Source organism: Budorcas taxicolor, chromosome 10, assembly GCF_023091745.1.
Source record: "Budorcas taxicolor isolate Tak-1 chromosome 10, Takin1.1, whole genome shotgun sequence".
Taxonomy (NCBI): Eukaryota; Metazoa; Chordata; class Mammalia; order Artiodactyla; family Bovidae; genus Budorcas; species Budorcas taxicolor.
In genome coordinates, this window is record NC_068919.1 from 65,806,110 (window position 1) to 65,950,288 (window position 144,179).

Sequence of the window (144,179 nt, forward strand, 5' to 3'; positions counted from 1 at the left end):
TTGACATGACTTTCAATTAATTATTATTTTTTACAGCCCCTGAGTTACCATAGCACAACCTTGATAGAATAAATGCCTGTAAACTTTTAGTTTCACTGTGAGACCAAAGTACCTCCCTGTCATCACTGAAACTTGAGGTTTAATAATGCAAGAGGACGTAGAATGCACATGTCCTTTGGCTTCCCTGATGCAGTTAGGCAGAGCCACACTAAACGGTTTTTTCAGATCAAGAAAATCCAGGCTGATGCAGAGGAAAGGAGGAAGTTGAGGCATTTGGGGACTGACAGGAAGAACTGGGAAGACCCCATGACTTAGTTGGTAAAGAATCCACCTGCACTGCAGGAGACCCAGATTCGATTCGATTCGATCCCCTGGTGGGGAAGACCCCCTGGAGAAGGAACTGGGAACCCATCCAGTATTCTTGCCTGGAGAATTCACTGAACAGAGGAGCCTGGTGGGCTACAGTCCACTGCGTCGCAAAGAGTTGGACATGACTTAGCGACTAAATCACTGGGCCTCCAAGCAGGTAAGGAATCTTCTGGTAAGATACAGAGGAGGCAGGCTTGGGAGGTTACTCTCTGTGTTTGGGTTTGAGAGAATAATACTACAGGCCCCTCTGGCAAAACCACTTGGCCTAGCAGAGCAGCTAATCTAATCTCTGGATTTTTAATTGGAAATGGAAATTCACATAAGTATAGTTGTTCTTTAGTTCTCGTTAATAATTAAAAGCCTCCTTCCCCTGCTTCCATGTTAATGACAGCTTCCATTCATGCAACTTGAGATTTTGCAGAGACAGCTTTCCCACCCACAGCAAGGAACAGAGCAGATACTGATTATTTCCACTTTACAGCTGAGGAAACACAGAGGGTGAATGATTTGCTCAGGCTCCCTATAATTTAAGCCTGGGAGGGGACTAGATGCCTGGGGCCCGATAGCCTTGTGCTCTGTCCCCTATCAAAAACACATTCCTAACCCTCAGCACTGCTGTTTCCAAGGTCTATTAAAAGCTGAATGTATGCAAACCCCATGACCCAGCAATTCCACTTGGAGGAATGTATACAGCGGAAACGCATGCACACAGGCACCGAAAGTATATGCAATACTGTTCATAGCAGAATAACGTGAACTGGCCCCAAAGGGAAACCAACCGCAAGTCCAACTAACACAGAATGGATAAGTAGACTGTGGTATATTTCTATCATGAATTCCATGTGGTAATGAGAATAAATGAACAAGATTTATGCAAAATGTAAACAATTTCACAAATTATATAAAGTTCAAAACAGCAAAATTAACACAAAATATTGAAAGGTTGGGGCTTCCCTGTTAGCTCAGATGGTAAAGAATCTTCCTGTAATGCAGGAGACCTGGGTTTGATTCCATGAACAGAGGAGCCTAGCAGGCTACAGTCCATGGGACTGCAAAGAGTCGGACACGTTAGCGGTTATACCACTACTAGTAACTGGGACGGGGACACAGGGGTCTACTGGGGTGCCGGTAATGTTCTACTTCTGGGCCTAGGTAGCAGTCATCTGAGTGGGACAGGGGTGTCAATTTGCACAAATTCACCAAGCTGTATATAAAAAGTTAAATAACTTTTCCATGAGCAACTTTATTACTACTCAAATGTGGCTCATCCCTGATGAAAGCAGACTTGTTTGTTGCTCGACTCCAACAGTGACCACATCACCATTCCCCAGAGAGTTCTCGAAGGGTTGAGAGAGCAGGTCAACATCTGCCTTTGTGTTTGTGCGTGCAAAAATACATTTCAGGAGGGCTGCCACACAGGAAGTTCATCCCCAGCCTCCACTACTACAAACATATGTTCATTTGGGGTGTCCAGAAAGTAAAAAAGGAAACATGCAAGCAGGTAAGTCAAACCCAGCAAACATCTCCAAATGGCAAAGCTTCCCTGCCTGTCTCGCTTTTAACACTAGCACTACCTTGCAGGGAAAACAGAACAAGAAATCTAACCCCTGCACCCCAAAGATGCAGATGGCACCTCTAGACAAGAGAGTCTCAAAACACAAAACACAGGGCAGCAAACTGAAGCTGTTCAAAATTCCATGGCAGGGCCTGATGAACTCATAAATGGAACCAGATTTCCTGTTGCCCAGAGTACAGCCTGCTTCTCATCAGCCCTTATTGCTTCTAACAGGATGAGGGGGCTTGAAAATCTTAAAGGACAAAAGTACAACAACATGTTAGATCAAGGATTGGCTATCTTCATCCATGGGCCAAGGACATTTGGTCTAGGGCTACACACACCCACACAAACACACACACACCCTGGCTCCCCCTGCTGCTTTGGAGAGTTTCTCACACCGCTTCAGCTGCTTCTGTCTCCTACGTCAGTGATTACTGTTGTTTCGAACTCTCAATCCATCTCGGGATGTAAGAGTGGAAATCTTAAAAACCACTTTGACACCTCCTCCAGCTTGATTGCATTTGGAGTAGCTGGCCTTCTTTTTCCCTCCCAATAGTCAGAGGGACACTAGCTGTACTTTTTGCACCTTTCCATGATGTGGTGAGCTTCCCTGGTGGCTCAGATGGTAAAGAATCCACCTGCAATGCGGCAGACCCAGGTTCAATCCCCGGGTCGGGAATATCCGCTGGAGAAGGGAATGGCAACCCACTCCAGTATTCTTATCTGGCGACTTCCATGAACAGAGGAGCCTGGTGGGCTACAGTTCATGGGGTCGCAAAGAGCTGGACACAACTGAATGACCAACACTTTCACTTTGACGTGGTGGGGTTGTCAGGACTCTGGAAGTTGGGCCATAATGTGTACTGCGACTACAACAGCAAAACAATAGGGCGAGAGCAGAGGTCAGGACTGAGCCTGGTGGTGCTCCTCCAGGGTTGAAATGAGTCCCGGAGGAGCAGAGATACCCTGGGGGTATGAATAGTTGGAGCCAGGGGTTTTCTGGCAGTGGCAACACTCAAAGTCAGTAGATGGCACAACAACATGGACCCAAAGGAATTCACTGCAGCATTGTCGTCACAGAGAAATGGGAAGCAAGCAAAGCCTCCAACGGCACAATGTGTTAAATGATGCTGTCGTTACATGCAGTGGGTTACCATGCAGCCATGAAAACAACGAGGCAGCTCCATGTTAAATGACACAGAAAATGGTCTAACTTTCATGCTAAATGATAAAGGCAAGCCGGAGACAACTACATAAAGCATGATTCCATTTATGTATTTAAAAAGTCCTGTATGCTCACCCCCACAGCCTCCCACATGCCAGTATTGGTAAATGATCTAGAAGAATGCACATTCACCAGATTACATCTAGGAAAGGGAATTGAAGTAGGTGAGGGGGAACATTCCAAATTTGGCATTTCTGTTTTTATTATTTGTGCTGCACCAGTAGCTCTTTCAGAGAAGGTAACGGCACCCCACTCCAGTACTCTCACCTGGAAAATCCCATGGATGGAGGAGCCTGGTGGGCTGCAGTCCATGGGGTCGCTAAGAGTCAGATACGACTGAGCGACTTCACTTTCACTTTTCACTTTCATTCATTGGAGAAAGCAAGTGCAACCCACTCCAGTGTTCTTGCCTGCAGAATCCCAGGGATGGGGGAGCCTGGTGGGCTGCCGTCTATGGGGTCGCACAAGGTTGGACATGACTGAAGTGACTTAGCAGCAGCAGTAGCTCTTTAGTGATTAAAAAAAAAAACAAAACTCAAAAGCCAGGGCGGGGACTTCCTTGGTAGTCCAGTGGTGAAGAATCTGCCTTGTAATACAGGGCACATGGGTAGGATCCCTGGTCAGAAAACTATGATCCCACATGCCACAGAGCAATGACGCCTGTGTGCCACACCTAGAGGGTCTATGCCCCGAAGAGAAAGATCCTGCATGACAACGAAGATTCCGCATGTTGCAACTAAGATCCCATGCAGCCAAATAAAAAATACATAGCATCAATTTTAAAAAAATAATAAAAAAAGCCAAGGCTACAGGGGTGGGGTATGAAGGAGGCACATCTGCTGGGCGTGGTCAGCACAGCCAGAGGCGTCTGAGTCAGGATCAAGGACTGGGGAGTAGATTCGCCCAGAATTTTGGCAGAGACTCGCAGCCCCTGGATATGCATAACAGGTTTTTCTCCTGTTTTTTCTCTTTGGGGTCATGTGCTTTTGGTTCTTTGGGTCACTTCCAACCCAAGGCAGCCGGAGGAGAGGGCCCCTCCCTAGGAGGTGCCCATTTGGCCTGAAGCCTTAACAGAGAGGCCTCTTTTCTTTAGTGCATATTTCCTAGGGGTTCTTTTCCTGGGCCTTTGCCATCAGAGCACAAGCTCTCCAGGGGCCAAAGAAAAGGGACTCAGCGCTTGGCCAACTTTTAGTCAAGACTACTGCTCTTCTCTTGGGGAGGTTTTCTTAAAATATAAGCCTCAAATATATAGACACACACATTGAAATAAAGAAGAAAGGCTTTGTTACATTAGCAAGTGGCCCATGCTGGGTAAAATGGAAATTTTCATCCATTCTGGAATGAGTGCAAATTGGTTAAGAGCCTTTCAAAGAGCAATTGGGCAATATCAAGAGTCTAAAATATTTTCATACTATTTTATCCAGTAATAAAACTTCTGGGAATTTCTTCTAATGAAATACAAAATGCCTCAAATAGGAAAATGCATAGGAAGATTGTTTTCATTATGTTTCCTTTTTATAATAGTAAAAACTTGGAAACAAACTAAATGGTCAACAATGGCAGGTGATTGGTAAAACATGTGTGCTCCATGGAACACTGCACAACAATCAAAATTTATGACAAAAATTTGTAATAAGAAATTCAAATGTATTAGTGATGGCCTCGTAGCTTTCTTTGGTACAAAAGTACTTTAGCACTTATATAAAAGCTCATCATAAGAAAGTATAAACAAGTTCAGGCCTTTGAGTGTGTGAGTGAAAGTCACTCAGTCATGTCAGACTGTTTGTGATCCCATGGCCTATAATGTCCATGGAATTCCCTAGGCCAGAATACTGGAGTGAGTAGCCTTTCCCTTCTCCAGGGGATCTTCCCAACCCAGGGATCAAACCCAGGTCTCCCACATTGCAAGGATTCTTTACCAGCTGAGCCACAAGGGCAGCCCAAGAATATCGGGTAGCTAATAGTGGGTAGCCAATAATCCCTTCTCCAGAGGATCTTCCTGACCCAGGAATCAAACTAGGGTCTCCAGCATTACAGGGGGATTCTTTACCAACTGAGCTATATCCCAATCTAACTAAAACAGAATGGGAAAGACTAGAGATCTCTTCAAGAAAATTAGAGATACCAAGGGAACATTTCATGCAAAGATGGGCTCGATAAAGGACAGAAATGGTCTGGACCTAACAGAAGCAGAAGATATTAAGAAGAGGTGGCAAGAGTACACAGAAGAACTGTACAAAAAAGATCTTCACGACCCAGATAATCATGATGATGTGATCACTAATCTAGAGCCAGACATCTTGGAATGTGAAGTCAAGTGGGCCTTAGAAAGCATCACTACGAACAAAGCTAGTGGAGGTGATGGAATTCCAGTTGATCTGTTTCAAATCCTGAAAGATGATGCTGTGAAAGTGCTGCACTCAGTATGCCAGCAAATTTGGGAAACTCAGCAGTGGCCACAGGACTGGAAAAGGTCACTTTTCATTCCATTTCCAAAGAAAAGCAATGCCAAAGAATGCTCAAACTACTACACAATTGCACTCATCTCACATGCTAGTAAAGTAATACTCAAAATTCTCCAAGCCAGACTTCAGCAATACGTGAACTGTGAACTCCCTAATGTTCAAGCTGGTTTTAGAAAAGGCAGAGGAACCAGAGATCAAATTGCCAACATCCACTGGATCATGGAAAAAGCAAGAGAGTTCCAGAAAAACATCTATTTCTGCTTTATTGACTATGCCAAAGCCTTTGACTGTGTGGATCACAATAAACTGTGGAAAATTCTGAAAGAGATGGGCATACCAGACCACCTGACCTGCCTCTTGAGAAATTAGTATGCAGGTCAGGAAGCAACAGTTAGAACTGGACATGGAACAACAGACTGGTTCCAAATAGGAAAAGGAGTATGTCAAGGCTGTATATTGTCACCCTGCTTATTTAACTTCTATGCAGAGTACATCATGAGAAAGGCTGGACTGGAAGAAACAGAAGCTGGAATCCAGATTGCCGGGAGAAATATCAATCACCTCAGATATGCAGATGACACCACCCTTATGGCAGAAAGTGAAGAGGAACTCAAAAGCCTCTTGATGAAAGTGAAACAGGAGAGTGAAAAAGTTGGCTTAAAGCTCAACATTCAGAAAACGAAGATCATGGCATCTGGTCTCATCACTTCATGGCAAATAGATGGGGAAACGGTAGAAACAGTGTCAGACTTTATTTTTTTGGGCTCCAAAATCACTGCAGATGGTGACTGCACCCATGAAATTAAAAGACACTTACTCCTTGGAAGAAAAGTTATGACCAACCTAGATAGCATATTCAAAAGCAGAGACATTACTTTGCTGACTAAGGTCCGTCTAGTCAAGGCTATGGTTTTTCCTGTGATCATGTATGGATGTGAGAGTTGGACTGTGAAGAAGGCTGAGCGCCGAAGAATTGATGTTTTGAACTGTGGTGTTGGAGAAGACTCGTGAGGGTCCCTTGGACTGCAAGGAGATCCAACCAGTCCATTCTGAAGGAGATCAGCCCTGGGATTTCTTTGGAAGGAATGATGCTAAAGCTGAAGCTCCAGTACTTTGGACACCTCATGCAAAGAGTTGACTCATTGGAAAAGACTCTGATGCTGGGAGAAATTGGGGGCAGGAGAAGGGGACAACCGAGGATGAGATGGCTGGATGGCATCACAGACTCGATGGACGTGAGTCTGAGTGAACTCCGGGAGATGGTGATGGACAGGGAGGCCTGGCATGCTGCGATTCATGGGGTCGTGAAGAGTCGGACACGACTGAGCGACTGAACTGAACTAAATCAGAAGCTCAGGAGATGGGGTCTGGACATGAGAATTTTTTTAAGTTTTCCCAGATGAGTCTACTTGAAGCCAAGGCTGACAGAGAACCATTGACTTTGGATCAAAATGAAACTGCCCACTTCAGTTGTGGCCCAGTCCAGCTCATCTTGTTAGAGTTCTGCATGGGGTTCTGGATGGCCTATGTTTCCCTGGCCTTGTCCTGCATATAATGACTAGAGGGTTGTGTAGTGGCCCCAGGAGGAGGCTAACCATAAATTTGCGATGAGGGCCAAATCACTTTCCATCTTACCAGAACCCGCCACAGGTAGACTCATTAGGAAGCAGAGAATTAAGATCATCTCAGTAAGACACAGGAGCTTGCATGAGGTCAGGTCAGCACTGGTAGGCATAGCAGATGCAGGCCCTACAAAGCTGGGCACCTGAGCAAAAGAGTTGGAACCAAGTCCCAGAAGGTATGTCGCCTGACGAGAAGGGGACATAGCCCTACAGAGCCACTGGCTGCCTGCCTGTTGGTGTCAACCTCCCCATTATTGCTAGCACGGATCAAAGCAGAAAGTCTTAGAAGTTTTACCACTAGGAGATTCTGGTGTCTACAGGGCCCCTTAGAAGAAGCTGTGACAGCCAATTTGCTGCTGGGCCAAAAGAATCAAATAAAAATTGAACAGGAGAGAAAACTCAAGAAAAATAAGCAGCAAAAGGGGTCCATCAGCAGAATATAGTGACCCCTTTATGCTATCCAGACTCTTTGTTACCTGTAATTCCACTATGAGATTACTTCCACTTGAGTTATTAAGCATTTGCCCCTTCATTGTTGCCCTCTCCAAAAAATGCAGACTCCTAAAAGGAATGATACTTTGATTCAGTAACAACTTTAATGGAATTAGCTCATGATTTATTCAGCCAATCTGAATGCCTATTCTGTGCTTGGTACTACACTGGGAACTGGGATACACTGGAAAGAAGACCTCACTAAGGTGACTAAGTCGAGTTAGGGAAATTAAAATGGAGGTAGTCTTGTTCAGGTTTCTGAAGTAGAGGAGCAGGCCTCTGACAGACTTCTGACCTTGCCTGGACCTTGCCCGGACTACATGCCTGTCTGCAAGCACACCAATTGTTATCAACAAGTCAGGTGACACTTTAGATTAGAAAGAGAGTAGGTCTTGGAATCCTTAAGCCCCTGGAGGCCTGACCAGCCCCCTGGGGTCTAAGAAGTCTTATAACTCACCAGGTTAAATAAACAGCATTGTAACAGGTAAACCAGAGCTGCATTTTTGCATACAAACTGATGATGATATCAGTATGCAACCTGAGATTATAAGCAGCAGCCCCCAAAGCGGCAATCTGTAGTTTCACCCATGGAGTAGACACCATTGCCTGGGACCCACCCTTTCCCAACTGGGATTCCAGACTGCTGTTACTCAGTGCTACTAAAGTCTGAATGTATGTTTCAGCCCAATTTGGTGATGTACACACTATTACCTCTCTCTATTGTTTCTATTTATTTTAATGACTGTATATTGAAATTGAGTCAAATAAGCCCCTGTTAAACATTGAAATTGCTTATTGTGTGTGTAACAAGTGGTTTCTTTTGTTAACACATCCTTCAAACCTAAAATGATACTAAAACTTTCGACCAAACACTAAGAAGACTCAGTTCAATACAGAAGTATCTACTGAACACATCCTGTCACCTGACTAGGAGCTGGTGCTGAGGCAAGAGGAAAACAGAAAAATGCACAACACTGTCATCTCCCTCAAGAAGCTTCTAGCCCTGCTCGGGGCAATCCAAGCACCCAAAAATCCAAACAAGCAACTGCTTATTAAACTGCTAATATAATCAAGGGCCAACATGAAGGGTGGAGCTAAGTACCTTCATGTGAAGGAGCCTTTTCAGAAGCCCTTATGATTGTATCACACTAACTCTTTTCATTAGGGAGCCTGGAAAATGAGCTATTATAGCCTCACTGTTTCCTTAATATTAATACGAGTGTGCCTTTCTGGTTCTGGGGCCTCACCTTAGTTTCCACCCTACACACTATAGATCTGGCTAGGCTGAGTACTACTGAAAGGGAGTTATTCATTACGCATTTACAGGGCGCACAGGGTCTACCCACCTTCTCTGACTATGCCCCTGACTCTGGCCAGTTGCCATGTCTTAGTGGTGGGCTGAGTGGTTTCACATTTACTAAACACCCACAAGATACATGGTTTCTGTCTATGACAGTCATGCTCACAAGGTACCCTTGTGAGAAAAGCCTCACCAGCTGTTGGCTCTGGCTGTCACTGTGAAGGGAGAACTGTGACTGTTACCCAGCTGGAATAAGGAAGCAAGATTTAGGAACAGAGGAATAGGTATGCCTCAGAAGCCAGGCATCGAGCCGGATCAGACAGGGAGATATTGCCAAGTGTGGGGTGTGGAGCCTTTTACTGAAACTATCATTCATAAATTGTATTGTCCTGGAAATACATTCCAGGCCAGACATCCCTTGGAACAAGGTCAAAAATCCAGAAGGAATGAAAAATATAAATTAGTGCAGGAACCGAATCAGCATCTACTCCACAGAAGCAGCAGATTCATTGGCACCAAGAAATTGAAAAAGACTAGAGGAGGAATTGGAAATCAAATCTAGGATTGCTAAGGAAGAGCAGATATGAGAACCTCTCAGTCCAGGCACTGAGGTAGCATGAGAGTCAGGGGAAGAAGAGCACAGGATGAAGACAGGGGCTCAAAGCACAGGATGAAGACAGGGGCTCAAAACCAAGAAGCTAATGTCTTCAGACTAAGCAAAATACAGGAACACTGGTTGCCTCAGGTGGTGCGAGGACTAATTGAGAAGAAACTCGACGGAACTTTCTGAGAACATACAGAGATGAATGTACCATTATTGAAAGAAGTGTGGGTTCCATGGGCGCACCTATTTGTCAAAAGCTGTTGAACTGCATACTTAGGATTTGTTCATTTCAGTGTATGTAACTTTTACCTAAAAAATTGTAAACAAATCAAACCCTAATTAGGTTGACTTCTAGCAGTGCTAGGAATTAGCAATTCTAAAACCACAATCTGTATATTCTTGGGCATGAGGTAAATGGGAGACAGACTTCCAGCTGTTGGGGAAAGAAATTACAGATAAAGAAAAGGCGTTTTTTTGCATTGGAATTGGGGTTAACAGTATAACTATATATCTATGTCTAATATCTCTCTATATTTCTAATATATATCTATGCATCTATTTCTGTATTTATATATAGGTAATAAAATCTATTTCTGTCTGCTAAAAGGGACTAAAAGAAATGATACAGTAGGAACAAGTAATTTAACCCCCAGATCTTGGTTTCTAAATACCATTCCCCAATGAAGGAACCAGGAATCCTTGAGAAGTGACTTACTCCAGGGTTGAGGACAGGAAAAGTAAAGGATGAGCCTAGAACTGAGCCAAAAAGTAAAGAAATACTCAAACAATCATGTTGAAAGGACTCAGAAGGCAGCTGAATGGGGCTCCCATTGGCCCAATCTGCTATCATCTCACATTAGAATAAATAATATTAAGGGACTTCCCTGGTAGTCCAATGGTTAAGAACATGCCTTTCAGTGCAGGGGACACAGGTTTGATAAATAAATGGGGATTTCCCTGGTGGTCCAGTGGTTAAGAATCCACCCTGCAATGCAGGGACTGTGTGTCTGACCCCTGATCAGAGAACTAATCACACACGCCATGGAGCATGGAGCAAACAAGTCCAGGCGCCACAACTAGACAGTCCATTCCCTCAGTGAAAGAGCTCCAGTGACATGACAAAGATCCCACGTGCAGCAACTAAGACCAGCCAAACAAACAAATAAATAAAATAATAAGCAAATGAACAAATAAATAAATGGAGGAAAAGGGAAACTACTGCACTATAGCAGAACGCCAAAATGACAAAGGTAAGGTAGCCAACAAGCAGGATTGTTCAGTCGTGTCCAACTCTTTGTGACCCCATGGACTGCAGTGTGTCAGGCTCCTCTGTCCATGGAATTCTCCAGGCAAGAATACTGGAATGGATTGCCATTCCCTCCTCCAGGGGATCTTCCTGACCCAGGCGTCACACCTGCATCTCCTATGTTTCCTGTATTGGCAGACAGATTCTTTACCACTGAGCCACTGGGAAGCCCCAAAGAAATACTCAAAGAATCATGTTGAAAGGACTCAGAAGCCTGCTTAATGGAGCCCTCATTGAGGTAGAAAACTGATAGGTAAAAGTTTGACAAAAAGACAGAATAGTTTACAGAGTTGCAAAGTATGCTCCTCAATTACTTACTGATTACAAAGGAAAAAAAAAACTTCACGGTAGCAGAAACCACTTCAGGTCATTGAACCATAACATTGCTATATTGGTATAAACCAATATTTAATATCATGTATCTGCGATTGGAATACTGGGGGAAGGACATGCCACTAATTCTGTGATATTCCTGTCAAAAATGTATAACTTGAATCTAATCATGAGGAAATATGAAACAAACCCAGATTGAAAGATGTTCTACAAAATAACTGGCTCATAGTCTTTTAAAATGTTAAGGTCAAGACACAAAAAGAAAAGCTGAAGTAATGTTCCAGAATAAAGGAAAATAAATAGATTGACAACTAAATTTTGTACATTATCTTGGATGTAATCCTGGACTCAGGGGGAAAAAAAAGTAAGGAAATTTTGGGAACAATTGATGAAATAGTAGTACTGCTGCTGCTGCTAAGTTGCTTCAGTCATGTCCGACTCTGTGCAACCCCATGGACAGCAGCCCATCACGCTTCTCTGGCCACGGGATTCTCAAGGCAAGAATAGTGGAGTGGGTTGCCATTTCCTTCTCTGATAGTGGTACTGTTAGTGTTTACTGAACTGTGCTCAGTAGGAGAATGTCTTGCTGGAAAATGCACACTGCAGTATTTAGGAGTAAAGGGACACCACGTCTCCAACTTGCTATTTAAACGAGGGGAGAGAGAGCGAGAACATGAACCAGAATGTAACTAAGACAAAAATGCAAACAAATGGATCAAAGATTGTAGCTCCTTGTACTCTTCATGCAATTTTTCTGTAAAACTGAAGTTTTATCAAAAATATCTTCAGCAAGTGGTGCTGGGAAATTTGGACAGGTGCATGTGAGTCAATGAAGCTAGAACACAACCTCATGCCTTATACAAAAATAAACTCAAAACGGCTTGAAGACTTAAATACAAGACACCATAAAATGCCTAGAAGAGAACATAGGCAAAACATTCTCTGACATAAATCATACCAATGTTTTCTTAGGTCAGTCTCCTAAGGCAATAGAAATAAAAGCAAAAAATAAACAAATGGGATCTAAATAAGCTTATAAGTTTTTGCACATCAAAGGAAACCATAAACAAAATGGAATGACAACCTATGGAATGGGAGAAACTATTTGCAAATCATGTTACTGATAAGGGTCTAATTTCCAAAATATAAAAACAGCTCATACAATTCAATAACAACAACAAAAAACAACCCAATCAAAAAATGGGCAGAAGACCTAAATAGAAATTTCTCCAAAGAAGACATACAGATGGCCAACAGGCGCAGGAAAAGACGCTCATCATTGCTAATTATTAGAGAAATGAAAATCAAAACTATGATGAGGTACCACCTCACACTGGTCAGAATGGCCATCATTAAAAACTCTGCAAATAATCAGTGTTGAAGAGGATGTGGAGAAATGAGAACATTTTTACACCATTGGTGAGAATGAAAATTGGTACAGCCACTATGGAAAACACTATGGAGGTTCCTCAAAAAACTAAAAATAGACTTGCCATATGATTCAGCAGCTAATGGAGGTGATGGAATTCCAGCTGAGCTATTTCAAATCATAAAAACTGATGCTGTTAATGTGCTGTACTCAAGATGCCAACAAATTTGGAAAACTAAGCAGTGACCACAGGACTGGAAAATGTCAATTTTCATTCTAGTCCCAAAGAAGGACAATTGCTAAACAATGTTCAAACTACCACACAACTGCACTCATTTCACATGATAGCAAAGTAATGCTGAAAATTCTCCAAGCCAGGCTTCAGCAGTATGTGAACCGAGAACTTCCAGATGTTCAAGCTGGATTTAGAAAAAGGCAGAGGAACCAGAGATCAAATTGCCAACATCTGTTGGATCATAGAAAAAGCAGGAGAATTCCAGAAAAACATCTACTCTGCTTCATTGACTTTGCTAAAGCCTCTGACTCTGTAGATCACAACAAATTGTGAAAAATTCTTAAAGAGATGAGAATACCAGACCACTTTATCTGCCTCCTGAGAAATCTGTATGCAGTTCAAGAAGAAACAGTTAGAACCAGACATGGAACAACAGACTGGTTCCAAATGGCAAAAGGAGTATGTCAAGGCTATATATTGTCACCCTGCTTATTTAACTTATATGCAGAGTACATCATGTGAAATGCCAGGCTGGATGAAGCACAAGCTGGAATCAAGATTGCCATGAGAAATATCAATAACCTCAGATATGCAGATGACACACCTCTTATGGCATAAAGTGAAGAGGAACTAAAGAGCTTTTTGATGAAAGAGAAAGAAGAGAGTGAAAAAGCTGGCTTAAAATGCAACATTCAGAAAACTAAGATCATGGCATCCGACCCCATCACTTATGACAAATAGATGGGGAAACAATGGAAAGAGTGGAATGCTTTATTTTCTTGGGCTCCAAAATCACTGCAGATAGTGACTGCAGCCATGAAATTAAAAGACGCTTGCTCCTTGGAAAAAAGCTATGACCAACCTAGATAGCAGGGAGGGAGGTGGGAGGGGGTTCAGGATGGGGGACGCATGTACACCCATGGGGTGATTCATGTCAATGTATGGCAAAAACCACTACAATATTGTAAAGTAATTAGCCTTCAATTAAAACAAATAATTAAAAAATTTTTTTAATTAAAAAAATAGCAGAGACATTATTTTGCTGAGAAAGGTCTGTATATTTTTTTTTCAGTAGTCATGTATGGATGTGAGAGTTGGACCATAAAGAAGGCTGAATGCTGAAGAATTGATGCTTTTGAACTGTGGTATTGGAGAAGACTCCTAGAGTCCCTTAGACTGCAAGGAGATCAAACCAGTCAATCCTAAAGGAAATTAATCCTGAATATTCAATGGGAGGACTAATGCTGAAGCTGAAGTTCCAATACTTTGGCCACCTGGTGTGAAGAGCTGACTCACGGCAACCCATTCCAGGATTGTTGCCACGAGAACCCCATGAATAGTATAAAAAGGCAAAAAGATATGACACCAGAAGATAAGCCTCTCAGGTTGGAAGGTGTCCAATATGCTACTGGGAAAGAGCAGAGGACAATTACTAATAGCTCCAGAATGAAGCAGCTGAGCCAAAGTGGCTAAGCGGAAATGACGCTCAGCAACGGATGTTTCTGGTGGTAAGTAAAATCCGAGGCTGTAAAGAACAATACTGCATAGGAACCTGGAATGTTAGGTCCATGAATCAAGGTAAATCGGATATGGTCAAGCAAGAAATGCCAAGAGTGAACATCAACATCTTCGGAATAAGTGAACTAAAATGGGCAGGAATGCGCAAATTTAATTCAGATGACCATTATATCTACTACTGTGGAAAAGAATCCCATAGAAGAAATGGAGTAGCCCTCATAATCAACAAAGGAGTAGAAATGCAGTAGTTGGGTGCACTCTCAAAAATGACAGAGTGATCTCAGTTCATTTCCAAGGCAAACCATTCAACATCACAGTAATCCAAGGCTATGCTCCACCATTGATACCAAAGAAGCTGAAGTTGACTGATTCTATGAAGATCTACCAAACCTTCTAGAACTAACACAAAAAAAGATGTCCTTTTCATCATAGTGGATTGGAAGGCAAAAGTAGAGTGTCTAGAGATACCCGGAGTAACAGGCAAGTTTGGCATTGTATTACAAAACAAAGAAGGCCAAAGGCTAACTGAGTTTTGCCAAGAGAAGGCACTGGTCATAGGGAACACCTTTTTCCAGCAACAGAAGATACGACTTACAAATAGGTATCACCAAATGGTCAATACTGAAATCAGATTGATTACATTATTTGCAGCCAAAGATGGAGAAGCTCTATGTAGTCAGCAAAAACAAGACCTGGAACTGACTGTGGCTCAGATCATCAGCTCCTTACAGCAAAATTCAGCCTTAAACTGAAGAAAGTGGGGCAAACCACTAGGCCATTCAAGTATGATCTACATCAAATCCTTTACAATTATATAGTGGAGGTGACGAACAGACTCAAAGGATGAGATCTGATAGACAGTACCTGAAGAACTATAGACAAATGTTTGCAACATTGTACAGGAGGCAGTGACCAAAATCATCTCAAAGAAAAAGAAATGCAAGAAGGCAAAGTGGTAGTCTGAGAAGGCTTTACAAATGGCTGAGGAAAGAAGAGAAGCAAAAAGCAAGGGAGAAAGGGAAAGATATACCTAACTGAATGAGTGTTCCAGAGAATAGCAAGGAGAGATAAGAAAGGCCTTCTTAAATGAGCAATGCAAAGAAATACAAGAAAACAATAGAATGGGAAGGATTCGTGATCTCTTCAAGAAAATTGGAGATATCAAAGGAACATTCCATGCAAGGATGGGCAGGAATATAGGCAGAAGAGATTAAGAAGTGGCAAGGATACACAGAAGAACTCCACAAAAAAGGTCTTGATGACTCAGATAACCATGATGGTGTTGTCACTCATCTAGAGCCAGGCATCCCAGAGTGTGAAGTCAAGTGGGCCTTAGGAAGCATTACTACCAACAAAGCTAGTAGAAGTGATGGAATTCCAATTGAGCTATTTAGAATACCATTTAAAACACCAAAATACCATTTAAAATAACACCATGCTGATGGTGTTAAAGTGCTGCACTCAATATGTCAGCAAATTTGCAAAACCTAGCAGTGGCCGCAGGACTGGAAAAGGTCAGTTTTCATTCCAATTCCAAGGAAGGGCGGCGCGAAAGAATATTCAAACTATTGGACAATTGTGCTCACTCCCCATGCTAGTAAGGTTATGCTCAAAATCCTTAAAGCTAGCCTTCAGCAGTACTCGAATTGAGAATTTCCAGATATACAAGCTGGGTTTAGAAAAGGCAGAGTAACCAGACATCAAATTGCCAACATTTGCTGGATCATAGAGAAAGCAAGGGAATTTCAGAAAAACAACTACTTCTGTTTCATTGACTAGGCAAAAGCCTTTGATTGTGTGAATCACAACAAACTGTGGAAAATTCTTAAAGAGATGGGAATACAAGACCAGCTTACCTGCCTCCACAGAAACCTGTAGGCAGGTCAAGAAGCAACAGTTAGAACCTTACATGGAACAACTGACTGGTTCAAATTGTGAAAGGAGTACAACAAGACTGTATATTGTCACCCTGTTAATTTAACTTATATGCAGAGTGGTTTTTGCTCAGTTGCCCAGTTTTTTTTGACTCTTTGTGACCCCATGGATGGTAGCACTCCAGTCCTCTCTGTTCCTCATCATCTCCCGAAGTATGCCCAAGTTGATGTCCATTGCATCAGTAATGGCATCCAGCCATCTCGTCCTCTGACACCCTCTTCTCCTTCTGCTCTCAAACTTTCCCAGCATCAGGAACTTTTCCAGTGAGTCAGCTGTTCTCATCAGATGACCAAAATACTGGAGATATACAGAGAACATCATGCGAAATGCCAGGCTGGATAAGTTACAAGCTGGAATCAAGACTGCCATGAGAAATATCAATAACCTCAGATATGCAGATGATACCATTCTAATGGCAGAAAGCAAAAAGGAGCTAAAAAGCTTCATGATGAGGGTGAAGGAGGAGAGTGAAAAGCTGGCTTAAAATTCAACATTCAAAAAACTAAGATTATGGCATCTGGTTTCATCATTTCATGGCAAATAGATGGAGAAACAATGGAAACACTGACAGACTATATTCTTAGGCTCCAAAATCATTGCAGATGGTGACTGCAGTCATGAAATTAAAAGATGCTTGCTCCTTGGAAGGAAGGCTATGACAAACCTAGACAGTGTATTAAAAAGCAGACACCACTTTGCTGACAAAGGTCCACAGAGTCAAAACTATGATTTTTCCAGTAGTCATGTACAGATGTGAGAGCAGAACCATAAATAAGGCTGAGAGCCAAAGAATTGGTGCTTTTGAATTGTGATGCTGGAGAAGACTCTTGAGAGTCCCTTGGACAGCAAGGAGATCAACCAGTCAACCTTAAAGGAAATCAACCCTGAATATTCATTGGAAGGACTGATGCTGAAGCTGACATTCCTATACTTTGGCCACCTGATGTGAAGAGCCGGCTCACTAGAAAAGACCCTGATGCTGGCAAAGATTGAAGGCAAAAGGAGAAGAGGGCAGCAGAGGATGAGATGGTTGAATGGCATCACTGGTTCAATGGTCATGAACTTGAGCAAACTCCCGGAGATGGTGAAGGACAGGGAGACCTGGCGTGCTGTAGTCCATGGGGTCGCAATGAATTGGACACAACTGGGCGAATGAACAACAATAACAGACTCGCTTTGCTGTACAGCAGAAATTAACACAGCAGAGCTTCTCTAGTGGCTCAGTGGTAAAGAATCCACCCATCAATGCAGTAGACACAGGTTCAGTCCCTGATCCGGGAAGATCCCATATGCCACAGAGCAACTAACCCGTACACCACAACTACTGAGCCCGTGCCCTAGAGCCCGTGCTCTGTAAAGAGAAGCCTGCACACGGCAGCTAGAGAGTAGCTCTCACGCCCCACAACTAGAGGAAAGCCCACGCAGCAACGAAGGCCCAGCACAGCCAAAAATAAATAAATCATTTTTAAAGATTTTTTTAAAAGAAATTAACTCAACATTGTAAATCAACACTATACTTCAATGAAAAATTTTAAATAAATAAATTTAAAAGTCTTCCCCAAAATAAATGAAAACAAACAAATCTATGGGTGTGATCAGGAACCAGGCAACACTCTGGCACTAGGGGCCAGGAGCTCTGTGTTTCCTGCTGGGCCGGGAGCCAGCCCAAGGTATGGCCATTCCAGGGCCTTCAGGAGGGGAAGGGTAGCCACCCTATGGGGTAGGATTAGTTGGCTGAAACTCGTATTATGTAAATTCTGTCTCCAACTTGACCACAAACTAGGGTGCAGTTCCTGACAGAGCCCATCACGTCCTTCCAGCAGCCTACCAACTGTTTTGTGTCAGATGATTCATAGATAACATGCAGCAAACAGAAAAATCATTGGTAAATGTATGAACTGTGCTCAGATTTCATCTCTTTTCATAAAACTATTTTTTAAGCCTTACCGTGAACTCCCTGACGTTCAAGCTGGTTTTAGAAAAGGCAGAGGAACCAGAGATCAAATTGCCAACATCCGCTGGATCATGGAAAAAGCAAGAGAGTTCCAGAAAAACATCTATTTCTGCTTTATTGACTATGCCAAAGCCTTCGACTGTGTGGATCACAATAAACTGTGGAAAATTCTGAAAGAGATGGGCATACCAGACCACCTGACCTGCCTCTTGAGAAATTAGTATGCAGGTCAGGAAGCAACAGTAAGAACTGGACTTGGAACAACAGACTGGTTCCAAATAGGAAAAGGAGTACATCAAGGCTGTATATTGTCACCCTGCTTATTTAACTTCTATGCAGAGTACATCATGAGAAAGGCTGGACTGGAAGAAACACAAGCTGGAATCCAGATTGCCGGGAGAAATATCAATCACCTCAGATATGCAGATGACACCACCCTTATGGCAGAAAGTGAAGAGGAACTCAAAAGCCTCTTGATGAAAGTGAAAGAGGAGAGTGAAAAAGTTGGCCTAAAGCTCAACATTCAGAAAACGAAGATCATGGCATCCGGTCCCATCACTTTATGGGAAATAGATGAGGAAATAGTGGAAACGGTGTCAGACTTTATTTTTTTGGGCTCCAAAATCACTGCAGATGGTGACTGCACCCATGAAATTAAAAGACGCTTACTCCTTGGAAGAAAAGTTATGACCAACCTAGATAGCATATTCAAAAGCAGAGACATTACTTTGCTGACTAAGGTCCGTCTAGTCAAGGCTATGGTTTTGCCTGTGGTCATGTATGGATGTGAGAGCTGGACTGTGAAGAAGGCTGAGTGCCGAAGAATTGATGCTTTTGAACTGTGGTGTTGGAGAAGACTCTTGAGAGTCCCTTGGACTGCAAGGAGATCCAACCAGTCCATTCTGAAGGAGATCAGCCCTGGGATTTCTTTGGAAGGAATGATGCTAAAGCTGAAACTCCAGTACTTTGGCCACCTCATGAGAAGAGTTGACTCATTGGAAAAGACTCTGATGCTGGGAGGGATTGGGGGCAGGAGGAGAAGGGGACAACCGAGGATGAGATGGCTGGATGGCATCACGGACTCGATGGACACGAGTCTGAGTGAACTCCGGAAGATGGTGATGGACAGGGAGGCGTGGCGTGCTGTGATTCATGGGGTCGCAAAGAGTCGGACACGACTGAGCGACTGAACTGAACTGAACTGAACTGAACTGAAGCCTTCTGTTTTTGTTACAGTCCATCCAGAGGCAGAAATGTGTTTCCATTTTTGCAAGGAGGCCTGAATTTTTAAAAATCTGATGAAAAGAGTTTACAATTAAAAGAATTTAAGGTAAAATCAGTAAAAGTTTTCCCATTTAGTAGGAGTAGTAATTAATGAATAAGCTTTCCCTAAGTGATTCCTTTCCAAAGAGAGGCATATGTTTAAACTGAATTCATTCATCTCTTTTCTGTGGCCATTATCCTGTCTGGCCTTCTGCCACAGCTCTAGAGCACAGTGATTTCTTTTTCTCTGTCATCTCTTTCTTTTTCTGGACAGAGATTCTGAGAATTGTTGAGCTGCTAATTATATGATTTTCTCTGGTTTGCCCCCAAAAGCTTAACAGTCATATGTTGGTTTTTTTTTTTCCCTCCAGCAAATTTAATGCCCCACAAATCAAAGACAAATTAGCTGAAGATAAGATAGACTTCTTCACACAAATCCTAGGTGGATATCAACTGCCTGTCCCATAGTAAGAGGTGGCCACTATGCAGTTAGCCACAAGTTCATTTCATTTTATGGCTGAGTAATGCAGATGACACCACACTTATGGCAGAAAGCGAAGAAGAACTAAAGAAACTCTTAATGAAAGTGAAAGAGGAAAGCGAAAAATTTGGCTTAAAGCTCAACATTCAGAAAATTAAGATCATGGCATCTGGTCTCATCACTTCATGGCAAATAGATGGGGAAACTGTGGGAACAGTGGCAGGCTTTATTTTTTTGGGCTCCAAAATCACTGTAGATGGTGACTGCAGCCATGAAATTAAAAGACACTTACTCCTTGGAAGAAAAGTTATGACTAACCTAGACAGCATATGAAAAAGCAGAGACATTACTTTGCCAACAAAGGTGCACCTAGTCAAGGCTATAGTTCTTCCAGTAGTCATGTATGGATGTGAGAGTTGGACTATAAAGAAAGCTGAGAGCCAAAAAATTGATGCTTTTGAACTGTGGTGTTGGAGAAGACTCTTGAGAGTCCCTTGGACTGCAAGGAGACCCAACCAGTCCATCCTAAAGGAGATCAGTTGTGGGTGTTCATTGGAAGGACTGATGTTGAAGCCGAAACTCTAATACTTTGGCCACCTGATGTGAAGAGCTGACTCATTTGAAAAGACTCTGATTCTGGGCAAGACTGAAGGCAGGAGGAGAGGGGGATGACAAAGGATGAGATGGCTGGATGGCATCACCGACTCAATGGACATGAGTTTGAGTAAGCTCCAGGAGCTGGTGATGGACAGGGAGGCCTGGCCTGCTGCAGTCCATGGGGTCGCAAAGAGTTGGACACGGCTGAGCGACTGAACTGAATATTCCATCATGTATACGTGCTCTGTCTTCTCTATCCATCCTCTGCCAATGGACATTTAGGTTGCTTTCACGTTCTGGCTATTGTAAATAGTGCTGCAAAGAACACTGGGGTACATGTATCTTTTTGAATTATCATTTTCTCTGGGTATATGCCCAGGTGTGAGATTTCTGGGTCATATGGTGGGTCTATTTTTAGTTTTTTGAGGAGTTTCCATAGACATACAGACGTTCCAGAGAGTGAAGTAAGCCAGAAAGAGAAAAACAAATATCATACAATATCACTTATATGTGGAATTCAGAAAAATGATACAGATGAACTTAACAGCAAAGCAGAAATAGAGACACAGATGTAGAGAACAAACATATGGGTACTAAGGGATAAGGGGGCTGTGATAAACTGGAAGATTGGGATTTACATACACACTACTATGTATTGGATAACTAATGACAACCTACTGTATAGCACAGGAAGATCTACTCAGTGCTCCGTAGTGACCTAAATGGGAAGGAAATCTAAAAAAGAGGAAATATATGTATACGTATAACTGATTCAATTTCCTGTACTGCAGAAACTAACATAACACTGCAAAGCAATAAGAATTGATTTAAAAGAAAAGAGAAAGAGAAACAGCCCTCTGCCAGCCCCCTTCAAAATGGATCTCACAACGAAAGTTCTTCCTAGCCCTTAACTTGCACCTCCCAGGCTGTGCTGGGGAAGGGCCAAGAGTGGCTTCAGTGACAGGGAGTGGAACAAACTGGAATTCACCATTCCTTTCCCTCTGCCCACCTGTGGGGAGTGTTTCTGACTCCCACCCCGGCTCAGGCAGGGCGCTGGCGGCCTGGGCAGCACCTGGCCTTCATTAGAGGAGATGCTGGCCCAGGAAGGCCTGGAACACACCGCTCATTAGACAGAGGCTGAGTCATGGGGTGTGGAGGCTGCTGGGTCACATTCTTGCAACATAACAAGCAGAGAATTGGCAGAGAAAATCTAGACTGTGGAGTCTGTAAAACTTTTCAAGGCCAGTTCACAAAGACACCCACAGGTCTGTGAGAGTGAAATAAAAGGTGAGCAGAGCCTGCCAAAACTGTACAAGATCAGATTAACCCATGGTTGATCTGAAAGAAGAGGCTTCTAGAAAGGCAAATACCTTTTGGGATATGAAGGCTCAGGCAGAGGGAGGGCCTGAAACCTTACTTATTTTTTTTTTTTATTTTACTTTACAATACTGTATTGGTTTTGCCATACATCAACATGAATCCGCCATGGGTGTACATGAGTTCCCAATCCTGAACCCCCTCCCACCTCCCTCCCCATACCATCTCTCTGGGTCATCCCAGTGCACCAGCCCCAAGCATCCTGTACCCTGCATCGAACCTAGACTGCCGATTCGTTTCTTACATGATATTATACATGTGAAACCTTACTTATAAAAAGGGCAAAAGGCTGAGAAGCAACCTCTCTTCGGTAAGACTTGGTAAATCTCTTACCAGCCTGTGGACTCCAGCTCTAACCACTCTTGGTCTTGAACTCCAGCCTGGACAGAGTTTTCCAAAGCAGAATGTAGCCGTTCACACCCTGAGTACCTGGCAGAGAGGAGTGCTTTGAAACCGAGATTTGCTTCCAAGGAATAATTAGTTCAGATTTCTGAAACTGGAAGATGAAAATCCAGTACATCTGAGAAGCAGGTCTGCTGGAACCTGAAGGTTCACACAGACAAAGTGAGGCAAGACCTAATTTGTTTTCTTCATAGCTTAAAACCACTTCTTTCGGGCAATGATCTGAAGGGGGGACACATGGCCCTAAGACCAGACTTGAGTGTTCATCCTTCCAAGGAGATATTTCTGACAGATGAAAGGGTAGGAGCCGACAGAAGCCTAGAATGCTGAGGCTAACACACTGATGTGATGGCCACACCCATCTCCCATGTGGACACTGCCTCCTCAACAGGACATTTTGAACCTGGCATTTAGTGAGCTATGGGAAACATGAAACACATTTTCACTCTCATGATCAAAGGATGAGAGATGCTTTCTGACTTCTTTTTTTTTTTTTTTGGTCACTCCATGAGACTCGTGGGGTCTTAGTTCTCAGACCAGGGACTGAACCCAGGCCCTTGGCTATGAAAAAGTGCTGAGTCCTAACCACTGGACCACCAGGAAATTCCTGCTTTCTGCCTCTTTGCCTTTGGCTAGTTTTCTCTCACTTCCCAAGCTGGGCTGAGGAAAAAGAAAGGTGAGGTCACTAGTTATTTGAATTTGATTTGAATTTCACTTTCTAGCTACATTTGATTTAAATTTTGTATTTAAATATACTTGGATTTCATTTTTAACATATATTTAAAACCATTTTTTAAACTATAATTAAAAATACAAACACTCAGCCATGTTAGCTACCAGATCCTAACCCAATGGAAAGCACTTTTGCTCACAGGTTTTTAAACAAATATTGGGACAGAGCTTCTTGGGCCCTCCCTGCTTCTCTCTCCCTTCTCCCTCTCTCTTTCAGCTAATAAGGCTTTGCAGTATAATTTACCTACAGTCAAATGCACAGTTCTTAAGTATTTAGCTCATACTCCATATAATCACCACCCATCTCAAGATATAGACAACGTCCAGCACTCTAGAATCCCTTTTTATCCTTTCTTTTGATTTTATTAATTATTTTTGTTGTTGTTGAGATGGGTCTTCATTGCTGCACGTGAGCTTTCTCTAGCTGCTGCAAGCGGGGGCTACTCTCCAGGTTCAGTGTGCGAGCTTCTCACTGCAGTGGCCTCTCTTGTTGCGGAGCATGGGTTCTAGTTGCACGGGCTTCAGTAGTTGCATCACGAGAGATCAATAGTTGTGGTGCACAGACTTAGTTGCTCTGCAGATGTGCAGTCTTCCTGGACCAGGGATTGAACCCATGTCCCCTGCATTGGCAGGTGGGTTCCTAGTCACTGCACCACCAGGGAAGGCCCCATGTATGCCCTTTCAGGTCACTGGCACCCTTCTCCCATCACTATCTGACTCTATCACCATGGATTAGTTAGTCGTGTGCCATCAGTTAGGAAAGTTATGTATCTGCACTGTCCTCTTACTGTTCCTGTGATGAAGTTCTCCGAAACACAGCATGCAGTCACACCAGGCTCTGAAGCATCTATTTATTTGGCCCATGTTCTTGTCAGGCCTCAGGAGGCTTTCACAAGTGAATGCACAACCTGCTATGTGGCTCTACTGCTTATAAAAGATGTTGGGTAGTTCATGTCTGACTTTTGCATCCAAAACAAGAAATTCAATAGTATTAATTAGGATTATTTGGAAAGTGTTCTGGTATTCCATTTTTCAAACTTCTGGATCAGTTTAAAGAACAGACAGGTGACTAGGCAAGCTGTTTTGTGTGTGTGTGTGTGTTTAGTATTTTATTTATTTGGTTGTGTTGGGTGTGAGTTTTGGCACACAGGCTGTCCTAAGCCATGTAGGATCTCAGATCCTTGACCAGGGATCGAACCCATGTCCCCTGGATTGCAAGGCAGATTTTAAACCACTGGACCACCAGGGAAGTCCCTTATTTTGTTTTTGTTTTTGTTTTTTTAATACTTGTTTACTCTTTGTGACTAAAATAATATAAAAGTAAATTAAATGCACAGAAGATTACAATGGTTTTACCTAAATTAATTGTTCCAAATTTGGAATTCATCAAGACAGTCATTTTTCCTCATAGATTAACTTATACAAAAATTATTTAAACATTTTTTAAAAATTAGAGTTTATATAAGATTTATCTGAAAAAGTTCTAATACTAAAAAGTTTGCAACCAGCATCCTAGGACATAATTTGTCTGGACATAGAGACTGAGCTGTTAGAGTAGCTGAATTTTCCTTCTCGACATGCAGTTTATCTCAGGCTTACCTTCTTCCGGACTGCCTTATTCTTTTACTCTCTAGTTTGAAGCAGTTTCTTTATCTGTGGTAGCAATGGAAACAATGTAATTAATGTTCTACTGCCTTCACCAGGACAGCCCACAGTCCCTTTCCCTATAAACCTGGTTTTTAAAAGTTTCTTTGGAGAGTGTGTATACGTGTGTGTGCACATGCATGCACTCATGTGTGTGCCTATGTGTCCATGTGTGTTACTAACAGCATTACAGATTGTTGTTCTTCTTCTCTGTACGTATTTTTCTATTGTTAAAAATATGAGGGGGACCTCCCTGATGGTGTAGTGGTTAAGACTCTACGCTGCCAATGCAGGGGACCTGGGTTCGATCCCTGGTCAGGGAACTAGATCCCACATGCTACCACTAAGACCCGGTGCAGCTAAACCAATTTACAAGGAGAGAAGGTGGAGAGATCATTTTCAAAAGTCACTTCCTGAAATAAAAGGGGGAGGGAAGGCACAAGTGTGAAGGCAGTGAGTCATCAGAAGGCAGCCTGGGAGAGCACGAGGCTACAGGCGTGAGCTGGGGGAGCCTTGCTCAATCTCCCACAGGCCTCTCACATTAGCGAGCTGAGCAGGGTATTGAGCCCTTCATATACGAGAAGAGAGCATTGTGAGAGGTCCAGAGTGTACTGATGTACAGGGTGGTGGACAGCTGGAGGTTCAAGGGGAAGGCAGACAGACTGGTCCTGGGATTTTGGCTGGGGCCTCTTCAGTTCAGTTCAGTTCAGTTGCTCAGTAGTGTCCAACTCTTTGCGACCCCATGGACTGCAGCATGCCAGGCCTCCCTGCTGCTGCTGCTGCTGCTGCTAAGTCGCTTCAGTCGTGTCCAACTCTGTGTGGCCCCATAGACTGCAGCCCACCAGGCTCCCCCGTCCCTGGGATTCTCCAGGCAAGAACACTGGAGTGGGTTGCCATTTCCTTCTCCAATGCATGAAAGTGAAAAGTGAAAGTGAAGTCGCTCAGTGGTGCCCAACTCTTAGCAACCCCATGGACTGCAGCCTACCAGGCTCCTCTGTCCATGGGCTTTTCCAGCAAGAGTACTGGAGTGGCCATTGCTTTCTCCTTGTCCATCACCAACTGCTGGAGTTTATTCAAACTCATGTCCATTTAGTCGGTGATGCCATCCAGCCATCTCATTCTCTGTCATCCCCTTCTCCTGCCTTTACTCTTTCCCAGCATCAGAGTCTTTGCTAATGAGTCAGTTCTTCGCATCAGACAGCGAAAGTAATGGAGTTTCAGTCTCAACATCAATCCTTTTAATGAATATTCAGGACTGATTTCCTTTAGGATGGACTGGTTGGATCCCCTTGCAGTCCATGGGACTCTCAAGAGTCTTCTCCAACACCACAGACCAAAAGCATCAATTCTTCGGCACTCAGCTTTCTTTATAGTCCAACTCTCATATCCATACATGACTACTGGAAAAACCATAGCCTTGACTATATGGACCTTTGTTGGTAAAGTAATGTCTCGGCTTTTTAATATGCTCTCTAGGTTGGTCATAGCGTTTCTTCCAAGGAGTAAAATGAGGCTCCCAGGGTTGCTTGGACTGTGTGAATGTGGACTCAGGATAGACAGGGCCTTACCACCCGGTCAGATAAAACACACCTCAGGCACCCTGCATAGGGATGTGAACTGGATCATTGGAAAAAGCCGCACTTCCAAGATGGGCGGTGGAAGAGGGCAGAAGGAGCTGAAGGGGGCAACTCTATAATCAGTGTAGCGGCCTCAGGCCCTGAGAAGAATCACGGGGCTCCCAACCTGGACCTGACCCAAGCAATTGCAGAGAAGGTGGTCAAGGGGCAACTAGGAGGCCCTATCCAGAAGGAAGACTGAGAAGGAGGTTTGGAAAGAGGTTGCAATGTCCATGGCCAGGCAACTAGGGCAAACCAGTTCCGCCCCCAGCTTAAACTGGAGATCACGACTCTAGCAGCTGACTCTGTGGGTAGTGGGTGAGTGGGAGGATGATATTCTAGATAAAGCCTAGACTGACAAGTCCCACTAGAGCTTTGAAGAAGAATGAGGAAAGCGGAACCACAGGATCCCTGGTTCCTCTTGTATAAAATTTAAAGTCTCACATCACTACTGACTTATTCTAAGTCTTGCTGTGGTTAACTGCCCCATCATTTGCTCCCTTTGTTGTCTTTTATTTTTCAAGAATTAGGAGTGCATTGCAGGGATGAAGACTGGTCAAGAAATCAGACTGCCTGCTTTCATTATTGTAGCTTCGTCACTTATTATCTGTGTGGTAAGGCAAGCTTTTTAAATGTCCCTTTTTAAACGTCCTTTATCTGTAAAGTTGAACTATTGTCAGAAAGAACACATAATATGATTAAATGAAATCATGCATTTAGGGACTTCCTTGGTGGTCCAAGGAAGGTAAAAGACTCCACTTTTCAAATGCAGGGGTGGTGGGTTTGATCCCTGGTCAGGGAATTAGGATCCCACATGCTGCATGGCAGGCCCCCCCAAAGTATCAAGCATGTAAAGATCCTGGCACAGCGTAAGGGTTCAATAAACATTTGTCAGTTGAGATGGTAAAGCCAGAAATAATAGTAGCGGTAGGAATGAGAGTGACAACCCAAGTGGCAGTCAGGTACATGTTTCAGGGATGGAAGAGTAAAGTTGAGAATGCTGCCCTATAGGATTGGTGTCCAGAGGAATCAGAGAGGCAGCGCTTCCTACCGTGGTTAATCTCTGGGCACCTCATCAACCCAGGTTGGTTCCGTTAAGCCTGCCCACAGCTCTGGAAATCCTCCCTTCCTTCAGTCTCTACTTTGAAACCGTGTTAGTGGATTCCTTCCCCTGCTGGGGCCCTGACTGATCCAGTACTGATGGTGGTTGTGTATCTTTCCATCAGTCTTTTGTGCTGGTCCTCAAACCAGCCCCTTCTTCCAACTTGCTCCCCATCCTTGGCTTTGGGCACCAGCATTTTTCTAAGCATTCAAGTGTGACTTTCAGTCATCTCTGACTGGTTCTTCCCTCTCCCTGAGCCCCCACAATTTAACGTCCTGAGACTCTACATTCCTACGCCACAGAATACCTCATGTCCTCCCCCTCATCTCCTTTCCCATGGCTTCTCCTTTCCATTCAGATTCTTCTTACTGCCCACTTGGGCTAGGGAGAGAGCATCCTAACTAGACTCCTAGGCTTCAGGTTCCTCCTCTGCACCCTTCATTCAGCCTATGATTTGCTGTCAGATTAATCTTCTTAACTCTGGGGCTTTCAAAATTTTTTGGCTGTGACTCACAGTAGGAAACATATTTTACTTTACTACCCAGTACACACATACAAAACACAAAAAGCACCATTGCACTCTGCTTTTTTTTTTTTATCATGAGACTCCTGAAATTGACTTTGTGACCCACTAATGGATCATATCCCACAGTTTGAAAGTAGTGCCCCCACAACAGATTTAATCGTGTCCCTACCCCAGTGAAAGCTGTCAATAGTCCCCATCATTGACTGAAGTCAGTACAAATTGTTTAACCTGGCATTTAAAGGCTTCGATAGGATGACCTTGATTTGTTGGCCTAAGCATCTATGTCATTTTTACCTCTCTGACCTTTAGTGACCTAATATAGAGAAGAGGAACAACAATATTTCCCCAGCATGAAGGCCAGGGGTAGACCAGATGATACATTTAGCTTCCTCTTTAAGGGCTATGATTCTGGGAGTGTATGTGCCCACTATGCAGTCACCAAACATATCTCCTCTCTGGTCTTTGGACACTTCCTATACCTGTGTCATCGTTTCCCGTTGCTCCATTTAGCCATCTTCCTCCATCTCTCTCTATCCTCCTATGTTGAAATCCCATCAAAGTTCAGCAAAGGCAAAGGACACAGGAATAAAAGGTTAGAAAATACTTAAGCAATTCAATTAGTGTACTGAGGGTGAAGCCACTCAGGCTGGTATGTTACACACAGATGGGAAGATGAAACTAAAGAAGTAGGGTAGGTGAGATCATGCCAAACAGACCCTCATGCTGAGATTTCATCTTAATTTAGAGGTCACGGGGAGTCACTGAGAGTTTCTGAACAGGTGGGATATAGCTAAAGGTGAGGTGTAAGACAACTTATCTACCTCTATCTTATGAGAGGCCAGGTCATGGATGGATCCTATAAATTCAGGCAGGCAGCACCGTGGAGGTTCAGCTATGGCCACAGATAAGCATTCTGGAGAGCAGATGGAATATGGTGACAAGTTATAAGAAGCAGACTCGAGCAGAGGGACAAGAAGGTACCTGGCTTCTGCCAACTCTGGCAACACAGTGCAGGGGCCCAGCCAGGAATGAGGACTCAGGGCTAGGGGGCTGGTCCTTGACAGGGCTGCTGAGAGCAGAGCTTAGAAACCATACATTTTACTCAGACCCTGGATAAGACAGTTTCTCTGCCAAGTAGTGTTGCATATTGATCTATCTGACTCCCCAGCCTGAAGTCTGAATGATACCGAACTGGTCTCTGAGGACAAGAAGCAGATTCTCTCTCCTCCTGAGACCTGGCATAGTGCTTGTCCAGAGTAAGCCTAGATAAATATTTGTTGAATCGAATTGAAAAGAGATTATCATTCCTATCACCCCACAGATAATCGCTGCCTGTTTGTCTGCACTGGTGATTCTTGGTGTCCTGGGCCTTATACTGTTTAACTGAAAGAGCTCAAATACTAAAGCTCTGTGACTGATTATACTGATACTCTGAGTTCATTAATCTGGGCTTCCCTGGTGGCTCAGATGGTAAAGAATCTGCCTGCAATGAGGGAGACCAGGTTCAATCCCTGGGTCAAAAAGATTCCCTGGAAAAGGGAATGGCAACCCACTCTACTATTACTGCCTGGGGAACTCCATGGACAGAGGGTACAGTCCATGAGGCTGCAGTTTCTAAATGAGTTTCCCAGGTGGCTCAGTGGCAAAGAGTCCACCTGCCAATGCAGGAGATGCAGGAGACACAGGTTCAATCCCTGAGTCGGGAAGATCCCCTAGAAGAGGAAATGACAACCCACCCCAGTATTCTTGCCTGGGAAATCCCATGGACAGAGGAACCCCAACAGTCCATGGGGTTGCAAAAGAGGCAGGCATGACTTGGCGATTAAACAACAACACATTTCTAGATGAAAGGCTTCAGGTGTGGCTTCCACGACTGATGATGTGTGTGAACAGCCAATGGAGAAATGAGCGTTAGTGTTGTCTTTCATCCCATGGCCTTGGGGTAGGGGTGGGGTGGGCAGAGAGAGCTCGGCTCTGCAGCAAACCTGAACTGGACATCATCGTGAGATTTGTTTCCCCTCAGGCAGGGAAAGAAACCTGTCTTTTTTCATGTGTCCTTTTCCAGATGCATCTTGCTCGATCCACCCCCTGAGGTGTTCAGGAGATGAGAGGAGCCACTCATGGAGCAGCCAGGATTAGAGGAAGCTGAGAATGTGTGGGCGCTACGGGCTCTGCGTGGGGCCCCCAGCAGTTCTAGCAACCCCGGCGCAGGTGGGAGCTAGCCACCCTGAGGGAGCACACTCCTGGGGGTGAGCAGGGAACGCTGACGGCCAGGAAAAGGGTGTAGAATTGTTTTTCTTGGTAAACTCTCCATAAGCATGTATTATTCATACTCCCTGGCTCCGAGTTATTCAGTCAATACTTATTATGGGATTTCCCTGGTGGTCCAGTGGCTAAGACTCTGACCCGGGTTGGGGAACTAGATCCCCCACACTGCAACTAAGACCCTGCACAGCCAAATAAATTTACTCACTAAAAAACACTTACTTACTAAATGTCCCTCTGCTAACAGGAAAGCAGAGGGAAGACAGGTTTATTCCACTTTTGAGGCTCCGGTGCTGTGCTGTGCTTAGTCGCTCAGTTGTGTCCAACTCTGTGACCCCTTGGTCTGTAGCCCACCAGGCTCCTTTGTCCATGGGCATACTCCAGGCAAGAATACTGGAGTGAGTTGCCATGCCCTCCTCCAGGGGATCTTCCCGAACTTAGGGATCAAACCTAGGTCTCCCACATGGCAGGTGGATTCTTTACCAGCTGAGCTACCAGGGAAGCCCTTTTGAGGCTCCTATTTAAAAAATAAAAGGCTAAGCAAAATTTCAAAACCATACTATATTTTAATGTGTTTTTGAAATTAAAATTATATGATGAATACTATCTCTTTTGTCCCTCTTGTAACTACAATTTTGTGTCTGAATTCATAACCTCATTTGTAGGTAGGGCAGAAGTCCAAATTTGAGGCTCTTTATGAATATGAGGACTGGATCTTTTGCCCCTACCTCCCCAGGCCTCCCCCTTTGCTCCCTACCAGGTCCTGAAGCATAGAGGACTGAACCACAGAACATTATTGCTTTGACTAACATCAGACTCTCTACTGCTTCCATTCGATGCAGAGGCTTCCTTTGATTTAAGTCCAGCCTGCTGCTTTAAACTGTCCTGAGTGGCTCCACCCAGATGTAAGGCTCTGTCTGTCCTTGTCTGAAGCCGGTCTCCTGAATCGTGAGAACCTTTACTGCCAACTCACCCAATAAACCATGCTACTTGGCTTGAGTTCTATCTATGATTTCCTCACAAGCACTTAAACTGTGAGGACGCCCTATTTCTAAATGCTTGGACACAATCATCTGCAGCAACAGGAAAAGCAGGGACTCCTCAGAGACTCTTTTGCTTGGGTACATGACACATGCCTCTAAACCCACTTAGCCAGGAATAGGAGGTACCCTGATGTCCAAACACAGAAGCATATGACTTGATGCCATTGTGATCAAATAAGGAAACACCAGCAACCTCTTTTAAAAACCAAAGGAACCTAACACAAAACATTAATCCGTCTACTCTGTAAGATTTTGGCTTTAGAGAACGATGGTCAGAAGGACACATTTCTTCGGGATGGCTGAGTCTGCCCATTCTCCAGCTCTGCAAAACCCACCCTGGGGGCTCCTACAAGGCCACCTGACCTCTGGGTCAAAACCTTGTTGGATTTTCCTTGCTCAGATCTAAGAATCTCACATCTGTTTGGAGAGAATTAAGGAGTTGGCAATCCACCGGTAGAGTCCCCATATAAACAGGTTCTGTCTTTTCAAGAAGTGGAACATGGGGTGACATGGTTAGAGAGACCTGTCTAAAGTTCTTAGTAACCCGGAAATCACTGATATGTAAAAGTGCCTACCCTTCAGAAAAATCAGATAAGCAGATGAGAAAGAGCAGAAGGAATAACCTAGACTCTATAGTATCATTAAAGGAATAAAAGTATTTTTTCAAGCCTCATCTTAATTATAAAGAGGTACAAATATGATCATATAGCTGCCAGAACTGTATTTTTTGGCAAACAGCTATGTAATTTTTGTTTTCTCACAGGCTATGGCAAAGGGAAAACATTTTTTAAAAACTTTTTTGTTTTTTAGTTCCCAAGGGGAAAAAAAAGACAAGTGGAAGAAATACTTTTCCCCATACTCGATCACACTTACATTTGTAAAACTAGTGTACTTCTATTTATTTTAAAAAGCTTCTGCTCATCAGCAAAAGGCTAGAAGACAGAGCTGGTTACTCTGTGTTTGTCTTGGGTGTTATCTCTTGAAAGAAAAGTATAAAGGAAGTACCATATCCATCATTAATCACTGAGCTCTAGAAACCCTTAGTCACATGACTTTTAGCGTGTGTTTCGAAAGGAAATATTGACTGTTGCCTTCCTTTCTTTGACTTTAAGGGTGAAAATTCTGTATAGTTTTTACACAAATTCTGGTGGATTTGACTGTAACTAGCCCATCACTTTCTCTGCTCACACCTTCACTCTTCACCACCTTCTTTTTATTTATTTGGCTGTGTCAGGTCTTACTTGCCACAAAGGAGCTTTGATCTTCATTGTGACACGCAGGATCTTTTGGTAGTGGCATGCAAACTCTTAGTTGCTGTGTGTGGGATCTAGCTCCCTGATCCAGGTCCCCTGCATTGGGAGCGCGGAGTCTTAGTCACTGGACCACCAGGGAAGTCCCTTCACCACCTTTATCATCAGTTAAAAATTATTTTCTCCACCCACTGCTATCAAGAACATTAGTCCTAATTACTCCTTCCTTCATGCCATTCAACCATTTAGTCACTTTATTCAATATATGTACATTCAGTGCCTGGTGTTTTCCTGGTGACCTCATGAGTTGTAGCCTGCCAGGCTCCTCTGTTCGTGGAATTTTCCAGGTAAGAATACTGGAGTGGGTTGCCGTTTCCTCTTCCAGGGGATCTTACTGACCTAGGGATCAAACCTGTATCTCTTGCGTCTCCTGCATTGACAAGCAGATTCTTTACCACTGCACCACCTGGAAAGCCGACAGAGGTAAATTACACTCTGTGATAAGTGTTTATCTTTCCAAGAAGACATCCTCCTTGTTCTTATTTTGTCCAACATCAGTCTCATCCTGTTCACCTCCTTTCCTGTCAGCAACATGCTGTGGTTCTTCCCTTTAACCTTGCCTCTAAGGGTCTTGACAGAATAGTTCTATATTCTTCATCTTCTTTTCAGCCACCAAACCATGTAAGTTGGTTCCTGCTCACCCCACACTACTGAACTATCCTCTCAAGATTGGCAGTGAGGGTTCCCCCCATTATGAATCTTTATGGCAGCTTCACTGTGGCCCTCAGCCTCTCCCAGTACTAACACACCTGGCTGTCTCCACCTGGCAGCGTTCTTCTCTACCGGACAGTGCTCTCCTTACACAGCCGAGTGACTGGTATTCCCAGGGTTCCATCCTCAGCGTTCTCTGTCTTCTGTCCAAGCTGGGAGATGCCATTCACTTTCCAGGCCTCTGTCTTCCATTGAATTCCACACCTAGAATATCTATACCAACAGGGATGGCGAACAGGTTTCATCTAAGGTACCGACTCTAACCAATTAGCAGTCGGTGCCTGGAGCACCGCTGTGTTGAGAAGGATACTGAGGCCGCATGTGACCTCACCAAGAAAAAGTACAGTGATCAGTCATCAGCTCTGCTTCAAGTGGTGGCACGTGTGCCAGGTATTTGACATCAAGCTCCAAGCCTATCGGTGAGATAATGAGATAACCTGCTCCTGTTCCCATTATCCCTGCTCTGGATATTCTCTTTAAAGTATTACAATAGTCTCTGTGCGTTGCCTCCTTTCAGTCTTTCTCTTCTTCATCAGTCATCCAGCCCTTGTTTTATCCTCCCAAAGCAAACATCTATGTCTGTTGATTTATTATTTATTCATGCCTGTTTAGAAAGGCTCCCTCACCCTAGGATAAAGCATATGGCATTAAAGGAGATTTAGAATCTGACTGCAGCACACCTATCACCATGTGCCCAGTGCCTCCCAGATCAGATGGTATAGCATTGGTTCACTGCAGAGACTTGAGACCAACCTGCCCTGGTTTCAGACTTCAATTCTGCCATGGTTCTGTGACCCTGAACTACTTGACTCTGTGTTATCTGACTCTGTGTTTCAGTGTCCTCATCAGCAAGATGAGGAGAACAATCCTACCTAGCTCTTGGCACGTAATAAACCCAATTAAACCTTGACTCCTATCATTGCTACCATGCCTGGCACACCTACCCTCAGTGACTTTGGTCGAACTGTCTCCATTGGCCCTGCTCCACCTTTTCCCACTCCCAGGAAGAATACATTGCTCCTTGCTCTTTCCTCCCCTAGAATGTGTCATACGCCTCTACTCCAGCGGTTATCACAGTGTGTAGTACCGACTTGGGGTTTTTTGTTTGGCTGAGCACAGAGTGTAAGATCTTAGTTCCCCAGCCAGGGATGGAAGTCACGCCCTGTGCAGTGGACATGCAGAGTCTTAACCACTGGATCACCAAGGAAGTCCCTGTACTTAGTTTATTATGTGTGTGCCTGACCCAGTAGCTGGGGGCTCCTGACCCAGTTGGGGGCTTCCCTTGAACAGGAAAGGTTCATGCGAGAAACTTTAGAACTGGATGGGAGGCTGTCTTATTTACTTTTATGTCTTCTTCTACCATGATGTCTGGAGAACAGTAAACATAATTACGTCTGAGTGACAACATGATGACTGAAGGAAGAAATGAATTGGCAGAGGCCAAATGAGCACCAGGTGGGCTTCCCTGGTGGCTCATATGGTGAAGCATCTGCCTACAATGTGGGAGAGCTGCGTTCGATCCCTGGGTCAGAAAGATCCCCTGGAGAAGGAAATGGCAACCCACTTCAGTACCGTTGCCTGGAAAACCCCATGGATGGAGGAGCCTGGTGAGCTACAGTTCATGGGGTCGCAATAAGTTGGACATGACTGAGTGATTTCACTTTCTTTCTTTTCTAGTGATAATGATTATAGTGGAATCTGTGGTTTATCTACAGGGAGATAATAAATAAGTTAATCTATTGGAGTCTTATACTAGTAGCAGGTACATTTGTTCTTTCTTTTTTTATGCTAGTATATCACCAGGAATCAATTACCATGCTCTGACTTTTCCTTTGCCGCCAGAAAGAGCTTTTATTAACATAAATGTTATAGTACTCATTCTCAACTCTATAAACATGAACTTTACTTTCCATGGTCCAATTCCACCCCAGCCTCCAATTCTATGCTAGATTTAGCCCAAACAGAAGTTGGGCTGTAAGACCAATTCCTATTGGACTGTAAGGCCATTGACTTTTACTCTTGCTGGGATCATGGGCAAGTAGTTCTCAGGTCCCATGATCATATCAGGAGCTTGTCAATCTAGCTCTAATCTGACAGCTAATGATAACCTCAGATATGCAGATGACACCACCCTTATGGCAGAAAGTGAAGAGATGCTAAAAAGCCTCTTGATGAAAGTGAAAGAGGAGAGCGAAAAAGTTGGCTTAAAGCTCAACATTCAGAAAACGAAGATCATGGCATCTGGTCCCATCACTTCATGGGAAATAGATGGGGAAACAGTAGAAACAGTGTCAGACTTTATTTTCTTGGGCTCCAAAATCACTGCAGATGGTGACTGCAGCCTGTTAGGCAGGGTGGTCGGCTCAATGAGGTGCATAACAGCGCTGGGGACCCGAGCCATGTTCCCTGTTTTCTTGAAGAACATTCTTTAACCAAATAAGGAAAGATTTCTATATGCGATAGCATAAGGAAGGCGTTGCATGAGCTCATTCTGCCTGTCCAATCAGGTATCGCCAAGTACCCTGTAACTGAGACAAAGAGCTGACTGTATATAAACCGCCATACTGCTTTGTTCGGGGCTCTCGTCTGATTCCGCTGCGTCGGATGAGGCTTGAGCCCTAGCACGCTAGAAATAAAAATTCCCTTCTTGCCTTTGCATTACCACGGTGGACTTGTTCACTCTCTCGGTTGGTTTGGAGATACGGGCTCGGTGCATAACACAGCCATGAAATTAAAAGACGCTTACTCCTTGGAAGGAAAGTTATGACCAACCTAGATAGTATATTCAAAAGCAGAGACTACTTTGCCGACTAAGGTCAGTCTAGTCAAGGCTATGGTTTTTCCTGTGGTCATGTATGGATGTGAGAGTTGGACTGTGAAGAAGGCTGAGCGCCGAAGAATTGATGCGTTTGAACTATGGTGTTGGAGAAGACTCTTGAGGGTCCCTTCGACTGCAAGGAGATCCAACCAGTCCATTCTGAAGGAGATCAACCCTGGGATTTCTTTGGAAGGAATGATGCTAAAGCTGAAGCTCCAGTACTTTGGCCACCTCATGCAAAGAGTTGACTCATTGGAAAAGAGTCTGATGCTGGGAGGGATTGGGGGCAGGAGGAGAAGGGGACGACAGAGGATGAGGCTGGATGGCATCACGGACTTGATGGATGTGAGTCTGAGTGAACTCCAGGAGATGGTGATGGACAGGGAGGCCTGGCGTGCTGCTATTCATGGGGTCGCAAAGAGTCGGACACGACTGAGCAACTGAACCAAACTGAACTGAATGATAACAAGAGGTTTGGAGAGCTCTGACTTACAACCTGGATTAGAAAGAAAAAGGCCTCCTCTGAAAAGTACTTACCACTTATCCCTGCCTCACGCTCTGGGTATGATTCAGAGTATACTTTTCTAGGCAATAGATTTCCACAGTTTATAGTAAACAGCCTCTCAGCTTACCTGTGTGCCTCTCAGCTTCTCTTTGAGATTTATGACCTTGGTTCTGCCCTTGTGGATTCAGAGCACATAGCATGCCCTTCAGATGTGCAGAAGGGGGAATCTTCCTCCATATTCTCCTATTTTCTACACAAAACAGATCTCCCAGTTCATTCCATGGAGATATTCACACTTGCTGACATGGTGCCTGTATGCAGATTGGACTGATCTCCCAATGGGAGTCTGTCAATCCTATTCCACCCCACCCTGCCTCGGGGTTGGCAGTGTCCAGAGTTCTGTTTGCACTGAGAGCCAGTAGCTCTGTGCAGGCTTATCTATAAGCTTATCTATATGCTTATCTATAGTGGCTGGTTTCCAGCTGGTTTCCTCCTCTCCATTTCTCCTAACCTAACAGACCAGCAGGTTGGAGGAGACACACCCAGGGAGTGTTTCAGCTGCTCCAGTGTTAGCAACAGGCTGAAGGAAATCCATGTTAAGCAAGCCTATGTGATTCTGCAGTGTGGGGAGAGGGGTTTGCATGATTTGGGGGTGTGTGTGTATGATTTGGGGAGGAAGAAGAGGATAGAATCCACCAAGGAGCACGTGAGGAGTAGAATGACAGTCCTGGAGAATGCAGCAACGTGGAGGCCAGCACTCATGAGGGACTGTTGGGGACAAAGATCAGAAAATTGTGGATCTAAGCAAGGCTGGGCTGACAGTGGACAGGCCACCTAGTAGAGAAGGTATTGCCCAATGCCGAGTTCCCAGAAAAGACTTCCCAAGAGCGGGGTGTCTCCCAGGCCCCTGAGTTGTGGATGGGCAGTGTTAAGATTCAGTGTAGAAATCCTAGAACATGAGTAGCAGTAGCTATGGCAACAACACTGAAAGCCAGTTCTCTCTGATTCAAGTCTTTCTTTATTTCTTTTTTTTTGGCTGTGCTAAGTGGCTTGCAAGATCTCAGTTCCCCAAGCAGGGACTGAACCCAGGCCATGGTGGTGAAAGCCCAGAATCCTAACCACTCCCTCAATTTTTTTTTTCTCTCTTTTCTTTTCTTTTTTGGTTCAGATCTTAAGTAGCATGCGCTCACACACAGATGACCCAGCCATTCACAAGTCACATGGACTTCAGTGAAGTCCTATGAGGGCCTGGGTTCTATATTAGGGCTCCTTGATGGCAAATGACAGAAATCAGCTTTAGCAAACCTAAGCAGAAAAAGGATTTTTTTTAAAGGTAGGGTGTTAGGGGTGGTGGGCAAGAGTGACCCATAAAATCCAAATGCAGAAATGAAGCTTGGGCTCTGAAAAGGCCTGGAACCAGACATTTAAATATGTCAGAATGCTCTGTGTGTCTTGTCTCTTCTCCCCTTGAGGCTTCTTGATTCATCTCTTCAGCTTTCTCTGCTCTTCACTTCACGTAGCTCCCAAGTCACACGGTACAAATGCAGCCACATGTACCGACTGACTGACAGTCTCTCAGAGGCCCACATGCAAGCTCCCAGGTGAGAGAATCCAAACGCTCAGCCTGTTTCAAGAGTTTGCTCCTGATTCCATCGACTCCTGTGGGGGCAAGAGGTGGTGCCAACATGGCTGCTGGGAGCCTCTCCTGCTCAGATGCTGGGAAGGGGCTTCTGAGAGAAATGGGCCAGAGAAGATGCCAAGTAGGTGTCTGCCCTGTCACCTGTCCCTGCCGCTGCTCTCAGTGCTGTTCCTGCTGGTCCCTCCTCATTGTTTACATCTCAGCTATCACCTCCCTGGAGACAGGATCCCTGATCACACCAGCTGAAATATGGTCACCCCCTCCCCACTCCTTCCCATTCTCTCTCTGTGTGAACTGAACTGTGTCCTCCGAATCCATGTGTTGAAGTTCTAACACCCTGTAGCTTAGAATGTGACTGTATTTGGAAACAAAGTCTTTAAAGAGGTTAAGTTAAAATTAAGTCATTCAGGTGGGCCCTAATTCAATATACTGATGTCCTTATAAAAGTGAAGTCGCTCAGTCATGTCCGACTCTTTGTGACCCCATGGGCTGTAGCCTACCATGTTCCTCCATCCGTGGGATTTTCCAGGCAAGAGTACTGGAGTGGGTTGCCATTTCCTTCTCCAGAGGATTTTCCCAACCCAGGGACTGAACCCAGGTCTCCCACGTTGTAGGCAGATGCTTTACCATCTGAGCCACCAGGAAAGTCTAATGTCCTTATAAGAAGAGGAAATTTGGACAAAAATATGTACAGAGGAAAGACCATGTGAGGCCACAGGGAGAAAGTGGCCATTTGCAGGCCATGGACAGAGGCTGAGAAGAAACCAACTCTGCTGACACCTTGATCTCAGACTTCGAGCCTCCTGAACTATGAGAAAATACATCTGTGTGGTTGAAGCCACCAAGCCTGTAGAACTTTGTCTCAGTAGCCCTAGCAAGTGAATATATTCTCTATCCTTTTCCTAGTTTGATGGTCCCTCAAAGAGGCAGCTGAGAGGGACTTCCTTGGTAGTCCACTGGTTAAGAATTTAGCTTCCAGTGCAAGGGATGAGGGTTTGATCCCTGGTGGGAGAACTAAGATCCCACATGTCATGGAGCAAATAAGCCTGCGCACTGCAACGAAAAGCTTGTACAGCCAAAAAGAAAAAAAAAATCACTAAAGAGGCAGTTCAGATAGTGGTTGATGCACAGATCCTCGCTCTGGCTTTCTCAATAATGGCAGCAGCTGTGACAGGGTCTGCTGGATGTTCCAGAAGCCCAGTTATCTAGAAAAGTGGCTGTGGCAGGCATGGGGGTTTAGGTGGTAGCTGGGAAGAAGCCAGGCCTAGTGTCAGGCTCCAGGGCAGGCATCACTGAGATGGCCAGGCTGATACAAGGCTGGAGAAGGCCCTTTCTACCTATTGTGGTGCCAGGAGACCTTTTTTCTGGTGATACTGTCTTTCCCATCCAAGAAGGGGTGGGGTCTCCCTTCAAAACAGGCTTCGGCTTCCATTGTACTCCCAAGGGGTTCTAGTTAGAGTGTAACAGGGGACCTTGCAAACCAGCACTGAGCTTGTCACTGCCACTGATCCCATCTCACTTGTTGACCAGGCTTTGAAGAACTCCTTCAAGACTTGGATTTTGCAAAATGGTTGAGGCATATATTAGACCCCCATTAAATACCTCTAAAATGAAGGGAGTATGTGCAAACAACCAGGAATTGAAATAGCACACAGACACAATCCCTTTGTCCTAGATCTGGAAATTTCTCTGCTTCACAAGATGTATTTTGTTCCCCATAACACTAGTATCCCCTTCAGTCCTTCCATCTGGCAGCCACATGTTCCACATAATTCCAAATTCAGAATCCAGTTGTTGGCATGAGACAGACCAAATGCCCCAGTGCCCGACTGCACTTCTCACTTGTATGTTAATATCCCTTGGACACAGATTTGCCAAACTTGCCATGGATTCCCCAGGGTCCAAATATAAAAACTGGAAAGATTTGTTTGTTTTCCCTTTTCTGGCTTTCCGTATTCTGTTGCCTTTACTTACTATCCACATCTTTTTGTTTGTATCTTATAAGAGCTTCATCTTTCGTCAGACATTCTCTCCTTATTTGGCCCCAGTGTCATGCTGGTTTCTGGGTAGTTTTTCATCATCTCTTTTCTGCCTTGTTTCAGCTCACTCACACTTTTTATTTGTCCATACTTTTCCTACTGTCCTCTCTATAATCCTCTCCAATTCTACTTTTTTTTTTTGGCTGGGCCACATGTCAGGTTGACCAGGGATCAAACTCTCACCCCATGCATTGCAAGCACAGAATCTTAACTACTGGACTGCCAGAGAAGTCCTCAATTCTATCTCCCTATTAAAAATTGGTTCTGCTTTCTCCTCCACTTATTTTATTCTCTCTTCTCTACTCACCCTCGGAAATTCACTCTTTTCTCTCCTCTCCATTTGCTACTCTCTCCTGGCATTTCCTAACAAAAGTTCCCCTCATCCAGATGCCCTCTGGATCTTCTGGCATGCCACCAGCTTCCTCAAAGCTCCTCCTCTGCATCATGGTGAGATGCCTTTCCCAGGGTCCCTGCTTTCATATCAAGGGCCTAAAAATCTGTTATTAGTAGAAATCAGCAAAACTTCATTGCCTGAGGGCTAATGCTGGGCTTGCTCCTTATTTCAAATAGCATAGTGATTTGTATATAGAAGTTACTCAATAGTGTTTTTATCAGTGTTATGAGATTGCTGTCTACGCTTATCTTGGAAGAGTTTTATAGGCTTTGGGTGGGGTACTACTAAGCCATTTACTGCATGTGTACAAATTATAAATTCCTAGACACACCTGGATCATCGCAAAACCCTTCTGTTAGCTTAAGGGGCACGGATCTGACACCAAAGATTGTTGCATGGGGATGTGCAATTAAGGAAGTGAAGCCAAAAAGATTTCTGAGCACATGATTATTAGCATAAGCAAGCCCACTAAGTAGCAAGGGCATGAGCTTTATCTATCCCGGAAGATCACTGGAAAGAAAGACAAGAGGGTGACTCATCCCTTGTCTCCATAACAACCAGTTGGCCATCCCTTTTTCTTATTACCAGAGGTTAGCCCTTTACGCAATGCCACTCCTGGCCCTGTGGCCTCATGACTCAAAGTCTTAAGATTTACAGCATTTTCTGAAGAGGCGAAGGTCATTCCCTTGGGTAACTCCTTTTGAATACTCCTAGATGAGTCATTTACCATGAATGATTCTGTTGAGTAAATTGGTTGCCAGGTACCCTCTTCAGAGAAGGGCTCTATTTTCATAACCAATCCCCAGCATACAGTGACTTCTATGTGTAAACTTAGAGGGGCCAGCAATGCAAGAACAGTACCAACCACTAAGGCACTTTCAAATGTACCTTAAGTGATACATTTGAAACTTAAGTGATACCCGTTTCCAGCTCCATCAAGTGAACCCTTCACATGTACATTTCCCTCCTACAGTGAAAAACTTACCTGCATGAAAGTATTTATCTTTACACAATTAATTATATGGTTATTTTAGAGAAGACAGGAATTATTTATGAACCAGATTATACCTTATTTCTGAGTCCCTGCAAGGATTCTCCAATCAGTGTTTGTCTAGATGAGTTGTAAAAGTCAGGATTTCTGGATTCTGTTCCTAAACATGGATGATCTTGGGTAACTATCACTTTCCCTGATAGTAAAATGGAGACAATAATACTTATCTACATCTTCCAACAAAAAGATAAGGCAAAGTTAAAAGACAGTATACATAATTTAACTTTCCTGTAAAAATGTACTAAAGAGTTGGCTGATAACTGCTTCATCACGGAGTTGTGGAGATGTTTTGAGAATAGGTTTATTTAAATGAAATAAGTGGTCAGCTTTTAGTTCCCTGGAGAAAAGACATTTTAACATTTTTTTGTTTTTTATTTTTTGTATTTTACAAACATAGCAAACCTATTAGGAAGCACATACAACCTATTGAGTGCTTCATTCTTAAATTTTTAATCATTTTAATAGGCATTAAATAGTTAACTACAAGTGAAAAGCACTGAAAGTAATCAAATCAGACAGCCTCAGGAATTTTCTCCAGGGCCCACACTATGAATTTGTTTACTTAGCAAATATGGAGTGCCTATTATATCCCTCTTGGATTCATCATTCATACAGCAAAGAACTGTGCAGTCAGGGAAGGAAGTAAAGGAAAGTCAGAGGAACCAACAATAAACAGAAATAAACAGGGACTTGTCACGTGGTCCAGTGGCGAAGACTCCATGCTGCCAATTCAGGGGGCCCAGGTTTGATCCCTGGTCAGGGAACTAGATCCCACATGCCACAGCTAAGAGTTCTCATGCCTCAACTAAAGACACAATGCAGCCAAATAAATAAATATAAAAAACAAAAAGTACAAAAGCACATAATAAGTGCTTGATGAATAGTAGCTGTTAATATTGGGCTGGCCAAAAAGTCCATTTGAATGATTTTGGCCAATTCAACATTATCTGAAACTTTAGTTATACATACATATAAAATGAGATGTATCTGTATATAATAAATATATATACATATATATGAAACAATTACCACAATAGCTTCCATATCCATCACTTCACAGTTACTTTTGTGTGTATGTGATAAGAATACTTAAGATCTACTGTCTTAGCAACTTCCAAGTATTGTTAACTTTTTTTTTTAAGTCGCTCAGTCACGTTCAACTCTTTGGAACTCCATGGACTATACAGCTTGGAATTCTCCAGGCCAGAATACTGGAGTGGGTAGCTTTTCCTTTCTCCAGGGGATCTTCCCAACCCAGGGATCGAACCCAGGTCTCCCACATTGCAGGCAGATTCTTTACCAGCTGAACCACAAGGGAAGCCCTTGTTAACTATAATCACCATGCTATACATCAGATCCCAGAATTTATTCATCTTGTAACTAACTGGAAGTTTATGCTCTTTGAACAACATCTCCCCACGTCTCTCATCTCCTAACCTCTGGCAACGAAATTATGTTTCTACCTTTCTGTTTCTATGAGCTTGACTTTTTAGACTCCATATATTCATGAGATTATTTCGGTATTTGTTTTTCTCTGATTTACTTCACTGAGCATAACGCCCTTAGGTTTCATCCATGCTGTCACAAATGGCAGGATTTCCTTCCTGCCGTTTTAATGACTGAATAATATTTCACTGTGTGTGTTAACCACAAATTGGCACTTGCCATGGGCACTTGCCATCTACTGCTACAAGAATTAAATCATGTGCTGCTGTTAGCTGCTGACCTCCAACACCCCGCTGAAGGAGTTCAGGGTGGAGAGCTGGAGTGAGGCACTTTGTGCTCCTGGAAACTGGCAGGACAGGTCTTCAGATAGTTATTCTCAGGAGCTGATTTTATGAGTCCAATTCGTGTATCGTCTCATATTTAGAAAAGCACTAAAATCCTTCATGGCGATGACTATTTCTCATGACTAGAAGAAGCTTTATGAGACCAACAGAAACTTTCTAAAAAAATAAATGTGCTTGATTGCATGTACTCCCCCTTTTACCACAATCATATATACTGTCCTTCCACCCATCTCTTTGGAACAGTTTCTCAGAGCTATCCGAGGTGCTGTCTCCTGGGCTGCAGCCCCCACACTGCCCCAAATAAGACTTAACTTGCAACACCCATGTTGTGCATTTTTTTTAAGTCGACATGTGTATGTGTGTGTGTATATGAATGTGTATAGATAGAGACATAGTATATAGCTATAGATGGGCTTCCTGAGCGGCACTAGTGGTAAAGAACCTGCCCACCAATGCAGGAGATGTAAGACACTTGGGTTCGAGACCTGGGTCAGGAAGATCCCCTGGAGGAGGACATGGTAATCCACTCCAGAATTCTTGCCTGGAGAATCCCATGGATAGAGGATCCTAGCAGGCTACGCTCCATAGGGTCGCAGAGAGTCAGGCATGACTGAAGCGACTAAGCAGAGAACAGCACATGGCCATAGATATAAAGCTCTCATTTTCTTTATCCCGTTCATCTATCGATGGACATTTAGGTTTTTTCCAGGTCTTGGCTATTATATATAGTTCTGCAATGAGCATGGCAGAGCAGGTATCTCTTCAAGATAGTGATCTCATCTCCTTTGTACCCAGAAGTACATACCATATGGGTCATATGGTAATTCTGTTTTTAAGTTTTTGAGGAACTTCAAACCATTCCCACAATGGATGCACCAATTTACATTCCTACCAATGGTACACAAAGGTTCTCTTTTCTCTACATTCTCTCCAACACATATCTCTTGTCTTTGGACAGTAGCCATTCTAACAAGCATAAGGTGATATTTCATTGTGCTTTTGATTTGCATTTCCCTGACAGTTAGTGACACTGAGCACCTTTTCATGTACCTGTTGGCCATTTGTATATCTTCTTTGGAAACATTTGGTTCCTCTGCCCATTTTTTTTTTTTTTGCAACTGAGTTGTACGAATGAGTTCCTTATATATTTTGGATATTAGACTCTTATTTGCATATATGATTTGCAAATATTTTTTCCAATTCTGTAGGCTGCCTTTTCATTTTGTTGATGGTTTCCTTTGCTGTATAGAAGCTGTTTAGTCTGATGTAGGTCCCACTTGTTTACTTTAAGCTTTTAATGCTTGTGCTTTTGGTGTCATATCCAAATAATTATTGCTAAAATCAATGTCAAGGAGCTCTTTCTCTATTTTCTTCTAGGAGCTTTATAGTTTCAGGTCATACATTTAGGTCTTTAATCCATTTTGAGTTCATTTTTAAAATTGAAGTATTGTTGATTTACAATGTTTCAGGTATACAGCAAAGTGATTCAGTCACACATTATTTTTCAGATTCTTTTCAATTATAGGTATTACAAGATACTGAATATAGTTCCCTGTGCTACACAGTAGGTCCTTGTTATTTGTCTATTATTCATATCTTATTTGTCTAGGAGTATGTATCTGTTAATCCCAAATTACTAATTTGTTCCTTCCCCTCACTATCACACTGATAACCATAAATTTGTTTTCTATGTCCGTGTGTTAACTTTTGTGAGTGGCAATTTGAATTAAAAAACATATGTATCTAAGACATCCTTAGTCATTTTACTCAGCTATTACGCAGTGAAATGCTACTGACAAATACCACTTCCCTTGGAAACATCACTACTTGTTGTAACAGTCTTTATTAGAGACATGTTGTACTGTGCTTAGTTGCTGAGTCAGGTCAGACTCTTCGTGATCACATGGACTGCAGCCCAGTCTCCTATGTCCATGGGGATTCTCCAGGCAAGAATACTGGAGTGGGTTGCCATGCCCTCCTTCAGAGGATCTTCCCAACCCAGGGATCAAACCTAGGTCTCCCGCATTGCAGGCAGATTCTTTATTTTGCTTTATTTTATTTTTACTTTATTCTGAGCAACCAGGGAAGCCCAAGAATACTGGAGTGGGTAACCTATCCCTTCTTCACGAGTCTTCCCCAGCCAGGAATCAAACCGGGGCCTCCTGCATTGCAGGTGGATTCTTTCCCAGCTGAGCTACCAGCGAAGCCCTTCTGAGAGCCATAGCTTTATTTTTTTCCTACTTTTCTCAAAGGTACATTTGTATTTAACCCTCCCCTCCATCAGGACTCTTTCCAATCTTTGAGAAAACAGACTTCCTAGAAAGTGATTCACTATTTTAATCATTCATTTACTAAACAAATTTAACCAGTTTACTGAGGACCTACCAAACACAAGGCAGATGTTGAGGAGGCAGTGGGAAGCAAACAGCAAAACAGTCTAGGGCTCCTGGTCTGAGAGGATGTACCCACATCACAGTTCAGAAGGGGAATAAAAACAAGACTTGGAGCTTCTCACCCAGCATCTCAAAAAACGTGACAGGACCCTCCCTGTCACTAAAAGCTTCGCAGACTCTCCCTATCTCGGCCTGAGGACTTGGCAGGCGAATCTATTGAGAGGGCGGTGAACCCAACCTCTGGCGGCTGCGGAGGGGACCGATTGGACGTTGAGGGGATGGAGGCCGCGGGTCCCACCCCGCTGTCCTGAGTCGGGCGTCTCCTCTGCGTCCTGGATCCGCGGCGCCTGGGCGCCCGGGTATCCAGCGGGGCCAGGACTCGCCCAGCCTAGTTCGCACAGAGAGGCCGGGGGCGGCCGGGCGGGCGGCCCCGCCCCGGGAGAGGCGTGCCGGGCCGGGCGTATTTGAGGCGCAGAGCCGGCCACCGCCCCGGCAGGACCACACCACCCCTGCCCGAGCCTCCCCCGCGGCGCGCGAGCCAGTGCAGAGGCGTCGGGTAAGTGGCGGGGGCGCCGGGACGGGGGTGCAGACGCGCCTGCTGCAAGGCCAGGGCGCCCGGGCGCAGCTCGGTGCGCGGCCCCCTTTGCCGGGCTGGGCGGGAGCCGGAGACCAGGGCTTGGCTTCCCCGGGGAACCGCGCGTTCTGGGCCCAGGTTCCTTGGCTTCGAGCCCTCAAGAGAGGAGTCTGAGACTCGAGGAAAGTTAGCAACGACTTACAAAGACTCACCTGCATTTCCTCGCGGCGGACGGGAGGGTCACCTTGTGCGGCGACTGGGAGGCTCAGCCCCGGCTTCGCGCCCCGCGCCCCGGCTGGCCCGTGGTGTGTGGTGGGCGCGCGCGCATCCTCCCAGCTGCCTGCTCCAGCTGGGCGGGAGGAACCAGGTGCCCCTGCCTCCGTCGGCGGTGGAGACTGCCCCGGCACTCTGTGGGCGGTTCCTCGACTCAGCTTGGCTGTGGGATGGGGATGTGTTCTGCTACAGGCCAACAGAGTCCGAGGCTGCAGCCGCTCTCTGGATGCTGATCCCGCAGAAAATGGTGCTGCCCCAAGGCTGAGTGGGCATGTGCCCGGCTTGGCAAAGACCGCACACCCTCAGTTTTTGCATATCCCAGTCCAGTTTTGAGCATTAACGATCTCAGACCTGTGCTGCGGACGTGTGGGGTGTGGCAGAATTGAATGTTCGTCCGAGGGTGCAGAGCCCTAGTTGAGGTGGGGAGGGGTTGCTTTTAAAACATGTTTGAGGACATATTCTAAATAGTGAGTTGCTCAAATCAAAGCACTAATGTGCCTGCGCTTCTACGAGTAGGAGCTCCGGGACACTGGGGTTGAGGTTGTGTCTTAGGCTTCATGCCCTGCCCTTAGCGATTCTGATTTCAGATACCTGGAATATTTGTAAAATGACTCCTGGGAATTGGGTTGCTGCACAATGAGGACGGTTTGACTTCAGTGACCCAGTCTGTTTCTAGGATTCTGGAAAAGGAATGGAAGAGAGGCTCATTTTGTTCTGCAGAAAATGGTGGCAGTAAGAATTGACCACTTGGCACAGAGCATGAGAAAAAATTTTCACCAACTTCCAAAATTCTGACTCACTTGCCCCAAGTTAACACAGTTGATCTTTCATGCTAGGAAACTGTGTTTCCATAAAAGTTCAATAATAAAATTCATTGTCCCACAAGAATGTCCTTTTCAGACATTGTCTTTGAATCCCTAGAGTCATGTCATCCATCCCTTTGATGACTGTGCCTCACTCTTAATCTATGGGAAATTGGAGCTGCCTAAATTAATCATGTGGGGGGCTTTTGCTTAAAATCAGCATTCTCTCCATATTCCGGGGAGAAGTTTGATGATGGGTCTTGAATGTTTTGAGCTTAGAAATATTAGGCGGATGCCTCACCAAGTTACATAAGAAGCAGAAGAGGAGGAGCACTGTTTGATAGATTGACCCCGAAAGCTCATTTTTTTAAATAAACTGTGGTGTTGGAGAAGACTCTTGAGAGTCCCTTGGACTGCAAGGAGATCCAACCAGTCCATTCTAAAGGAGACCAGTCCTGGGTGTTCTTTGGAAGGACTGATGCTAAAGCTGAAACTCCAATACTTTGGCCATCTCATGCGAAGAGTTGACTCATTGGAAAAGACTCTGATGCTGGGAGGGATTGGGGGCAGGAGAAGGGGACGACAGAAGATGAGATGGCTGGATGGCATCACCGACTCGATGGACATGAGTTTGGGTGAACTCTGGGAGTTGGTGATGGACAGGGAGGCCTGGCATGCTGTGATTCATGGGGTCGCAAAGAGTTGGACACGACTGAGCAACTGAACTGAGGCTAGTCTCGCTCTGTTGAAAGGTCTTTCAGCTCATTTCAGTTCAGTCAATGATATTTTGTTATGCTACAAATACGCAGCGGAGCTTTATAAAAAGACTTTATGTATTGCTGCTGCTGCTAAGTCGCTTCAGTCATGTCTGACTCTGTGCGACCCCATAAACGAGAGCCCACCAGGCTCCCCCGTCCCTGGGATTCTGCAGGCAAGAACACTGGAGTGGGTTGCCATTTCCTTCTCCAATGCATGAAATTGAAAAGTGAAAGTGAAGTCGCTCAGTCATGTCAGACTCTTCTTGACCCTATGGACTGCAGCCTACCGGACTCCTCCACCCATGGGATTTTCTAGGCAAGAGTACTGGAGTGGGTTGCCATTGCCTTCTCCGTTACTTATTGCTGCTGTTGCTGCTAAGTCTCTTCAGTCGTGTCCGACTCTTAGCGATCCCGTGGACTGCAGCCTATCAGGCTCCTCCACCCATGGGATTTTCCAGGCAAGAGTACTGGAGTGGGTTGCCATTGCCTTCTAGTGAGGTCAAAAGGCTGTTATTGGTCTCAGCTATGATTTAGATACTGTTTACCTAGAACTCTCTTCAGTCAGTCGCTACATCTTATCCCTAATAGAGATCTATATTCATATAGTAAAATTTGAGGTGCTTATATTACCTAAAATACCAGTTGGCTTGTAAATTTCTTGTACCTGAGACTCATGGTAACTGATAAAAACTTAGCCTCTGTTTCCTTTTAGTTTGGGACAGAGGCTTCTGCTGAGGACAGCTCGTTAACATTTTGTATCTGGTGCCTGAATGAATTCTTCTCATTAAATTCTGAGTGGTAAACCTGCCAGGGCAGTAATTCTAGTTTGCTGCTGACTAAGTATCATGTGTTCTCTCTTAACTGATGCTCAGCTTTTCCATATGGGGGAAAAAAAATCAGTAACTGAGAGGTACAAAGTAACTTTAACTTCCTTATGGCTGAGGAACTGTGATGAAAAAGAAATCCTGGGAAAGGACCAGTTTCCTTTATCCTAACTAGCATCTCTGAATTTGGCTTTGCAAATAAGCATTTCTCAAGCCTTGTTCCATGTTTCAGTAAGACCAGGAAGTAGCCCGCCTCTTCTGTGTTCTTTGGAGAGAAGTGTGGGCCGTGCTTGGGGTTCTGAGGAAATAGTTTATGATCGACTTCCCTTACAGCTTTTATAAAAGTTGGGGCCCTTTGTGGGCAGAAATTTCATAAGTCCTCCTGGGAATCCAGGCAACTGAATTAATTGCTACATGGGTCTAGAATAACACAGTACTGTGGATAGCAACTCTTTATTAAAGGGCAAAAGCTGCAATTAACAGCAGATTAAAAGTGGTCTGCATTCTGACTCATGTTTAAATTCCTTGTTCCAAAGTGACACTGAACTAATTCTTGTAGGTTTTTCCAAATGTGAGGATTCAGATCGTATTTTTTAAATGTTTTTGCCTTTGATGTAGTGTTTCTTATCTGACTTCAAAATTCTCTGATTCTGGGAATGCCAGAGTTCACATACCTATAGTATTTGTACAGTGGGAAGTTTTTTTTTTCACATTTGATTGTCTCTTTATATAAGCTACTCATCTAAAGAAATTTTCCAGGCAAGTAGGAAGATGTTTATCCAAACAGATTTTTAAAAATTGTTTCTTGGTTCTCCTTTTAAGTTCTAAGGTTGCTGACCTTGATTTAAAAAGAACATTGGTTAGAAACCTTTCCATCAGAGAGCTGATGGTTGGGAGCTGATATAATCAAAACAATGAATACCCAACTTTTAGGAAAGTAAGCTTTATCAGTTTAAATGTGGTTATAATTAGCAAAGTGACTGTGCAAAATGGCATCCTTGTATTCAGTATCACTGCACACTGCATGAGTCACCCAGCTAGTTTCTGACAAAAGCATGATCACTTTTTTGTTTGCAATTTCAGCATGTTTATGCAGTTCCAAATGAGTAAGCCAGAGAATTAATTTCTAAATGAAGTAACTAATACTTTCGAAGGACTATACTTTAAAATGTCAGTGTGAGGTTTGCTACTAGTATAAAATCAGTCAGAATTAGGAGTCAGGATGTTTGGACTCAGGTCCCTGCCTGCCAATGACAGAATGGGCCACCATGTTAACTCTCTGAGACTCAGTTTCCTCACCTTTGAAGTAAGGATATTAACTTTTCCCTGTCAATCTCATAAGATTATTATCAGAATCAAAATAAGAAAGGTATGTGAAAGTGCTTTATAAACTGAAAACATCACACAAATACAGGGTGTCATTATTCTAATGGGCTTCTAATGTGTCAGAGCACAATCCAAACTGTCATCCTTGCTGTTACATGAAACACAGCAGAAACAGTGGAATCTGCGTTGTTTCTCCAGTTGTTTTGGTCTAGTTGGCAAAGGGGGCTTCCCAGGTGGCTCAGATGGTAAAGGATCTGCCTGCAATACAGGAGACCCACGTTTGATCCCTGGGTCAAAAGACCCACTGGAGAGGGAGAATGCAACCCACTCCACTCCAATCCAAAATAAACTGAGTATGTTTGAACAGAGACTTGGAAAAGAATAAATGTTACATTTGGGGCTAGCTGTCTTGGCCTGAGTTTCTGGTTGTGATCAGCCTTTAAACATATCTAAGTTTAATTGGGTTTATATTCATAGATGGGCTTCCCTGGTGGCTCAGCCTGTAACGTGGGAGACCTGGGTTTGATCCCTGGGTTGGGAAGGTCCCCTGGAGGAGCGCGAGTGGCAGCCCACTCCAGTATTCTTGCCTGGAGAATCCCCATGGACAGAAGAGCCTGGTGGGCTACAGTCCATGGGGTCACAAAGAGTTGGACATGACTGAGGGACTAAGCACACATATTCATGACCCTTCATGAGGCCAGTGGTACAGCTTTAGCTAGTTGTAACAACTGAAACTACCTTTCTGTTTTTTATTGACCTGAATGGGTACTTTTATGTGAGGATACATATCCTCATTACCTCAGGCCAGTGGTTCTCAAACCAGGCACAGTTTTGCCCTCCTCTTGCTTCCCCAGGGTTATTTTGAAACATCTTAAGACATTCTAGGTTATCACAGTGCAGGGGCCGGGGGGCGGGGGGGCTGCTGTCAGCTTGTGTGTTGAAGCCAGGGACAGGGACGCACAGAAGGGCCCCTCCCTACGAAGAATCCCACCTGAAATGTCAGTGGTGCTGAGGTCAGCAATAAGCCCCAGCACAATGGGGATAAAAGAAGTCAAAACACTTGCAAAGTTATTGCTAAGTCATTGCTATGTTGCTCAGGAATGGAAGAATTTGTGTAATCAAAGGAACTAAACTTTCTGCCTACTGTGAAGTCCAAAATTGTTTGTTTCTGGCATCCAAAGTGAGAAGCTTTATTTCTTGACTTAAGAAATATCCTTTCAAAGGACTTCACGGGCAGTCCAGTGGTTAAGACTCCATGCTTCCACTGCAGGGGGTACGAGTTCCATCCCTGGTCGGGGAACTAAGATCCCACATGCCTCATGGTATAGCCAAAAAAAAAAAGAAAGAAATGTCCTTTCTTTCCCTTTTCTGTAAGAACTCTTTAAGCTGTTTTTAAAATCTTTATTGAATTTGTTACAATATTATTTTATGTTTTGGTTTTTTGGCCACCAGGCATGTGGGATCTTAGTTCCCCAACCAGGGATCGGACCTGCTCCCCCTGCATTGGAAGGGGAAGTCTTACCACTGGATGGCCAGGGAAGTCCCTGTAACAACTCTTTAAGTTCCTCCTGTGGTAGCAGCACACTTCTCTAGGCAGTGGCAGTCTTTTGGGGAAGGAAGTACAGAGGAGCACCGACTTTTGTGTTAAAGAATCAAATATTATATACTAAAAGCAGTGAAACAAGCCCTGGGAGAGTCACTGTGACTTCCCAATTAGATCACCTGCAGTTTCCAAATTGGAAGATGGGCACAGTGATAACCTGAGTGTATCCAAATATGTTTGAGAATGTCCAGATTTGAAAAGAGGTGTGCAAAAATAAAAAATTAACAGAAGGTCATATTGAACTGTATTATAAGTAACAGCAGAGTAAGATAAAATATCTGGTATATAAATGAAGCATACAGTAAGTTCTAGGAGGACGTTTTGTCTGCTTTTGTCTTACCAAAAAGTCTAGTATTTTGTATTTTTAGGACCTATCAAGTAGCCACCACTTAATGGATCATTTCTTAGAATAACTGAATAACTTTAACAAGTAGGCAACTTACGGCTTCCCAGGTGGTGCTGGTGGTAAAGAACACACCAGCCAGTGCAGGAGATGTAAGAGATGTGGGTTTGATCCCTGGCTCAGGAAGGTCCCCTGGAGGAGGGCTTGGCAACCCACTTGTTTTCTTGCCTAGAGAATCCTATGGACAGAGGAGCCTGGTGGGCTATGGGTCCATAGGGTAGCAAAGAGTCCGACACGACTGAAGTGACTCAGCACACACATGTAGACAGCTTAAGGAAAAAGATGCTGATGACTGAAGATTCAGGTAACTTTGACCATAGCACAGCTGATTCTGGGCGGAGAAAATAACCCAGGCCTGAGGAGTCCCAAGCTGCCCTCCTCTCCTTACCGCCAGAGCACCAGCTCCGGGAGCAAGTGTAGAACATCTTGTTTGTTGGGAACTGGCACTGAGGGAGGAGCCAGAGAAGCAGGAGTGATGGTCTCATGGCCACCCACTGAGGCAGCTTTGGGCAAGGCCAACCCTCTTTGGTAGCATCCTACCCCAAAATATTTTCCTCCAAATTGTCTTTTTTTTAAAAAACCTTGGTTTGTTATACTGCCAGATATTTTCATTTGGAATAACAAACACCTTTTTTTAAAAAAAGTACATCTTGTGCTCGCCTGTCTTTGCTACTGCTTCATATCCCGTCTCACCTTCCTTTCAAGGTTTGGCTCAACACTGTCCCTGTTGGAAGTCATCTTTCCAGTTGTGACTTCTCGTAGCACATAGTCTGGCTCACAGCACCCATTACTTGTGACCCTTTCTGGCCTCTGGACCCTTTGATGATGTGTCTTAGCCAATTCCGTCTGCAAACCCAGACCTGAGCCTGCCCAGTGCCTGGCACAGAACAGGCACACATTTGTGCAAATGAAGAAATAAGTCAGCAGCAGCAGCTATGGCTTGGGCAGTGGGGCGGGCAAGGCAGAGACTATCTTTCAAACACTAGCAGGAAGAACCAACGGCCTCCTAAAACCCAGAAGAGGGTGTGGGGCTATCACTGAGAACCGGAGGAGAGGTGGGCAAGATTCATCTGATGAACACTTTTTATGAGGTGGTGGGAAAAAAGAGCACAGGAAGGTGAAGGAGAACCAAAGACAAACCAGGACCGTTTACATTCGTTACCTAGGAAACGGCAGAGTATTGCACTTCCTGCTCTCCCACTTGTATTGTATAGCCTGTTACTTCCAGGATTCAGCCACAAGAGAGTGTGATTAGAGTTCAGCTATGAGTTAAATAGGGCCTGGCGATTCAGGTGGAGAGCATCCTCACCCTTTGAGACATTTTTTGTGGTTCCCCACCATTGATTTTGGCATATTTGGAGAACAGACTTGTTTGTGTTAAGAGAATGCCTCGTACATTGACTTGACCTGCACAGTGAGCTGTTTGTGATGTTCACACAGAAACCAGTGAAATCTTTTAGGATCAAATGATAACCCCTGTTTTTTTTCCTCCTTTCAGGAAAATGGCAGACGGTTTTTCGGTAAGTGTTTTATGTCTGTTTTCCTACCTTAATATATATACATTCATGCCTGATGAGGGTTTTTTGTTTGTTTTTTAACTGCTCAAATTTCCTGTTTAACTCTCCCACCACGTGGCTTCCTCTGGCCTCATCTGTCCAATGAGGGCTTGTTAGGTGGAGTCTTGTTTTTGCAGCAACAGGTTTGGGAAGAAAGCCAGGCAGAGAGAGGCCTCACTAACAGTAACCCCTTTACCAAAGGCCTAGGACAGAAGCTGGTGGATTCTGCTGGCAGGAGCTGAGAAGCCAACTGAGCAAAGGGCAGTGTGGTTCATTCTGAGCAACCTGATTTTTTTTAACCCTAAAGTGCCCTCAACTCCTTCTCCCTTCCCAAATGCTGGAGTAAGAAGCAGCCAAAACGAATTCCTATTAGTATGCTTATGTATTCCCCAATTCCCTAATGGAATGACACATCACCTAGAGCCACAAGCTCTGCTCAGGTTTGTTTTCTAAGTCCAGTTTGCTTTCCATCATCACGGAGCCCTCTGTTTCTCTCTCCCCCTCCCCCAGGCCACATGGGCTCCCTTCACAGCCTCACTGTGTTGCCCCAACACCAGGTCTAGGGTTGTGTTCCCGATGCATCAAAGACAATCCTGGCAGATCATATTCAGTCAATGGAGAAGCCTTTACTGGGCATCTTCCACGTACCACCTGGCAGCGTGCTAAACACTGTAGAAAACAGGCAGGGAGAAAGCAGTCTCGTCCTGGAGAGGAAGGACACAATGCAACACCGGCACAGAGTCTCGCAGTCTGTAGAGAGCCATCCCAAATGTGGCCTCACTTGCTTGTCACAACGATCATGTGAAATAGGTCATTATCCCCATTTTACAAGCAAAGACACTAAGTCCTATACAGGCGACACGATAGCTCTGAAACTCTGGAGCTTTTGATCGATAACACTGGATTTCTTGATGGATGGCACTGAATTTTAAACCAAGTCTTCTGACTCCACATCGCAGCCTTCTCCCTGTGTACAAGGCAGCCTCTCTGGTACTAGCCTGGATGCCACTAAGTGGTAACTTACCTGGCGTACCCAAAGTGCAGTAGACATCCCGCAAAGGGAAGGCCAACACAACCAGGGCCAGCTTGGTGGCAGGTTTTGCAGCCCAAGAGTATACTGAGTTTGGTGACTTTTTTTTTTCCATGTCAGTTAGAAAGTATGTGCTTTTACATAGAGAATGCAGATTACAAAAAGGCAACCCTCAGTGATCTGAGATGATGGGAGGCAAGAGTAAAGTGATAAAGCATGTATAATACCATAGTCAAATTTTAGTCTTAGGAACTCAAAACTAAAAGGTTGGAAAAACTTTATTGATGTGAATTTCGTATCTTCACCACATCCCTCTAATTCTTAGATCACATATTCCTGAAAATTCTGTTGTGATTGTTCTTCATCCTATAATTTTTTAAATGTCTTTTTTTCCAGCTTAATGATGCCTTAGCTGGGTCTGGAAAACCAAACCCCCAAGGTTGGCCTGGTTCATGGGGAAACCAGCCTGCTGGGGCAGGAGGCTACCCAGGAGCAGCCTATCCTGGGGCCTATCCTGGACAAGGACCTCCTGGCCCCTACCCTGGACAAGGACCTCCTGGGGCCTACCCTGGACAAGGACCTCCTGGCCCCTACCCTGGACAGGGACCTCCTGGGGCCTACCCTGGCCCAACAGCACCTGCTTATCCTGGACCAACTGCACCAAGTGCCTACCCCGGACCTGGGGCCTACCCACCTCCTGCCTACCCTGCTGCCAGCCCCTATGGCATCCCTTCTGGACCCCTGGTAAGATGGAGTGAATCATTTAGTAAACTTCAATGTGCTTGGGACCAAGTTAATAAAGAACACGGCTGGGACTTCCCTAGCAGTCCAGTGGCTAAGACTCCATGCTCCCAGTGCAGGGGGCCTGAGTTTGACCCCTGATCAGGGAACTAGATCCCACATGCCACAACTAAGACCCAGCACAACCAAATAAATACATATTTAAAAAAGAAAGAAAATGGTAATTTTCTGGAGCGGTAGTGTCATCACTTTGTAGTGCTCTGACTGGAAGCTGGCGCTGGGCACTGGTGACCTGCAGAGGGCTTCGGGAGACCTGAAGCTTGAAACTCACTGCTTGGAGCCATTTTGCAAGGACCAGGCACAGTGTATGTTGGTTCAATAGAAAAATTAGTTTCCGGTGTTTAGTATATGTACTGTTAGTTTAAAGAGAAGCCAATATATGTTTTGAAGGCATCTGTAAAGCAGCTTTAATATAAATCAAGATCATAGTAATGGTTGTTATTATTACTGATAAACACTGAATATATAACATGTACCAGCTGTGTGCTTATACATGGATGCTCTCATTCAACTCCATAAGCACCCTGTAAGATACTATTATTATCGCCACTTTACAAATAAGGAAATAGGGTAATAAAGGGTTATACAACCTTCCCATGGTCATAGAGGGGAAATTTGGGGCAACCACAGTAATCTGGTTTTTAAAAACCTTCTAAAGATAATTTTGTGATCTAAGGGGTGAATTTTCATTTATATTAAAACTCATTTTAATAAATGAATTCTAACCATAAAACCCAACTCTGGGGGCTCCAGACACATCTCCAAACAGTCTAGCTGTGAGAAAAGATACATATATGAGAAAAGAGTTCAATAGCAGTGTGAGATCAGCCCCTTTCAGGAGTGTGATGGCACAGGGAGTATTTGCTCTGCTTATTGGTCGGCTTAGAGGAGAGCAGAGAGACAGCATTAGGCGCATGAGAGGCGATGTGCAGGACCTGGACCACACACAGGTAGTCAGTTTAGACAGGAAAATGGGAATTCTGGAAGGAAGAGGCAGTGGGAAAGAGATTGAAGAGGAGGAACCCCAGAATCTAGTGGTTAAGTCTTGTTTTTGTTCAGTCACTAAGTCGAGTCTGACTCTTTGTGACCCCATGGACTGCACCACACCAGGCTTCCCTGTCCTTCCCTACCCCTTGGGGTTTTCTCAAACTCATGTTCATCGAGTTGTTGATGCCATCCAACCATCTCATCCCATCTCTCCGCCTGCCCTCAATCTTTCCCAGCATCGGGGTCTTTTCCAATGGGTAGGCTCTTCACATCAGGTGGCCAAAATATTGGAATGTCAGCTTCAGCATCAGTCCTTCCAATGAATATTCAGGGTTGATTTCCTTTAGGATTGACTGGTTTGGTCTCCTTGCTGTCCAAGAGACTCTCAAGAGTCTTCTCCAGCACCAAAAATTCAAAAGCAGCAATTCTTTGGTGCTCAGCTTTCTTTATGGTCCAACTCTCACATTCGTATATGACTGCTGCAAAAACCACAGCTTTGACTATACAGACCTTTGGAATCAAAGTGATGCCTCTACTCTTTAATAGCTTTTCTTCCAAAGAGCAAGAATCTTCTGATTTTGTGACTGCAGTCACTATCTGCAGTGATTTTGCAGTCCAAGATAATAAAATCTGCCAGTTTCCCACTTTTTCCTCATCTATTTGCCATAAAGTGATGGGACCAGATGCCATGATTTAGTTTTTTTGATTGTTGAGTTTTAGCCAGCTTTTTCACTCTCCTCTCTCATCCTTATCAAGAGGCTCTTTAGTTCCTCTTCACTCTCCGCCATTAGAGTGGTATCATCTGTGTATCTGAGTGAAGTGAAGTGAAAGTGAAGTTGCTCAGTCGTGTCCAACTCTTTGCGACCCATGGACTGTAGCCCACCAAGCTCCTCCGTCCATGGGATTCTCCAGGCAAGAATACTGGAGTGGGTTGCCATTTCCTTCTCCAGGGGATCTTCCCGACCCAGGGATCGAACCCAGTTCTCTCATATTGCAGGCATACGCTTTAACCTCTGCACCACCAGGTAAGCCCCTGAGGTTGTTGATATTTCTCCTAACAATCTTCATTCAGTCCAGCGTGTCACATGATGTGCTCTGCACAGAAGTTAAATAAGCAGGGTCACAATATGCAGCGTTGACATACTCCTCTTGCAATTTTGAACCAGTTCTTTTGCAATTTTGAACCAGTTCATTGTTCCATGTCCAGTTCTAACTGTTACTTCTTGACCTAAATGCAGATTGCTCAGAAGGCAGGTAAGGTGGCCTGGTATTCCCATCTCTTTAAGAATTTTCCACAGTTTGTTGTGATCTAGTCAAAAGCTTTCACGTAGTCAAATGAAGCAGAAGTGAACATTTTTCTGGAATTCTCTTGCATTTTCTGTGATTCACGGATGTTGGCAATTTGATTTCTTGTTCCTCTTTTCTAAATTCAGCTTATACATCTGGAAGTTCTTAGTTCACATACTGTTGAAGTCCAGCTTGAAGGATTTTGAGCATTTCCTTGCTAGCATTTGAAAAGAGTACAACTGTATGGTAGTTTGAACATTCTTTGACATTACCTTTCTTTGGAATTGGGATCAAAACTTTCCTTTTCCAGTCCTGTGGTCATTGCTTACTTTTCCAAATTTTCTGACATGTTGAGTATAGCACTTTAACAGTGGCAAAGAATCCGCCTGCCAATTCAGGAGACAGGTTTGATCCCTGGGTAGGGAAGGTCCCCTGGAGAAGGAAATGGTAATCTACTCCAGTATTCTTGCCTAGGAAATCCCATGGAGAGAGGAGCATGGCAGGTTAAAGTCCTTGGGGTCGTCAAAGAGTCAGACATGACTTCGTGACTAAACACCAACAATAAAGACTCAAGAAACGACTGGCTTTTCAAGGCTGGACAGGGAGAATGTCAGCCAAGGGTCAGCCCAAACCAGGAACTCAGGAAGGGGATCAGATCGGGGAGAGGCAGGGGAGACCGTTGCAGTTCACACTGGTTGGATTTGTGGCACCAGTAGCAAAGCCAGATGGGAAGAAGCACAGGACTAATACAGATCAGATCAGAGCTAGAGAGAAAAAGACTTAGGCAATGGTTGAACCCAGGGGGAAACAATCTTAAAGGAAAAAGAGAAGAAGCCAAGATAGAGCAGTGGAAATATTTATAACACCTTGAACACAGACGGTCAGTAAATATTTGTTGAATGAACTGGGGAAGGTATTAACTGGAAAGTTCCCATTCGACAAACATTGAGTACCTGCCACCTTTAAAGCACCACACAGGGCCTGTGTGAATTAAACAGAAGAACACCTCAGAGGCCTAGAAGGTGCCAGTGTTTGCCTGCAGGGAGCAGAACCACCAGGACGAACATGTCATATGACAAGGATCTTAAGAGTGGCACAGAAATGTTAATGTTGATTGCAAGGTCTAGCTTAAGCCTTTCCAAAAAACAGGCTCCATGGATGAATTATGGATTAGGATGGCCCTTATCATGAGAGATACAGTCTCCAGAAGGGAACATATTGTCTTTGGCACTAATTAACTGATGGCCTTTCTCTTGATTGTTGTAGTTGTGTAGGGAGCCATCTCTCTTCAGACCCTGGACAAGGTGGCCTGAGAGTCTGAAAAGATGGTTTAAAGTAGGGTTACATGTTATTCACATATATTAATAGTGGATGAACTCTAGCAATGTCTTTTTCTTTCTTCCCTCAAGAAAACATGACTCTTTTTTTTGGGGGGGGGGGGGTTGGGTAGCTGCATGGCATGTGGGATCTTAGTTCACCGACGGGTGAACTAGGGTGAACTCACACCCCCTGCAGCAAAAGCACAGCATCTTAACCACTGGGCTGCCAGGAAACTCCCCCAGAACATTACTCTTTCTTGATATATACGCATTTTTTTATTCCCAGAATGTGCCTTATGACCTGCCTTTTCCTGGAGGAATCATGCCTCGCATGCTGATAACAATCCTGGGTACAGTAAAGCCCAATGCGAACAGGTAAAGAGCAAAATTAGCAAGTCTAACATATTGATTGATTGATTTTGGAATAAAGGGTGATCTGTTTTAAATTTTAATGGAATTTTAAAAATTACATTTAGAATCTTGGCTATACCATAGTTTGTGATTTTCCCATAAATCAATACACAGTCTCAGCAAGAGGACAAATCCCTTGCTAAGTCTTGGGTCAAAAAGAAAAAGATGCCTAGTTGATCTGAGAGCTTAAATATTGTATCTCCTGTCCTCATATTGGTACAATCTCCCTGGAGCTGTGAAGGTCATGATACACTCTCAGATTTGTGAGCTTGGTTGCCTTTTCCATGTTCATACTGTTGGCCTGGTCTACAGATGACAAGTGACAAGACGGGGAACCCCAGTGATCTGAGTAGACACTATTTACTTAAAAGGTTTGAAAAAACTTTACAAGTTAAAGTTTTAACTTGACAAAGTAATTTGTCAAAATAAATCAGTCTTCACCATTGGTACTGCTTTGGTTGAGGTGAACTAGAAGGGGCTAAGATTTTGAGTTCACTTCGGAAAATCCGTGCTGATTTACAGCTACCTTGGAACACCAGACTCTGGTTATCACCACTGGTTATATTTACATATATCCTGAAACTGTTCAGTATGTCTGTCCTTGAGGTTGGTGGTACCATTAAAGCTCCTATAGCCATTAATTAATCTGTTTCTGGGTCTTGTCTATAGACAATACACAAAAGGTACAAATTCAAGCTGTGTACACAGGTTTATTTAATTCTGTAAACAGCCTCTGTGAGTACCTGTCACTTTGATCCTGGTGAATCAGCGGGAGCAACCTCCTGTTACCAGGAGGTGGACAGGTTCTGATCAGATCATTTTACATTCAGCCAACCAGTTCACTCCACCTTCAGCCAGCCTCCTCTGGTTCTACGTGGTAGTCACTATCTTAAGCTAGCTCTTCCTTCCACACAGCCTAGACAGCTTCTCTCAGCACAGTACTTCCCTACACAGTAAAAACTGGTCTCACAGCAAGTTATAAAACATATACTCAATATATCTTCTGCCTATATCCTCATCCACCTTGCCTCCCAAAATAACCCAGGACCCAGAGCCCTGATCCTGTGCAGGCAGCACTCATGATTAGGTAATATCTGCTCTCCTGAGGCAGCTGCTGTTAAGCAGAACCACAATGGCATCTTTGCTTTACTTAGGACCATCACACTAGAAAGGTTGGGCTTCCCAGGTGGCTCAGTGGTAAAGAATCTCCCTGCCAAGCAGGAGACACGGGTTCTAATCCTGAGTCAGGAAGATCCCCTGGAGGAGGAAATGGCTATCTACTTCAGTATTCTTGCCTGGGAAATCCCATGGACAGAGGAGCCTGGCAGGCTACAGTGCATGGGGTCACAAAGAGTCTAACACGACTTAGGAACTAAACCACCACCACCATCACCACTAGGAAGGTTAGAGACTGTGGCAGGTTACAACCAATTTTGGTTGAAATGATTAAAGTGGTAGTAAACTGAGAAATGTGTTGCTTTGAGCTGCAAAATCTATGTGAGGAATCACATGAAAGAAGAAAAATCCTTGAAGTGGTAGAGATGACAATTACCTTTTCACTGCTGAGAAAATACAAGCGTTGCCCATCAAATATAAGTTCTATTGCCATTTGACTATATTGGTTCTTTTCCTGTGAATTTAATCATTGATGGTTGTATGTATGTTACTGGGTGAATGAAAAAACCCAAAGGATCATTGTTAATAGGTCTAGAATGCAGACCTTGCTTTAAAACAAGAGCTGTTTTAACAGAACCAGCTGCTTCTGATATTAGTGCTCTGGGGAGCACACTTTTGAGAAACCGTGTGGAGAGGGTAATGCTTTAACAGCCAGAGAACTTGTGTTTGTATTAACATCCAAGGAGAGAGATCAGGGTAGAAAGTTTATCCAGCACTTCCATTAATTCCACTTCACATCACAGAATGTTTTAACACATTTATTATTATGACTTTACAACTCAGCAACAGGATATTGAACATTAACTATGTTATATCATTCTTGCTGTTTTAGGACTAGGTTTTCCAGTTAACTATGAGGAAGCTAGGGATTTGATAGCACTTTATGTGACTGGTTTACTTTTAATAGGGATTGAAACTAACCTGTCAGGGCAGGAAAGAGGTAGGCATATTCCCATAATGTCAGGTATAAAGTGCCCTCAAGGTGGCCCCAAACCTCTGCAAAGAAACCTTGACCATGTTTATATGCAGAGATAGTAAAAAGGGAAATACAGGTAAATAGGATATAACCAGACAACAAGGCTAAAAACTCAACACATATTGTCGTTTACTGTGGGACACTGTGGTAGTATGTCGGATATAGTAGTGCTCCTTATCGGAGGTTTTGCTTTCCACAGTTTCAGTTACCCAAGGTCAATCACAGTCTGAAAATATTAAGTGGAAAATTCCAGAAGTAAACAATTCATAAGTTTTAAGTTGCCAACACTGTACACAGCATGGTGAAATCTCATGCTGTCCAGCCCCATCCTGCCCAGGCTGTGAAACCACCCCTTTCTGCTGCATGTCTGGTCTATCAGGTATCAGATCCACTGCCATGGTACCCTGGTGCTTGTGTCCACAGAACCCTATTTTACCTAAGAATGGCCCAAAAGCAAGAGTAGTGATGCTGGCAATTCACATATGCCAAAGAGAAGCTGTAAAGGGGTCTCTCGAAGTGAAAAGGGGACAGTACTCAATTTAATAAGGAAAGAAAACAATTATACACTGAGGTTGCTAAGATCTACATTAAGTACAAATCTTTTGTCCATGAAATTGTGAGAAAGGAAAAAGAAACTCATTTTTTTTTTTTTTGGTCATACCTCAAACTGTAGAAGTTATGGCCCCAGTGCATAAATGTTTAGTTCAGATGGGAAAGGTATTAAATATATACAATATTTTGAGAGAGAGACCATGACTTTTACAATATATTGCTATAGTTTTTCTATTTTATTAGTTGTTAATCTTACTGTACCTAATTTATAAATTAAACTTTATTATATGTACGTATAGGAAAAAGTTTATGTGTATAGTTGGACAGATAATTTGGTTCAATACTATTCATGGTTTCAGCTATCCACTGGGGGTCTTGGAACACACATCCCATGCACGAGGCAGAAATACTGTACTTGGCCCAGTATACTTTCCAGTTTGAACCCATTCTATGGTTTATTTGCTTTCTGTTTAGAAAATTGTCCTGTACTTTATAAATGATTTGCTCTTTAGAAAAGTGTATGTTCTTCACTTGATACAAATGTACAACTCGAATCATTTTACTAACTCTGACTTTTGACTTAAAACAGACTTGCTTTAGATTTCAAGAGAGGGAATGATGTCGCCTTCCACTTTAACCCACGCTTCAATGAGAACAACACGAGAGTCATTGTTTGTAATTCAAAGCTGAATAATAACTGGGGAAAGGAAGAAAGACAAATGTTTTTCCCATTTGAAAGTGGTAAACCTTTCAAAGTAAGTTACTGCTATTATCTATTGATAATGTATATTTCTCACGGGGAATCAACCTTAAACCACAACACACTGGAAATTAATTTTCATCAGTTGTCCTGGGACACCTAACCAGTACACCTGCTCCCCATCCCAGGGGAATGGTCTCAGACATAGTGGCACATTCCTCAACTGCATTTAGCTACCTCACCATTGTCCCTGTTACCAGCCCTCTGAGTTTAGTCAACCCTAAACTGATTTTCTGGAAATGAGAAACATAGCATCTTTAATTTAAAAGGCAGAAAATCTCTCTTTTTTTGGCTGTAATATGAGGCCTGTGGGGCAAATCTGCTTCCCCTGCAGTGGAAGCAAGGAGTCTTAACTACTTGCCAGGGAAGTCTCCTAGAAAGTCTTTATGATATGGTTGGGCTGAGATTTAATTCCTTAAAACAGCATGGTTAGCATGGCAATCAAAACTAAATTTTTTAAACTCTAAAATTAATTCATGCTTGTTTATGAAAAGAAAAATTTACAAATTTTTTTTTTTTACTAAAAAGTCCTCCATCCTTTACCCCTCCCCCATCCTCACAAAGGTTGCAACTTGAGTTCTCTTTCTAGTGTTTTCTTATGACAAGCAACACATTTTTTATTTTTAAGCATGGCTTCAACAAATATTAGGTCCACAATGTTGGGTTAGGGTTGACTATACAGTGGGCAATAAAACAGCTAGACCATCAGCTCCTCAGGGGCAGGGACTAACAGGGTCTATATTCTACATTTGGTGGACATCTTTCCTTCTCAGAACATTGTCACCTAATACTTCATTGTTTAGATATGCAGTAATTCAACCAGTACCCTACTGATGAAAAATTGGAGTATGGAAATATTACAAACCTGGATAAAACCTGGAAAGCTTTATTTATTTTACAAAAATATTGTGATAACTATCCTAATACATCTTTGCTTCCTAGAAGAGTAATTTTACTCAAAAAATATATATGTTTAAAATTTAGATGAAGATAATGCCAAAGTGCTGCTTCCAAAATGATGTTAGAATTAACACATCCTCTAACTACTGTGAGATTTGTTTCTCTTACTCTTGCCAAAACTGGTTATTATCCATCTTCATAACATTCACTTCTCTAAACAGAGAATTCCTACTTTAGCATTTATTTTTATTTTTACTTTCAGTGTTTGAGACCATACAAAAGCTTTAAGTTTTTATGTAGAGGAATGATTAATCTTTTCCTCTGTGGCTTCAATTATATATCCTTTTAACAATTTATCATTTTGTTCCATTTAAATCTTTGAATAATTTGGAATTTTTTTTTTTCTGGAAAGTTACCTTTTCTGACTTTAATTAGTTCTACAAGGGATCAGAAAAATGAAATTTTAGACACCCTGAGGTTAGGCCAGACTGGTTTTAAAAGGAATGGGCATTTCTAACAGTTTTGTGTATGTGCCATTTCAGATACAAGTGCTGGTTGAACCTGACCTTTTCAAGGTTGCAGTCAATGATGCTCACTTGTTGCAGTACAATCATCGGGTGAAAAATTTGGGGGAAATCAGCACGCTGGCAATTTCTGGTGACATAACTCTCACCAGTGCTTCACACACTATGCTGTAATCTTAAATGGGCAGATACATTTGTAAAGAAATGAATTTGAACGTAAACCTTACACATTTAAAGGTTTCATGTTGAGTGAAAAATTTTACCTTTATTCATCAATGTCCTTCTTGTAAATCACTGATTTAATAAATATTCTAAGAGTTACTTGTCTTTATATGTAATTTAATTGGGGCAACTTATTGTTGATAATACACAATGGACTTAAAGGAAAAAGAAATATGTGGCAATGTTAATACTGCATTAGAGTCTCCCAGTTTTCAATATTTGAAACTATATTTTTAAAAAGAAATCAGGAGTAAATACTACCACAAAATTAACCTCTCTCTTCTAGAGTTTGGTAAAAACCAATGGATACTACAAAAAAATCATTCTTCTGTTGTCTTACTTAAGGAAACATATTCAAGAAATAAAAGCTAAGTTTACATACATATAACCTTTTGGACTTCTTTTAACTATTTTATCTCTCTAAACTATACTTCACGGTTTCAAATCATTAATTTATACCAACATCAATCTTCCTCTGGGTTCTTTTGGTTTTATGAAATCTCCAGATTTGTAGAAGGAAAAAAGTAGGTTTTTATTTGAAAATCCCATTGTCAATACTCTATCAACCATGCCTTTCTTCATTACCAGGAAGGTCAAAGATTAATATAATTTCAAAACCAGGATATGCTCAGACCACTTCATTTTATAGAAAACCAAAATATTATTTGATCTGTTACTGTTTCTACAGTACCACTTCTCAACCATGATCTCCTGCGGAGGTCAGCATGCAGGAGGTTTATGAGGGAGTATATGCCCTTCCTCTCAGCAGCTGTGAAGGCAAGAAAGTACATGACTGGGCAGAGAGAGAAGGGGAGCATCCACGCCTCAGTCTACCCTACAGGGATTCTGAGCGGGGATGATCCTTTAGAGCTGTCAAGAGGGGGACAGGCCTTCATATTTTTACTTCATCTCATTTCTTTTTTCATTTTTGGAAAAGCTCTGGTTCTACCCAGTTTTCTTTCATTTTGTCTTTAAAGGTTTTCTTAATACCTCATAATTCTAGAATCCAGTAGCCCAAGGACACTCCATCTAGTTGTAGGGCATAATGACGGCTGCCTACCTGACTCATTCCCTGCTACCTAACAGTCCTGGTTTTACCCAGGTATAATCCCAGGTAAAACAGGGAATCCTGATTAAGTAAATCCCAAATGAGATGCAGATGGAGATGTGGCATTAATTGGCCTAACCAAACTAAAGGGAAGGACACAGCTCTGATTACCACTAGCAGCCATCTTATCACCCCCAAGCACCCAGCGTTAGAGATGCTGACACCAAGGATGCCAGAATGAACTGTGAACAGATATTGGACCTTGATGCATCATTGAGCTGTTGACTGTGAAGTGCCTGAAATCACCATGACAACATTATAATAATGAACTTCCTATTGTTAAGCCAGTTGGAGTTCACTGCATTGTTACTTGAACAGCCAAAAGTTTTCTAAGTGATTCAACAGTACATCTTATTAAACCTAAAAAAAATCATGTTTACTGACTGACATTGTTTTAGTCTCATCTACTTTATCAGTGGCAACCCACTCCAGTATTCTTGCCTGGAAAATCTCATGGACAGAGGAGCCTGGCAAGCTACAGTCCACGGGGTCGCAAAGAGTTAGACACAACCGAGCATGCACACACTGACTTCATCCTTGAGGGCAAATGTTATCTTATTGTTATATCACATATCGCTTTATGTATGTTCTAAGTCTTGGGTTGCTCTGTACTCATCTCTTTTACATGTTCATGGCCCTGGACCCTTAGAAAACTCCCAACTTTGATAATACTGTCTTTTCTACAAGCCCAACACAACTTCCTCTAACAAAAGTGGATGTGCTTTTCCTTTCTTGTTTGGAAGGCCCTCATCTTAAAGAATTATCCATAAAGGTGCTGCTTCTTCAGTGAATACCCCCAACACTCACCTCATTTGCAAACAGAAATAACTGGCCCCAGGTCTGATGGGAAGCTTCCGCTACTTATGAGTCAGCTTAGTGCTCTGTTGTACTGATGCCCCTGTCTTCTACAATCCTACAGTCAAGAGTTTTATAAAGGAGAAAGTATTCCAAATATACTGATTGATAGCTAAAGAAACTCCACATACCCTGAAAATGCAATATGTAAGCTATTCAATATCAACAAATTTAAGAGTTCAAACTAAGAATAAAGTATAAAAGAATGCAAATATTTGTCAAAGTTTAACATTATATTTCAATTAAACTGAAGAATGTTAGTAAGCTCTGAGCAGGTATACTTAAGCTTATACATTTTAAACAAGAGAGGCAAGGCACAGTACATTTTTATTCTGCATTGGTTAATATACAACATATCCCCACTTCCCTTGAGAAATAGTATCATAGCTAAAATACACTTTGATGAACACTGAATATTAAAATATTACACAATCATTCCTCAGAATCCTGAGGGGGGTGGTTGGGTTGGTCCCATGATCACCCCCGTCCCCTCACACACACACAGATACCAAAATTCAAGGATGCTTAAATCTCTTAACAGCAGGCTCTCAGTATCCACAGGTTCTGCATCCACCTAAGGAGGGTCAACAGTCTACAAGTGGCTTGAACAGCAGTGAACACAAACACTCTTCAACTTTTCAATATTCTAAGAACACAGCACTGATGACATGAAGAAAGATGTCTGGATTTATTTTTAAATTTAAAATTTTTCTGGTTGTTCTCCACTGAGAGGCCTCAGAGGTGAAAAGGAAATCAGGTTACCACCAAAGGAAATGTGTCTGGTCTGTTCTTGATGTCTTCTCTCCACCTGAATGAATGTATTACTGCAGTTCAGGCCTGGCTAGAGAAGAAATTTAAGAGAAGCCACTGAAGTAATTATCAAGAGTTTTACCAAGTGAGTGTTCAATCTTTCAAATTAGTAGTGGATTAATTAATAATATAAACAACATTTTTTGTACACAATGATAAAATTCTTAGTAACATAATGTTATGCTACCCTCCATGGATCTAATTTCAAAATAGAGATTTTTTAAAATTGAAAAGTATATTAGGAGTATATACCTTATATATGGAACCTAGAAAAATGGTACTGATGAACCTATTTGCAAGGCAGGAACAGAGATGCAGACATAGAGAACAAACTTCTGGATACAGTGGAGGAAGGAGAGGGTGGGACAAATTGAGAAGTACTGAAACATATAGATTATCATATATAAAACAGCTAGCTAGTGGGAAGTTGCTGCATAACACAGGAAGCTCCACCTAGAGGGGTGGGATGGGATGGGAGGTGAGGGGGAGATTCAAGAGGGAAAGGACATATGTATACTCATGGCTGATTCATGCTTTTGTGTGGCAGAAACCAACAGAACATTGGAAAGCAATTATCCTCCAGTTAAAAATAAATTTTTAAAAAGTAAATATTTCTAAAAAGGAATACATGCCTTAAAAGGTGACAGACTTCAGTAACATATGCAGGGTGACTAAAACTGAAGCCACTTAGGCAGATTCCACACACCCTAGTCCACATCACTGTAATTAGCAGAACTTTTACTGGTGTGATCCTGCCAGGATCCTTCTCTTTGTTCTCCCTCAAGCCCTACTTCAGGTTTAAATTATGCTGGTAATCGTGTGGGTCTAAAGGTATACCTATTAAAAAGATCCTAGAATATAAATCCTATTATTTATGGGAATGGAAAATAACTCACAGGGAGACTAAGTTATAAGATACTAAGATTTATCAACAAGAAAATGTATAACTGTGAAGCAATTTTAATTATATTACTAATAATATATCAAAAAACAGAATGTTATGATTAACTTCTAGACTTATTTATAATATCATATATTATCAGAACCAATCATGTAGAGTTGAGAACTGGGAATGAGATTAAATCAGGTTTCTATAAACTGGCCTCATGCTGAAATCCCTGTCCGTCTAGGTGTCAGCCTCTGAGTAAAGAAGACTGAAACCAAGAATGAACAGTGCACGTCACAGTAACCATTCTGCTCCTGAGATGCAGTGAGCCCTGAAGGCTGAATATGGAGAAGGCAGCTTTGAAAGATAATAAAAAGTCAACATAGTCAGAGGTCCTTAAGGAATTAGTGGTGTAAGAAAGCCAAGCATTCGTCAGGCTTCATGAGATTAACAAAAATTGTTGCTATTTTATCCTACATTTGCCTTAATGATTTTTTTATATTCTGAGATTGAAGATTAGCAAAAAAGCCCATTCCCTGACTCATTTTAACAATTGTCCCTGGAAAATTTCCAGGTAAGGCTGTAAACCAGAGTTGCTGACCCTGGCTACATAAATTGCCTGGTGAACGTCCAAAACCAGATCACTGAAATAAAAATATCTGGGAGTGGGGCTGAAAACCAATGCTGCAGACACTCAGTAGGCAAGAGAGCACGCTTCCATTTATGTCCTACTGTTAAGTGCCAGCATCCATGAATATGAATCAGACAGCTCTGCCCAAAGAGGAACTTACAGTTAATAAGGGAAATAGATTCCTGAAAGCATCGTATGTTTTACGAATGCAATAGTTTATTCATATTATACTCTCAAAAAGAGATTAAATGTGTGTACTGCATGTACTGTACGCCTTTGTCTACAGAGGAACAGGTGAGAGATGAGAGCTTTTACAAGAAGGCTTCACAGACAGGCAAATGTCTGGACTAGACTTAGAGGCAAGAGGTCACTAATGAGTAAAGGTCGGGGGGCTTCCAAATAAAATAACAGGACATAAAAACAGCAATCTAAAAGAATTACAATGAAAATAAGCATTGATGACTGAAGATAGGATAGACATTTTCTTCTCAACTGTTTACTTCAAAAGGGTATAAATCTTGTGTTATCCTTTTCTTGCATCACTGAGAAATACTAAGCATACTAAGTATTCAACCAATCTGTCACAACAAATTTGATACATAAACCATATAAAGAATTAAATCTTCAGTTTAATACTAAAGCATACTATAAAGTATATGAAAATTTTTTCCCCATTTTGAGAAAAAAAATGAACAAAAAAGGACTTCAGAGTAAACAGTGATAAGATGTACATTTTAAACTGTGCATATAAACTGAAAAATAACACTCATTTTATAAAACAAATCTAAAATACAAAGAACTTTTCAAATAAATTGAAAACTTACTGAATCAAGAAGATGGCATCCAGTACTGAGACTTTTATTATCACATAATACTGAAAAAAAAAAAGAATAATTTTTAACTTTTTAAAGAATATTCTCGCAGTTAAAGGTTGTTAGAAAAGGACAGACTTAAAAGATATGAAAACTTCCAAATTTCAAAGGCGAAGAAAAATGTGGGCCATCTTATGCTATATCTTTTTAAATGTAGTTAAATTTCTTCGTAAAATTCTCATCCTTAATTTCAGTATACCAAGTCTTCTCTAAATAAATCTCATGCTTGTAATTTAAAGGTACCCAAAAGAAGCTATAAGAACATAGCAGAAGTGCATTAAGTGTCTGCCCAATGTTATAATGTTTATTTTACCTTAGGCCCCAACCAGAACAGCACCATAGGGTAACAGGTAAAAACAGGAGGTGAAACCATCACACATTACATTATAACATAAACACAAGAGCCATTTCCTATTGAAGAACAATCACAACAAAACAGGTAAGAAAAGGTATTAGGGCAGAAAAAAAGGACATTTTTAAAGAAAGGATTGCGGTTCTTTGATGGAAAAGAAGAGAACTAAAAAAAGTTTAAGGGAATCTTTCTAATTCTGAGCCTTCACAAACAACAAAGGACCCCAGATAGTTAGGTCTAATCAAAAGTGCTCCTGTTATTCAACGTGGATTAGTATCTGCTGCTGATTTTTAACAAGTCTGTCTCAAAAGGTTTGGGGTAGAGAGTGGGGTACCACAACAAGAACTAATTCTCATTAGATATTTACAGCAAGTGTCCAGTTTCTCAACCTTTATTCTTGGAAACTATATCCAGAAGTGTCTACAATAATCTATACTTTAGGACAAGATCATTTTTTAATGAAACCTTATTTAAATACATTAAAAAGACCTTACCTGGCTGAGAAGTTTTTGTTTCTTCTTCCCATGAGATGTTATTTTGTGATTGTATATTTTTTTCAGGGCTAATCATCAAAACATCTTGTGTTGTAACTGAATTTAGTTCCATTCCTTCCACAACATCTGAAACTTCTTCCTTTTTGTTAGTATTAATATCATCTGCTACTTTGCCAGCATGGAGAGCCAAATTCATTCTTTTACTAGATAAACAATCTATCTCAAAGTTTATCTTATTTATACCCTGGAAGTAAAAATGGTTTTTATATTTAATTACCCAAAAGTTAAATAAACATAAGTCTTGTCACTATTTAAAATAATAATAGAGGGATGACATTCTGAGCACAAGCTAAAGAACACTATAAATCCCATCCTACTATCTTGCTTCTTGAACAATGATATCAGATAATATTACAGCAATAGCATAACTGAAGGAAAGTTTCTCAGCAAGTACCAATATCCCGGTTCAGAGATTGACAAACATTCTATGTGAAGGGCCAGGTGTATGATGGACTCTTGAACAATACATGTTTGAACTGCAAGGGTCCACTTAGAATCTTTTCAGTGGTAAATACTATAGGATCTGCAGTTGTTGAATCCACAGATGCAAAACTACTAACATGGAAGAACCAAGTATAAGGAGTGGGCCAACGTAAGTTTTATGTGGATTTTCAACTGTGCAGAGGGATGGCACACCCCTCTTGCTGTCGTTCAAGTGTGTGTGTGCTCAGCTGTGTCCAACTCTTTGTGACCCGAAGGACTGCAGCCTGCCAGGCTCCTCTGTCCATAGAATTCTCTAGGCAAGAATACTGGAGTTGGGTTGCCATTTCCTACTCCAAAGAATCTTCTTGATCCAGGGCTAGAACTGAAGTTTCCAGATTCTTTACCATTACACCACCTGGGAAGCCCTCTGTTGTTCAAGAGTCAACTATAAATATTTTAGGCTTTGTAAGCCAGTCTCTGACACAAACACTGATCAATCTATCATTGTCTTTTTAAAGCAGCCAAATATATAAATGAATGACAGTGGCTGTAGTACAATAAAACTTTATTTACAAAAATAACCTTGATGTAAGCTGAAATACAAATTGGCACTATGGTCTCAAACAAGCCAAAGGAATAAGAACTATCATTTCATATGACTGATTAAGATTTCCAGTGGAAATTCTGGGGGTTGTTTATGGAGTTACTATATATATTGATACAAATAGATAACATCCTGGGCTACCTAATGCATCGGAACAGGACTTACATGGTTTATTTCAATTAAATCTTGTAATCCAAGACACTTAGCATCTTCTATGCTGTTCCTGAAAAAGAAAAAAGAAGCACTGTACTCAGAAAATTAAACATATTGCTGTCTTGACTTGTTTTGAGACTATCCTTTATCGGTCAGAGATGGGCCCTCATCTAAGATCAGGCCTGATCCAAATAGATTAGTTTTTGATGATAGCTACTACAGGATGGCCTTAGAAACCAAATGCATTTTCCCCAGAATGCTTGCAAGCCTTTGACCATGCTGGTCAGTCTATTGGAAATCTTTTGAACCTCAGCCAAATCCAGAGCCACATACTAGGGAACGGTAAGCTAAAGCTTACTTCTAGGGGATGGAAGCAACATGCAAGTATTGTATAGCTGGAGTTGGCTACATTTCCTTGTTAGCTACAGCACAATACATTCAAATCCTGAAGTTCTTAACTCACGTTTTATTAGAAACATCTGTCTCAATCTCTTGGAGTTTTTTTTTAAAGTATACTCTATTTTTCTGGTTTTCAGCTTCACTTTGCCTTCATTGTACAAAGTTGTTTGTAAAAAGGCTCTTTTGAGACTATTTTTAGAAATTAAACAGTAAAGAGAAATCCTAAATAGCACTTGTAATATCACTTAAATACAATTTTGGATCTTCTTAGTACAAGAAAATGAACTGCAGGATAAGAAATGACAATAAATTGGTATCTTATAATCCACAGAGTTTTAAAGCATCTAAAGTATTTTAACTGCCACAAATGCTAAATACACTGTGGCTTACATTAAAAACTAGAAATTTTACAACTTGTTCCATGAAATACTTACGAAGAAAAACTTTAATCTGTTTCCCCCATTTCAAGTTATAGGGTGTTCTCAAGGTGAATTTGGGTAACTTACTCACTTTCCAAATTTTCTCATTTTTGAAAAATGGGGATTCAGTACCTCACATGGTTGTTCTGAGGACTGAATGAGATAATATGTGATAGGAACCTAGAACCATGTCCAGCCCATAATAATTGTTCAGTACGTATTAGCTCCCCCTTGTCTGCTCTGCCATCTGTCAAGTCAAGATTCCCAAGGTACTTTCCATAAAGGCTGGTACAAAAGTGCCTACCTCTTAACGACCCTGCAGGGACGTAACAGCACTATTTTATACATGATGAAACTGAAGCTGAGTTAATTAAACTTGACCTGAAGTTTCATAGTATGTCACATGACTGGTTTTGAGCTCAGATGTGTCAAGCACCAAAACTGCATACAAAAGAACACTATACTGCTTAGCACCAAAGAACACTATATTGTTTCTTTTCTTCTTAGTTCTGCAGAATTTATTTTATCCTTCTAGATATGACCATTTCCAAATCTGAAATCTGAAGCCTTAATTTCCTCCTTTATAAAACAGAAATATTGCCTATATGTTACGGTCATTGTGAAATTTAAAAATATATGTGTTGCATACTTAACAGGTTAACAATTGGAAATGGTATTTAATGTCTACATCTGTTAAACTCTTAGTCATAACACATTAAAGAAATACCTGTTTCCAGGAATATTTGAAATCAAAGTCTTATCAACATGTTCACTTTTGGCACCCTGAGGACCAGGATTCTCTGGTGATGTAGTTTGTCTTAGAAGGCCCATCTCAGCCCTGGTCTCAGACACAGTTTTGCTGACAGACTGAGGTGTTTTAAGTCTTTGAGAAACACATTCAGAAGAAAGTCCTAGAAGATGAAAGAAATCATCTCAATACCAAAAAGCTCTTTCATTCATTTTTCACTATAGTTAGAGAGACAGTGCCAATTCTTCCTATTCCCCTAACAACTAGCTTCTTTCTCCTATAAAAAATAATGTTTGTTAATGCCTGAGACTTTCAGTTAAAGATGATACTGAACACACAAACTAAAGGCTTCCTCTTAACATTTCACTACTATAAACAGTAAAGAGATAATCTTAAAAGGGAGAAGACTACAAGGACAAAGCATCCTCTTTTTTTAACGTCAGTGACTTTTAAAATTTGGAATATAATTTTCAAGGACAGGCGAAACAAAGAGACAACAAAACTCAGGAAATTTTGGAAGTGCAATATAGATGGGTGAGTAGTGCATTTCCTAGTAAACCTGAGAAAATAAATCCTAAGCCACCAGTCAGGAAAGATGTGAATCAGCCCAGTTTATACCACAGTACTCCTCAAAGAGAATTGGTGGCGTCAAGAATCGCTAGGAGCACAGGTAATAACAGGAAGATTGGTTCAAAGTCAGTTTAAAAAACAATTAAGAGTCCAGACACCTTTCCTCATTATGCACAGCTGGGCAGCTGTAAACAATCCCCTCCCACCATGAAGATTAAAAAAAAAACTAGAGGCTTATTTCCCCTAAAAAGTTGAAATAGAGGGTCTCTGGTTTAGGGGATACAATTCAAAGATGAGTACTATGTGGAAAAGGGGGGATGAAATGAGTATTTTTAAAACTGTTGATACACTCAGTTTCCCTCCCTCCATGTAGCTCCTGAAAGACTGGCAGCCAGAATTATACCCTCCAGACAGCAGATTGGAAAGATCTCTGGAGAACCTGACTGCTGCTGCTGCTAAGTCGCTTCAGTCATGTCTGACTCTGTACGACCCAATGGGAGCCCATCAGGCTCCACCGTCCCTGGGATTCTCCAGACAAGAACACTGGAGCGGGTGGCCATTTCCTTCTCCAATGCATGAAAGTGAAAAGTGAAAGTGAGTCGCTCAGACTCTCAGCAACCCCATGAGAATCTGACTAGCCCATGAGAAAAGACTTAAATACAGCATAACAATGCAGCTAAATCATCCCCATAACAATGCAGCTAAATCATCCCACAGTAAAAACCCTACCACCCATGTGCTGCCATGCAGAGCCCTGCTCATTGCTGTGAGCAGGCAGTGAACTGCCATTAGATACCCAAGGGAAGCCTCTGATACAAGAGACAGAAACCAAAACCAAACAGATAAGAGTATTTTGGAACAAATATTGACTCTCCAGGAGAAGAATACATAAAAGTTATCATTAATGTCTGCAGAAAGATAAGACAACGCACTTAAGAAACAAGTACAGGATATTATAAAATGGAACATCCAAAGAATGAGAGAGAGCTCTTAGGAATTAAAAACATCGTCAACAGGAAAGTTGAAGAAATTCAGGAAGTAGAAGAAAATGACAAGTACAGGAAAGAATGATAGCCTATTACCAGGAGAAAGACATGTGCTTCTGGAAGAAAGATCAGAGAGAACCAAGGAAAGTAGATCAAAGAAATAATTCAAGAAAAAAATCTACACTTTATTTAGAAAAGGCCATAAATAATACCCAAAGATTCCTCTAAGCACTGGAAGTGGTGATCTTGAGGACATAACAAATAGGGGCTTCTTGGGGGACTTCTGTTTTATAACAAACCTCATATAACCTATGTGTTCTATAATTAAAACTCAATTTCAAAAAGATAAATTTTGGTCAAAAACCTTGATCTCTCTAGTCATAAGTGCCAAGATGGGACATGAAAAAACATACAGCAGTGAACCCACAGTCCTGCAAACTACTAGGATCCTTGGAAAGTAAGTAGCAAGGAGCCGTGTCATTAGCAGTGAGGCAATTCCTGGGCATCCAGGGAGCATAGCTGCTTAGAATAAAGGAAACACATCAAAACCACACACTAGGTGTGATACCTAAATTGATTGGGAGGTTATAAAATACTTGGTGATAAATTTACATTTTAAAGTAAATATTAGATAGCAGCTCAAATTTATTGTCAGAAATCTTCCTAGTGGACACAGTTAGATAATAGAAAAAAAAAATCCCTTCTGCTAATTAGTACTTAAAGAAGACTTGGTCTGCTTCTCCTTGGAAATAAACATCTAGCATTAACAGAAATGTCTACCAAGATTTAAGGAACAGATTACTTCAACTATGACCTCTCATTTATGGCTTATATTTAATTTCAATCTAAGTAAATAAATTCAGTCTAATAAAGATTGCCTATGAAAAACACAACCAGAGTTAGAAAATCATAAGAAAGAATGACTTCCTCAAGTATTAAGAGATGGTTACCTGGCAGTATTTTAAAATCAGGGAATAGGTACTTTCATTACATTTCAAAAACACTGGAGGAAAATTTTCACTCCAAATGAAAACGAAACCAAACTTATCTTCCATAAGCTATTTCTCAGAAATCACAGTGAAAACACATAAATCTTCACATGAAAACTGTTTTTCAACTCTTACGCAAGCGTCCATCCAACCAAAGTATTTCCCTTAAGTAGTCTCAGCAGAAAAAACTAACCTGAGAATGATTTAATGGGACTTTCAATTCTGAAAAATCCAGCATCAAACACTATTTTATCCACTTCCTTTGGCATTACAGAGGCTGCTGCCTCAGCCTGTTCCTCCTGCTTAATTCTCTCTCTCATTGCATTTTTTATGGCAGTGAGGCGATTTCTAGCAGCAATTCTTCCGTCATCCTGTTTGGGTTTACTTGCTATACCCGAGACAACTTTTTTCTGTGAAGAGAAATTATAACATTTATTAAAGCTACTCATTATCATCTAAAGAATCTGCCTGCAATGCAGAAGGATCCAGGTTCGACCCCTGGGTTGGGAATATCTTCTGGAGAAAGGAATGGCTACCCACTCCAGTATTCTTGCTTGGAGAATTCAATGAACAGAGGAGCCTGGCGGGCTACAGTCCATGGGGTCACAAAAAGTTGGACATGGCTGAGCGATTAATACTTTCACACATTATCATTTTATAAGAAAAACAAATAAAGCATATGTAAAATACTTAGCATGTTCAATATATACTTATCAAGCTCCTAGTATGTGCTAAAATGCTGGGGCCAAAAGTTAAAGGACCAAGTTCCTGCTCTCAAGGAGGTCTCAGCCTCATGGTGGAAGAGCTAGATAAAGACACTGAGAAGAATAAATGTCATGTTCAAACTAAATTCAGAGGGCTGAATTTATGAATTAATCAACCTTCAGAGGCACCAAGAAAAGCTTCCAGGAAGTCACACCTAAGCTGAAATCAGAGATAGGTGAGCTACAAGATGGGGTAAGGAAAGGGCTAGGCAGAGAGAACAGCATGTTTGCAAAACCAGAAGTGAAAAAGCACAGAGGAGTTGGCATGAGGTGAGCACAGCTAATCAGAATCCTTCACATGTGGCCATTTACACAGAGGACAAAAGAATAGAGATTACCTATGATTTTTAAGCAGGAGGTTAGCATTACCGAATTTGCCTTTTAGAAAGGTCACTCACTCTGTCCAGCCTGGAGAACGGGCTGGAGGGTGACAAGCCAGTTAGGAAGGAGACTTCCGCAGTGACACTGGGAAAAGATGCTGGTAGTTGAGGTTAAGGAGGGGGAAAAATGGAAAAAAGTAAACAGATTCAAGAGATGTTTAAGAGGAAGAATTGAGAGGACTTAGCAATCTTTTAGACATGCAAGGGTAAAATGGTGAAAAACAGAACGGATCACAGAAGATAACCAGGTTTCCATCTTGGGCCCCTGGAGGGATGGTACCACCATTCTCTCGAACAGGGAAACATCAATGTGTGTGCAGATGATTTCAGTTTGGGATAAATAGCTTATATATATCTTGATACTTAAAGTATTACTGTGTCAGCAGTAAGTGTGGTTTGAAATATAGATTTGGGAATCATTGCAGGGTGGGTACAACTGCACATGAAGAAAGTGGAAGGAGGGAAGAGAGCTGAAGTAGAAACTTGAATATCACAAACACTTAAGGGACAAGTGGAAACAGAAACTTGCAAACATGACCGAAGAATGGATATAGAGGTAGGAGGAAGATCAGTAGAATATAATTTCAAGAAAGAGGAAGTAGACTGTATTTAATTATGCAGAGGGACTAGATTTTGTAATTAACTGTCTATTAACTGTGGAACTAGTGGGTCAATAACCTTGGTTATAACTGTTCTAGAGGCCTGGAGAGGGTGAAGCTGAATGGCAGTGAGTTGGAGAGGTAAATGGGAATCAAAATAGTAAAGACAGAGTATAGAGAACTTTGTGACTGGGAAGAAAGAAATGGGAATGAGAAAAGGAAGGTACAGATAACTAGAGGGAGATGTGGACCTCATAGGTTTAGTTGTTTTTGTTTTTTCTAATGTAAACAAAGATAAGACACTTAAATATATCTAAAAACAGATGGAAAAAGGAGGGAAAGGTAGAAAACAAGGCTAAGTGATGGAATGAGAAGTCAATAAATAGGAATCAGAAGGGAACGGTGTCAAAATATAGGTAAAACATAAATCTTATTTGTTCCATAGCTTAACAATAGCTTATAAATAAAGTAGGAGGAGAGAGACACCTGGTGATAAAATGCAGAATTACAAGTCTCTGCCATATTGCTACAGCCATTATTTGCATCACTGATGATATTGATGTTTCCAGGACTAAGTACTCAATAAGAAATATCTATAGTAGCTTCAAAATGTTCAAGTATCCTTCACTGTTTAGTATATTTAAAACTCATTTGTTTAATTTTGTCAGTGTCCTTAGAGTCCTTGTTATAACAATTAGCAAAATAATTTTATTAAATCTTTCTTTAATACTCTAACATCTTAAATTCCTAAGGAGTCAAAACAGTTTTTTATCTGGATTACACAGCATAATAAAGTACCAATCTGGAAGCCTAATTTTATAACCACAGGCATTTTTCTAAAATCTAAAAGGAAAACTGGATGTTTGAAAAGTGCTCATCTGAACCAGTGAGTTTAAAACATTACTGGAAGGCCTCCCTGGGGCTTAGTGGTGAAGAGTCCGCCTGCCAACGGAGGAGACACAGGTTTGACCTCTGATCTGGGAAGATCCCACGTGCCATGGAGCAACTGTGCTTGTGCGCCGCAACTACTGAGCCTGTGCTCTGGAGCCTGGAAGCCACCTCTGTTGAGACCATGTGCCACAACTACGGAAGCCCACCCACATGCCCTAGAGGCTGTGCTCTGCAACAAGAGAAACCAGCAGCCTGCAACTGGAGTATTGCCCCACTCGCCACAACTAGAGAAAAGTTCACAAAGCCATGAAGACCCCATACAGCCAAATAAATAAACAAACATTATTAGGGGGAAAAAATCTACAAATATATAACATTGGAATCTATCATGATAGCCAGCAGCCTGCAACTGGAGTAGTGCCCCCAACTCGCCACAACTAGAGAAAAGTTCACAAAGCCATGAAGACCCCATACAGCCAAATAAACAAACAAACATTATTAGGGGAAAAAATCTACAAATATATAACATTGGAATCTATCATGATAGCCAGCAGCCTGCAACTGGAGTAGTGCCCCCAACTCGCCACAACTAGAGAAAAGTTCACAAAGCCATGAAGACCCCATACAGCCAAATAAATAAATAAACATTATTAGGGGAAAAAATTTACAAATATGTAACACTGGAATCTATCATGATAAAGTGAGTTTCACAGAGAAAAGTAATAGGAAATTTTACGAAATAAAGTGTAGGGAAGAAGACAGATATTCTAAAGAGTCATTGTTCCTCTTGTCTATTTAAAATTCTTTCATTTTGAAATGTATCACTCAAAAGAGACACACAATCCACTGTACTGGATAAAAGCAGGGATTCTGGAATGTGCAAGTCTGGCCTGAAACCTAGCTCCACCTGGGGCATGTAACTTAATCTATTCTGGGCCTCACATCCCAGATAACAGTACTACCTCAATAGGATTGTTGAGGATTAAATGAGTTAAAACATGTTAAGTACTTGGAACACCTGGCACATACTAAGCGTTATATAAATTATTTACTTCTACTATATATAAACACAATTTGAAGAATAAAACAAACACACACATATGTGCTACTGAGTACCTCAGAAGCTCCTGGGGTGCCCCAATGCCATCACAGCCCCTATCATTCCTCCCTCCAGAAATAATCATCCTGAATTTCGTGTTGTTCATTTCCTTATTCTTTCTTTAAAGACAATCAGGATATGAAACTTATTTTATAAAATGATAAAAAAATCTGAAGCTAAATGTTTTTGAAGCTGGAAAATAAAAATTCTTTAGAGTAGATGAGTCTATATTAGAAACCCACAGACTTACCCGAAAAACTTTTTTGCTTGTATTGTTATTGTTTTGCCATCCAGATTCCTCAAGTTTGGTCAGATTGCTGAATTTTTGATTTACGTCTTCTATCTGTTAATAAATAAAGCACAAGTTTATCAGATCAATTTAAAAAACCACATTAAAATGACAAACTAATAAACTGAAGCTTAAAAAAAATTGAGAATGGCAACATAAATTAGACTAAATCATTTTCAGTTCAGTATTCAAGTAAAAAACTCTTATGGTAAAATTGTTGATTGTTATTTTTTGTCTTCTAAACCTCCAAAATCTACATAATGGATGTCATATATGAATAACTCTCCTAAATTATTTTTGATCACTAAAATGCTAAGAGAGATATCCTAAATGTTTTTGTTTCCTAAATTACACAATGTGAACACAACCATTCTCTCTCTTTTTTACAGTTTATTTACCCATTCTCTTACTGAAGGACATCTTGGCTGCTTCCAAGTTTTGGCAATTATGAATAAAGACGTTATAAACATCTGTGTACACATTTTTGTGTGCACGTTTTAGATTATATGATAAGAGCATATCTAGCTCTGTGAGAAACTGACAAACTGTCTTCCAAAGTGGCTGTACCATTTTGCATTCCCACCAGCAATGAATTAGAGTTCCTGATGCCTGCCATGCTCACCAGCATTTGGTGAAGTCAGTGGTTTGGATTTTTGCCATTCTAATAGGCATGCAGTGGCATCTCATTCTAGTTTTAATTGGCAATTCCTTAGTGATCTATGATGTTGAGCTTTATCTCTTCAAATGCTTACTTGCCATCTGTATATCTTCTTTGGCAAGGTGTCTGCTCAGGTCTTTTCTCCACTTAAAAACCACTTTAAAGGTGGTTTTAAGGATTCTTTGTATATTTTGATGCAGATATGTCTGTATCAAATATCAGATATATCATTTGCAAACATTTTTCTTCTAGTCTGTGGTTTGCCTTCTCACAATCTCACTTTAAAAAATTCAAAGTAATATCCCCATCCTTTTGATATTTCCAATCTCTTCCAAAGAGGTACTCACTGTCAACAGTTTGGTAAATTTGCTTCAAGTGCCCTTACTATGTATTTATATTTATAAATATTCTCAACCTCTCTCTCTCAAAAAAAAATTTAAATGTCAAAATGACTCAGGATTACCTTTATGATTACTGATTTTCAACAAGGTGCCACTGCAGTTCAATAAGGAAAAGACAGTCTTTTCAAGAAACAGTACTGGGAAAATTTTATATCCTCAAGAAAACAGATGAATTTAGACTTTTGCCTACACTATACACACACCAAAAATTCCAAATGGCTCACAGACCTAGCTGTAAGAGCTAAAACTATAGCACTTTTAGAAAAAACCTAACAGAAAATCTTTGTGATTTGTGGTTAAGCAAAAAGAGTTCTTAGATATGATCACAAAAAGAAAAAAAATTGATAAATTGAACTTCATCAAAATTTAAAATATCTACACTTCAAAAGAAATTATTTAGAAAATTACAAGACAAGCCACAAATTGGGAGAAAATATTTGCAAAGAATACTTCTGATAAAGGACTTGTGTCCATGATACATTGAAAACACTTACCACTCCATAATAAAGACAAACCAATGTAAAAATGGGCAAAATATTTCACTAGATATTTTACCCCAAAAAATATGAACAGCTAATAAGCACATGAAAAGATGCTTAACATCATTATCATTAGGGAAACACAAACCAAAACTATTGTATAACGAGATACTTCTCACCCACTAGGATGGTTATTCTAAAAACGACAGACAATAACAAGTATGAATACGGTAAAAAAGGAATACACCAACTGTTGGTAAGAAAAATGCTGTAATCACTTTGGGAAATAGTTTGGCAGTTTCTTTAGAAGTTAAACATAAATTTACTGTATGATCCAGCAATATTCCACATATCTACCCGAGAGAAATAAAAACATAAATCCACACAATATATGAATATTCATAGATGACTTCATAATCACCAAAGAGTGGAAACAATCTAAACATACATCAGTTGGTTAAAGTTCAGATACAATCTACAACATGGATGAACCTCAAAAACATCATGCTAAGTGAAAAAAGTCACATACAAAAGACCACATACTGTATTAGTCTACTTAATATGAAATGTTCACAAAAGGCAAATCTACAAAGACAGCAAGATCAGTGGTTGCTTGGGGACTAGGAGTGGGAGTGCGGACTGATTTGCAGATAGGCAAAGAGGACCTTTTTGTGGTGATAAAAGTTTTCTTGGGAATTCCCTGGTGGTCCAATGGTTAGGACCCAGTGCTTTCACTGCTGGGGTCTCGGTTCAATCCCTGTACAGGGGTCTAAGATCCCTCATGCTGAGTGGTGAGGCCAAATAAAAAACGTTTAAATAACAAAAATGTTCTAAATTTGGATCATGGTGATGGCTGTACAACTCTGTAAATTTATTGAAAATCATTGAACAGAACACTTGAAATGGGCTAATTTTATGATATGTAGATCATACTTCAATACAACTCTTAAAAAAAAAAAAAAGGTCCCAACAGCCAATTTGTTGAAGAGGCTCCCAATGACCAAAGCTGAGAAATGAGCATCAATACAGATGGTAACTATAAACAATGAAAACACATCCAATATCTTTAAATCTATAAATTAATAACAACACTAGGAAACACAAAATTAATTGATCACCATTGAAGTATACTAGCTGTAGTCCATGGGGTCACTAAGAGTCGGACACGACTGAGCGACTTCACTTTCACTTTTCACTTTCGTGCATTGGAGAAGGAAATGGCACCCCACTCCAGTGTTCTTGCCTGGAGAATCCCAGGGACGGGGGAGCCTGGTGGGCTGCCGTCTGTGGGGTCGCACAGAGTCGGACATGACTGAAGCGATTTAGCAGCAGCAGCAGCGAACCAACTCATCAATGTGAAAATTGTCAGATATATAAAAACTGGTCACAAAGTAATGCTTACAGTATGATTACATAAACACTATTCACAGGACTCCCCTGGCAGTCCAAAGGTTAGGACTTCGCCTTCCAATGCAGGGGGTGCGGGTTTGATCCCTGGTCTGGGAGCTTAGATCCCACATACCTCGCAGCCAAAAAACCAAAACATAAAACAGAAGCAATACTGTAATAAATTCAAAAAAAGACTTTAAAAATGGCCCACATTAAAAAAAAAAGAACAAAACACTAGTCATATCTGAGTCATACAGTTATTAAGACAATTATGTTCCTTTACTCATTTTTTTCTCTAGACTTGTGTTTTAATATTTTATTTATTTATTTGGCCGCACTGCATCTCAGTTGCAGCACACAGGATCTTCGCTGCAGCAAGCAGATCTTTAGCTGTGGCACGAGGGATGCAGCTCCCCAACCGGGCACAGAACCTGGGCCCCCTGCCTTGGGAGCGCAGAGTCCCAGCCACTGGACCACCAGGGAAGTCCTCTTGTTTTGCTTTTTACTTGCTTAGTTGTTCATGTATGATATCTATCACTCACTCATTCTAAACTCTGCAGAGTAAGTATAAATCTCCTCTTAATGCAATTTTTAAAACAAATCAGGTATTTTACTCAGTTTCACTTTCCAGAATTAGGTCTGGAGGAGCCCGAGGCCCCCTGCTCTGCTTGGAACATTCTTGGCTCCCCCCGGCCTCAATTCTCTTGGTCTCTTTCTGGGGATCAAATTCATCTTCTCCCCCATTCTTGGTTCATTCCCTCATTTTTGTGAGATACTTTCTCATTTAGCTTCCTGAAAGAGTGCTTCGGAGGTAGTATCTGAGACTGTTGTGCTTGGAGAATGCCCATCCACTTGATTGGTTGGCTACAGAACTCCAGGTTGGAAAATTATTTCCCTTAGAATTTTGAGGGCATTGTTTTCCCAGTTTTAAATGTTGCAGTTGAGAAATTCAAGGCTATTCTGATCTTTGACCCTTTATATGAAACTTGTTTTCTCTCTGGAAGCTTCTAGAGTTTTCTCTTCATCATAAGAGTTATACAGGTACTTAATGAAGTGTGCTGGTGTGGATCTATTCTGATTCACAGTGCTGGGCACTCAATAGGCACCTTCAATCTGGAATTCATGTCCTCCAGTTCTGGGGAAATTTTTAAACCACTTCATTGATTTCCCATTTTTTCTGTACTATTTTTCTGGAATCCCTATTATTTGGATACTATACCTCCTAGATTGGTCCACTTCCTCCATCCAAATACCTTTCTTATGTTTTTCTTGGCTTCCTTCTTTCAGGTTTGAGGCTTTCTTGAAATGTCTCTCCCTGGTGGCTCAGAGGGTAAAGCATCTGTCTACAATGCGGGAGACCTGGGTTCAATCCCTGGGTCGGGAAGATCCCCTGAAGAAGGAAATGGCAACCCACTCCAGTACTATTGCCTGGAGAATCCCATGGACAGAGGAGCCTGGTAGGCTACAGTCCATGGGGTCACAAAGAGTCGGACACGACTGAGCGACTTCACTTTCACTTTCTTTCTTATAGGTTCTTGAAATGGCTTTTTATATACTTATCACTAAAACATGCCCAAGAAGCTGGAAACTGTCATCTCCTCCCATGCCTTTACTAATCTTCCTAGTGATTCCCTCTCTCATAGCACTTTTTACATTAGATTGGAATTTCTCTGGGGCAGAAAATGTGCCTTATTTTATCAACTCCTAGTACAATGTCTAGCACACACAGGAACTCAGTAACTGCTAGATGAACTCAACTACTAAAGAACAGATTTCATTTTCTCACATGTAGAAGCATTACAGATTATTCAACAGTTGAATATAACTCAATTTCCAACCCAAATAGAAAACACTGATTATATGGGGAGAAGAAACCGGTCATCACATTTTGACAGCACTTTATAGTTTACAAAGGTACTAACATCTCATTTATTAGGTTGGTGCAAAAGTGTGACTTCAGACTGTGAATTTTAAATCATTATAACTAGCTTAAACACATCTTTCAAAATAGGAACCACTACAATCAACACATTTTTGCCAACAAGAAATGTTTGCTTATTCCTGTAGCATAAAAATATGTGCTTTGGGATTCGATGAACCCTTGGAAAGCATTTTCTGCATCCTGATGATTGTGGAAGCATTTCCCCTGCAAAAAGTTGTCAAGATGCTTGAAGAAGTAGTAGTTGGTCAGCAAGAGGTTGGGTGAATATGCTTGTTGTTCAGTTGCTAGGTCATGTCCCACTCTTTGCATCCCCATGGACTGCAGAACACCAGGCTTCCCTGTCCTTCACCATCTCTCTGAGCTTGCTCAAATTAATGTCCATTGAGTCGGTGATGCCATCCAACCATCTTATCCTCTAGTCTCCCCTTCTCCTCCCTTCAATCTTCAATCTTTCCCAGCATCAGGTTTGTTTCTATCAAGTCAGCTCTTCAGCCACCTTTCTAATAAGGTGGCCAAAGTATTGGAGTTTCAGCTTCAGCATCAGTCCTTCCAATGAATATTCAGTGTTGATTTCCTTTAGAATTGACTGGTTTGATCTCCTTGCTGTTCAAGGGATTCTCAAAAGTCTTCCTTAGTACAATTTGAAATTCTTCAACATTTAGCCTTCTTTATGGTTCAACTCTCACATCCATAGATGACTACTGAAGTCAGGCAAATATGGTGGATGAAGCAAAATTCCATAGCCCAATTTGTTCAACTTTTGAAGCACTGGTTGTGCAATGTATGGTCGGGCATTGTTGTGGAGAACTGGGCCCTTTCTGTTGACCCATGACAGCTGCAGGCATTGCAGTTTTTGGTGCATCTCATCAATTTGCTGAGCATACTTCTCAGATGTAATGGTTTTGCCAGGATTCAAATAGCTGTAGTGGATCAGACCAGCAGCAGACCACCAAACAGTGACCATGTGCGAGTTTGGCTTTGGGAAGTGCTTTGGAACTTCTTGGTCCAAATACTGAGCTGGTCAACACTAGTTGCATAAAATCCACTTTTGGTTGCATGTCACAGTCTGGTTGAGAAATGGTTCATCATTGCATAGAATTCTAAGAGAAGACAACACTTAAACATGGTGATATTTTTGATTTGTGGTCAGCTATTGAGGTACCCACTTGTTGAGCTTTTTCACCTTTCCAATGTGCTTCAAATGCCAAACAACCATAGAACAGTCATCACTGAGTTCTTCAGCAACTTCTCCTGTAGTTTTAAGAGAATCAGCTTTGAAGATTGCTCTCATTTGAGTCTTGTCAACTTCCAACAGCTAGCTACTGTGCTCCTCATCTTCAAGCCTGTCTCCTTTGCAAAACTTCTTGAACCACCACCGCACTGTACATTCATTAGCAGTTCCTGAGACCAAATGCATTGATGATGTTGCGAGTTGTCTCCACTGCTTTACAACCCATTTTGAATTTGAATAAAAAAGAAATCGCTCAAATTCACCTTTTGTCAAACATCATCTCCATAGTCCGAAATAAATATAAAATAAACAGCAAGTAATAAGTCAGCAAAAAACATAAAGTGAGAAATGTGCATTAAAAATGATGTATAACTTAACCATATTTATTAAGAATGTAGTCCGATATCAAACAGCAAATTTCAACAACGGAAAAACGACAATTATGTTTACAGCAACCCAATAATATTACAGGTACGTAAGAAGCTACTTTTCTTTTTCCTTAACTTGATTTATTTTTGGCTGTGCTGGATCCTCATTGCCACACAGGTTTTTCTCTACTTGTGGCAAGCAGAGGCTACTCTCTAGTTGTGGTGTGCAGGCTTCTCATTGCAGTGGCTTCTCTTGTTGAGGTTCATGGGCTCTAAGGCAGAAGGGCTTCAGAAGTTTGGGCATGTGGGTTCAGTAGTCGGGGCTCCCAGGCTCTAGAGCACAGGCTCAATAGTTGTGGCACATGGGCTTAGTTGCTCCAAGGTGTGTGGGATCTTCCCAGATCAGGGACTGAGTCCATGTCTCCTGCACTGGCAGGTGGATACTTAACCACTGAGCCACCAGGTTAGTCCCAGAAGCTACTACTAACCCTTTTATATTACTGTTAGGGGCTTCTCCAGTGGCTCAGTGGTAAAAAATCTGCCTGCAATGCAGGAGCTGTAAGAGACTTGGGTTTGATTCTTGGGTCAAGAAGATCCTCGAGAGGAGGAAATGGCAACCCACTGCAGTACTCTTGCCTGGGAAATACCATGGACAGAGGAGCCTGGCAGGCTGCAGTCCATGGGGTTGCAAAGAATCAGACACGACTTAGCAACTGAACACATATTACTGTTAACTCATTAAAAAAAGACTCAAAGTTAATATATTCAAAATACTTGACCACATACCTGAAAACTAACCATATCCCAAAATCCATCCAGATCTGTACAGGTAGTCTCCTTTTCACCTCGTTTATATTCACAGTTGTCCACCAGTCCTTCAAACTGTTTAAACCTTTCTTTCATAAGGAGTCTTGTTTGACCAACTGCTGTGCGAATAAGATCTTTAGCTAGAGGAAATACAAGGTTTTTAAAAGTTAAAGGACAAAACAAGATCTTTATTGCAATTCAACCAGCTGATAAGGTGACCTCATTCCAAACATCCTAGAGTTATAGAATCAAATTCTTACTTTATAGCAAAACAAAAAATATCTACTACAAAACTTTGTCATACAAATATAGAGCATTTACTATCTGTTTCAATTCCTGCTAAAAATTAGCAATATACATGCTCATCCTCAACAGCTACACAGCAAAGCATTCTATCTCTCCTTGTATTGTATAAAAACTCAACCTTAAACAACTTACTATACATCAATATCTAAGGACTTTGAGCTGGCAGCACACAAATGACTTTTTTTTTTCTAAACAGCTTTCCTGAATAGGCAAGATTATAGAATTTTTCATAAAATTTGATCCATATTGATTTGAGTAATCTTCATTCAGAAAACATTTTTGTATAATTAAGCAATATCAGACATAGTTGTCATTCATGGAATCATAGTAAAAAAAATTTAATAATAAAATTGGCAAATGTCTAACTCTCAGGAATGATAGTCAATATTCTAAATACTTACATCTTTTAAGTTAGGTACCATTTTAGCACAGAGATATTAGTGAACATATATGTCATATGGAAAATTCTTGCTATTTTGAATAACAATGAAACTATAAAGTTGGACAACACTAGATTTTTATGTTTCAGGTAAATGCAACCATATTAAAATAAACAAAGCTAAGACATTAAAAAATAAAAGTGTTCCCTCACCATCATCTGGAATGTCCAAGTCAAGTTTCCTGTCCCACTCAAGGCAGTGTGAAGTTAACTTCTCAGTTTCTGACCGGAGAGTATTTCTACAATGAAGACATACATTAGCACTATGACACTTACACAACACTGATTTCCCAGAGCTGATGCTGAGCTGTTTTATGAACTGCGATATACTAAAATCCATGAATACATATTGATATTCCATGTCCATCCTTATACACCTAAAACTTAAGTGGATGGTTAATGCTAAGAGCCCATTTTTCAAGCTAATATTTCCAGTTATTTCTGTTCTTATTTTTCAAACGTTGAGCAGAAAGAATCAGACATTCCTTAGTTCTGCTCTTAGTTATTTTCCATGGAACTATGACCAACCCAATTGCCAAGAGTGAGTAAGATGAAGCTAAAAACTGTAAGTCTCAAATTACAGTGATAAGGGCTTACAGATTTTACTTGGCTTTGCTTATCCAAAGACAGCGGCATTTTCAAGTGGGGTCAATTTTTCCTACCAGGTAGCATTTGGCACTCTCTAGAATCATTTTTGATTATCATGAAATAGAGGAGTGCTGCTGGCCAGGGATGCTACGAAACAACCTATAATGCAGAAGACCCCACAACAGGAATTATGCAGCCTAAAATGTCAACAGCGCCAAGGTTAAGAAACCCTGGCTTAAGGTAAATTTAGTATGTTTCTTTACAAAAACATCTGAGCAGGAAAACTGAGGACAGTTTTTCTTAGAAGACAAATTTAGCTGTTTAAATCAATGGCAACAGAGAATAGCTTAATAAATGAGAAAGGAGACCTGACTTAGATCTGACATTATTTAATTGGATAAATTGCTTATCATCTCAATGTCTCAGCTGAACAATATAGTAGACTAGTTAACCTCTAAAAGACCTTACAATACCAAAACATTATACATAAAAAAAGATACTCATTCATGAGAGGAAGAATGACTATTAAAACAAGAGTAAAGGGAATTGCCTGGCGTCTCAGTGCTCAAGACTCTGATGGTTTGATCCCTGGTCAGGGAACTAAGATCTCATGCCAAAAAAAGGAAAAATAAATAAAAAATAAATAAAACTAGAGTAAGATAATATTTTTATTTATTTGATTGGTAAAGTTCAAAAATTGTTAATATTGTATTGGAAATGGTATGGGAATTTTCTTGCTATATTCATTCAAAAATTGTAGGATATAATAATTTTCTGTATGATGTGGAATATAAAGGCCTTTCTCAAAATGCACACCTCTGATATGTTTCCAAGGCATTTAGGTGACATGTTGAAGTTCCCCAAATAGGAACTTAATTTTCAATTCAGAGTTAGAGAAACATAATCCTATCTCAAGAGTTGACGGGCCACTGAGCCTCCTATTCTTTTTTTTTTTTTTTTAAATAAACTTTAATTTGGTTCTTTGGGGGGTGGGGAGGTATGAGAAAATAGGAACTCCCATACCATGCTGGAAGGGATGCAAACTGAGGTCCTCATATATTTGCACATGAGAGAACTGAAATGTATGTTGTTCTTTGCAGCCTTGATTATAATAGTATAGATTGAACCCAATGCAAATAATCAGCAACAGGGACTTATTCAGTAAATTATGGTATATCCATATTATTGGATACTATGCGGCCTTTAGGAAACACACACTCAAAATAACATGAGAAAGCTCTTTAAGTACTAAAATGGAATGTCTGTTACAGTTAACATTATATGAAACAAAATAGCATGCTATTGTTTATATTAAAAAAAAGAAAAAATATGTTTGTTATTCTACATATGCATTATCTAACTCTGGAAGTATTCACAAGAAATGAATAACACTTGCCTCTGTGGAAGGTTCGAACTATCCTCCCTGTGAGACAGATTTGGGAAAAAGACTTCTCACTTGTATCTTTTACTACCTTTTGAATTGGGAACTAGTTAGTGAAAAAAAAATTATTAAAATTTAAAAGATAAATGAAAATCACCAGAATTCAGTTTCTCCCAATTCATCTATTACATTCAGGCTAAAAATAGTTAATCTTGGTTTTAATTGTCTACACATGAATACAAAATTCTTATACTAGGAACAAATGGACAAACCTGAAATACGGCACATCATGTTGTGGCTGAGATAACTGGTCTTCATTTACTTCAAGTGATGGGACTTCTTTTACTGAAAGGCCATTTGAATTTTCATTAGTAGTTCCATTTTTATTTGAGATATGTTCTATAGATTAAAGGAAACATTACATATAAATTTCAAAGCAGCCACTCACAAAATGATGTCCCCCACAAGACAAATCTGTTCAAATCTTCCAATTTTTTCAATATGAATTTTCAAATTTTATCTCTGACTTAAAGATTCCATTCACCACATATCTCTAAAGTGCCTCCCAATATTCATCTCTTCAAAGTTACATTTATTTCTCAGTCCGTACTCCTCATTCCAACTCTCTCTCTCTCCAGCTACTTTTCCCCATGTCTTCACATCTTTCCTGACCCTGATATCACATTCCTGAGCTATATGTTGAAAAGGGCCTAATAAACCTGATAAATCACAATTCAGAAAAGCAAGTAAAAAATTAATTAAAATTCAATACCTTTATTCCAAACTGTTAAAGAACCCAAAGGACACTGTGATTTACTTGAATCTTGAGGTACTGTTTTGGCAGAGAAAGTTTTACATTTTTGTGCCAAGATTTCTTTTGTTGCTTCAGTCTTATCACTAAAAACAATAGTAAAAATATACCTCTTAAAACATAAGCCTCATATGAAGGATTTCAAAATGATGTTGCTTTTTAAAAATCTGGGATTAAATAGAAACATGTTTCTAATTTTTTAAAATGTGTCTTTTCTGAACACATTTAAACACCTATAGTGGGAATGTCTGTCTTTACTAATTATGAGATCCAAAGATTACAAAGATCTCTTCATGGAACATAAGCACTCTATAGTCTCACATGCTGCTGAGCAGTTTCTAGTAAATTTGCTACCAGCCAGTCTTTGCAAAACAACCATGCTGTTTCTATTAAAGATTCCAACTGATTTTCCCTCACTTTGCAAGTTAATTATTTTTGTCTTTAGAAGTAATTTTTCTAAAGTAACACTCAGCAAAAAGACAAAAAACCCCACCATTTCTGAGCTATAGTATTAGTTTCTTTCTTCTAAAAATTTATTTCTAAGTCTTTATAAAAAGATCACCTATTAAAAGCAAAAAAACCCCACAAAGAGTACCATGAAAATACAGATAAAAACAATGTATAGAAAATAGTAAAACTGTGTAGTACATTACTGTACCCTTCTGAAGAATTTTTTTTAAATACCAAATTTTCATGATTTATAATTAACATAATTTACTCACTAAACATTAACCTTTAAAAAGCACAGGACAAATCTAAGAAAGGTGATTGTTAACCATCTTAGCAAAGAATTCATTATTAACTTTAAATTCTTACACTTCTGTGTTTAATGGGGTCCAGGTATAACTGGGTGTCAAGAAAGCACTGGCACTTCTGGGAGTCATAGGTGTTACTTGATAGGTCTTCAGACCATCTAGTGGCTGAAATATAAAATCTTTAGGTGCAAAGGAATTCTTCCCTTTCATTTTTGCACTGTTTGTCTTAGATACATTTTCCATTCTTGATAAGACTCCATCTGGATTCATTCCATTTGTTGCACTGGTTTGTGAATCCAAAGTATTTCCTTCATTATCAACTTTAAAAGAAATGACCTGGATGGAAGGAAACAGAAAAGAGTGAGAATTTCTCTCCTGAGTATATAGTCAAGCCAATTTTTACAGGTCTGAAAATATTAGAGTTGAGATATGTGTCCCATGAATATAATTTAAGAAAGAAAAATAAATACAGTTAAATGTAAATATGAAATCAGTAGACCAGCTAACTAAACCATTGTTATGATCCAGAGAGAGAGAACCAATCCTCATTAAAAAGACTAAATAATAGGTTTTAGGTATTACAGCAAATTAAAATACGTGAAAATTAAGGTGGAAGACTTACCCAACTAACAAATACCCATCTTTTTATTTAAATTATGTGGATAATTACAATGATTTGAGAATCAGAAATCCAGTGTTTAATGGACGACTATTATTGTCAAGTAACAAATCCTCTTTTACAATAAACTTGATTATAAATAAACTTACTGACTGACTAATGAGAAAAATATTTTTCAATGTGACGCAGTGAGATTAACCAAATATAATGTGAAGCTTATTATTTTCTTTGTCAATTTAATTATTTGGTTTTTGTAAAAAAAAACCTGATGCTAGTTTTAGGCATGAAACAATGATTTGATATTTGTATGTATTGCAAAGTGATCTAGACAATAAGTCTATCAACATCTGTCACCACACAGTTACAATTTCTTTTATGTTGAGAATCTTATGACCTAAATCCTGTTAGCAACTTTCAAATATACAACACAGTATAACCATAGTTACCATGTTGTTTATTACATCCCCAGACCATAGTTTGTAACTGGAAGTTTGTAACTTTTGACAACCTTTACACATTTCACCCACCCATACAAGCAAAATTTTTAGAGGATTTTATTCTGATTTTTAATTTTCAGTTAAAAATCTAGCCACATTTTTTTTTAATTTTTAAATTTTTAACTGGAGTATAATTACTTTATAACGTTGTATCAGTTTCTGCTGTACAACATAGCTACATTTCTTATACTTCGGTATAACTTTCTTTTTTAAGGTTAAGGAATTATAGCATTGATTATAAACCAAGGCATTGGGGCCTCAAAATGGTGACTCTTTTCTGAAGACCCTATAAGGTACTATGCTAGACACTGTCAGAAACATTAGAGTACTTAGTTCTTAAAACTACTCTTATGTTGGAGATGGGAAAACAAATTCATAACTTGCCCAAGGTTATATAGCTAATAGGACAATATTCAGACTCAGGCCTAACTGAATCCAGAGTCAATACATTTCACCCTACTCCACCCTCTCTCAGCTAGTTCCCACCTGAAGGTTTCTGTCAGCTGCGTTTCTGTCACTTTTCTCTATTTCCTGTTAACCAAATTACGCTTTCTCTAACTATAAAACTCTGAGGATAAGACATCTGAAAAACAACAAGTAAAGCCTCCTGATGCTCCTTTATGGTTAAGGAGGTTTTAAGACACATGGTGAGTCAACTTCTTGAAGCAGTTCTATATGCTTAATTTCCATTTTATGAAAGTAGCAATGAGATTTTCAAAGTATCTAGAGATAAACAGATGTTTATACTCTACCTTGTCAGGTTTTGTTCCTATCTTTTTGGCAGGTTTTCCTTGATTTGGTGCCTTTCTGTCTGCTTCATTATCTAAATTAAAAGTGAAATAAGACACCCATTTTGACTAGATAAAAAAATGCTGCATTAAAAGTACAAGTTAAAAAAAAAACTAGGTAATTTGGGAAAGGAAAAAAGGCTTAATAGAAATGTACAGCTTAAAGGACATTATGATTAAAAATCATATTAGAAAACAGGATAGAAACAGATGAAATTTCCTGTTTCAAGTATAGGCCATCTGTTTTCAAAACCAAACAAAACAAAAGGTGTTAAGATATTTTACCTTTTGCTTCTAAATATAAAATACATATTTATTATAGAAAATTAGAAAAAATTATAAAAAGCACAAAACTAAAAATTTTTCTAAAGTTTACATTACTCAGTGGTAATCACTATTGACACTTAAGAATATGTTTTTAAAAGTTCACATACATATTTCATTATAGAATTTCGATCATACTGTTCAGGGTTTTACCTGTTTCTCTTTGCCCACTTAATATCATTAACCATATCATTAAGTGTTTTTTCACACCTTGTTCTTACATGATTACACTTCAATCCACCAAATGGATGGACTATTATTGGGGCTATTAATTTTTTACTTTGAATCACTGCTTACACCAATTCAGCATTTCAACATTTGAGCACCCACTGTGTGCTAACACAGTATCAGGGCACAAAACCTGCTTTCAGGAGTTAGAATCTCCCATTTCCTCCTGTCCTACTCAAAGAAGTGTAAGGATCTTAAAAACTGAACACAAAAACCCTCAAGGATCAAAACATAATCCTAGTTCAGTCACTGATCAATAAATTGTTCTTACCATTAATAGCCCTTGTCTCTGGCTTTCTTGCTGCTGTAGACGGGATTTCCTTGACAATCTGCTTTGCTGCTTGAGTAGATGATCGAGTGAGTCTCACTGGCAGCATTACAGGTTGTACAGCTGCAGGGGGAAAAAAAAAAACGAATCCTTTTGGTGGTTTTAAATTATTGTGGCAATATCAGAACTTACAAAAATTGCTAATACTTCTACCTTTTTTCTCTTTGTCCAACACTTTCTTCTCAGAAGTCTGTCTTTGACCAGGTCGGATTGCTCGAACATCAATCCCATTATCACTCTATTTAAAAGATAAGGTATTAATTAGGTGATTTAATTGCATAATGAACCAAACCACCACATTTTTAAGGTGTAAACTGACATCTCATTTGAAATCTGATACTGTAAAGGAACCAGCAAAAAACCCACTACCCTAAATGAGATGAAGAAACAAGTTTTCCATTACATAAATTTCCTAACAAACCTTTCCAGAATCCCAGAATTTAGAAAAACTATTAAAAAAATAACTGACTATAATCTTCTGAGACTCCTTAAATGCAACAAGTATCTTTTTATTTAGAAAATTCCTCTCCTGGAAGAAAGCTCTTCCCCACAACTCACTCTTCTACTTCTTGAAAGACTGCATTTAAACTGCCACCAACTCAGTGAGGCATGATCAAAAGTCTACCCTATACCTACTTCAAAACTCTCCAGCTCTGTTCTTTCTTCTCTTTCATCTCCCCCATAATACTTTTGACCATCTGACACACTACATGGTTCTTTTTTGTTTTAACACTATCTCTTACGTAAAGTCCTTGAAAACAGGAAATTTTGTTTGTTTTATTCACTATTATATCCTAGAGCCTAGAAGAACATGACAGTCACTCAAATTCAGTAACTACCTGAAGCAGCTTCCTCACCTGACAAAGCACACTCTTTTTCTCCCTGCCCACTTGACTTTAGTAATCCTCCTAGCAGCTTCATCCAAAACAGTGTTTTGAAGACCCATAAATTTATAAAACTCACCCTGTGCGCTTTCTATTTCTATCTGCGCTTCATGGTGACATGGGATACATAATAAAAGCCCAGTAAATAAACAAAAAAGAATGTGTCAGAGTTTAGTATAGATCTCTTAAAGGATGTCTGTGCAAAGTATTTTAAGGGACTGCTTCCTTGGCATATAGCCAAATCTGCTCTGTCACCATATAGCAGCATCTATTTTGGTACTATTAACTCTGGTAAAATAATCACTATTGCTTAAAGCTGACATTAAATTAAAAATAAATTTACTTACTCAGAAAAAAAAGTACAATTTGTCATTTTAGTAACACTGACCTACTAAACTACCAACTATACCTTAGTCAGCTCCATTTGGTTTCTGGCCTTTGACCTTGTAATCCGTACAGAAGATGGAACATCCTTAAAACAGTCAAAAGAAGATAAAGTTTAAAAAATATATTAAATAAACTGCAAAATTTATTTCCATAAAGCTCCCATTTTATATATTTATTTTTGAGTGGCTGCATAGCATGCCATGTGGGATCTTAGTTCCCTGACCAGGGGTCAAACCCTCACCTCCTGAAATGGAAGCTCAGAGTCTTAATCCCTGGACTCCCAGGGAAGTCCAAAGTTCTCATTTTAAAGTTATAAATAAAAAATATTTATATTTTAAATTTATATATTTATATTAATCATTTACAGCTAAAAGATACTTGCTAACTTACTATTTTCTTTTTTTTTTTTTTAACTTTTGTGGGTTTTTTGGCCATGCTGCACAGCTTGCAGGAACTTAGCTCCCTGAAAAGGGATTGTACCCCAGCTCCAGCAGTGAAAGCACTGAGTTCTAACCACTGGACTGCCAGGGAACTCCTTAAATTACTGTTTGTTTTTTTTTTTCTGGTTCTGGTTTGATTTAAAATATGTTTAATTTAATAGCTTCAAAACTTACTCATATTATTCAATAAGGAAAGAGAAGAAATTTCAAAGCATATTTTCCAAGTTATTAGGATCCTCATTAGTATGATTAGCTGGACATATTTGGAATGGGGTAGATGAACAAACTGGGAAGATTCCCTGGAGTAGAAAATGGCAACCTGCTCCAGTGTTCTTGTCTGGAAAATTCCATGGATAGAGTAGCCGGGAGGATGACAATCCATGGGGTCACAAAGAGTCATACATAGCTGAGCGACTGAGCACACAGATGAACAAACTTGAGTATTAGAATTTTTTTTCTTGTTTATGAAAAGATACTGTACAGCTTACTTCCCTAGCTTTGACAATTTGCCTTCAAATCTCATGATTACACAGCTGTTCACTGTCAGTAAGAAAATGGAGACCTGATCAAAAAATGTGGGAAAAATTGAGGAGAAAGACTGATTAAAAAATTATAAGATATTTATCAACTCTATAAAATTTCTTAAGAAGCATAATCAGACTTCTCTAGATGAGAAGTCATTTTTCTTCGCCAAATCTCAATGAAAACCTAGTGCTAAAGAAATTAGGCTTTTCTTAACAGTACTTAAAAGGATTAAAATTCAGCAATGGCTATTACCTAAATAAAATGAAGAACAATTATTGACTCCTCACTGAATCATACTATTTAACACAATGATGGGTCTCTTGTTCCTCTTACACATATTTCTTATCATATTTTAAAAGTTGTTTATGGTGTAGACCAATGAATGGCATCCTATATATTTTTGAAAAGATAGCTTAAATCTAATCCCTTCCAAGATGTCTTCTCTGATGTTCCTCCAATGCAAACAGTCTCTCCTTCCTCTAATATATAGAATGTATTTATCTATATCTTTCCACTTGAACTATATTCTATTAGTTTTGGTCTCTTCTACATTATCCTAAGATCATACAGAGTAAATAATCAAAGATCTGTCAAATGAATTATTGAGATTCATGAGGCCTAAAAAAGCAGTATCTTGGGGCTTTATATTATCAATTCTTACTTAAATCAGGAATGAGTATATATAGTCAATGAGTTCATTTATATGTATCTTTAAATTGTAAACCACCAATGACTGCCTAATTTACAGTCCAACTGATCTGTTCAAATTTCAACTTTTTTTTTTAGGTTTTAAATTTACTTTTTAATTGGAGGAAATTGATTTAAAATGTTGTTGGTGTCTGCCATACAACAATCCTAATTATATATACACACATACATGTATCTCTTCTCCCTCGTGAGCCTCCCTTCTCTGCCCCCATGCCACTCCCTCTAGGTCGTCACAGTGCCTGGCTGGGCTCCCTGGGTTATACAGCAACTCCCCACCAGCTATCTGTTTCACACGTGACAGTGTATATACGCCAATGCTACTTTCTCAGTTCATCCCACCCTCTCCTTCCCCTGCTGTGTCCGCAAGTCTGTTCTCTACATCTGCGTCTCCAATCCTTCCCAGCAAACAGGTTCATCAGTACCATTTTTCTAGATTCCATAGAAATGCATTAATTTATTTGTTTTCTCTTTCCGACTTACTTCATTCTGTATAATAGGCTCTTGTTACCTCACTACCACTGACTCAAATCCACCCCTTTTTATGGCTGAGTAATATTTCATTGTATATACCTGTACCACATTTTCTTTATCCATTCATCTGTCAACAGACATCTAAGTTACTTCGTGGCTATTGTAAATAGTGCTGCAATGAACGCTGGGGTATATGTCAAACTTCATCCTTGACTTACTCATCATTCTCTTTACATTACCCCTCCCTTTAGCATTTATTCTCTTGCCATTTGATCAGTCCTTTTCAACATATCGCTGCCCACTTGAAGCTGTTCTCTAGACCTCACTCAGATAATTGTACATATTCTTACTGGAGTGGTTACATTTAGTCCTACAACTTAAACTCCTAATATTACATCCTAAATCCACATTTTAGCATGAATCTCTAGCCTGATTTCCAAATAGGATTTTTTTAAAGGTTATTAATATTCACCCACTTAACGCTTATTCCTTTTCTTGCCTTCCTCATCTCTTTTAGCAGTAGCAAAGTTTGTAATATTATTTTTTTCCCATACATTCTTTCTTTAAAATTTATTTTTAATCAGAAGGTAACTGCTTTACATTGTTGTGTTGGTTTCTGCCACACATGAATCAACTATATGTATATGCATATCCCCTTCCTCATAAAGCCTCCCTCCCACCCCACTCTCCCGTCTAGCCTCTAGTTTATCACAAAGCACCAGGCTGAGCTCCCTGTGTTACACAGCAACCTCCTACTAGCTACCTGCTTTATACATGGTAATGTATATATTTCAATGCTCCTCTCTCAATTCATCCCCCCCTTTTCTTCCCCTGCTGTGTCTACAGTCTGTTCTCTGCATCTGCATCTCTATCCCTGCCCTGAAAATAGGTTCATCTGTATCATTTTTCTAGCAATCCCCCTAATGGGCATACACCCTGGGAAAACTATAATTCAGAAAGACACATGTACCCCAGTATTCACTGAAGCACTTAATTACAACAGCCAGGACATGAAAGCAACCTAGATGTCCATCGACAGATGAATGGATTAACAAGTTAGGGTACCTATATACAATGAAATATTACTCAATCATAAAATAAACATGAATTTGAGTTAGTTGAACTGAGGTGGACAAACCTAGAGCCTTTTATACAACTTGTATTATTGCTCAAACTATTATCTTCAGAACAATCATCCTTAACTCTTCAACTTCCTTTACCCCTCACTACTTACTTGAGGTCACCAGTCCTGTCAAATTTATCTCTTAAGAAGTCTTATATGACACCTGTTAGAAAGGCCATTATCAAAAAGACAAGAAATAATAAGCATTGGTGAGGATATAGAGAAAAGGGAGCCCTACTACACTGTTGTTGTTAATGGAAACTGGTGCAGCCTCTATGGAAAAAGTATGGAAGACCCTCAAAAAATTAAAACTAGAACTACCATATGATCCAGCATTTCCAATTCTGGGTACTTATCCAAAGGGAATGAAAACACTGACTCAAAAAGATACATGTAGCCCCATGTACACTGCAGCATTATTTATAATAGCCAAGTGTTCATCAATGGATGAGTGAATAAAGAAACTAATAGTCCATTTGTGTGTTTTTAATATTATTCAGCCATGAAAAAAGAAGGAAATGTTGCCTTTTGTGACAACATGAATGGACACTGAGGGCATTATGCTAAGTTGGACAAAGACAAATACCATATGATCTTACTTATATTTGGAAGTTTAAACAAGTAAGCCAGAGAAAGACACATACCATATGACCTTACTTATATTCGGAAGTTTAAACAAATAATAATAAAAAACCCAACCTCCTAGATAAAGAACAGACTGGTGGGGGGCTTCCCTGAGGGTCCAGTGGCTAAGACTCTGTGTCCCCAATGCAGGGGTCCCAGGTGCAATCCCTGGTCAGGGAACTAGATCTGGCATGCCATCGGTAAGAGCTGGAATGCCACAACTAAAGATCCCACACGCCACAACAAAGATCAACAGCCCTGCATGTGCCATAACTACAGACCTGGTGCAGCCAAATAAATTAATTAAACTAAACTTAAAAAAAAAAAAAAAAAAGAACAGACTGGTGGTTGCCAGAGGTGCAGGTTGGGCAAAAAGGGTGAATATAGTCAAAAAGTACAAACTTCCAGTTTTAAAAATAAGTCAGTCCTGGGAATATAGTATTCGGCATGGTGACTACAGTTAATAATACTATACTGTATGTTTGAGCATTGTAGAGTAGACCTTAAATGTTCTCATCACGAGAAAAAAATTTTTGTAACCATGTGTGGTGATAGATGTTAACTAGACTAATTACGGTGGTCATCTTATAATGTATACAAATACTGACTTATTATGTTCCACACCTGAAATTAATGTCAATTATATCTCAGGGAAAATGATGTCTTAAACCTATTTCTTGTTTTTAAACCAAAGGCCCAGTCCACTTATCTCATTTCTCCTAATCTATGTATAGAGAATAGTCATAATATATGATTCACAACTAGTCTTCCCATCTATAAAAGCTTGCCTTTCTAGACTATAATCCTCAAGGCAAGGTAATCTTCCTGAATATTAGTTTGATAATGGTACAATCTCATTTATAAGCCTCCCTTAACCCTGCATATCCTAAAAGGTAAATACCAAATACTCTGGCACAGCATTCACTGTTTAGCCTGACTCTACCAGGTTTTTTCCAATCTCTCCCCTGGTTTTATCCAATCTCAACATACCAGCAGTTACATCAAGAGACTCTGTTTTCATCTTCAGAGTTACTATGATGTCATTCCCACCCCTATCAACTAGGGGACTCAGGGAAATGATTATTTTAGTCATCTAATCTTTAAAGAAAATACCAGTTAAAAGCAACTATTTCTCTGTATCAAGTTAGGATACTAACCTTTTTTGGCTCAGCTTTCATAGCATTCTGGTTTGAGAAAAGAAAACAAGGCATATCAGGTCTATAAAGACCCACTTTAAACACTCCTCGTTTAGTTTTCTCTCTCTGCTCTTTCAATTTCTGAAGTTGCTTTTCTTCTTTGTATTTTTGGAGCATCTGTTTTCGTTGATCAAAGACAACAGTTTTTGTTGACTCTAAGTAGGAAAAAAGAAAAAACAGTATATAAAATATTTCAGATAGAAAGTTAGGCAAATATCTTAACTTCTAACTTCAACTGTTGCTAAGAAGTGCTTTTAGTAACTTCCTATTAATTCCTTAGTCCTTCAATTTATTTCCACCTGTCTTAAAATTCCTATTTCTTTTGACTTCACTTGCTCAAATATCTAATTGCTTGCTATGTACTAGGGATGCATTACTTCCCTTTTAAATTAGTTAACTTCTGTGACAGCCAGACTCCAAGCTGACGTCCAGGGATTCTCGCCTCCAGGCAGCCATGTCTTGTGTCATCCCCTGCCGTCTGAACAGGGCCGACCTGTGTGACCAAGAAAGTACTGTGGAAACGATGGAGAACAACTCCATGACTATGCAGGTTAGCTCCTGGGTTGGGAAGATCCCCTGAAGGAGGGCATGGCAACACACTCCAGCATTCTTGCCTGGAGAATCCCCATGGACAGAGGAGTCTCGAGGGCTACAGTCCACAGGGTCACAAACAGACACAACTGAAGCTACTTAGCATACACTCTTAGATCACTTGTTCTGGGGGGATGCCAGTGGCCACGTGGAACTGTAAGGAGACTCAGGAAGCCACACAGAGATGTCTGCGTGACAAAGAACTAAGGCCTCTTGCCAAAAGCCAGCATCAACTTGCTGGTCACATGAATGAGTCACTTTAGAAGCGAATCCTTTACAATAATCAAACAGTATGGTAGAAGCAGATTTCCAGTCTCAGTCAAGCCCTCAGATGCATCCTGGATAACATCCTGACTGCAGTCTCCAGAACCACCTAGCCAAGCTGCACTCAAATTCCTGACCCACAAAAACTGTGTAAATTAATAAACATTTATTGTTTTAAGCCACTGAATTTTGGGGTAACTAATACTATTTCTTTCTTTTGATATTTGGGCTCCCTGTCAGTTTCTTTAGCTCAATTTAGGTTTTCTACATAAATCTTCTTATGTTTCTTTAAACTATGAAGCATTTTACAATATAATGCTTATTTAATATAATAAGGTTTGCTGAAACATTTTTATATGAAAAATATAAGTGGCTACCACGTGTGAGACATTTTTAGGTAGGAAGAATAAGTAAGAAAATGTCTGCCCTTGAGGCGCTCAAGGGAACACAGTTTCAGTTTAGCATGAAATAAAAAGGAGAATGCACATAATAAAGAATCAGTAAAACAGCTATCTGGAGAGATCAGGAAATGCTTCCTTAAGATAGCACACCTAAAAAGGGTTCAGAGGAATAAGTATTTGTCCCCTGGGTAAGGATTAAAAATAATCCATACATAACTGCATAACTGAGTAAATTTACTACAAAAAGGTATATACTTAAAATGAGGGAAATTTATAGTATATAAATTGGACCTTGATAAAATTGTTAAATAAAAGAAACCCCCAGGCAGAGTACAGAATATGCAAAAGCACAGATGATCAAGTGGTCAGTCACCAACAAACCCCTTTATCTTCGACTTCTCTGAAGGTTCCCCTCAGCTCTTGACTGAACTGAAACCTGGCTGTCCCCTGAAGTCACTGCTTCCCTAGTTGTCCTCTCAAGAGGCTGACTGTTTTTTCTCCCACACCAGAGTATCACTGCACCTAAAGAGGAGAGATGACCTCATTGTTGGTTCCTGATTATGTCTTCTTCTTCATTTAAACATCCCAGCTTTACATTTCGTGTCATCAGATCTAACTACCCAGTATCTCAATCTGTTTCCACGTTTGTTTCTCCTTCCTTGATGGCTTTAGCTCGTGGCTCACTGTCATTGTCTCCATCACTACTCTTGCACAAATCTTGATGACTCATCCAGTACCCTAGCTTCTCAATTCTTAGGTGTTCTTTCTTCCAGTGATCTTTCTTCCACTGTATCTCAGGTACCCATTCCCATGATCACACCCATACTAGTACTTCAACCTTTCTCGTGTCATGGCACACACAGAATAACATTCGCAGACCACGCTGCTTGTGGTCAAATGCAACTAACCAGCCAAAGAGAGAGAGGTCTGATCAATCCAGACCCTGCCAGAAACTGCAAGGGCTCAGAGGACCAATTTCCTGTCACACCTGTATTCATTCATGAGATAACCAGGCACTTGAGACCTCATTATTACCGATGAATACTATATGTCCTTCATCAGCCCAATTTTAAGAAATCCACTCTCTGATTACCATATCTGATCTTTCCAACAATTCTTTGGCTCCACCAGGATGTACCTAAGCGCTCCTGACCTACGATCATATTTTCAGTCTTTCACCTCCCTCACAGCAAGTGTTTTCATATCCAGTTTAGAGTCCATGATTTATCATCATCATCACTACTTCAACTTTTTGGCCCCTCTCTCACTCTGGCAAAATCGCAATTCCAACTAAAGGCCTCTCTGTGTCTACTTCCCACCTGCAATGTGCAAATGAATATGGCTGGAACAGCACACAAAACGCATGCTACTTCTTTCCTTTCTACAGTTGACTCTCCATATTCCTGGGTTCCACAGCCACAGATTCATCCAACTGCATACGGAAAATATTCAGGAAAAAAAAAATTCCAGGGGATTTCCTAGCACTCCAGTGGTCAAGAATCTATCCTACAATGCAGGGGATGCAGGTTTGAACCTTGGTCAGGGAACTAGACCCCACATGCCACATCTAAGATCCCATATGCTGCAAGGAAGATTGAAGATTGAGTGCCACAAGTAAGACTTGGCACTGCCAAACAAATAAATATTTAAAAAACAAAAATACCATGTATAAGTTGGCAACACCTGAATTTATATATCTAGCTCAGACTTCTCCTCTGAACTCATCTTGGATATCCAACTACCTTTTCAAAATCTCTTTTAAATCTAATAAGCATCTTCAGTTTAACACATGTAAAACTGAACTCTCAGTCTTACCACTCCCCCAGTCCTTTACAATTTAGTAAATGGCCACTTCATATTTTTAGGTGCTCAGGCCAAAAACTTTGGAATCACCTTGATTCCTCTTTCTTACTCATCTATATTTATTTAACTTTTTGGCCACGCAGCATGTGGGATCTTAGTTCCCTTACCAGGGATCGAACCCTCACCCCCTGCAGTGGAAGAGTGGAGTTTGAACCAGTGAACCTCCAGGGAAGTTTCCTTGACTTCTCTTTCTTTATCAACCCCTACATTGAATCCATTAAGAAATCATATTGGTTCAACCCTCAAAATACATCCAGAATTCAACCAACTATTTTTGCTGCTACCACTCTGGCTTCCCTGGTGGTTCAGACAGTAAACAGTCTGCCTGCAATGCAGGAGACCCAGGTTCAATCCCTGGGTCAGGAAGATACCTGGTGAAGGAAATGGCAACCCACTCCAGTATTCTTGCCTGGAGAATTCCAAGGACAGAGGAGCCTAGTGGGCTATATAGTCCATGGGGTCGCCAAGAGTTGGACATGACTGAGCAACTAACACTTTCACACTTTCACCACTGTGGTCAACCATGTACTAAATTATTACAACAGTCTTCAGACTGGTCTCTCTGTGGCTATGCTTGCCACCCCACAATCTATTCTCAACACAGTAGCCAATGAGATGCCTTTAAATCATAAATCAGAGAAACACTCATTAACCCATTAAACATTTCATAGTAAGTAAGTCGCTCAGTCGTGTCCAACTCTTTGTGACCCCATGGACTGGGGCCTACCAGGCTCCTCTGTCCATGGGATTTTCCAGGCAATAGTACTGGAGTGGATTGCCATTTCCTTCTCCAATATTCCAGAGTAAAAGCCAATGTCCTTATAATGATAAGGTCATAAAGGCTCTATGGGAACTTGCTTGCTTTCTCCAGCCATGCTTCTCTATTCACTTTCTCTGGAAAACACCTGGCCCACTCCTACCTCTGCTGCTGCTGCTAAGTTGCTTCAGTCATGTCCGACTCTGTGCAACCCCATAGATGGCTGCCCACCAGGCTCCCCTGTCCCTGGTATCTCCAGGCAAGAACACTGGAGTGGGTGGCCATTTCCTTCTCCAATGCATGAAAGTGAAAAGTGAAAGTGAAGTTGCTCAGTCTTGTCCAACTCTTCGTGACCCCATGAACTGCAGCCCACCAGGCTCCTCTGCCCATGGGATTCTCCAGGCAAGAGTACTGGAGTGTTGCCATTGCCTTCTCCAACTCCTACCTCTATGCCTTTGCAAATGAGGAATAAAAGACACTTATATAGCACACTGACAAAGTTAAATTTCATTTGAAAGATTTTGGCCGAGGAATGAAATGTTTGAGAGGGTCCAAGTAGAAGCAAAAAGACAACTCAGAAGGCAATAACATCACCTCTTCTCACAGAAAATGTCAGTTCTTTCTTTAAAGTCCATCTTAATTCAGTTCTATGACCCAGTTTTCATTTCCTCTGAACTCCTAACAGATGTTATCCTTTACTCTATCCCTCTCAACGACCAACCCATTTCCTTTGATCTTCAAACATAAACCATCACTTCATCTCAAAAACAAAAACGCTACAACATATTAATCAATTCTTTTCTCTCACTTTCTTTTAGAATCACAAAAATGACAAATCTAGAAGAAATAGTTTTAGCCCACCCCTCCTTTTTACAGAAGCAATTAAGCTTTATATGTTGAGTGTCTTGTATGTGTCAAACATTACACTGGTTCTGGAAAAATAATAAAAACTGAAGCAGTGAACACTTAGAATAATGTGACATCTCACCTCTATAAAACTTCTAAGACTATCTCTCTCTGCCATTTCTTCAAAGTTCATCTTTGCTTTGTTTCACTGCAATCTAGCTCCTGCTGCTGCTGCTGCTGCTGCTAAGTCGCTTCAATCATGTCCGACTCTGTGTGACCCCAAAGACAGCAGCCCACTAGGCTGCTCCGTCCCTGGGATTCTCCAGGCAAGAATACTGGAGTGGGTTGCCATTTCCTTCTCCAATGCATGAAAGTGAAAAGCGAAAGTGAAGTCGCTCAGTCGTGCCCAACTCTTAGCGACCCCACGGACTGCAGCGCACCAGGCTCCTCCATCCATGGGATTTTCCAGGCAAGAGTACTGGAGTGGGGTGCCATTGCCTTCTCCCAATCTAGCTCCTAGTACCTGCTATATAAACACAACTAAATAGGAGTCCAATGACTCATTCTGCAAATGCATGCCACTTTCCAGTTCTCTTCCTTCTATTCTATAGTATCCCTTGCCTTCTAAGACACTCGTTTTTATTATCTTTATCTTTTGCTGAGACCATTCCTTTCTTTTTTAATTGGTTCTTCCCCTCCTAACCACCCCAAATCCTTCTAGGCAAACTACAGGGATGAATACTTTGATTTAGTATCCTTACTTTGTAGATACTTCAATCAAGCATATCCATATTTATTTTTAATTGCAGCATGCAAATTCTCATCATCAGTTATATTTTTATATAACCCTTATCAACTTATCTTGTTAATGTTTATCTTACCTAAGCTCTAGAAGTAAGAAATTAGGATTCCTATAAGGCCATATAGGTAAAAAATGTTATAATACTCCATAGGTGCATGGCGTTAGCCTAGATAGGGACGTTCAGTCTTTGCTTGAAATAGGCAGTACTTAATTGTAGAAAACACAGTTATTTAGAATGTTATTTCAAAACTCCATTCTTCTGGTCAGGGTTTTTTTAAACCTCAGATATTAATACTCTCAGGTAATAATACTCTCAGATATTACTCTTCAAAGCACTTGAAATTACAATCAACCTTTACTTACTTGGCTTGATACTGGCCTTTTCTGGAACAAGCTCTTGAGATGTCTCATCTAATTCAAGAAGACTTCTACTTTCCAAGGTTGGAATGTTGACATCTTTCAAACCAAAGTGTCTATTTCGTTCATATTCCTTATGTCTGTTTTCTTTCTGAGACAGTGATTTTCTATGAGCAATTTTAGTTCTAATCATGTCAGTACTTAAATCCTTTCTGTGCCAACTGGCAAAATGTGATGAAGACATCCTGTCAGGAAAAAGAGAGAAAGACCAACTTACATGGAATTTCATTTTATATTTTAAAAACTCAAGATTCCAGTTCACTTCCTATACCACTTCAGAGCTTTCTGAAATAAAAATGTTAAAATACAAAATGGAATATACATGTGACTTAAGAGTGGGAAGAAAGTTATCAAAAGAGAAGATGCTACAAACTATTTTGGGGTTCTGAATAGGAACTTGTTTGACAGGTGAAGTGAAGTCCAGGAAGCCAAGGTTTGGAAGAGATTCTAGGCTTACCATAGAGAACACTGCAAAATGTATGAAGTAAAGGTGAAAATAGGGGAAAGTAAATGAAGGACAGTATACAGAATAGTTGCCTTAACCTTCCCCTGATGATGAATGCAGGCAGCCTAGCACTTTTTCTCAACCCAAAAGACAAAAACAAACAAACAAACCCACAAGATGTCTATTATATAGTTAGAGAAGATAAATAGGCAGTCAAATATGAGATTGAGAAAAAAGGGTTTCCAGAAGTACCATAATGATGTAGAAGGATAACCATATGCTTACTTTGGTGAGACAGAATAAAATTCTTTTAGCTATATAAGAAGTCATATAGTTTATTTGGCATATACTCTTTTCTTAGAAAGATCCCCGAGAATGTATTGAAGTGAAACAAGAGAGAACAAAAAAGATGATGTCATGGGTTCTAAGAAACTGTGGATCCAAATCAAAGTGAAAGAGAAGTCGCTCAGTCCTGTCAGACTTTTTGAGACCCCATCAACTGTAGCCTACCAGGCTCCAACTGAGAAAGAGAATAAAGGAAACTGGAATATCTAAGAGCCTCACCTAAACAACTAGTGGAGAGAACTAAGCCAAACTGGAGAAAAAGGACCAATTCTCTAAAGAGGGGCGGGGGAGGGGGGGCGGAGCAGGGAAGGATGGAAAGTCTGTCACTAGGAATTTTAAAAATATATAAGCACACAATGCTCTTCAACAACAAGAATAACTAAGAAAGTACCCTAGAAAACTGCACATAAAAATCTGCATAAGAAGTGAGGCAAATTAAAACACTATTTCAAGCAATCAACAGAGTATAAAATATGAGAATTCATCTGATTTGAATGACTCATTAGAAAACATCCTGATGCTGGGAAAGACTGAAGGCAGGAGACGGGAATGACAGAGGATGAGATGGTTGGACAGTATCACCAACTCGATGGACATGAGTTTGAGCAAGCTCCAAGGAGTTGGTGATGGACAGGAAAGCCTTGCAAGATGCAGTCCATGGGGTCACAAAGAGTCCGACATGACTAAGCGACTGAACTGAATGCTAAAAACATTCTCTTTGAAGGGTCCAGAGGAAGTGATAAAGAACTGTGCTTTTTATCAAGAACTCTCCTCTACTATTTGATTTACCACTTCTCACAAATACTATGGAACACTTGCTCTCCTTGCTGCACAGCAGGCCAATGAAGGGGAGATGACGTGTAGAGGTAAGGACTTTATTCCTGAGAGCTGACCAAGATGGCACACTAATGTCTAGCGCTCTGAACAAAGGCATTTTAATTTTCGTTTAAGAGTCAAGCAGAGGGGTAGAATTCTCTTGAGGCAGGACATTATGTATGATTATAATAACAAAAGCAACGGAAAAGCAAGTCAAAGAAACAGTTCCAACCTGGAGTTAAAATTGGCTTTTCCTGCAACAATATTAAGCAGTTATTAAAGAAAAAATAAAAATTATGTATTAGTTATTTAAAATACGGCATAGCACTGTCCTGTACACAGCAAAGCGAGAAAGGACTAACACTAAAGGCATATTTTATTATCATCTAAATCCTAAAAGGTAGTATGCTGCTGCTGCTGCTGCTGCTAAGTCGCTTGAGTCGTGTCCGACTCTGTGCGACCCCACAGACGGCAGCCCACCAGGCTCCCCCGTCCCTCGGATTCTCCAGGCAAGAACACTGGAGTGGGTTGCCATTTCCTATACAGATGAGATAAATTAACTGCCCACATAAGCACTGTTAAAAGGTAGTGGAGCTGAAATCCCCAGCCCCGCAGCCCGGCCCTTCACACACATTTAAGTTCTCTACTCTTGACTGGAGTTTCTTCCAGCCTGAAAGTCTAGAATGCCTTACTTAGTCTTGCTTGCCTAGGGATTGTCAACCCAAGCGTTTTTAGTTGTCACATAATCTGTAAGGAGCTACTGCAATAAAGTTGGGGCCAAATGCCAATTACACCCCGGTGGCGAAATGCTGCTGATACACAGATCTTCTCAACAAATATTTACTCTTCCAGAGGACTGTGTCAACAGCTTCCGGAAGGAGAGGTAATGCGGTCCTAAGAAGAAGCTCCCCCAAGCGACGTTCAGAGCGTTGCCGCCAGTCCTCGGACGCTTTTATAACTTCTACAAAGAAGCGAACCGTGTCCTCCTCCAGCTCCCCAGCAACCACCTACCTCAGGCAGTTTCTAGCGTTAAACCTCAACCAAACTAAAAGGAACCCTCTGGGCCCGGAAGACCACCACCGCCTCCGAAGAAGGAACGTCTACAGCAAGAAGCGACAAAATTCAAACTTCCCGCACAGAGCCGCTGATTGGAGGTATTTTAACAACACTTCCGGTAAAAAGTGCCCGCCTCTTCCCCTCGACGAGACTCGCTATTGGCTCGCTCCTTGCCATATTTGAATTGATTGAAAGGTGAACGGACCATTCAAAGGGTAGGTGTGAGCGGACTCTTTGGGCGTGTCCGGGATGCTCTATTGATGGAGGTGGGAGGGCGGGGAGCGGTGGGAGGGCGGGGAGCGGTGGGAGGGCGGGGAGCGGTGGGAGGGCGGGGAGCGGTGGGAGGGCGGGGAGCGGTGGGAGGGCGGGGAGCGGTGGGAGGGCGGGGAGCGGTGGGAGGGCGGGGAGCGGGGCGGGCTAGAAGCGGGAGTGGCGGGTGGTTGGCCGTGGGCTACGCTTGCGTCCCCTCTGCAGCTACATGGCCTTCGCGGGTATCGGAGAAAGGACGGATGGAGGAGAGGGGAGTCAGAGTTTGCAGGGCTTTTTATTGTTGTTTTTTATTTGCCCGGCTTTTTAATGTCCTTGTTTAATTACATAAATCAGCTGAACTTAATGAAATATTTTCTTCGCTTAAAGTTTTAAAGAAAGTTTTATTATCACACCAAATTGCTCCTTAAATCATTATTAGTTTTATTACTTGTTACTTGTCTATGTTTTCTCGTCTACTTTAAAAAATAGATATAAAGTAATTACATTCAGAAGCATAGGTTTTTTTAGTGTATAATCTGATGAGTTTTGCTAAATGTAATCAGCTGTGTAACCACCACTCAGTCAGGATATGAGAGCATTTTCAAAACCTTTGAGTTCCTCAAGCCCCATTCTAAATCTCCCAGCGTGTAGGTGCTCACTCTTTTGATTTCTGTCACCTTAAAAATAGGAGTGGTAGGTACTCTCCTGTTTGCCTTTCTCTCAGAGTATTGTTTGCAAGATCCATCCCTACCTTTGCATGAATCAGCCTTGTTGTTATTGCTGAGTAGGATGGTGTGATCACTCACATAGAGCCAGACATCCTGGGATGTGAAGTCAAGTGGGCCTTCGGAAGCATCACTAGGAACAAACTAGTGGAGATGATGGAATTCCAGTTGAGCTATTTCAAATCCTAAAAGATGATGCTGTGCAAGTGGTACACCCAGTATGCTGGCTAATTTGGAAAACTGAGCAGTAGCCACAGAACTGGAAAAGGTCAGTTTTCATTCTAATCCCAAAGAAAGGCAATGCCAAAGAATGCTCAAACTACAGCACAATTACACTCATCTCAGTACCAATGTCATATCAGTTCAGTTGCTCAGTCATGGCCGACTCTTTGCAACCCCATGAATCACAGCACACCAGTCCTGCCTGTCCATCACCAACTCCCAGAGTTTACCAAAACTCGTCCACTGAGTCAGTGATGCCATCCAACCATCTCATCCTCTGTTGTCCCCTTCTCCTCATGACCTCAGTCTTTCCCAGCATCAGAGTCTTTCCAAATGAGTCAGCTCTTCGCATCAGGTGGCCAAAGTATTGGAGTTTCAGCTTCAACATCAGTCCTTCCAATGAACACCCAGGACCGATCTCCTTTAGGATGGACTGGTTGGATCTCCTTGCAGTCCAAGGAACTCTCAAGAGTCTTTTCCTCTCACATGCTAGCAAAGTAATGCTCAGATTTCTCCAAGCCAGGCTTCAACAGTACATGAACCATGAACTTCCAGATGTTCAAGCTGGATTTAGAAAAGGCAAAGGAATGAGAGATCAAATTGCCAAAGTCCGCTGGATCATCAAAAAAGCAAAAGCGTTCCAGAAAAACATCTACTTCTGTTTTATTGACTATGCCAAAGCCTTTGATTGTGGGGATCACAATAAACTGTGGGAAATTCTAAAAGAGATGGGAATATCAGACCACCTGACCTGCCTCTTGAGAAAATGTATGCAGGTCAGGAAGCAACAGCTAGAACTTGACATGAAACAACAGACTGGTTCCAAATAGGGAAAGGAGTACATCAAGACTGTATATTGTCACCTTGCTTATTTAACTTATATGTAGAGTACATCATGAGAAACGCTGGGCTGGATGAAGAACACTCTGGTATCAAGATTGCCGGGAGCAATATCAATAAGCTCAGATATGCAGATGACACCACCCTTACGGCAGAAAGTGAAGAAGGACTAAAGGGCCTTTTGATGAAAGTGAAAGAGGAGAGTGAAAAAGATGACTTAAAGCTCAACATTCGGAAAACGAAGATCATGGCATCTGGTCCCATCACTTCATGGGAGATGGGGAAACAGTGGAAACAGTGACAGATTTTATTTTGGGGGGCATGCTCCAAAATCACTGCAGATGGTGACTACAGCCATGAAATTTAAAAGATGCTTGCTCCTTGGAAGAAAAGTTATGACCAACCTAGACAGCATATTCAAAAGCAGAGACCTTACTTTGCGAACAAAGTTCCATCTAGTCAAAGCTATTGTTTTTCCAGTAGTCATGTATGGATGTGAGAGTTGGACTGTGAAGAAGGCAGAGCGCCAAAGAATTGATGCTTTTGAACTGTGGTGTTGGAGAAGACTCTTGAGAGTCCCTTGGACTGCAAGGAGATCCAACTAGTCCATCCTAAAGGAAATCACCCATGAATATTCATTGGAAGGACTGATGTTGAAGCTGAAAGTCCAATACTTTGGCCACCTGATGCGAAGAGCTGACTCATTTGAAGAGACCCTGATGCTGGGAAAGAGTAAAGGCGGAAAGAGAAGAGGACGAAAGAGGGTGAGACGGTTGGATGGCATCACCGACTCAATGGACATGAGTTTGAGTAAACTCCAGGAGTTGGTGATGGATGGGGAGGCCTGGCCTGCTGCAGTCAGTGGGGTCACAAAGAGTCGGACACGACTGAGTGACTGAACTAAACTGAAGTGTTCCATTGAATAATTTGCCATCCATTCTCCTGTTGATGGATATTTGGATTGCTCCAGTTTTCAGCTATTATGAATAAAGTGGCTATAAACAATCTTGTACATGTTTTTTTGTGGGCATGCTTTATTTATCTTAGAGAAATATAAATGTGAAATTTCTTTTAATACTGAGCTCTAATTAACATAGTATTAGTTTCAAGTGTACAGTATAGTGACTCAATATTTTATACATTATGGAATGATCACTACAATAAATCCAGCTACCATCAATCACCATACAACATTGTTATAATGTTATTTACTATATTCTGTGATGTTTGTTTTATAGTTGAAAATTTGTACCTCTTAATCCCTTTCACCAGTGTGGTCCATTTCCCTCACTCCCTCTCCTGACAACCAAGTTTATTCTCTGTATTTATGAGTCTGTTTCTGTTTTGTTTATTCACTTGTTTTGTTTTTTAGATTATACATATAAATGAAATTATATGATATTTGTTTTTCTGTCAGGTTTATTTCACTTGGCATATTACCCTCCAGGTCCATCCATGTTGCCATAAATGGCAAGATTTCATTCCTTTTTAATGGTTGAGTAATATTCCATTGTACATAGGTATACCATACCTTACTATATCCACTCAACCATCAATGGACATTTAGATTGCTTCCATATCTTGACTATTGTAAATTAGCTACATATTGCAGTGGACATAGTGGTAGGGCTTCCCTGGTGGCTCAGTGGTGAAGTATCCTCCTGCCAAGCAGGAGATACGGGTTCGATCCCTGGGTCAGGAAGATCCCTGGAGAAGGAAATGGCAACTCTCTCCAGTATTCTTGCCTGGAAAAATCACATGGACAGAGGAGCCTGACAGACTACAGTCCATGGGATTGCAAGGAGTCAGACATGATTTAGTGACTAAACAACAACAGCAAACATAGGCATACCTATCGTTTCAAATTATGTTTTCACTTTCTTCAAATAAATACCCAGAAGTGAAATTGTTAGATCATATGGTAGTCTTTTTAGCTTTTTGAGGAAACTCTGTACAGTTTTCCACAGTGACTGCAATAATTTACATTTCAACTAACAATGCAAAAGGGGTCCCTATTCTCTACATACTTGCCAACACTTGTTATTTTTTTATATTTTTGATAATAGCCATTCCAACGGGTGTGAGGAGGTAGTTCTCTGTGGTTTTGATTTGTATGTCCCTGATGATGGGGGTGCTAAGCACCTTTTCATGTGCCTATTGGTCATCTGTATGTCTTCTTTGGAAAAATATCTATTCATATCTTCTTGTTTAATCAGGTTATTTTTTTTTTGATGTTGAGCTGTGATTCCTTTATATATTTTGGCTATCAATCCCATTTTGGTTTATCGTTTGCAAGTATCTTCTCCCATTCATTGGGTTGCCATTTTGTTTTGTTGGTTTCTTTCACTCTGCAGATTTTTAGTTTGATGAAGTCCCCTTTATTTATTTTTGTTTTTATTAACCTTGCCTGAGAAGACATATTCAAGAAACATTGCTAAGAAGAAAGTCAAAAAGGTTACTACCTATGTTTTCTTCTAGGGGTTTTGTGGTTTCAGGTTTTACATTGAAATCTATAATCCATTCTGAGTTTATTTATTTATTTCTATGTTTTGGCCACACCATGTGGCATGTGGAATCTTAGCTCCCTGACCAGGAATCACACCTGTACCCCCTGAGTTGGAAGCACAGAATCTTAACCACTGTACCACCAGGTGAGTCCCATTCTGAGTTTATTTTCTTATATGGTGTAAGAAAGTGGCCTAATTTCATTTTTTTGCAAGAGGTTGTCCACTTTCCCCAACATCATTTATTGAGACTATCATTTCCCCATTATTGTTCTACACTCCCCATTCTTGCCTCCCTTATAAATTAATTGGCCATATAAGCTTGGATTTGTTTCTGGGCTCTCTATTCTGTCCCATTGATCTATGTGTCTGTTTTTGTGCTAGTACCATACTATTTTGATTACTGTAACTTTGTAGTATAATTTCAAGTCTAGGAGTGCGATGCCTCCAGCTTTATTTTTCTTTTTTAAGTTTGCTTTGGCTACCTTTTAATTATGAATAAAGTTTCTATAAACATTCTTGTACAAGGCTGTCTGTGAGCATGTTTTATTTCTCTTGGGGAAATGTAGATGTGCTATTTCTGGGTCATTCTGGGTATGCTTAATTTTATAAAAAATTGCCAAGCAGTCTTCGAAAGTGGTTGTACCATTTTCAGTTCAGTTCAGTCGCTCAGTCATGTCCGACTCTTTAAAGTGAAGTCTCTCAGTCTTTGCGACCCCATGAATTGCAGCACGCCAGGCCTCCCTGTCCATCACCAACTCCCGGAGTTCACCCAAACTCATGTCCATCGAGTCGGGGATGCCATCCAGCCATCTCATCCTCTGTTGTCCCTTTCTCCTCCTGCCCCCAATCCCTCCCGGCATCAGAGTCTTTTCCAATGAGTCAGCTCTTCGCATGAGGTGCCCAAAGTACTGGAGTTTCAGCTTTAGCATCATTCCTTCCAAAGAACACCCAGGACTGATCTCCTTTAGAATGGACTGGTTGGATCTCCTTGCAGTCCAAGGGACTCTCAAGAGTCTTCTCCAACACCACAGTTCAAAAGCATCAATTCTTCAGAGCTCAGCCTTCTTCACAGTCTGACTCTCAAATCCATACATGACCACAGGAAAAACCATAGCCTTGACTAGACAGACCTTTGTTGGCAAAGTAAGGTCTCTGCTTTTGAATATGCTATCTAGGTTGGTCATAACTTTTCTTCCAAGGAGTAAGCGTCTTTTAAGTTCATGGCTGCAGTCACCATCTGCAGTGATTTTGGAGCCCAAGAAAATAAAGTCTGACACTGTTTCCACTGTTTCCCCATCTATTTCCCATGCAGTGATGGGACCAGATGCCATGATCTTCGTTTTCTGAATGTTGAGCTTTAAGCCAACTTTTTCACTCTCTTCTTTCACTTTCATCAAGAGGCTTTTTAGTCCCTCATCACTTTCTGCCATAAGGGTGGTGTCATCTGCATATCTGAGGTTATTGATATTTCTCCCGGCAATCTTGATGCCAGCTGTGCTTCTTCCAGTCCAGCGTTTCTCATGATGTACTCTGCATAGAAGTTAAATAAGCAGGGTGACAATATACAGCCTTGATGTACTCCTTTTCCTATTTGGAGCCAGTCTGTTGTTCCATGTCCAGTTCTAACTGTTGCTTCCTGACCTGCATATAGGTTTCTCAAGAGGCAGGTCAGGTGGTCTGGTATTCCCATCCCCATCCTCTTTCAGAATTTCCCACAGTTTATTGTGATCCCCACAATCAAAGGCTTTGGCATAGTCAATAAAGCAGAAATAGATGTTTTTCTGGAACTCTCTTGGTTTTTCCATGATCCAGCGGATGTTGGCAATTTGATCTCTGGTTCCTCTCTACCATTTTACACTCTCACTAATGATGTTTAAGAGCTCCCATTGTTCCACATGCTTGCCAACATTTTGAGTTATCACTCTTTAATTTTAACCCTTCTAGTGGGTATAAAATGGTATCTCATTCTCATTTTGTAGTTCCCCAATAGCTAATGATGATGAACATTTTTTCATGTGCTTATTGACTACTTTTGTATCTTGTTTTTCGAAATTCCTGTTCAAGTCTTTTGCCTATGTTTTTAAAATTGAGGGTTATCTTTTAAAATTTAATTGTCTTTTTAGTATTCAATTATAGAAGTTTTATCTATTCTGAGTCCAAGTCTTTTTTCAGATACATGTATTTTTAATAATTTTCCCTTTTTGAAAAGGTTAACCTTTTAAAATAACAAACCTTTAATTTTAGAATAGCTTTAGATTAACAGAAAAATTACAAAGATAATAAGATGAGTTCTCATATGCCCCATATTTATTTCTCCCTGTTATACTAGTATGGTATATTTGTTACAATTAATGAAATGATACTGATACATTATTATTAACTAAAGTCCATATTTTATTCAGATATCTTTAGTTTTTATCCATTGGTCTTTTTCTCTTCCAAGATACCATATTACATTTGGTCACCATGTTGCATTAGACTTCTTAGACATCTTCTCAGACTTTTCCTTATTTTTGGTAACCTTAACAATCTTGAGGAGTAGTGGTCAGGTATTTTGTAGAATGACCCTTAATAGGAATTTGTCTGATGTTTTTCCTATACATAGACTGGGATTATGGCTTTGGGAAAAATACCATAGAGGTGAAGTACCTTTCACATCATATCACAGTGAGTATATAAAATCTACATAACTTATTACTGTTAATGTTAACCTTGATTATTTGGTTGAGGTAGTGCTTGTCAGATTTCTCCAATGTAAAACTACTCTCCCCCTTTCCGTACTATACTCCTTGAAAGGAAGTGTGAGCAGACCACACTTAATGCCTGGGAAGTTATGCTTCTTGAGTACAAAATGTGGACATAAATTGTTTGAAACTGTTCTACATGGGAAATTTGTCTCTTCCCCCCAATTATTTGTTTAGGAAATCATTTACCTTAGAACTTGTGGTTGTTTATTTTATGCTTTGGGTTATATACTAATACTACTTTATTTTGTTGCTCACATTGTTATAATTTCAGCCATTGCTCCATCCGTCACTTGGAACATGTCCCCATCATTGAGGGTTTTTGTCTGTTGTTCGTCTGTTTTTGTTTGTTTTAGTATTACCTTACTTTCTGACGCTACATGATGCCCTGTGCACATGTATTCAGTCACTCAGTCATGTCTGACTCTGTGCAACTCTTGTGGATGGTAGCCCATCAGGCTCCTCTGTCCATGGGATTTTCTTGGCAAGAATACTAGAGTGGGTTGCTATTTCCTTCTCCAGGGGATCTTCCCGACCCAGGGATTGAACTCTTGCATTGGCAGGTGGATTCTTTACCACTGAGCCAACTGGAAAGCCCATAAAATGCTCCAAGTTCATCTTATATTTTCCTTGCCCACTGCTGGAATCAACCATTTCTCTAAGGAACAGTTTCCTCTGACTGGATCATTGTACTAGAAACCAAGATCTGGGCAGTAGGTATACTCTTTGCTACTAGGGAGTTTCTCAGGTGATAGAATGAAGGAATATACCTGTCTAGACTAACATATGTATATACATATCTTTAAGTATTTCTACATGTAAACATCTATATATATTAAGCTAATCATGAGTTCATGCTGATGTCTCCAACTCTAATCCATCACCACATGGATCATTCTAGCCTCCTCCCCTTGCTTATCTGTAACCTCCCACCCTTACAGTAGAAACCTGGCTCTGTTGGTTGCCTTTGCATTTTCTTAGCATCATTGGTGAGTAGAGGGTTAAAATTTGATGAAGTCTAATTTATAATTTTTTTCTTTTATCTTTAATGCTTTGTTTCCTATTTGAGAACTGTTTGCTTAACACAAGGTCATAAAGTTTTCTCCTATGTTTTCTTCTTGAAACTTGATAGTTTTAGCTCTGATGCTTAGATCTGTGATTCATTTTGAACTAATTTGTGTGTGGTATCTCCAATCTTTTCTCACTTTTTAAATATATTGTCCAATATCACATATAAATAAAATTCGGATGTGTGGCTATTTGTGGAAAAGTTCCCCCTGCAAAAGCCTTGGGTCATATTTCAGACTTAATTAAAACTAAAACATTTTAGTACATTATGACATATAAAGCAAACACTGCCACCACCACCACCACCACATATACTATGTCATGCAAAAACTAACCAGTAAAAACCTGGTACATTGTTAAGAATGGAGAAGATCATGGTGGACTGATAAAAGATTCTGTTCACCAAGCTAGAGCAGCTTTGAGACACGCATAAAAAAAGCAAAAGTGTTAGTCACTCAGTCTTGTCCAACTCTTTGTGATCCCATGGACTGTAGCCTCTGTCCATGAGATTCTGCAGGCGAGAATACTGGAGTGGGTCGCCATTGCTTTCTCCAGGGGAGCTTCCTGACCCAGGGGTCGAACCCAGGTCTCCTGTATTGGAGGCAGATTCTTTACTGTCTGAAATCAACCAAGTTAAAACTTAATTCTTTTTAAAAATTAAAATAGATAAAACTCTAGCAAAACTAATTCAAAAAGAAAAATATTATCATGAATGAGGATACACATTATCTATTACTGTGTAACAAATTGTTCTTAAATATGTAGCATACAATGACAACCGTATTACTTGTTCTTGATCCCATGGATCAGGAATTCCAGCAGATATCCATGGGAAAGTTCATCTTTGCTTCATGTCTGTGGTTACAGCTGGGATGGCTTGGTTAGGTACTGGCAAGGATGGATAGAGTCTCTCTTTTCATTCTCTCATCTTGCTCTCCTAAGAGAGAGCAAGATGCTTCAAGATGGTCTTGCCCACCTGTGTGGGTCTTGTTGCTGGCCATCAGCTGGAGCCACTCTTTCTACATGTTTATTCTCTTATTCTCCAGCACATTCTTCATTTGGTCTCTTTCTCCAGCAGACAATTTTGGACTTCTGTACATGGCAGCTGAATTCCTTCTCAGCAAATGTGGACCTCTTAAGATCTAGGGTTTAAACTCCAAGAATGTCACTTCTACCTTATTCTACTGGTCAAAGCAAAGTCACAAGGCCAGCCCAGATTCGAGGAGGTTCAATCTTACGGGAAGGGTAGCAAAATCATGTTCAAAGGAGACTGGACACAGGGAGGAACAATTCATTGGGAGCCAGTTTTAGCTGTCTCCAGAAAAGCATAATTACAGATAAAGTTCTAAAAAGACAAGAAGAGAATACCATTAAGACCAATATGCCAATTTTGAGAACTTAGATTAGTGAATAAATTCAATAGAAAGCTTAAATATTCTATAACCAATTAAAGAAGTGAAAACTGTGGTTACATATGTTCCCATAAAGAAAACAGCAGGCCCAAATGGTTTTACAGATAAGTTCCATCTAACAGATTCCCCCTCCAACTCAGTTCATGGTAAATTCAATAAAAGGAAGAAAGCTTGCATTAAAAAATGCCCTTTTCCTTACTAAAAATAAAATCAAGAACCTGCAATTTTCCCACTGTAAGTGGTGGCAGTAGCTAAATTTCTCTGAAATATACCAACTTTTTAAGATCTTTAGCCCACACGGTCAGTCCATTGATTACTTGTAACTGAAACAAGTCTGGTTTATGTTCAAACAGGACTTTATTTTAAATGCCAGGGTATTATGAAGGAAAATGCCTGTCATACTGTATTTCTTAAAACATTTTCTATTGCATAGAACCAAGGGGAGCAGAGTTCATAGTCTCCAGTGATCTGAAGAAGCAGCCCAAAGTTGTCCATCTCATTCTAAAATTGTCAAACTGTCACCTTTTTCCTTAAAAAATCATCTTGATGCATTTTAACCCTAAATTGAGAAGTCTATATGGAATTTATTTAGTGTTTTATCCTCAAAATTCTTCAGCAAAGATAGATGCTCCAGGAAGAAGCCCCATAATTTTCTTGTGATTAGGTGTTTTCTAGTGTGCAAAGCACAGGAGGTAATCTGATTTGCTGCAGACATGGCAACCATTTGCAGCAGACCCAAGGGAATCCAGAAATAAAGGGATCTTGCATAATTTTTCCCTCTTTGCCTTCTTATCTCCCTTTGTATTGGGGGCATATCTTTTAAGCCCACCACCTAGCGTGGCTACTCCTACAGTTCTAGACAAGACTTGGGTACTTTTCTAGAGAAGGCCTTCACAGTTCTAGTTTCCTGGTAAAAGAGCCATTTCTTCCTGGGTATGTGAGATGACTCATTCAGAGAAGGCCATCTAAATGGAGATGTGGCTATACTCTTTCAACATCAACAGGATAATCATATTTCAGACAATATAACCGTCTCAATACTTAAGAAAAATGTACATATGTAGTCAGGGGAGAGGGGTTCAGGTGTGTAATAGCATCTTATTTCATTACAGTAAAATCGAAAATTCCTGGCCAAGAGTTAAAGCTGGATTTCAGTCTTAAACCATACCAGGATTCCATGCCTTCACTGCCAAGGGCCTGGGTTCAATCCCTGGTTGGGGAACTAAGATTTCCACACGCAGTGGGGCATGGCCCCCCCAAAAGAGCGTAGGACAATGATTGCAAATCTTAGACATGTTCATGTTTATTTTGGGGAAATGGTAGCTAAAAACATTGGTTCTCCCACAGGCAAACCGTGGGGATGATATCTATCTACATACATACTTGCCAGAGTTGTGTTAAGGATGAAATGAAAATAATACATGTGAAAATGTTCCAAAAACTCTAAAGTCTGTATACATAAAACCTGATGTTATTGTTAAAGTATTTTTAATTGGGAAAAAGAAGGAAATGATGTTTACAAGTGGCAGTCAATTTGTACCATTTTTTGAAAATTACTTATTAGGCTCTTCTGATAGAGGTCTTCGGAAAATATATTTCCGAACAATTATTGTTTGGGGGTAATTGTTCCTTTTAACAAGTTCAAAAATCATGCCAGTAGTTTCAACAAATACGATAGGAATAGAAGAAGATAGTGAACCTTTGGAACAAAAGAAATTATTGGACTTCTATGGAATTTTATTCATCTATGTAATATTTAGGCACTTCTAGGTTAAACTACGTAATGGAATTAGCCAAGGCAGCAAGTTCTTTTAGCTGAGATTTTTGCCATCAGAAGGACACATTCTTCCCAGTTTCAGAAACATTTTTAAGCAAGTACAAGTCTGCAAAATTCTTGTCCTTTCTATAAACTTAAACTTTGCAACAATTATGATACATTCAATGTAGAATAATGCTGACCTAAATTCAGAATGGTATCTTAGTGCTGAAAATTAATGAATAAGCAGTTATTGTAATTATAGAAACCCTAAAATAAAAAACTGTCACGAGGTTGTGGAAAAGAGTCACAGTGCCACTTAAAAATATATCAAAATTCTATTAGTATGTATTCCAGGGTAAATGAATATGCATAGAAGAAGGAATGCTGTAAATAAATTGGTAGTTTTCTATGTGGCAAGAAAATTAGGCCAAGATCATATTTAAAACAATGAATTCAGGTGTGTGCATGGAGAATTATTTTTAACTGGTGACACTGTAAATTAATATAATTTTGGGGAAAAGCATTTTGGCAGTATGTACCAAGAGCCGTAAAATCTTCAGAGCCTTTTTGACCCTAAAATGCCACATCTGATGGTTTACCACAAAATCATGCCTAAAGACATTCACCAGTTCTCTGAAAATGAAAAACCGGAAGCTATTTAAATGTCAACAATAGAGGAATGTGGTAGTTAAGAGTCTAATCTACATGATGGCTTATTATGCAATCACTAAAAAACAGAACTGTGAAAGCAAAACAACCACATAGAAAAATGCAGAGGGTAATTCCCTGGTGGTCCAATGGTTAAGATTTTGTGCTTTCACTGCCAAGGACCTGGGTTCAATCCCTAGTTGGGGAACTAAGATCCCATACGCAGTAGGGCATGGCCAGGAAAAAAAAAAAGCATAGGACAATGATTGCAAATCTTAGACATGTTCAATAATTATTTGGAGGCTTGGGGATTATAAGATCTCAATATGTTTATATAATTTGAAAAGTGGGGCATTTACTTTTCTATTCCAATTTCATATAGCAGTTTTTAGTATACTTCAAGATGATAAAGCATTATGGGACCGTGGGATAGAAGCCACAATTAACCAAATTGTAGCATTAATTTGTATTTATTCACTTATCTATTTTTTAAATTAGTTATAGAAGCTAACTTAGATAACTAGTTATCTAATATTTAATTCTTTCTGCGGAGTTTGATTCAACATTCATTGAGTCCTAAGTACTATTTAAGCATAACAACAAACTGGATGAATAAGATACAGTCCTTGTCTTCAAATAGTTTCTCTAATGGTGAATTTAAGCCCTCTTTCAAACGGTAAGTTTGTAAATGAATTCCTTGTATTAAACCCAGAGAAGCTTTGGTGACCCCAAACAGTTTTAATCAACTTTTTAATCTAAACAAGCACTTAATCAGCTAACAAGCAACTGCTTATTGAATGCCTTCTATTAATGACTAAACTAAAATTACTGAAATTTTAATGAACACTAATAACCACTGAATGTTGTGCTATTTTCAGCTTTTTAAATGATATTGTTTTGTTTTGTTTTACTTTTAAATGAGTACAGTCTCAGTTGGATACTAATGAATTGTGCCCTCCATAAGAACCTCCATTCTTCTAAGAAAAGGATTCTGCTTCTATCTGGAGCAATAACCTTATCAATGAGGCTTTAAAAAATACTCACATAAGGAAAAAAACTGAATGAAATGGGAAAGTACCATCAAAGTAATATGTTTTAAAAGAAAGCAGAATACAAGTTATAACATTGTTTTAATCCAGTTTTAGAAAGTAAAAATATTTATATCTAATTATAACAATTGCTAATAGTTAATATGATCTTGCTTCCCTGGTAGCTCAACTGGTAACAAATCCACCTGCAATGCAGGAAACTCCTGTTTGATTCCTGGGTTGGGAAGATCTGCTGGAGAAGGGATAGGCTACCCACTCCAGTATTCTTGGGCTTCCCTTGTGGCTCTGGTAAAGGGTCCACCTGCAATGTGGGAGCGCTGGGTTCAATCCCTGGGTTGGGAAGACCCCCTGGAGAAGGGAACAGTTATCCACTCCAGTATTCTGGTCTGGAGAATTCCATGGACTATATGGTCCACTCACAAAGAGTCAGACACAACTGGGTAACTTTCAGTTTCTTTCTTTTGTGCCAGACACTGTCCTGAAAGTGCTTTACCCATTTAATCCTCACAAGAATGTAATAAAGTAGTTAAGGTTAGGAAACTGAGATACAGAGAGTGTAAGTAATTTGCCTTGAGTAACCTCCTCCAGATCACACATAGAAAGTAAACAAAAAACATTTGAAGGAAATATAAAATTTTTACTAATTCTTAGGTCTAGAGAATAGATAATTTTCATTTTCTTCTTTGGTTATGTATTTTCCTATTTTTTCTGTGATGAACCTAAATTGTTTTGTAATCATAAGTGTTTAAAAATAAAATCTTCAAGTTTTAGAATCCATGAAATTGCCCAAAATATAGTAAGTGGATTGCTAAAAGTCAATATATTTCAATGAGCATGCAAAGAGCATTAGCATTGACTATTTGATAACTTTTTCTCATAGCTTGAATGGGGAAATGAATTTACTTAGGAAGTGCATAGACAAAATCAAAAAGTTCCTTTCAGTGAGTGTAAAAAAATCATAGGATTACAGTTGGGCTCTAGTTCATGCATATATCCTCCCATGGGAATATACGCTATTTAAATTTTTCACAAAACTTCTCCAGAATGAAGAATGTGTACGTATTAATCCAATTCTGATCTAAAGAAAGAGCACTGCAGAATCAGCAGGACTGCTATATGGTAGCTGGTTTTTTACTTTAAGTCCTCACTATAAAGAACCACTACTGGCCCATATCTAAAGGAATAGCACCTCTTTGTGTCTGTGTGTGTTTTATTTATTTTTAATTGGAGGATAACTGCTTTACAATATTGTGTTAGTTTCTGCCATACATCAACATGAATCAGTCATATGCATACATATGTCCCCTCCCTCTTGAACTTCCCACCTCCCACCCCTCTAGGTTGTCACAGAGCACTGGGCTTGAGGTCCAAGCATCATACAGCAAATTCCCATTGGCTATTCTGTTTTATGTATGGTAAGGTATATGGTTTGGAGAAGGAAAATGGTAACCCACTCCAGTATTCTTGCCTAGAGAATCCTGTGGACAGAGGTGCCTGGTGGGCTGCTGTCCATCGAGTTGCGCAGAGTCAGACACGACTGAAGCGACTTAGCATGCATGCATGCGTTGGAGAAGGAAATGGCAACCCACTCCAGTATTCTTGCTTGGAGAATCCCAGGGATGGGGGAGCCTGGTGGGCTGCCGTCTATGGGGCCGCAGAGAGTCAAACACGACTGAAGTGACTTAGCAGCAGCAGCAGCAAGGTATGTTTCCGTGCTACTCTCTCAATTCATCCCACCCTCTCCTTCCCCCACTGTGCCCACAAGTCTGTTCTCTATGTCTGTGTCTCCACTGGGGATACTACTTCTTAATGCCTTGACTATTTGACTAAAGATTTGAATCCACATCTCTCTGACTTCAGTGTTTATGCTCTTTCTGGAATACTAGGCTGCCTCTCAAAATACCATACCATACAGTTCTCTTTGGCTTCTTCTTTTTTAAAAATATTTAGCTTTATTTATTTATTTGGCTGCACTGGGTCTTAGGGTTTCCCTGCTGGCTCAGTGGTAAAGAATCTGCCTGCAACGCAGAGCAGCAAGAGAGTAAGCTTGATCTCTGAGTCGGGAAAATCCCCTGGAGGAGGGCATGGCAACCCATTCCAGTATTCTTGCCTGGAGAATCCCATGGACACAGGAGCCTGGCAGGCTACAGTCCATAGGGTCACAAAAGAGTCAGACATGACTTAGCGACTAAGCAACAAAATTTCAATGAAAATCTAAAATCAAAATAGAGATCTGCTATACTGGATTTGAAGCCTTGGTATAAAAACAGAAAGTAAGGTGTCTAACATTTTTTATATTGACTCTGTGTTGACATAATATTTTAGATAGATTGTGGATCCATTGAGTTAAAATATATTACTAAACTTAATTTCACCTGTTTCTTTTTATTTATTTTATTTATTTATTTTCTTTCAGGAAAGAGCTTTATTGCTTCCAGGATGGCTGCTTCAGCTTGTGGTCCAGGCTAAAGGCAGAGACCAAGGACCTGGCAGTCTCATTGCCTAAACCAGAGCAGCGGCCAAGTTGGTCACTCCACACCTGGGGCACAGTCCTAGGGGTCAGCTGCAGAGGGGAAGGGGGTGGGGTGGGGGAATTCCCATCAGGCTGGTCCAGGCCTCTCTTCTCCAGCTCCAAAGTTTTTTCCACTTAAGCCCAGGTGCATCTTGTTGGCTTAAAGGCTGACTCCAGGGTTTCCCTATGGAACAGCTGGGGGCTGCTGAATGGGAGAATCCCATCTGCTCCTCAAGAAAGGCCAAACAGTGCCACAAGCTGGAGGAGGCTGGCCTGAGATCCTGCCCACCTCCCCATAGCCCCGAAGCAGGACACTGGCTAGTCCGGGCACTCCCACTCTACAGGCAGCCCACTGGTACCATTGCCTGAGGGACCCTTTAGTGGGTTTCTTTCTGCAGGGCCAGTGAACCAAACTTAAGTCTCCAACCTTACTGAAAAATATTTAAAGTATCCCTTCCCTCCCGTCATGGACAGAGGAGCCTGACAGGCTACAGTCCGTAGGGTTGCAAAAGTCCAACAAGACTATGCTCCTGACCCTCCCCCCACCTGGAATTCACAAAATAATAATACACTGAACGCTAGAGAAATGATTCTGGCAGCAGCCATGCTACCTAATGGCCACCTCCTGCATGCTGGGCCCTCTGGGCACAGCCCATGGCTTCATGGCCCTCTGGCTTCAAGGACCCAGGCTGAGAGTGAGGCCAACTCCTAGTCTGCTGGTCTGTGAGCAGGCACAGCTCTGCTTGTCCCACCAAGGCCTTGCCACTCACCAGTTTCTTTTCAATGTGGCTATTAGAAATATTTAAATGATGTATGTGGCTCATATCACATTTCTATTGGAAAATGCTGTCATAGTTTCTGAGAAACTTCTCTGTTTTAAATATCAAGGAGAATGGAATGTCTCACTCCCTGTGAGTTACTTCGACACAGGGAAGCAACCTCAATTTCCAACCCAGAGCTTCAGAAAAGAGGTTTGTAAATGGCAGTTTCCAAGGAAACAGGTGATCAGACTAGAATATTCCCAACAGAACTTTGAAAAATGTGTCCAGCTGGAGGAGGCCAAGGCCATGCAAGCAGTGTTTCTCCCCAGGTGATACAGCTCCTTTCCTTTGGAATGATCAACTGCTTTTTTTTACCAGCATCCAAAACAAAGACCACTTTTAATTATAATACTGAGAAATAAAATGCAAGACACATTACTATCAAAAATAAGTAGGAACGACAAAATTAGCATTAGTTGGTCACAACTATAAACTGGCAAAGTCTTTCTGGAAAACAAGTATAAGGGGTGTTTCCCAATCAGTCTTACTTGCTTAAGTGTGGGTAATATGCTGTCGTGTGTGACTGGGGCCTGGCAGGTTCCTCTGCCCATGGAGTTTTCCAAGCAAGAATAGTGGAGTGGGATGCCATTTCCTACTCCAGGGGATCTTCCCAACCCAGGGATCCAACTCACATCTCTTGTATCTCCTTTGTTGGCAGGTGGATTCTTTACCACTGGCACCACCTGGGTAGTCTGTAAGGATGGGTAAAATTTCACTTTATTCTTTACACTGTAAGCCATTGCTTTGGATCAGTGTTTTCTGCCAGATGCCATTTTGAAATTAAAAAAAAACTCATTCAAACATTTCTTATTCTAATTATTGCTGCTTTTCCCCCATGAATCATTAAATTTTATCGATAATTCTTTACTCAGAAACTGTTTGAGAAAATATAACAGAAATGCACTTAATAAGTTGATTGAAAATTTTATATGTAGATGTTTTATATAAAGTGACAAATATTTAATTTTTTATGGTGCTGTGAACTCATAAAATATGATTAAAACACTTATAAAATAAGCTCTGTAGAATTTAAGCACAATCATATCTGAAAATCATATCTGAAAATATGTAAATACAGAGCTGACAGATTGCAAAGATTTCAAATTTCATTGACAAAGTCTGAAAGGAAATGCAAAATTTTGTGCACTTCTCTTATATTTTGATTTCTAACTGGTGTTATAATAATAGCTTTTGTACAATAAATAATAGCTTTAAAATTTGTGCAAATAGCTGAATCTATGTCCCTGAGGATCTGATTAAATGTTCAATTTTTTAGTTATTTAAAATAACACATCTTTCTTAAAAAGAAAATGGTTTAATTAATTGCTGCATAACTTATTATGTTTTATACATTACAAATCATTCTATTCTTATTAGCTATTTAAGCTATTTTGTTTCCTGTTGTAAATAATCCTTTAAAGTTAACACCTTTTAAAATGTTAATTTTTGGTCAAATTTTTTCATATCACAAAATTGTTTCTTCATTTCCTAGTTTTTATAATGTGAGAGGAGAGTGGTACAATTTTTAAAAGCCATGTTTTTTTAAACTGAAAGAAGTAAAAATACCTGTCAAATAGTGCAAAATACATACCTTTACCCCACCCCCAACCCCACCTGTCACTCCCATGACTGCCATCTCCATCTGCATGTGATCCCTTTCAGTGTATTCAAATTCCTGATCACTTCTTAGGAGAGCATCTCAGATAGGGCATTACTGAATAATAAAGGATCAAATAACGTAGAAATGATAGAAACAGTAATAATATCACATGTTGAATCTTAAAAAATCAAACTAGTGAATATGGCAAAATAGAAGCAGACTCAGAGATACTGCTTTGTTAAAACTAGTGGTTACCTTTGTGGGGGAAGGGGAAACATAAGGGTGGGGGTGTGCGAGATACAAACTATTGGGTGTAAGATAGATTCAAGCATAGAGCATGGGAGTGTAGCCGGTATTTTGTAATAACTGTAAATGGAAAGTAATCCTTAAAATTGTCTAAAATTATTTTTAATTTTTAAAGAAATTCAAGGAACAGTAAAGGAAACTATTGGTGGCAAAACAGAAAATTCAAATACTACATACATACAATATATATTCACATATATATACATACATAATATATAGTTGCACAAGAGAAAACAAATGAAATAGGGTTGTTGTTGTTTAGCCACTAAGTTGTGTCCTAGTCTTTTGAGACCCCATGGACTATAGCCCACCTCACTCCTCTGTCCATGGAATTTTCTAGACAAGAATACTGGAGTGGGTTGCCATTTCCTTCTCCAGGGGATCTTCCTGACCCAGGGATCGAACTCATGACTCCTGCTTGGCAGGCAGATGCTTTACCACTGAGCCACCAGGGAAGCCCTGCAACAGGGGAACGCTTGCAATTAATATGTCAGATGAAAATTTGGTATCTAAGAGAACTGATAATACATTCTTTGGACAATAGCATTCAGTAGGTAAGTAAGAATTTTATAAAGAAGAAAAATGAGAGCTAGACATGAAGGAATTTGCCCTGTGACATCTATGCTGAGTCTATGTGCTTAACAACTATCGTATCTTTCTTTTATTCAGGAATTATGTGTGTTTGTTATATGAAGTTTAGATTTTATGACTAAATACATCATGTGATTTATATTGATAGAGAACGTATATACGAACTGTGATTTAACAGAGTGCTGGAAAATATTCTCTAAAATCGTTTTACTGGATCAAAGGATGTAATCATTTTTGTGACTTTGATCACGTAAATGAATGATTTGAATGAATTCCTCCGTTGAAAGACTGCATGCTCCTTCACATTGCTCTGTTAATAGTAACTGTTGTTATTTTGTGTTAGTGTTTCCCTCTAATTGTTTTCCAAGTGTTTCTTTGGGGGTAAATTATTTGCTCATCTGTATAAAGCTAAGAAGATTTGTTTCTCAGTGTGGCTATTTTGGCATGTGTTCATAATATGGGAAGGAATTTAATAGTAAATTTTTAGAGTAAAGTCCTAGTACCCAAGGTATATTTCAGTGTGTGAGTTCTTTATTAAATTTATCTCATAAATATTAATCAGGTGGTATGTTTAACATAGTCTTATTTATTTATTATGAGTTAATCTAATTTTTTAGAAAAGAATTGCATTACATAAAATTAAAATTTAAAAGTTAGAATGAAAATAAAGAAGTCTCCCTCCTCTTCCCAGCTATCACTTCTCCTCATCCCCTAATTTGATTTTCAGAAATCACCTCTGTTAACAGTTTCTGCTTAATTTTTCTTCAAATTTTACAGAATCTGTTGATATTCTACTATGAAAGTATAAGAATTTATCATGACCTAGCTACTTTTTCATCTCTGTATTTTATTGCTTATTTTTTATATTTTTATTTTCTAGTGGCTGCCTTATTTACATTAAATTACACATTTAAATATTTAGGTCTTGATTTATCAGATTTAGTATGGCTTCAGTTCAGTCGCACAGTCGTGTCCGACTCTTTGCGACCCCATGAATCACAGCATGCCAGGCCTCCCTGTCCATCACCAACTCCCAGAGTTCACCCAAACTCATGTCCATCGAGTCGGTGATGGACATCCAGCCATCTCATCCTGTGTCGTCCCCTTCTCCTCCTGCCCCCAATACCTCCCAGCATCAGAGTCTTTTCCAGTGAGTCAACTCTTCGCATGAGGTGCCCAAGTACTGGAGTTTCAGCTTTAGCATCAGTCCTTCCAAAGAATACCCAGGACTGATCTCCTTTAGCATGGACTGGTTGGATCTCCTTGCAGTCCAAGGGACTCTCAAGAGTCTTCAACACCACAGTTCAAAAGCATCAATTCTTCAGCGCTCAGTTTTCTTCACAGTCCAACTCTCACATCCATACATGACTACTGGAAAAACCATAGCCTTGACTAGACAGACCTTTGTTGGCAAAGTAATGTTTCTGCTTTTGAATATGCTATCTAGGTTGGGTACCCGCAATGAAAAATGAGACTAATACCCTCCTTTCTACCTTTATCTAACTTAGTTTTTCTCAGTTGTATTCATATGTGTCTGAATAATTCTATTTTCCCTTTCCCATTTTTCCATTCAAACAAGTAACATGCTCTGAATTTTATCACTTCAGGGGAGGTATAAGACAGAGAGAGAAGCAGAATTAGCCTGTAAAATTTGCCCTGGCTTTTGTTAATTCCACAGGCTTATGCTCACTGAAGAGCTTAGGATTTGAGGCAGGCAGCATGCTGACCTGGAGAAGCGGGAGATGGGAGAGGCTTCTCCCCACTCCAAGAGGGTTGGGTGGTAGTGATAAGCTGTATGAGACTCAAACCTGCTCCGTGGTGGAGTTTTGAGGAGCAGGCAAGGCTCAGACGAGGTAGCAGTGCAGGTATCTGGGGAAGGGAGGACCCTAGCACGGGATCTCAACCTCTGCCAACAATCTCATGCTACACATGGGACCACAAAGAAGCAGAGACCTGCTGCACAGGAAACAATCACTTCCTGAGGCTCTCAGCCACGGGGATATACAGATGACCAATGACTGGAGGGTCCCCCTTCTCTCCGCTGCTTTGGTAGTTGTGCACTTTGATGGGACCCAGGAGGTCAGAGAAACCTTAAGAATGTCTGTGTTTACCTTTCCCATCAATCAGAGCTTATGGGGGAGGTGGGATGAGAAAGGGAGTATTTTCAAGAGGTAAAAATCAAAGTGTAGAGAATAAGGTGGTATTTCTTACAGACTTGAATGTGTTGCCTGAGATTTATCCTCTGCCACATAATTTTTAAATTGTCATGATTTATGACATGTATTTGTACCTCTGTAATATAATCATTAACTCTTCTGTGCTTTGGGCATTGTTGGATACCCCGAAGTGAAAACTAATAGATAGCACAAATGCTGACAAGCATTATTCATAGTGAACCAAATATTGTGCTTGGGCTAATTTAGAAGGAAACTGAGTCTTGTGACATTAAAAGTGTGCTGCTTAAATCTTGGCTTAATTTTTTCTGTTTATGCTTAGTTGCTACCTTGTTGTACAGCCTGATCCCTTGGATTTCTATTTTTGTGCTGAAGCATTTCTTCAAGTAATTTTTTCTCATGTATAGAATGTGAATGGTAAATTTTGAATTCCCAGATATATTTATTTTGTCCTCATGCTTATTTAATAAAGCTAAACTTAATAAAATCTTCCCTTAGATCTTGGAAGGCATTATTTACATTTTGTCCAGCCAGAGACTAAGGGAAGTGAATTAGATTCTCTATTTCTTGTTGAATATTGATACTATGTTCTTTGGTGCATAGATTTTATATCTCTATTGTAAATTTCCCCTTCAATACAGTAAAGTATCTTTTTTAATGCTTTTTTGGCCCAAATTCTGAAGTTACTACCAATCTGACTTTGACTTTTCTCTGAGGCCCCAAAAATCTCACCAGAAACCATCTTTCATGAATTGCCCTGATGGTTGCTTCACAAACAGCTCCTCTCTTAGAATTTGCTGCTGCTGAGCCTCTTAGAAAGAACCTGGCTTGCTTTTGGTATCCTAGGATACAATTAATTCCCTTTTGATTTCTTTCACAAAATTCAAAACCAATTGCTTTCTATTTTTCAGGTGGTCCTCAACTTTTCTGGTACACTGATGATCCTCTAATCGTTTTTGACTGATATAGTTTTGTGTTTAAAAAAAAAATCTGTCATGGAAAAAAAAAGTCTGTCTTGAGGTTCCCATGGCAGGTGGATGGATGGGTATGGGGTTAAACATGTGTCACAGTCTACACCCTGACCTGGAATCTTTCCTAGAGATTCTTAATAAGCACCACATTTATAAGAATAACACATTGTTCATTGTCTATCCACTTTCCTCTTCCCTCCTTTATTCTTCAACATGCGTTACATATGTACACAAAATCATTTAATTTATCATCTGTTTATTTTTCCTTAGTATTCATTAAAATTCTCATTGTTTGAGTTCTTTTCAGTTCAGTTCAGTTTGGTCGCTCAGTCGTGTCCGACTCTTTGCGACCCCATGAATCGCAGCACGCCAGGCCTCCCTGTCCATCACCAACTCCCAGAGTTCACTCAGACTCATGTCCATCGAGTCCGTGATGCCATCCAGCCGTCTCATCCTCGGTCGTCCTCTTCTCCTCCTCCCCCCAATCCCTCCCAGCATCAGAGTCTTTTCCAATGAGTCAACTCTTCGCATGAGATGGCCAAAGTACTGGAGTTTCAGCTTTAGCATCATTCCTTCCAAAGAAATCCCAGGGTTGATCTCCTTCAGAATGGACAGCTAGGATCTCCTTGCAGTCCAAGGGATTTCAAGAGTCTTCTCCAACACCACAGTTCAAAAGCATCAATTCTTCGGCACTCAGCCTTCTTCACAGTCCAACTCTCACATACATGACTACTGGTAAAACCATAGCCTTGACTAGACGGACCTTAGTCAGCAAAGTAATGTCTCTGCTTTTGAATATGCTATCTAGGTTGGTCATAACTTTTCTTCCAAGGAGTAAGCGTCTTTTAATTTCATGGCTGCAGTCACCATCTGCAGTGATTTTGGAGCCCAAAAAAGTAAAGTCTGACACGGTTTCTACTGTTTCCCCATCTATTTCCCATGCAGTGATGGGATCGGATGCCATGATCTTCGTTTTCTGAATGTTGAGCTTTAAGCCAACTTTTTCACTCTCCTCTTTCACTTTCATCAAGAGGCTTTTTAGTTCCTCTTCACTTTCTGCCATAAGGGTGGTGTCATCTGCATATCTGAGGTTATTGAGATTTCTCCTGGCAATCTTGATTCCAGCTTGTGTTTCTTCCAGTCCAGCGTTTCTCATGATGTACTCTGCATAGAAGTTAAATAAGCAGGGTGACAATATACAGCCTTGACGTACTCCTTTTCCTATTTGGAACCAGTCTGTTGTTCCATGTCCAGTTCTAACTGTTGCTTCCTGACCTGCATACAGATTTCTCAAGAGGCAGATCAGGTGGTCTGGTATTCCCATCTCTCTCAGAATTTTCCACAGTTTATTGTGATCCACACAGTCAACGGCTTTGGCATAGTCAATAAAGCAGAAATAGATGTTTTTCTGGAACTCTCCTGCTTTTTCCATGATCCAGCGGATGTTGGCAATTTGATCTCTGGTTCCTCTGCCTTTTCTAAAACCAGCTTGAACATCAGGGAGTTCGCGGTTCATGTATTGCTGAAGCCTGGCTTGGAGAGTTTTGAGCATTACTTTACTAGCATGTGAGATGAGTGCAATTGTGTGGTAGTTTGAGCATTCTTTGGCGTTGCCTTTCTTTGGGATTGGAATGAAAACTGACCTTTTCCAGTCCTGTGGCCACTGCTGAGTTTTCCAAATTTGCTGGCATATTGAGTGCAGCACTTTCACAGCATCATCTTCCAGGATTTGAAATAGCTCAACTGGAATTCCATCACCTCCACTAGCTTTGTTCGTAGTGATGCTTCCTAAGGCCCACTTGACTTCACTTTCCAAGATGTCTGGCTCTAGATGAGTGATCACACCATCGTGATTATCCAGGTCGTGAAGATCTTTTTTGTACAGTTCTTCTGTGTATTCTTGCCACCTCTTCTTAATATCTTGTGCTTCTGTTAGGTCCATACCGTTTCTGTCCTTTATTGAGCCCATCTTTGCATGAAATGTTCCCTTGGTATCTCTAATTTTCTTGAAGAGATCTCTAGTCTTTCCCATTCTGTTGTTTTCCTCTATTTCTTTGCATTGATTGCTGAAGAAGGCTTTCTTATTTCCCACAAATGTAAACTATTAGAAAATGTGAAATACTGGAAAGAGCTATTTTAATGAGATATCACTAGTGAGCTTTCAAAAATTTCAGCATGCATTTTAAAACATGTTGCTGTTATATAGCCATTATAGAATGCATAATTCCAAGGGGAATTATAGAATCTATAGTCAGAATATAGTATAGTAATTTTAAAAAATGAATAAGTTCAAAGGTTTGAGTAAATTACTTGTATATAATTTTATTCTTATACTTTCTGTACATTACCAGTTCTAAGGAACTTTACAACTAGCAGCTGGTAGCATCTGCAATAAGTCATTTTTCCTTATAGGCTAAATATACAAGGGCTTCCCAGGTGGCACAGTGGTAAAGAATCCACGTGCCAATAAAGGAGACATGGGTTTGATCCCTGGGTCAGGAAGATCCCCTGGAGTAGGAAATGGCAACCCACTCCAGTATTCTTGCCTGGAAAACTCAATGGACAGTAGAGCCTGGCAAGCTACAGACCATGGGGTCACAAAGAGTCGGACACAAATACACAAGCAGAAAGTTATATATTCAATTTAATTATAAATATATGTGATGTCATTATCTACCTCATCTTAAATCCTCATTTTGGAAGGTAAATTCTTTTTCTTCTTTAATAGGAGCATTGGTTCACCTTCTTTGTTAGCTGCATCAGAATCTGTATTATCATTTTTCATTTTGGAAATTAATAGTTGGAGTCCTTCAAAGAATCAGTTGCAGTACAGCAGACTCACCGTGTGGTGGCACCCAAAAGCCCAGAAATCAGCATCACACAGACATGTCAAGCCTGTATCTAAAAATTTAGGCAGACAACTATCTTGTAGGTAGTAACAAGAAACAGAGCTGTGAAACAGTCATACTAAAAGATGCTAAAAATGTTCTGTAGCTTTATCAGAATTGTGGTTACACAGGTATATACATATGTAAAAATTCACCAAGCTATATATCTAAGATTTGTGCATTTTACTATATGTATACTATACCCTGGACTTCCTCGGTGGCACTAGTGATAAAGACCCTGCCTGCCAATGCAGGAGATGTTAGAGACCCAGGTTTGGTCCCTGGGTTGAGAAGATCCCCTGCAGGAGGTCATGGCAACCCACTCTAGTATTCTTGCCTGGAGAATCCCATAGACAGAGGAACCTGGCAGGCTACAGTCCATAGGGTTGCAAAGAGTTGGACACAACGGAAGCAATTTAGCATGCATGCATACTACACCTTGATAAAAAGTTTTAAGTGATAATAAATGAAAAACATTTTATATAAACCACCTTAAAGTTTTCCCTATTACTGAACACAACAAAAAAATTTTCAGAGGAAATGGGATGTAATAACAATTTCCCTAAACAGTATGAAACTAATAATAGTTATATTTTAACTTATTGCAATAAATTTAAAACATTATGAAACTTAGAACATTTAGTTCAGTTCAGTTCAGTCACTCAGTCGTGTCCAACTCTTAGCGACCCCATGAACTGCAGCATGCCAGGCCTCCCTGTACGACACCAACTCCTGGAGCCTACCCAAACTCATGTCCATTGAGTCAGTGATGCCATCTAACTATCTCATCCTCTGTCGTTCCCTTCTCCTCCTGCCCTCAATCTTTACCAGCATCAGGGTCTTTTCAAATGAGTCAGCTCTTCGCATCAGGTGGCTAAAGTTTTGAAGTTTCAGTTTCAACATCAGCCCTTCCAATAAACACCCAGGACTGATCTCCTTTAGGATGGACTGGTTGGATCTCCTTGCAGTCCAAGGGACTCTCAAGAGTCTTCTCCAACACCACAGTTCAAAAGCATCAATTCTTTGGCACTCAATTTTCTTTATAGTCCAACTCTCACATCCATACATGATCACTAGAAAAACCATAGCCTTGACTAGATGGACCTTAGTTGGCAAAGTAATGTCTCTGCTTTTCAATATGCTATCTAGGTTGGTCATAACTTTCCTTCCAAGGAGTAAGTGTCTTTTAATTTCATGGCTGCAATCACCATCTGCAGTGATTTTAGAGCCCCCCAAAATAAAGTCTGACACGGTTTCTACTGTTTCCCCATCTATTTCCCATGAAGTGATGGGACCAGATGCCATGATCTTAGTTTTGTGAATGTTGAGATTTAAGCCAACTTTTTCACTCTCTTCTTTCACTTTCATTAAGAGGCTCTTTAGTTCTTCTTGACTTTCTGCCATAAGAGTGGTGTCATCTGCATATCTGAGGTTGTTGATATTTCTTCCAGCAATCTTGATTTCAGCTTGTGCTTCATCCAGCCCAGTGTTTCTCATTATGTACTCTGCATATAATTTAAATAAGTAGGGTGACAATGTATAGCCTTGATGTACTCCTTTTCCTATTTCGAGCCAGTCTGTTGTTCCATGTCCAGTTCTAACTGTTGCTTCCTGACCTGCATACAGATTTCTCAAGAGGCAGGTCAGGTGGTCTGGTATTCCCATCTCTTTCAGAATTTTCCACAGTTTCTTGTGATCCACACAGTCAAAGGCTTTGGCATAGTCAATAAAGCAGAAATAGATGTTTTTCTGGAACGCTCTTGCTTTTTTGATAATTTAGCAGATGCTGGCAATTTGGTCTCTGGTTCCTCTGCCTTTTCTAAAATCAGCTTGAACATCTGAAAGTTCATGGGTCCACGTACTGTTGAAGCCTGGTTTGGAGAATTCTGAGCATTCCTTTACTAGTGTGTGAGATGTAATTGCACTCAATTGTGCAATTGTGTGGTAGTTTGAGCATTCTTTGGCATTGCCTTTCCTTGGGATTGGAATGAAAACTGACCTTTTCCAGTCCTGTGGCCACTGCTGAGTTTTTCAAATTTGCTGGCATATTGAGTGCAGCACTTTCACAGCATCATCTTTTAGGATTTGAAATAGCTCAATGGGAGTTCCATCACCTCCACTAGCTTTGTTTGTAGTGATGCTTCCTAAGGCCCACTTGACTTCACATTCCAGGAGGTCTGGCTCTAGGTGAGTGATTAACTGGGTCGTGAAGATCTTTTTTGTACAGTTCTGTGTATTCTTGCCACCTCTTCTTAATATCTTCTGCTTCTGTCAGGTCCATACCATTTCTGTTCTTTATTGTGCCCGTCTTTGCATTAAAAACTGTCAATTGTGTTTAAAACTGGATCATCCACATCCTAACAATACATTGGATGGATATACTCACATATTGGAACATTATTCAGAAAGGCGAATTAGGGAAGCACAGCTAAATGCATCAACATGGATAACTCACAACACAAATTTAGGCGAACAAAATAAGTCACAAGTATCACTTAATATATAAACTTTTATATAAAGTTCAAAAATAGACAAAATAAGATATATTGTGTATGTATGCATGCATAAGTAAGTAAACCTAAAGAAGTACCAGCATGATTATAATATTCAGGATAGTGGTTACTCCTTAAGGGGTGAGAGGAGGATGCCATCTGCAGAGAAGAACACAGACAGCTTCAAAGGTCTTGGCATCATTCTGCTATATTTCTTCACCTGGGTGGAGGTTCCACAGAGGTTTGCTTTACATTTTCTCTTAAAGTGTAAAAGAGGCAGATATAAAGTAAAAATCCCCAAACCAGGTATTTTGTAGTTCAGAAAGCTCAGGGGTTTATCCTCTGGCAAACTGAAAGTATTCACAAACATGTGACATTATATGTAGGGTTGGCAGATTTAGCAAACAAAAATAAGAAACTCTAGCAAATAGCTATAGGGAAGCTAGCTGGTGGCTCAGTGGTAAAGCAGCTACCTGCTGATGCAGGAGTGCAGGAGACACAGGTTCGATCCCTGGGTCAGGAAGATCCCCTGGAGGAGGAAATGGCAACCCACTCCAGTATTCTTGCCTGGAGAATCCCATGGACAGAGAAGCCTGGTGGACTACAGTCCATGGGGTTGCAAAGAGTTGAACATAGCTGAGTGATTGAGCACGCAGTGTATGTAGTAAATAACAATCCGGAAGCTCAAGGTGAATTTCTAGCTGTTGTTTAATTGCTAAGTAGTGTGTGACTCTTTTGTGACCCAATGGCCTATACTCCACCATGCTCCTCTGGCCATGGGATTTCCCAGGCAAGAATACTGGAGTGGGTTGCCATTTTCATCTCCAGGCATCAAACCATCATCCCTTGCATTGGCAGGCAGATCCTTTACCAGTGAGCCACCAGGGAAGCCCTGAATTTCTAGTAAACATCAACTAATTTTTTAGGATGAGTGTATCCCCATGTAATATTTGATCCCATGCAGTATTTGGAACACTGCTACTGCTAAGTCACTTCAGTCATGTCTGACTCTATGCAGCCCCATGGACGGCAGCCCACCAGGCTCCCCCGTCCCTGGGATTCTCCAGGCAAGAACACTGGAGTGGGTTGCCATTTCCTTCTCCAATGCATGAAAGTAAAAAATGAAATTGAAGTCACTGAGTCGTGTCCAACTCTCAGCAACCCCATGGACTGCAGCCTTCCAGGCTCCTCCATCCATGGTATTTTTCAGGCAAGAGTACTGTTTAAAGGCAGAAGGCAATGGCAACCCACTCCAGTACTCTTGCCTGGAAAATCCCATGGATGGAGGAGCCTGGTAGGCTGCAGTCCATGGGGTCGCTAGGAGTTGGACAGGACTGAGCGACTTCACTTTCGCTTTTCACTTTCATGCACTGGAGAAGGAAATGGCAACCCACTCCAGTATTCTTGCCTGGAGAATCCCAGGGACGGGGAAGCCTGGTGGGCTGCCATCTATGGAGTTGCACAGAGTCGGGCACAAGTGAAGTGACTTAGCAGCACCAGCAGCATGTTTAAAAATAATTCATTGTTTATCTGAAATTCATATATTATTGAGAATCCTATACTTAATCTGGCAACACTAATTATGTGGTGGCAACACTAATTACATGGCAAGTTACACAGGCAAAGGCAGTTCTCTGTGGCTCACTGAGTGTACCCAGAGGAGGATCAAAGAAAAAGAGAGAAGAGAAAAAAAAAAAGTCTTAAATTAGCCTGATTCTAAACCCCTATGTGGAAAACAGAGTGATGGATTTGCTGAGTTAAACCATTATTGCAATAGTTCACAAATAATGAATTGACATGAGCTATTGAATGATTTCTACCAACGAAAAGCAATACCAGTAGCTATTGAAAACAGCCATCAGTATTTCTGCTAAAAACTGGATATCTCTCATTGCATCATCATCTCTTCTGATGATTTTGGTTAAAGATATCGTGGAAAATAACCTTGTTGATGCTCATTCTGTGACTAAAGTTTTTCTAATTCGTAGACTATGACTAGTAAGAGTGTGAAATTGCAAGGGAAGTTGTTTTGTTTTTATTCTACAAATATTCTCTGACAGCTCATCATGTGCCAGGAACTCATCTGAGACCCAAAGGACAGGATAATGAATGACACCAAAAGTGTCTTCCTGCAAAGCTTAGAGTCTAGGCCCTAAAGGACTGTAAGCTGATGATAGATAGACAGACAGACAGAGAGATGGATGGATAGATAGATAATTATGTGCTCTAGGGAAAACATTATGTAGCATTAGCAGATATCTGCTGTTTTCTGGCCAACATTCCTCTTTCTTTTGGGAAATCACCAAACCCAATTCCATGTGTTCGAATTGACCCCAAGCCCATGACCACATGCTTTCAAATTGTAGTGCTAGAGAAGACTCTTAAGAGTCCCTTGGACTACAAGATCAAATCAGTCAATCATAAAAGAAATCACCCTTTAATTGGCAGGACTGATGCTGAAGCTGAAGCTCCAATACTTTGGTCACCTGATGCAAGGAGCCAACTCACTGGAGAAGACCCTGATACTGAGAAAGATTGTGGGCAGGAGAAGTAGGGCACAATAGAGGAAGAGACGGTTAGATAGCATCACTGACTGAATTCTGGGAGACACTGGAGGACAGAAGAGCTCAGCGTGCTGCAGTCCAGGGGGCTGCAAAGAGTTAGACATGACATAGTGACTAAAAAACAACCACCATGACACAATTGGTGATGACTGATTCAAGGATGGAAAAATAAGCTAATCAGAACGAATGGACCCCTAAAAGGCATTAGTAGAGGCGACTCAGAAAACTAAGATCATGGCATCCGGTCCCATCACTTCATGGGAAATAGATGGGGAAACAGTAGAAACAGTGGCTGACTTTATTTTTCTGGGCTCTAAAATCACTGCAGATGGTGATTGCAGCCATGAAATTAAAAGACATTTACTCCTTGGAAGGAAAGTTATGACCAATCTAGACAGCATATTAAAAAGCAGAGACATTACTTTGTCAACAAAGGTCCATCTAATCAAGGCTATGGTTTTTCCAGTGATCATGTATGGATGTGAGAGTCGGACTATAAAGAAAACTGAGCACCAAGAATTGATGCTTTTGAACTGTGGTGTTGAGAGTCCCTTGGACTGCAAGGAGATCCAACCAGTCCATCCTAAAGGAGATCAGTCCTGGGCGTTCATTGGAAGGACTGATGTTGAAGCTGAAACTTCCATACTTTGGCCACGTGATGCGAAGAGCTGACTCATTTGAAAAGACCCTGATGCTGGGAAAGATTGAGGTCAAGAAAAGGGGACCACAGAGGATGAAATGGTTGGATGGCATCACCAACTCAATGGATATGGGTTTGGGTAGACTCTGAGAGTTGGTGATGGACAGGGAGGCCTGGAGTGCTGCGGTTCATGGGGTCGCAAAGAGCTGGACACGACTGAGCGACTGAACTGAACTGAGAGGCTACTGGGAAAAGTGAAGCATTCCTTCTTGCCTTTGGTTCCCGCCACTATGTTGCTAGTTTGATAGAAGCCATCCAGACCATCAAGACCGTCAGGTATACGTCGCAGACAGCATCAATTACACATGCAAAAGATGAAGTCAACTCCCGGAAAATCATCCTAGTGATACTGGAGCTGTGATTCAAAATGAACTGAATGAAACTCCTCATAGACGTTTTAGTTAAATTGAGCCGATACATTTCTTTCTTTTTTCTTTTTCCGCCACTCCATGCAGCTGTGGGATCTTCGTTTCCTAATTAGGAATAGAACCCAGGCCCACAGCATTGAAACCTTGAGGTTTAAGCACAAGACCACCAGGAATTCCCTCAATTCATTCATTTTTAAGGACAATTTGAGTTTTGGTTTTCTATCATTTGCAGAAATAGAGTCCTAACTGATACAATAAAAGTCTAGGAGGAAATAAAAGATTTCTCTCCTATTCCCCAACCTCATTTTATCCCCTGAAGATAATCACTGTTACATTTCTTTCAGACATTTATTTACTTTTCATGTAAATAGGATTGTGTTCCACCATTTGCTTGTTTTAATCTTATGTTTATTGGGGATATCTTCATTTGTGGATGCAGAATAACCTATAAATATATAATCATCAATTTAATGTCTTCCACTGATAGAAATTAATTTTTACTCAATTTTTGCCTTGATAAATAATATCTTTATACTTATGGCTTTGTGCATTTATGCAACTATAAAAAATTCTAGAAATGGAAATCTTCTTTCAAAGTGAATGTACATTACAAAATTTGCCCTCCAGTATGATTACACGAATTCCTAGTCTTCTCAAAAACAGTTTCTACTCACCATTGCTAACACTGTGTTTTGTGAAACATCAGGAAATTTACCAAGATGACAATGAAAATCAGAATTGTTTTCTTGATATACATTTATTTAATGCATGAATAACATGTACAACACACATGGAGAGACCTACGTGTACTTAGGCTGTTTTATAAATTCACCATTTTCCTATAAATTCTCCATTCATGTTCTTTGCCAATTTTTCTCTTGGGTCATGTGTCTTCCTTGTTGATTTGTCTTTATAAATTAAGAAACTGGACCCTTTTCTCACACATGGTTTGAATATATTTTTCCAAGTTTATTTGTCCTTCAGCATTCCTTCCTTCCTTTCTTTTTCTTTCTTCTTTCTTAAGTATAACATTTCAAACATACAGGAAACATGAGAGAATTATATAATGAGCACTTATATGCTCACCATTTAGCTTTAAAATGTTATCATTCTGCAGTTTTGCTTCACTTTTAAAAACAAAAAGAATAAAATGTCACAGGTACATCAAAGCTTCTTTTTATATTCTCATTGATTCTGTTCTTCTCCACCCCTCCCCAGAGGTAATCATCACCTTGAAGGTGATGTGCATGTATTTTTGAAGACCCTTTATATACTTGAAAACCCTCTCTCATGCACCAAAATTGTAAATATTTTCCTATGTCACTCAGAAAAAAAAAAGTGGGGAGAGGACAGCAATAACAAACTGTCAACAGTTGTTCTAAAGTTAGTCACATCAGGGATCTGCAGTATATTTTCTAAGATTAATTTCACATTATTGCAACAGCAGGGCTTGCAAAGGGCTTCCCAGGTGGCTCAGTGGTAAAGAATCTGCTTGCCAATGCAGGAGACAAGGGTTCGATCCCTGGATCAGGAAGATCCCCTGGAGGAGGAAATGACAACCCACTCCAGTTTTCTTGCCTGGAGAAGTCGTTGGACAGAGGAGCCTTGTGGACTACAGGCCATGGGGTCACAAAGAGTCGGACATGACTGAGTGACTAAGCAGGCACGCAAGATTTGGAAAGTTCCCATGAGAAACCTTTTACAAATATGCCAGGCTTCTGGTTAATGTTGCTGATAAAGAACAGCAAAGAATCTACCCATTCAAACTTGCCTCAAATGAGGTTATGATTGCATATATTTATATAATTCTATTATTTATTTTGACCTCAGGAGAGGTCAGTTTTCAAATGGCCATAGTACTGTTCTTGACCACTTTGAAGCATATGTTAATTGGAGTCAAAGCCTGCTATATAAACGGTAATGGTTATGGAGGCTGGGGTGTTTAGACTCGGATATATGAAAAGAAGGCATTTCATAAATAGAGTAATGAAACAAATGTATTCATGTCTGAACATTCTGCAGAAAGAATTAAAAGACAGTTTAAAAAAAAATCTTTGATATCTCTAGTCTTTTGAAAATATTCTGAAATTTCTATCTAATTGCTTATTTTTAAAACAACCCGTGGGGAGTTCCCTGGTGGTCCAGGGGTTAGGATGCTGCACTTTCACTGCCAGGACCAGTTTTGATTCCTGGTCTGGAAAATATGATCCCACCAGCACAGGCAAAAATAAACAAATAAGCCCAAATTATGCTTAGCATAAACAAGGGAGACACCTGTGATTTTGACAAGCATCTTAAAAAACTTCTATACTTTTATTTTTTTCACAGATCTCTTTTAAATATATATATATATAACTTTATAAAACTGTGAAAAGTTGATATAAATTGCACAGACTGTGCATATCCTTTTGCAGCTCATTGTGGTTTTCAGGATGACTTCAAAATTTGTCCATGTTGATACATGTATTAACAGATTGAGTTGATTCATTTTATCTATTCAATAGTATTCTATTTGTGAGTTTTATTTTCTATTTTAAAATTAATAAACATTTAGATTCTTCTTTTTTCTTCTAGTAAAAACAGTGCTGGATTGAATATATCTTCTTGTGCACATGTCTGAGAATTTCTCTAGTTCATCTGACTCCAAGTGAAACTGCTGCTTTGTGAGTTCCATACCCCTGCAGAACTAGATACTGTCAAACTCTTCTTCCAAATGGTTGTATCATACAACTTCTATTTTCCCTGGCAGTAAATGAAGGTTCCTATTTACCCATATCCTTTCTGTCTCTGGTATTTTTATTTTGGAGTTGCATAATTTTAATAGAGGTATATTTTATCAAGCTACTGTCTTATAGCTATCCTATAGCTTACTGACTTATAGCTTCTGTGTCTATATATGAGTTGTCATGTTTAGAGGGTAGTTTTTGTCTTCTGGGCTTCCCTTGTGGCTCAAATGGTAAAGAATTTGCCTGCAATCTAGGACACCTGAGTTTGATCCCTGGGTCAGGAAGAAACCCTGGAGAACGGAATGGGTAGGCTTCTTTTCTAAATTAATTTATTTTTAGTTGAAGGATAATTGCTTTACAATACTGTATTGTTTTCCGCCATACATCAATATGAATCAGGCATAGGCATACATACGTCCCCTCCCTCTTGAATGTCCCTCGCACTTCCCACCCCATTCCACCCCATTCCACTGCTCTAGGGTGTAACAGAGCACCTGATTTGAACTCCTTGCTT

General features: G+C 40.6%; 2 protein-coding genes across 2 annotated transcripts; one reads left to right on the forward strand and one right to left on the reverse strand.

Moving 5' to 3' along the window:
- Window positions 1-46,437: 46,437 nt before the first annotated feature.
- Window positions 46,438-65,393, forward strand: LGALS3 (galectin 3). Its single transcript, XM_052646894.1, has 6 exons — window positions 46,438-46,539; window positions 54,046-54,067; window positions 55,530-55,877; window positions 59,814-59,902; window positions 63,232-63,397; window positions 64,845-65,393. The coding sequence occupies exons 2-6, from the start codon at window positions 54,050-54,052 to the stop codon at window positions 64,998-65,000; spliced, it is 777 nt and encodes a 258-aa protein (XP_052502854.1). The 5' UTR covers window positions 46,438-46,539; window positions 54,046-54,049; the 3' UTR covers window positions 65,001-65,393.
- Window positions 65,394-67,711: 2,318 nt separating this feature from the next.
- Window positions 67,712-107,251, reverse strand: DLGAP5 (DLG associated protein 5). Its single transcript, XM_052647121.1, has 18 exons — window positions 107,014-107,251; window positions 101,088-101,281; window positions 96,062-96,124; window positions 94,922-95,006; window positions 94,712-94,831; window positions 93,853-93,923; window positions 92,046-92,320; window positions 91,191-91,315; window positions 90,691-90,817; window positions 88,603-88,688; window positions 87,684-87,844; window positions 80,391-80,483; window positions 76,601-76,817; window positions 73,842-74,025; window positions 72,309-72,366; window positions 71,057-71,300; window positions 70,163-70,212; window positions 67,712-67,852 (listed from the first exon to the last, which is right to left on the reverse strand). Exons 1-18 carry the CDS (start codon window positions 107,249-107,251, stop codon window positions 67,712-67,714), a joined length of 2,532 nt encoding a protein of 843 aa, XP_052503081.1.
- Window positions 107,252-144,179: the final 36,928 nt, after the last annotated feature.

Coding starts and splice junctions, on each gene's coding strand:
- DLGAP5 (XM_052647121.1), bottom strand. CDS start 107,251: ATGTCTTCATCACATTTTGCCAGTTGGCACAGAAAGGATTTAAGTACT. Junction 93,924..94,711: donor AGAGACAAGGGCTATTAATG/GTAAGAACAATT, acceptor CTTTTAATTTAG/ATAATGAAGCAGACAGAAAG. Junction 70,213..71,056: donor AACAAAAACTTCTCAGCCAG/GTAAGGTCTTTT, acceptor TTTTTTTTTCAG/TATTATGTGATAATAAAAGT.
- LGALS3 (XM_052646894.1), top strand. Junction 55,878..59,813: donor GCATCCCTTCTGGACCCCTG/GTAAGATGGAGT, acceptor TTTTATTCCCAG/AATGTGCCTTATGACCTGCC. Junction 63,398..64,844: donor AAAGTGGTAAACCTTTCAAA/GTAAGTTACTGC, acceptor GTGCCATTTCAG/ATACAAGTGCTGGTTGAACC.